Below are 142,474 nucleotides of genomic sequence, written 5' to 3' on the forward strand. Positions count from 1 at the left end.
TTGCTGGGGCGTTGAACACTCTCTGGTGGCTGAGCATCCTGGCAAGGCTCCGTGCTGCATCTTTGCCACAAAATCTTTATGACAGCCTAAAATCCTATCTCACGAACAGGGAAGTGCAGATCCTCACGCCTTATGCTAGCCTCACCTGTCTTGTCCGCAGGGGCTGCCCCCAGGGATCGGCCTGGGGCCACTCCTGTGGAACATTGTTCTAGATGACTTTCTCTGCAAGGACCTGGGCGATGTGGAGGCACAGGCCTTTGCTGATGATCTGATCTTATCCACAGCAGCGGACTCAAGAGCAAATTTGGAAAAGCAAGCAAACAAAGCACTGCAAACTCTACAGGAGTGGGCCAAAATAAACAATCTAAAAATAGCACCGGAAAAGACCAGCTCCGTCCTTCTCAGAGGAAAGCTTAAATTAAACAGGCCGCCACAAATCAAAATAGAAGGTACCACTGTCAGACTAACCAACCAGATAAAGTACCTAGGGATAATTATAGATAGCAATCTCTCATTTAAACCCCATCTAAATTACCTTAGATTTAAACCCCATCTAAATTACCTCTCCTTATATTATAAAGCCTTATTTATACCAGCAATTATCTACGGCTCACCTATATGGATGACGAAGACCAACACAGCAACAAATAGGAAAATATTAGAAACAACTAACCATCACTAGGGCAAGCTATACAACTAGTAAGGCAGCGTTTCAGGTCATTGCTGGTGCACTGCCCCTTGACTTAGAGGTAGTACAAACTGGATTAATGAATTATTACAAAAAGGCAACACCAACATTGGTGTTGCCTTTCACCAATCACAACTAACGGCTTAACCCTCAATGTTACCAATGATTGGAAGCAGGAGCAAAAAATAATTGATGCACACCTAACTCACATTTGGCAGACGAGGTGGAATGAAACAACCAAAGGAGCAATAACCCACAAATTTCTTCCCCTTGTAACAAAAATGTATCCAAAAGCACCAGCATGGATATACCCGGGCCTCAACACTACCTACTTATTAAGAGGCCACGGCCCGTTCAGAGATAAACTAAACACAATGAGCATAATAGAAGACAGGAATTGTCCATGTGGAGAACCAGAGACTTGGAGTCACGTCATGCATGACTAAGACAACTATGAAAATATAAGAGCAAGTCTTATTGTAAGAATTCAGTATAACTCAATCCACCAAGAGTCCCGACTATTGGACACTCAGGAAGAGTACACAGCACTAACTAACTTCGCAATACAATTATTCACAAGAAGGAAAACAATTATCTCAATGCAACCTGATCCTCGGGAGGACAAGAACACCCAATAGGTATATCACAAACCAAATGTCATGGACGAAGTAAAAATAAAGGAGAGACACAGAAGAGTCAAAGCAAGAGCAAAAGAATAAAATCTCAGCATAAAGAAATAGACACGCCATTTGAAACTCAAGAGACCTGCGCAGGGCTACTCCTCCTGGAGAGACCAAAGCAAGAATCCTGGGGCCAACCATCTCTGACTAAATACAAACGCGCCACAGCGAAGTTCCTGAAAATGATGAAAACTGGAATGGCATCAGAACTACAGTCCATCTGGCTATCAAATCTCGCACCTGCGATATTTCTTTAAAACCCTAATCCCTGGTGGGGGGAGAGACACACGCTCCCTTCCCCCTTGCCAACCCTATTTCCCTCTGGTGAGGCATGGGCATGCTCCACTGAAAAACGGGGGGGGGGGGTGTCAGCTTCCCTATCGACCCCTCTGATTCCTATTTCACCCACCAGCCTTTTGTCTCCCCACCCAAATCTGTCATCTCACACAGCGATTAGCCCTACATCAAAATTCTAAGCCACACCAAAATTCTTGCCCGATCCATTTAGGCTTTATCAAGACCTTCAGCGTAAAACCCCAAACAGCGCTCCTAAAGCAAAAACCCACCAAATTCACAATAAAACATCCTCGCGACTATTTATTTTTCTAATTTTTATTTTATTTATTTTGGTCCTGGCCACTGAAATCCCATGAAAGTAGGTGGCAGGACCTGGTTCAATCACTGGTAACACCCGGCCGGTCTCCCCGTGGCTGGTTGGTTACGTCGGGCCCCACTAGGAGCCCGGCGGCTAACAGGCCGGATGAACAATGGGCACAACATACTACACAGTACATATCCCACACACTTTTAAATCTCTGGCTTGACCGATACAGAGAACATATGCGGAGATGGGAGAAATCCCAGGAACCGTTAGACCCTCAAAATACCAAATACCAAATAACTCCCAGGTATCTAAGTTCCTTGGACAGTCGTAGTGTGATACCATCAATCTTAATCTTTTGGTTTAGTTACAATTTTGGCATTTTGGGCTATGCGCTGTGAAGGTAGACAGATTTGGGTGGGGAGGAGAAAGGATGGAGGGGAAGAAGAAGGGGTGTCGCACCCCCACCGGGGGGGCGACAACCCTTTCCCTTCTCCTCCCACTGCCAAACCCACTTTCCCTCTGTGTGGCACGGGCATGCCCACTGAACATTTCGGGGCCGCCCTCTCTATCTGTCGCTTTCTTCTTCTTCTACCCTCCAGTCTTCCTCCTCCCCACCCAAACCTGTCTAGCATCACATAGAGCATAGCCCCAAATGCCAAAATTGTAACTAAACCAAAATTGCTTGGCCGACCCTTTTCGGCCAAAAATAAAACTCATTCAGCGTACTATCCCTTCTCGCTCTTTAAGCAAATCTCTATGACCAAACAAAAGCATCGACAGCGATTAAAAAAAATTTTTTTTAGGTCCTAGCCACTCAAATCTGAGGAAAGTAGGTGGCAGGACCTGCCAGAGTACTGATTCCTTATTGATAACACCTGGCTAGCCTCCCCAGGGCGCCGTAAGGACAACGTCGGGTTCCATCAGGGGTCCGACGGCCAAAAAGCCAGACGAACAATGGGCACAACAGACTGGTGTCGTGTCTATACACGATACACACACTTTAAATCTCTGGCTTGACAGGGTACTGTCACTCGATACAGGGAACACCGCGGAGATGGAAGAAATCCCAGGAGCCGCTAGACCCTCAACATACCAAATATCAAATTATCAAATACCTAAACATTACTGCTGACCAAGTACACTCTTTAATGGCAACGGTCTTCCCCTCTGGCAGTGCCGTCCTTCAGCAGGATAATGCGCCATGCCACACCGCCCGGATATTCGACACTGGTTCGCAGAACATGAGGAAGACTTCCAGGTATTGCCCTGGCCTCCAAATTCCTCAGACATCAATCCCGTCACGCATCTGTGGTTTGTGTTGGAACAGCATCTCTGATCTGCGGCGTCTCAACCACGGACCTTACAGGAGTTAAAGGATCTGCTGGTTACGTGTTGGTACCAGATACCACAAGACACATTTAGAAATCTTGTAGCGTCCATGCCTCGCCGGGTACGAGCTGTTTTGGCTGCACGTGGAGGAACAACATCATATGAGGTAGGTGGTCATAATGTTTTGGATTATCGGTGTATAGAAAAAATGTCGTTTATTGTAATAAGCGCTTCACTTTTTGTTATCATTTTTTGTCTTAAAGCGGTTTACGCATGTGCAGTGGAAGTAATTAGGAAACCTCAATTTGTTTTTGAACTGCAACACGTTGCGTGGCTCTTGCTGTTGCTTCGCACAGTTCGTATGGTTGTCAGTGGCGTTACTGTACTCCTACCAATCGGACTGTTTTAGAGTAGAACATTAACCCTTTTCTAATTCTTGATTTTAATATTTTATTTGTTTTTAAGCTGCATTTTATATTTTTCAAGCGTTCATTCTGTTTTTAATAAATATTAATTTGCCTTACAGGTTACAATTTATTTAACTTAGATATGTAATAATTATTATATTTTTTAATATAATAATTATTACATATCTAAGTTAAATAAATTTTAAATAGTGAACGGTATATACAGTATTTATACGCAGTTATATTTATTATCGTTAGCCATATGGTGCAAGGAAGCCTGAGACTTTTGCTGCACTAGCCAAAAAAAGTCAGAAGTTGAAGGGAATTACCAAGGAGAGAAGAATGGTGATATCCAGCTCAGGATCCTGGGTGTGCCATGCCCATACTAACCAGATGTGAGTCTCTGGTATGCAATTTTTGAAAGAACTTCATTAATGTTCTTTCCCTCAATAACTGAAATACTGAGATATTTTGGCAGCCGTGAAAAATCGTTTTATGCGAGTAGTTTTTGAAAGGAGGAGGTTAGTAAGTCCGTGTAGTTTTTAAATTATTAGTCTATTAAATCTAATTTTTTAAATTTATTTTTCTTTCATAACTTTGGCATCATAAAACCTGGGCATTGAAATGTCAAGCACAGGTTTGACATTTTATAGTATAAATCCATACAGTTTTATAGTATAGTATATTTATTTAACACACACATTCTCCCATCTCTGTTAAAGAAAATGTTTTCTCTGTTAAAGAAAAATTCAATACTGAACTGTAGAAAAATAAAAATCTAAACAGTGTACTTCGTAGTTATATTTATTATCGTTAACGGAAGGCTCAATAGACTGTGCATTGTTTGAAGGTTCCGTGTTTAGAGCGAGCACTCGAAAAGCTTCATAATGACGTTTTAAGGCGTTTTGTTTTATATTTTTACGTAGATAGTAATATAAAAATATTAAGGTAATATAAATATCCGTTCCACTTAAAAGGGCACTTTTTTTTTTATCCCAAGAAGATCCCGATCAGTTTTGCAAGGCTCTGTCCCTCGATTTTCCATTGCATCAGTGATCATGGTTATCGACATGGGCGCCGGCAGCATGGCGCTAGGTGGTGCAAGTGATATAAGTGATTTTGAAGTAATACACAATTTTTAATGTTTTCATTCATTTATTTTGATGAAAATTTGGTGAACGAAAAATTTATTACCACACACCACCTGCCGGCGCCCATGGTTACCGAATTAGAAATAATTCAATTATTGAAAGGTACGAGTGTTACAATTAATTGCCTTAAACCAAAATATTTAGAATTGTTCCATTTTATTTATATTTTTGAAATGCGCCTAATTTTAGCCAAGGCTGAAAGTGATGTATTAAGCGCCAAAAACAATTAGCTGTGAGACGACAGTGTATTGTAATGGGAATAGTATTCAGTATATAGTGCAAGAAAGCTACAGGCTTTTGCTGCACTAGAAAAAAAAAAAAAAAAAAGCAACACACTAACCAAGTAGATAACAAAACACAAATATATGGTTCCCTCCTAATACATGTAATTTTAGTGATGTAAATATCCAGTTGACCTCTGAATTTATTCAAACTGTCAGCCACAACTACCTGCTAGGGCAACTTCCTTCAATTTAACCTAAACCTCAAACCCTGTGATTTGAATTAATGTCCCCTAGTTCTGGAGTTCTTTATAACAGTGAGAATTCCACTTTCATTCATTTTACTAATCCCTCTGAGAGTCTTGGAAATCTCAATCAGATCACCTCTGCAATACCTGGTTGCCAAGCTCTGTAGCTGACATAATTGGAGTCTTTCCTCATATGGTCGTCCTGCTGATCACACCATTCGAGTTGCTCATTTTTGGGCCCTTTCAAGAAGCCCAGTGTCATTTTACAGAGGGGATCTCATACTGGAACACAGTATTCCAAATATGGTCATACAATTGCCTTGTACAATGGGATCATGACCTCCCTATTCCTACAGGATAACGCTCGATAAATTTCGAACGTTATCCTGTAGCGTTCGAAATTGCTTGTATTGTAACTCTCAGATCCCTTTCATCCTCCACTGTTTTTAACTCAACTCCACTAAGTGTATAATTTATTTTTGGGTTGCTATTTACCAAGTGTAAGACCTTGCATTTAGTAGTATTAAAACATGGCTGCCACTTCTCTGATCATTTTTGAACTCTGTTTAAGTCATCCTGAAGGAGCATTGCTTGGCACTGATCATTAACAACTCTGGCAATCTTTGTTTTCGGCAACTTTTAACATCGCGCTTTCTGTCCTTTCGTCGATGTCATTTATGAAAATAAGAAACAAACAGTGGTCCAATGACCGATTCTGGAGAGACCCCACTCCTGACTTTACACCAATTTGAAGAATATACATCACAACCCTCTGCCTTCTGCCCTGCAGCCACACAGCAGTCCATCGTAAAATCTTACCAGTAATCCCAACCTATTCAAGCTTATGCAGTAACTTCTCATGAGGGACCAAGTCAGATGCTTTGCTAAAACACAAATAAACTATGTTGAAATTATTCCCTAAATGCAGCTCATGAATAACTGTCAAAATAGCCTAAAAAGTTAGTTAAGTATAATTTACCCTTAACAAAGCCATCTGTAATTAATATCACTAATTTCATATGGCTCAGCTTCACTCACTCAGTCTTTTCTCAGCACCAAGAGTTTCGTCAGTAAAGACCGATGCATTCAATTCATCCGCAACACCAGCTGAGTTATCTAAGACTTTCCCACACGCCAGACAACCAAGTGCACAAGGATTCGATTTGATTATTCTTTGTTGTATTGATATACATGAAAAATCCCTTGTCCCCATTCTTTGCTCTCTTAGCCATTGCTTTCTCAAATCCAGCCTTGGCCTCCCTGACCACTTGTCGTACTATTATAAATAAACTTGTACCTGCTGTAGGCTTGAGTACTTTTCATGTGTGTGTGTGTGTGTGTGTGTGTGTGTGTGTGTGTGTGTGTGTGTGTGTGTGTGTGTGTGTGTGTGTGTGTGTGTGTGTGTGTGTGTGTGTGTGTGTGTGTGTGTGTGTGGTATGGGTGTTTAATGGCGCACAAGCTGCTGTGGCTATATTGCACCTATTAGCATTAGCATTAGTAGAGGCATTTGATGCAAGAAAGCAAGCTTATGCAGCATCAGCCAAAAAAAAAAAAACCCCACTTCCACTTCACCCCTCTGTTCGTTCAAAATACCTGTCCAGCTGAGCCTTAAACTTATTTAGGCTATCAACCTCCACCACAAGGGATGGAAGTCTGTTCCACCAACCAACCACCCGCTGGCTAAAGGCAAATTTCCGCACGTCTATCCTACATCTGTCTTTCCTCAATTTGAATTTATGCCCTCTCAGGTGATTTTTCTGAGCTAGAGGAAGAATCCCATCAGCATTGAGCATGCTTAAACCATTCAAGGCTTTATACACCTCTATCAGATCACCTCGCTGGTGCCTAGTCTCCACACACTGTAATTTGCAAAACTTAAGCCTTTCTTCGTAAGAGCACCCCTTTGTTCCATTCACTAATCTTGTTGCCCTTCTCTGTACTCGTTCCAGCAGCTCTACATCCTTCTTGAAATGAGGCCTCCAGACCTGTATACAGTACTCTAGGTGTGGCCTGACCATTGCCTTATACAATGGAATAATCACCTCCTTATCCCTGCTGGAAAAATTCCTGTATATCATTGACAATACTCCATGAGCTACTCTTGCCGCCCGTCTGCACTGCTCACAGAACTTCATATCTGCCTGCACAACCACCCCCAAGTCCCATTCATTTTCTACCACTGTCAGTGTAGTACCACAGAGTTGATACGTTGCTCTGGGGTTCCTGTTTCCCATGTGTAGTACTTTACATTTGTCAATGTTAAACTTCATTTTCCACCTCTCAGCCCATCTGCTCAACCTTTCCAGATCCTGTTGCAGCAGCATAGTGTCAGTAGTGTCCTTGACAACCCTGCCAACCTTTGTATCGTCTGCAAACTTGGACATTAAGCTTGATATACCATCATCAATATCATTTATAAATACAGAAAACAATAATGGACCCAACACTGAGCCCTGAGGGACTCCACTAATAACATTAGTCCACGATGAGCAGTGTCCATTGATTACCACTCTCTGTCTTCTCCCCCTCAAGCACCCCTTTATCCATAGCAGCAATTTGCCTCCAATGTCACACTGCTCCAATTTGTGTAGCAGTCTTCCATGTGCAACAGTATCAAAAGCCTTTCTAAGATCCAAGTATATAATATCAAAGTTATTCCCTGCATCCAGTTCTTTTGTGACTGCATCATAGTATCCAATCAAGTTGGTCAGGCAAGACTTCCCCTTAACAAAACCATGCTGTGTCTGAGCTATAACTGAAGTCTTGTCTAAATGATCCTGCAGTGCTTCTTTAACCAGTGCCTCCATTAATTTTCCTGGAACAGAAGTTAAGCTCACAGGTCTATAATTACTTGTGTCAGCCTTTGATCCTCCTTTGTGAATTGGGGTCACCTTTGCACATTTCCAGTCTATGGGTACCTCCCCTGAGTCCAAGGAAGCTCTCATAATTATGGCTAAGGGTTTGCTTACTTCCTTTGCTGCCTCCTTTAATATAACTGGATAGATCCCATCCACCCCGGGCGCCTTTCTTGTGTTTATCTTCAACAGTTTCTCCTCCACTTTACTCCCAGTTATTTCAAGATTCTGTAGCTTACTGCTAGAGTTGAATACACCTCTGGCATTCCCCTTGCTGAATAACTCCTCATGTGAGAATGTCGATGCAAAATATTCATTTAGTTTGTTAGCTACCTGAGCAGGATCATCAACAGTTGACCCATCAATATCAAGTGGACCAATCTGATTCATCCCATTCCTTCTAGAGTTTACATAAGTAAAGAACTCTTTGCTGTTTTTCTTTGCATCCCTTGCCAAGGATTTCTCGTAATCTGCCTTCGCCTGCCTAACCTCCTTTGTAACTTGGTTGCATATCAACTTGTATCAATATTCATAGGAATGTTGAAAAAAAAAAATAATATTAAGACAGCTCAATCTCATTTCATGTCTGAAACTAATCATAGTGGTTCATACATTCCTATTTGTTTCAAATAACAGAAAAGTTCATTAATATTTGCGTTTTCACCAATGATATCATTTAATGTTATCCGTTCTCGGAGCTTATCCAGGGAATGAAATATTGAAGTTCGATGTTGTCGATAATGTGGCCAGTCAACTAAATAAAATATGTTTGGCTGTTAGATGTTCAGAGCAGTATGAACACTGAGGAGGATCATCGCCTGTGAGTAAATGGAGGTGAGTCAGATGAGTATGTCCTATTCTAATCCTTGCCAGTACCACTTCTCGTCGAACTGTCTGATGCATGAGTGCCAAAAATTTGGGTATTGTTTCAACTGGAAAAGTTTATTATTTGTTTGTTTATGCCATAGCTCTGTCCACTGTGCATGGTATGCTGTTTGAATTATAATATTATAATCAGAAACTGGAATAAAGACAGAGGTTAAGTCTAAGGTTGACGGATTTTTAGCATAAATATCAGCCAGCTCAGTCCCTTTAATGTCTGAATGCGCTGGAATCCAGCAAACGTTCACTCGTTGCTGTCGATCTTCAATTTTCAACAGCAAATTTCTGATTTGATTTCAAACAGGGTGATCCTTATGAGAGGGATTCTGCATTGCTCTAATTGAGCTGAGAGAGTCGGTGTAAATTAAATATTTTGCAGATGGGTGAACGGTCAAATTTTCTAGAGCTAATTGTATTGCATATAATTCCGCTGAAAAGCTGCTGTACTCAGGTGGAAGAGAAGCTGATATGATAGCAGAGGGAAACACTGCTGCTACTCCAACAGTTGAATGAGATTTGGAACCATCAGTATATATCGGTAAGAAGTCAAAATAGTTTTGAATTTTGAGCATGGAGTTGTTGCACATTCAGAGTCGGTATACGATTCTTTCCCCATTAGAGAAAATAATTATCACAGGTCGGTTGAGGAAAGAGAGTCCATGGTGGGTGAGAATAAATCTTTATCTGCTGCCTACTGTGGAGAGGAACAATCCAATTTTGTGATATTTCAAGGAGCCGTAGGCCTGCTGGTCGTATTTTATTTGGTTTATTTCTGTAGAGATTGTGAAATGGTGGATTAAAGAGATATGGCTGAATGGGGTGCGGAGAACAGTTTTGTATTCTGACTGCCTATTTAAGTAGTAACATTTTTCTGCGGAGGTACAGAGGGAGCTCATGGGCTTCAATATATAGACTATAGGTTGGAGATGTCCTATAAGCACCAAGAGCAATCCGCAGCGCATTGTGTTGTACAGGATCGAGCCAGCGCAATACACTATTTTGGGCAGAATTAAACTGGGTCACCGTAATCCAAACGGGATCTACTCAGTGCTATATATAAGAGCTGCAAAGTTGTACGATCTGCTCCCCAAGACAGGGTAGATAGAGTCTTAGCATGTTCAGCTTTTTCAGACACGTAGTATGTATTACTTTAATGTGCTCAAAGAAGTATAACTTGCCGTTCAGTATCAATCCCAAGAATCTAATATTGTTGGCAATCTGGATGGTGGAATTTGATATCCGAAGTTCAGGGTCTATATGTAATTTACAATGATTGCAAAAGTGGATCGCAACTGTTTTCTGATGGGAAAGAAGATATCCATTGAACTCAGCCCATTTTTGTACTTTATTGAAGGACATCTGTAATTGCCGTTCAATAGATCTCATGCTCTGAGAATGGCAAGAAATAGAGAAAGCGTCAGCATAAAAATAGGCTTCAACAATATTTAGAAGTTGTTTTGTAATGGAATCAATTCTAAGGGCAAATAAGGTTGCGCTCAATACCGACCCCTGTGGTACTCTTTCTTCCTGCGAGATTGTAGAAGAAAAGAAGTTTTGATATTTGGAAATAGCGGCTCCTGGAACACGGAAAGAGCGGCTCTGGAGGAAGTTCCTAATAAATATAGGCAGGTTGCCTCGTAGACCAAGATTATGTAGGTCACTGAGAATGCCATACCGCCATGTATAATCAAACACCTTCTCTATGACCATGACAAGGGGTTCGTTTTTCCCAAAGGTATTGCGAATTTTAGATTAGGCGTTGATCATCAGATCTAGGGAGGACCAGGACCTATTTTTGAGAAAGTCATGTTGACAATTACTCAGTAGATGTTGAGTTTCAGTGATCCAGGTGAGTCGACTGTGGATCATTTTTTCAAGAATTTTACCAAGGCAACTTGACAGAGAGATTGGCCTGTAACAATTAGGACTCGAGGGATCTTTTCCATGTTTCAAAAAGGCCAAAACTGTAGCATGGTGCCAAGAGGTTGGATAATATTTTCCAGGAAGATCCGGTTAAAAAAGACTAGCAGGCATTTGTAAGTTTTTCCCATCGAGATGCTGCAGCATGACATAATATATGCCATCTGGCCCAGCGGCAGTCTTTCGTGTTGTTCTGATGGCTTGTAAAAGTACACAATATTCAAGAGGTTGCTTATACGGAAGTGATAGTGAGGTTCTAAAGTTGATTGGTCTCTGTTCTGTGGCGGTCTTAATTTTTTGGAAATTGGGAGTGTAGTTTGATGCAGCTGAGACTTGGGCAAAGGTTTTTCCCAAGGCATTCGCTATATCTAGAGGACCAGAGAGTTCTTGCCCATTGTATGAAAGAATACCTCAACCCGACGGCACTTCAACTAGTAGTTGAAGTGCCTTCGGGTTGAGGTATTTGATAATGGAATTGAGTATTTAGCTGCAACTAAAAGACGGGATGTGATACAATCAGTTACTTTATCCACAGGCTGTAGTTGAATAGTTTCTTTGTCAAGAGTGATTGCTGATTGAAATTTGGCCCACTTGGCTTTATAAAATTTACATTTCCTGCAAGGTTGGTCTAATGGTGGTTGTGTAGTGAGCAGGTAACAAACAATTGGAAAATGGTCACTGCCCATGGGATCATCCATAGCGGACCAAAATGACTGGAAACAGTATCGGGGGACAAATCGAGAGGTCAATTGCAGAAGTCTGTCCACTATTAAGAATGGTGAGGTTTTGTTTATCTAGTAGAGTTTCAATCAGTCAGCCCTGTCTATCTAATTTAGAAGATCCCCATAAAGGGTGGTGGCCATTGAAATCCCCTAACAAGCAGATAGGGGAGGGTAGCTGTATTAAAAGTTGTTCGACATCTTTATAAGAGTAGATATAATTTGGTAGGAGATAGACTGACTAGCATAAACATAATCTGAGTAATCAGACGCACAGCGACGGCTTCGGAAAATGATTTGGCTAGCAGGGATCTTTGAGTTAATCAAAAAATTTTACTGATGAGGCAGTAGCGTAGCTACCCTTTTTCAGACCTGGAGGCAAAGAACATGTTCGGGCCCCTACTTAATTAATGAAAATTGCAAAAAGAGGAGACAGCCAAAGATCCCGGGCCTGCAGGCAATTGCCTTGCCTGCCTACATGGTAGCTACGCCACTGTGATGAGGATAGATTTGGAATCTTAAAGTGAGAATGATATTTCTGGTGGGTGTAAGTATATTGTCCCTTTTAGTCATAATTCTTTTGACAGCAACTACGTTTTGTTCCTGAAGCTCTTCTTTAATTTCTTCTTCTGTCCCATTCATAAGGTCCCAACTAGATATAACACCCTTAGATGTATTTAGGGTTACATGAGGAGTTACTGGAATTTTCACTGGAATTTTAGCAAAGTTTGTTACTTTTAAGTTTTTCAGAATGCTTGCAGTTGACAGTTTCTACAAGTAAGTCCCCTGATTGCAGTCTCTTAACCATCTTGGGAGACCCTGCAATACTTCCAAGTGTTTTTGGATTAGAAAGGGGGATAGCTTACTAAGAGGCTGTTCTGATAATGAATGCATTATTAAGAATGCAGGAAACTCGGTCGCAGTGGAAATGGTTTTTAACCTCGTTGGTTGGCACCAGCGAGGTGATCTGATAGAGGTGTACAAAGCCTTGAATGGTTTGAGCATGCTCAATGCTGATGGGATTCTTCCTCTTGCTCAGAATAATCACCTGAGAGGGCATAAGTTCAAATTGAGGAAAGACAGATGTAGGATAGATGTGCGGAAATTTGCTTTTAGCCAGCGGGTGGTTGGTAGGTGGAACAGACTTCCATCCCTTGTCGTGGAAGTTGATAGCCTAAATAAGTTTAAGGCTCAGCTGGACAGGTATTTCGAACGAACAGAGGGGTGAAGTGGAAGTGGTCATTTTTTATTTATTTATTTTACTTTATTTATTATTTTTTTTTTTTTTTGGCTGATGCTGCATAAGCTTCCTTTCTTGCATTAAATGCCTCTACTAATGCTAAATGCTAATGTTAATACTAACCTCTTTGCTTGGGAAGAGTCATGGTCATGTTCTGTGTCTGGCCGACTGCTTCTTGGTTCTAAACAGGGAAACATATTTTGTTCTATGTTGGCTCCTTTTAGCCCCTAGCAGATGAACTTTTCTGCTAAGGTTAACCCCGCTATGGGGAGGCAGGAGCAGTGCCTGGAGTGACCAAGCAAAATTAGTAGGAGTTAGTCTTTTAGATATGAAAAATAAAGAAAGATTACTTTCTTTCCTTGCTCTCTACCAGTACTTTTGATTCAAGAGTTACTGTTAAATAAAAGGATTTCTTAATGAGAGGAACGTAAAAGAGAACGTAAATTTCACCTTTCAAAAAGTAGCAATGAAAGCACAAAGAGAAATCACTCAGTCACGATCGCTTGGCATCCGCAGCCAGTACTTTTCATCTTTCTGTAACTGTCCCATGCTATCGTTTCCTGCTCTATTTGAAATATCCAGCCAGCTCTGCAGTCATCCATTTTGATACCCCCCCTGCAATATTTTCTTATAGGTATGTAAGAATGTTCAGAGCTTGATTTTTGCTTTAAAAGTATTCCATAATTCAAGTGTTCGCCATCCAATCAGTTCACAGACCATATAGCACCTTAAACTGTCAAATCCCCTTTTCTGAAGTTAAAACCCGTGACTTTATCTACTGCAGTATCTTTCTTAACCCAACCGATGATTGCATGATCACTTCTTGACAACTGTTCCTGTACTTTATTTTTAAAAGTTTTTCCCCAGTGTGAGTTTCCCTCCCACTTATTCCAATCGGTCTGGGGCAGATTAGAGTCACCTACAATAAGACATTCACACTTGCTTGCCCATTCCATCTGCATGTAAACTCTTCATAATCTTCTGGCTTATTGATCACTTCCACTATCATTGTTCTTTTACTTCCATCTAACTCACACCACACACTGTGCTGGCAAATGTTAACTTCATACTCAGCAAAAGCTCTTTTCACACTCAGGCTGTTCTTGATAAGCAGCATGACGCCTTTTATCTTCCCTAAATACATTAAAAACACCGTAGTTGAACTCGTCGTCACCAATATTCGGGTGGCACCTCTGTTAGCCCTATTAAATAATCCCAGAAGTTCAAATTCAGCCATTTTATTGACAACACTCCTGACATTACTGTAGACACAGTTGAGACTATCATCTTCTATAGTTTACTACCATGACACACCCCTTGAATTATTTAGGTTTGTATCCTAAAATTGTCTTCCTTCTCATTTGAAACGTTGCTACCCTCAGAACAACTTATAAACATCGGCTGTTGAGACAACAAACAAGAATTCGTGAGGTGAGTGCAAGCATTACTTTGACCCATATCATCAGATAAACGCAGATCTAAATTACCCTTCTCCCCCCTCTTACTAGAAGTTTCCCTGAACCCTTAGGGTATCCTCAATGATACTAGCAAACCTCCTTGCACCACCTTTGTTTAAATGAATTCCATCTCTACTTTAGCATTAGCATTAGCATTAGTAGAGGCATTTGATGCAAGAAAGCAAGCTTATGCAGCATCAGCCAAAAAAAAAAAAAAAAAAAACCACTTCCACTTCACCCTTCTGTTCGTTCAAAATACCTGTCCAGCTGAGCCTTAAACTTATTTAGGCTATCAACCTCCACCACAAGGGATGGAAGTCTGTTCCACCAACCAACCACCCGCTGGCTAAAGGCAAATTTCCGCACGTCTATCCTACATCTGTCTTTCCTCAATTTGAATTTATGCCCTCTCAGCTAGAGGAAGAATCCCATCAGCATTGAGCATGCTTAAACCATTCAAGGCTTTATACACCTCTATCAGATCACCTCGCTGGTGCCTAGTCTCCAGACACTGTAATTTGCAAAACTTAAGCCTTTCTTCGTAAGAGCACCCCTTTGTTCCATTCACTAATCTTGTTGCCCTTCTCTGTACTCGTTCCAGCAGCTCTACATCCTTCTTGAAATGAGGCCTCCAAACCTGTATACAGTACTCTAGGTGTGGCCTGACCATCGCCTTATACAATGGAATAATCACCTCCTTATCCCTGCTGGAAAAATTCCTGTATATCAATGACAATACTCCATGAGCTACTCTTGCAGCCCGTCTGCACTGCTCAGAGAACTTCATATCTGCCTGCACAACCACCCCCAAGTCCCTTTCATTCTCTACCACTGTCAGTGTTGTACCACAGAGTTGATACGTTGCTCTGGGGTTGCTGTTTCCCATGTGTAGTACTTTACATTTGTCAATGTTAAACTTCATTTGCCACCTCTCAGCCCATCTGCTCAACCTTTCCAGATCCTGTTGCAGCAGCATAGTGTCAGTAGTGTCCTTGACAACCCTGCCAACCTTTGTATCGTCTGCAAACTTGGACATTAAGCCCGATATACCATCATCAATATCATTTATAAATACAGAAAACAATAATGGACCCAACACTGAGCCCTGAGGGACTCCACTAATAACATCAGTCCACGATGAGCAGTGTCCATTGATTACCACTCTCTGTCTTCTCCCCCTCAACCACCCCTTTATCCATAGCAGCAATTTTCCTCCAATGTCACACTGCTCCAATTTGTGTAGCAGTCTTCCATGTGCAACAGTATCAAAAGCCTTTCTAAGATCCAAGTATATAATATCCAAGTTATTCCCTGCATCCAGTTCTTTTGTGACTGCATCATAGTATCCAATCAAGTTGGTCAGGCAAGACTTCCCCTTAACAAAACCATGCTGTGTCTGAGCTATAACTGAAGTCTTGTCTAAATGATCCTGCAGTGCTTCTTTAACCAGTGCTTCCATTAATTTTCCTGGAACAGAAGTTAAGCTCACAGGTCTATAATTACTTGTGTCAGCCTTTGATCCTCCTTTGTGAATTGGGGTTACATTTGCACATTTCCAGTCTATGGGTACCTCCCCTGAGTCCAAGGAAGCTCTCATAATTATGGCTAAGGGTTTGCTTACTTCCTTTGCTGCCTCCTTTAATATAACTGGATAGATCCCATCCACCCCGGGTGCCTTTCTTGTGTTTATCTTCAACAGTTTCTCCTCCACTTTACTCCCAGTTATTTCAAGATTCTGTAGCTTACTGCTAGAGTTGAATACACCTCTGGCATTCCCCTTGCTGAATAACTCCTCATGTGTGAATGTCGATGCAAAATATTCATTTAGTTTGTTAGCTACCTGAGCAGGATCATCAACACTTGACCCATCAATATCAAGTGGACCAATCTGATTCATCCCCTTCCTTCTAGAGTTTACATAAGTAAAGAACTCTTTGCTGTTTTTCTTTGCATCCCTTGCCAAGGATTTCTCGTAATCTGCCTTCGCCTGCCTAACCTCCTTTGTAACTTGGTTGCATATCAACTTGTATCTATCATAGGCTTCTGTGTCATGTGTTAATTTGTATGTATCCCATGCATTTTACTTCTCTGCCATATGCCTCATTAGTTCATCTGACATCCATTTTGGCCTAAACCTTGAACAATATTTCTTAGTTGGTATGTAAAGCCTAGTAGCTTCCAAGATAAGTTCTTTGAATGCTTCCCATTTTGAATTTGCTGTTGGTAACATCATCAGTTGGTCCCACTGTATAGAATTTAAATACTGTCTCAGTCCATCGTAGTCGCCTTTACGGAAGCAATAACCCTTCCCTTTACCGCTAATGGTAGTTACCTCTTTGAGTAAATCCCACTTCAGCACACTGTGATCACTGCCACCTAGTGGTTCATTTATCTGCAGATTCTTAATGCATGAAGAATCACTGCTGATAATCAAATCAAGAGTATTACTCCCTCTAGTTGCCTCCCGAACATGCTGATGTAGAAAACAATCATCCAATAAATCCACAAAAGCCCTGCTAGTGTGTGAGTGACCAGCCCCCAAATTCCAGTCAATATCTGGGAAATTAAAATCTCCCATTATAAGACTCTCTGATTTACTGGCCCACTCTATTTCCCTGTACAGTTCCTTATTATACTCATCAGAGTCATTAGGCCTATAGCACACTCCTACTCTCAATTTTGATCTCCCAATGCTTATGTCACACCAAACTGACTCAACACTGCACTGTCCAGCGATGTCGACTGGCTTCACTTCCTTGGTTTTTATGTGTTTCTTAACTAATAGCATAACCCCTACCCCCTTCCTATCCTGTCTATCCTTTCTGTAGACGTTGTACTCCCCAAATTGCAGTTCCGCATCCCTTATATCTGTGTGACACCACGTCTCTGATATCCCAACAATATCTGCCTTCGATGTTTTGAGCAATACCTCAAATTCATCAAATTTATTTACTAAACTCCTAGCATTGGTGTCCACGCAAGTATACCTGCACCTGTTTCTATTCTTAGCTACCCTAACACAACCCATGTGTTTACTTGTACCGCAATGGCTCCCAGCAGTCTCTGAAATACCATGCATCTTGTTTTTCAGGCTTCTGCTCATTCTAATAGAAGCAGTGCAAGAATCTCTTTCACCTCTGCCAGTGGCTACTGTCAATCTATTGGTCTTTGTCTCCCCCCAAGCTAGCAGTTTTCCGACCCACCTAACACTGCCTCGATAGCATCAGCAAATATTCTTGCACCCTTTCTATTTAAGTGTATCCCATCCCTGTAGAAGCAATCTCTCCTGTTAACAAGTACAGTCCAGGCTGAAAAAAATTCTACCCCTTGAGCCTTGCACAATCTTTCCAGGACCGAATTGATTGACAAGGCTCTCATCATATACTCCCTCGTATCGTGTCTGGGCAGAATTGCAGACACTTTCAAATTCAACCCTAATTCTCGGCTTTTGTTCAACAGTGACCTGTACTTGTTAAGTAATTCTGAAGGTCTCCTACTCTTAATATTATTAGTGCCAACGTGTACAACTATATCACCTTTTGTGCCCTTAAAAGATGATATTCGCTCTACAACGTCATCACCCTTTGCCCCTGGCAGACATACCCTGGTCCTGTTCCACCTATCTTTTTTACAAAGCATGTTCCCCTTTTCCCTGGCAATACGTTTCCCTGACTACTGTCATTCAAACTATCAGCTTCAACTACTTGTGAAGGTAACCTGTTCCTGCAATCAACTCACCGGCCAAAAGAAAACTTCCTGCAATTTAGTCCAAACCTCTTCCCCTGTAATTTGAATTTATGATCCCTAGTTCTGCAATTCATTATAACTGTGAAAATTCCATCTTCATTCATTTTCTAAACCCTCTGTCTTATAAGTTAAGCCAACTAGGCTGAATACACCAGTTTTCGTCCGATCAGTGAAGTTAAGCAGCGTTACGCCCGGTCAGTACTTGGGAGGGTGACCATCTGGGAATACCGGGTGTAGTTGGCTTTCTTTGGCCCTGGAAAGATTGTGCAAGACTCAAGGGGTAGAATTTTTTTCAGCCTGGACTGTACTTGTTAACAGGAGAGATTGATTCTACTGGGATGGGATACACTTAAATAGAAAGGGTGCAAGAATATTTGCTGACGCTATCGAGGCAGTGTTAGGTGGGTCGGAAAACTGCTAGCTCGGGGGGAGACAAAGACCAATAGATTGACAGTAGCCACTGGCAGAGGTGAAAGAGATTCTTGCACTGCTTCTATTAGAATGAGCAGAAGCCTGAAAAACAAGATGCATGGTATTTCAGAGACTGCTGGGAGCCATTGCGGTACAAGTAAACACATGGGTTGTGTTAGGGTGGCTAGATGTGTTAGATGTGTTATGGGTTGTGTTAGAATGCCAGAGGTGTATTCAACTCTAGCAGTAAGCTACAGAATCTTGAAATAACTGGGAGTAAAGTGGAGGAGAAACTGTTGAAGATAAACACAAGAAAGGCACCCGGGGTGGATGGGGTCTATCCAGTTATATTAAAGGAGGCAGCAAAGGAAGTAAGCAAACTCTTAGCCATAATTATGAGAGCTTCCTTGGACTCAGGGGAGGTACCCATAGACTGGAAATGTGCAAATGTGACCCCAATTCACAAAGGAGGATCAAAGGCTGACACAAGTAATTATAGACCTGTGAGCTTAACTTCTGTTCCAGGAAAATTAATGGAGGCACTGGTTAAAGAAGCACTGCAGGATCATTTAGACAAGACTTCAGTTATAGCTCAGACACAGCATGGTTTTGTTAAGGGGAAGTCTTGCCTGACCAACTTGATTGGATACTATGATGCAGTCACAAAAAAACTGGATGCAGGGAAAACTTTGATATTATATACTTGGATCTTAAAAACGCTTTTGATACTGTTGCACATGGAAGACTGCTACACAAATTGGAGCAGTGTGACATTGGAGGCAAATTGCTGCTATGGATAAAGGGGTGGTTGAGGGGGAGAAGACAGAGAGTGGTAATCAATGGACACTGCTCATCGTGGACTAATGTTATTAGTGGAGTCCCTCATGGCTCAGTGTTGGGTCCATTATTGTTTTCTGTATTTATAAATGATATTGATGATGGTATATCAAGCTTAATGTCCAAGTTTGCAGACGATACAAAGGTTGGCAGGGTTGTCAAGGACACTATTGACACTATTCTGCTGCAACAGGATCTGGAAAGGTTGAGCAGATGGGCTGAGAGGTGGCAAATGAAGTTTAACATTGACAAATGTAAAGTACTACACATGGGAAACAGCAACCCCAGAGCAACATATCAACTCTGTGGTACTACACTGACAGTGGTAGAGAATGAAAGGGACTTGGGGGTGGTTGTGCAGGCAGATATGAAGTTCTGTGAGCAGTGCAGACGGGCTGCAAGAGTAGCTCATGGAGTATTGTCAATGATATACAGGAATTTTTCCAGCAGGGATAAGGAGGTGATTATTCCATTGTATAAGGCAATGGTCAGGCCACACCTAGAGTACTGTATACAGGTTTGGAGGCCTCATTTCAAGAAGGATGTAGAGCTGCTGGAACGAGTACAGAGAAGGGCAACAAGATTAGTGAATGGAACAAAGGGGTGCTCTTACGAAGAAAGGCTTAAGTTTTGCAAATTACAGTGTGTGGAGCCTAGGCACCAGCGAGGTGATCTGATAGAGGTGTATAAAGCCTTGAATGGTTTAAGCATGCTCAATGCTGATGGGATTCTTCCTCTAGCTCAGAAAAATCACCTGAGAGGGCATAAATTCAAATTGAGGAAAGACAGATGTAGGATAGACGTGCAGAAATTTGCCTTTAGCCAGCGGGTGGTTGGTTGGTGGAACAGACTTCCATCCCTTGTGGTGGAGGTTGATAGCCTAAATAAGTTTAAGGCTCAGCTGGACAGGTATTTTGAACGAACAGAGGGGTGAAGTGGAAGTGGGTTTTTTTTTTTTTTTTTTTGGCTGATGCTGCATAAGCTTGCTTTCTTGCATCAAATGCCTCTGCTAATGCTAATGCTACCTCAATCAGGTCAACTCTGAGGTGCCTGGTTGCCAAGCTCAATAGCCCATATAATCGGAATCTTTCCTCGTAGTCCCCCTTTAGCTTATCTCATCATGCGAGTTGCCTGTCTTTGGATCCTTTCAAGAAGCTCAATATCTTTATCCAGATGAGGTCTCCATACTTTGACGCAGTATTCCAACAGTGGTCGTAGGTAACTACGACCACAGTTGGAATATTGTGTTATGTCTTATACAATCGGATTATCACCTCTCTATATCTACAGGATAATGATCAATGAATCATTGACACCATGGCCCTCATGGTAGCACAGTGGGTAGAATTGCCACCCTCCCTACACCGGATAGGAAAGACCTCAGCTCGAGTCACATTGATGACATGAGGAATTTTTATGGGCCTTTTTCACATGGCTGAGTTAGTATTAGCAATGGCCACATAGTGTAACAGCCGACCGGGCTACCCGAGTGGGTAAAGTACCTGCCTGGCAACCCAAAGGTCGCGGGTTCGATTCCCGCCTAGGGCTTGGATCAAAGTACTGCAAAAACCTTGGGAGGTGCAATATGGCCACAGAAGCCGATGTGCCAACAACTACCAAATCAAAAAAAAAAAAAAAAAAAAAAAAAATCATAGTGTAAGAAAGCCTATGGCTTGTGCTACACGAGCCAAGAAAAAAAATAAATAAATAAATAAAAGAGCGTAAAAAAATAATAAAAATAAAATAAGAAAATTTTTAAAAAAAATAAGATAAAGGAAATAGACAACATATGCATTTCCTTCCTCCCATAAGAATTTCCTCAAATTATCAGCCTCTACCACCTTAGTTGGTCTTAAGTGTTTTCAGGAGAAAAAAACCACTTATGGTTTTTTTCTCCTGAAAACAGTTTGTTTGTCCAGGAAAACAGAAAGAGCCAAAACATGACCTGCAAATCGAAGCAACTGCAGATGAACTACAGCACATGCGTGGGTCAGGACACGGTATAAAAAACACCTCATACTCAGCTCCGTTAATCAGTGTTACTCTTGTTCTTCAGATGGGAAAGGCAGCAGACTTAAGTGAGTTTGACAAAGGCCAAATTGTAATGGCCAGAAGACCGGGTTAGACCACATTCGAAACGGCATGGCTGGTGGGGGGATGCTCACAGTCAGCCGTGGTTTGTATCTACCGAAAGTGGTCCGCGGAAGGAAAACCAAAAACCGCCACCGAGGTGTTGGAAGACCACGGCTCATTGATGCGCGAGGTGAGCAAAGGCTCTCCTGTATGGTACGTGACAACAGAAGGGTGACTGTGGCACAACTTGCCGGTAATTGGAATGCTGCTGACTGTGGTACTACACTGACAGTGGTAGAGAATGAAAGGGACCTGGGGGTGGTTGTGCAGGCAGATATGAAGTTTTCTGAGCAGTGGAGATGGGCTGCAAGAGTAGCTCACGGTGTATTGTCGATGATATATAGGAATTTTTCTAGTAGGGATAAGGTGATTATTCCCTTGTATAAGGCAATGGTCAAGGCACACCTAGAGTACTGTATACAGGTCTGGAGGCCTCATTTCAAGAAGGATGTAGAGATGCTGGAAAGAGTACAGAGAAGGGCAACAAGATTAGTGAATGGAACAAAGGGGTGCTCTTACGAAGAAGGCTTAAGTTTTGCAAATTACAGTGTCTGGAGACTAGGCACCAGCGAGGTGATCTGATAGAGGTGTATAAAGCTTTGAATGGTTTGAGCATGCTAAATGCTGATGGGATTCTTCCTCTTGCTCAGAATAATCACCTGAGGGCATAAATTCAAATTGAGGAAGGACAGATGTAGGATAGACGCGAGGAAATTTGCCTTTAGCCAGCGGGTGGTTGGTTGGTGGAACAGACTTCCATCCCTTGTCGTGGAAGTCGATAGCCTAAATAAGTTTAAGGCTCAGCTGGACAGGTATTTTGAACGAACAGAGGAGGTGAAGTGGGTTTTTTTTTTTTTTTGGCTGATGCTGCATAAGCTTGCTTTCTTGCATCAAATGCCTCTACTAATGCTAATGCAAGGTAGGTGGTCATGTTTTGGCTCATCGGTGTAACTGTTGAGTCGATACTTCAACTGGAATTATTGCCACCTCTTGCCATATGGTTGCTTTCAAATGTTCATAAACTAAGAAAATTTTTGGAGTACATCCTTGTTTTTAGGCAACCCCAAAGCCAAAAACCATCCATAACTGCAACTGATAATTTAGTCATGGCTACATATAGAGGAACAAGTCGTTAACAGACATTAGAATATGAAGAGGTGTGACATCATGCATAATGGCCACTTCATTTAGGATATTGCATTCTTACGGATATGGTTTCAAGTCCTTTAAGAGATCCTTATGTCCAGTTTTCTTTGGAAATAAAACCCTGGAGATTTATTTGTTTGGCAAAAAAAAAATTCTGTGTCACCCTGAGAGAGAGAGAGAGAGAGAGAGAGAGAGAGAGAGAGAGAGAGAGAGAGAGAAGTAGAAGGAATCACCAAGGAAAAGAAGAATGATGACATCAAGCTCGGGACCCTCGGTGTGCCAAGGTCTATTCATTGTTCAGTTGTGCCCATTCGAAATCATTGATAACTTTGCTCCACTTCAGCAAATTCATAAGATGCAATCCTTTGATAGTAAAATGAATGAGTGAAATAATTTCAGTACAGCAAGGCCTCGCATAATGCCAGTTCGATTAACGTGTTTTTCAGTTACTGCTATTTGAAAAAAATTATACCACTTTTCACTTTACACAATGCAACTTTCTAGTTAACACTATCTTTCTTTTTTTTTGCGATAGTTGAAAAAGATTTGGACGTTAATCTTACTGCACATCGGACGGGCAATAAACAAACGTTTGCCTGCTGCCCGCCTCGGTGTGTTCCATCAACTATCAAAAGAAGACGTGTTACTTGTTTGTCTCCCGCTGATAAAGTCAATGCAGACTTGCATTTAAAAATTCAAATTCTTTTAAAAATTCATTTAAAAACTCATTTAAAAATTGAAATTTTTAAAAGAGCCAGATGAAAATGTTACCGCAAAGGAGATAACGGTAAAACAACTAGATGAAATCTTTGTTTCACAGAGAACCTCAAACAAAAGGTTTGAGGTTCTCTGCAATATTTATTTTTCCAGGGCCCAGAGAAGATTGTTGTCAGCTATCAGAAATCGATTGATGAAAAGAGAAAGTCAATACTGTTCAAATATTTCCACAACAGTTATTTCTTCATTATGTATTTTATGTCAGAGGTTCCCAAACTTTCTCAGTTCACGGTGCTCTTAGTGTCTCAGTAATTTTTTCACGGTGCACCTAGACCAAAAGAAATACCTAACAGTTCCATTTAGTAGTTAGGTCCAAACAACTAAGAAATGTTGAAACTGTGAACTACCTTGAGCTAGTAGTTCACGCAGTGTCCGAGAGATGTCAAGTATCGCTGTGTTTCCCTCGAAAATTTAAAATATTTCGCAGTGCACAGTTTGGGAACCGCTATTTTATTCAATAAACATTTAATTCTATAATTATTTTCATTATCTTTTACATTGTATACAGTTAAAAAGCTATTTAAAAGGTAATTTTAAAATTCTTTATGGACATTCCAGAAGGTCAAGAACCAATTATGATTTTTCCTATTGATTATTATGTTCGATTAACGCGTTTCCGTTTTGCGCGATATGCTCGCTGGACGAATTAATCGCGTTAATCAAGGCCAGCCTGTATTTATGTATTTACATAAATTGTGTACACAATACAATACAGTTGAGTAAAAGTCAATATTTATTTTTTTTTTGTAAAAATTACTATTACTATTACGGTATTTTATTATTAATCTAAGTCTTCCTGATATTTATCACAAAAAAGAGCATATCATAATTAGAAATAGGAAATTTCAGAACAGATATTAAAAATATACAAAAATATACCTTGGCCCAGACAACTGCCAGATTTCAAAATGAATGCATATCTTCTTTTGCATTTCATAACACAATACTGTGTAATATACTTTATTTTTACTGTGCAACATGTATGTTTAAACACTACCATAAAAAAGATTTTATTTTTTAGTACACATCTTTGTTATATGCATAGGAAAATTGCTTCTAATTTATTAATTGCTTTCAAGGAATGCACAGTATTCAGAACTCAGGGATTACTATACAAAATTAAGATATACCAACTGGTTATAAGTCATACATTGACTGTGACAGCTGAAAAAGATATTCTAACTTTCTGCATTGTAATGGGCATTAAATTGTTTGGTATTATTTTATAATACCAAACAATGAGTGGTCAGGCACGCATGTGCATAAGTACATGCCTTGAGTGACCGGGATTCAAGCCCATGACTGCTAAATACGGTGCTGTTTCTTGTATTCTGTCTATCCTGGAACTCCTCTGGTCATTTGGTCGTCCCAGAGTATAAACAGAAAATTTAATTTAATATCACTGAAAGCAGTGATATTATAAACAACCAGTTTTACAGCTACATGCAGTAAAAAGAATAATTATGCATAAAAAGAGTGATATTTCTATATCACTCGTTTTATGCCTAAACATTAGACCTTCCTAATATACCAATGACAAAAAAAAAAAAAAAAAAAAATTAATATGCACTGAAAATAAGGATTACTTGATAATGTTTGCAACAAAGATAATCTCTATTAATATTTGCATATTGATTGCAAAACATTAGAATATAATTAAAATATCAGAAGTTATTATTTATTACTTGCTTATTAAGAGATTAAAAATTAAAACATTATACAAGTTGTATAAATATAATGTCATTATTCAGCTTTCATTGTTTAGTTGCTAACAGAGTAATAACAACATGATGATTTACATTTCATACAGTAATTTCATGCCTGTTCCAAAATATGAGGTCTGCAAATAGTAAAACAAAGGACATTAATGTAGATAAATGTATATGAGATGAGGATTGATCAGGAAGTAATAGTCTAGCTAAAGTATTCCTGTTGAAGTAATTGAGTGTTTTGTTGTGCAGAAAAGTTTTTTTAAAATAACTTGATGTCTGTTATTGAACGAGTGTTAGAGAATTGTTTTCTAAGTTTCTGATGATCATAAAAGCACACAAAGGATTAATATCCTCAAAGTAAATTTCATAATTTAGACAGAGGGTGTTTTTTTTTTTTCTTGGTTAAAAATAGCTCTGCCATACAAAAATAATTCTGACAAGTACATATAATAGTTTAACAGGCACAAAAAAAATTATAAATTTATTTACAAATACTACAAATAAATTTTTACCAAATGATTTTGGCTCCATGCTATTCCAGCAAACCAGTTAAGTGGAAAAGCAATATGCTAATTTAAATTCTCTATCTTTCCTTAAAAGTTGTTTTTTATGATAGAGATGGTCATCTTTATCAATTCTGAAACCAAATAGCATATAAAGAGTAAGCCCTAAAGACAACAGCAACCTGTCTAGACGCATCACTGGATAGAACCAAAGAATCAGAGATACTGCTGTGAAGCTAGGATGTCGCATATGATTATACAATCTGCACAATCTCTCTGACTTATATGAAAGAGGATCTGCAAAGTCTTGCATCTCGTAATAAACCTGAAATAAAATTTTGTTTTTTATAAAATGAACTGTTATAAACTTTAAATTACAAAATGAATAAACCTCAAATAAAAAACTATCCTTAAATAATAAAAAATGATTTCACAAAAAAGCTGTAATTAAAAAAGTGATCTTGCTTGCCAGCTGGCTGGTTGGTAACAGTAAAAAGTACATTTAACATACATCCAGTGATGGGCATAACTGAATGATTACCATAATTGAAATAATCAAATTATTAGTAGTTACTGTCATTCAAATGAAATATTGATTATGACCTCTGGATTATGCTCATCACTACATACATGACAGTGAAGGTTGTGACTCTCTTTTCTAGGAAAAGGACCACCGGGAACACAATTTATATAGAAATTTTATATCTGTAAAGATTTTGCAATAAAGTGAGTAAAAAAAATGGATGTAGCAATTATACAAATTATAAAAAAAATGTGGTTTTCGTAAGTGCTACATCACAAAATCGTTATCTTCGGCTGAAGAAATAACAAATACAGCCAGGCCTCGCATAATGCAAGTTCAATTAATGCATTTTTCAGTTACCACTATTTGAAAAATTATACCACTTTTCAAATTACAAATTTCCAGTTAATGTGATCTTTTTTTTTTTTATGCAATAGTTGAAAAAGATTTGAATCACGCGTTGAGCTTACCACGCTTCGGACTGGCAATAAACAACATTTGCCTGCTGCCCACCTCGGTGTGTTCCATAAATCATCGGAAGAAGACTTGTTGCTTGTTTGTCTCCCGCTAATAAAGTCAATGCAGACTTGCATTTAAAAATTCAAAATTTTAAAAGAGCCAGATGAAAATGTTACTGCAAAGGAGATAACGGTAAAAGAACTATATGAAATCTTTCGTATCGAAGAGAACCTCAAACAAAAGGTTTGAGGTTCTCTGCGATATTTATTTTTCCAGGGCCCAGAGAAGATTGTTGTCAGCTATCAGAAATTGATTGATGAAAAGAGAAAGTCAACACTGTTCAAATATTTCCGCAACAGTCATTTCTTCATTGTGTATTTTATGTCAGAGGTTCCCAAACTTTCTCGGTTCACGGTGCCCTTAGTGTCTCAGTAATTTTTTCACTGTGCACCCAGAGCAAAAGAAATACCTAACAGTTCCATTTAGTAGTTAGGTCCAAACAAGTTAATAAGAAATGTTGAAACTGTGAACTAGCTCGAGCTAGTAGTTCGTGCGGTGTCCGACAGATGTCGAGTATCGCTGTGTTTCCCTCGAAAATTTAAAATATTCCGTGGCACACAGTTTGAGAACCGCTGTTTTATATAATAAACATTTAACTCCACATAATTATTTTCATTATCTTTTATATTGTATACAGTTAAAAAGTTATTTAGAAGGTATTTTTAAAATTCTTTATGGACGTTCCAGAAGGTCAAGGAACAATTATAATTTTTCCTATTCATTATTATATTCGATTAACGTGTTTCCGTTTGGTGCTCTTGGGACGAATTAATCGCGTTAATCAAGGCCAACTTGTACTGTAATTTGTATTTAAACAGTATTGCAGTTTTCTGTTTAAAACTTGGAGATAATACTTGATACTGAAAATATATATAAATATATAGTGTTAATAACTGCAATTTATTTGAAATTGAATTGAAATCATGACTCAAGACCAGACCAGCAAAGCAAAAGGCTCAAGCTAATGGGAGTGCTGTGGCTCAGGGGAGAACTGATGGGGGGGGGGGACTGTTGTCCTCTGAATCACAGCCTTTCGAAATGTACTGCTTGTTTGATGTTTGTGGATCAATCAGGAACAGGACATGATATTGCCAAGGGAAAGGTCTTTGTGTATGCACAATGTAAAGAGTGTGAAGAAATCAGACACCAACTCAGTGTTGTTATGGGCCTATATGAGAGCTTGAAGGACAGGGTTGATGCCCTCGAAGGATTTAAACTGAGGGGGCCCATCAAGCTCTCAGCTGCCCAAATAAATGCCAGGGCTTGCACTTGAACATCACACAACACGGCGGCAACCCCCAAGGCAGAATGCGCTGGTCCCACAGGAACTAGTTGTTGTGTTGTCGGTGACTGTATTATCAGGGAAATGGGGAATATATTGTACAAAAAGGATAGGTGGAACAGGACCAGGGTATGTCTGCTAGGGGCAAAGGTTCATGATGTTGAAGAGCAGATTTCTTTTAAGAGCACAAAAGGGTGATATTGTTATACACTTTGGCACTAATGATATTAAGAGTAGGAGACCGGCAAAATTACTTAACAACTACAACTCAATTTGAAAAAAAGACCTGAGTTAGGGCTGAATTTGAAAGTGTCTGCAATTCTGCCCAGACACGATAGGAGTATATGATGAGAGCCGTGTCGATCAATTTGGCCCTGTAGAGATTGTGGTATTGTGGATTGAGAAGTAGAATTTTTCTCAGCCTGGTCTGTGCTTGTTAACAGCAGAGACTGCTTCTGCACGGATGGGATACGCTTAAATAGAAAGGGTGCAACAATATTTGCTGATTCTATCGAGGCAGTGTTAGGTGGGTTGGAAAACTGTAACTTGGGGGGATACAAGGACTAATAGATTACCAGTAGCTGCTGGCAGAGGTGAAAATGATTCTCGCACTGCTTCTATTGGAATGAGTAGCAGCCTGGAAAACAAGGTGCCGGTGATTTCTGAAACTGCTGGGAGTCATCACAGAACAAGCAAACACATGTGCTGTGTTAAGGTAGCTAAGAAGAAGAACAGATGCATGTATACAGATGCATGTATACATGTATACAGATGCATTTTATAGTTGTACACGTTGGCACTAATGATATTAAGAGTAGGAGACCGGCGGAATTACTTAGCAAGTACAGGTCACTGTTGAAAAAAAGCCGTGAATTAGGGTTGAACTTGAAAGTGTCTGCAATTCTGCCCAGACACGATAGGAGGGAGTATATGATGAGAGCCTTGTCGATCAATTCGGCCCTGGAGGGATTGTGCAAGGCTCAAGGGGTAGAATTTTTTTCAGCCTGGACTGTACTTGTTAACAGGAGAGATTGCTTCTACAGGGATGGGATACACTTAAATAGAAAGGGTGCAAGAATTTTTGCTGATGCTGTCGAGGCAGTGTTAGGTGGGTCGGAAAACTGCTAGTTGGGGGGGATACAAGGACTAATAGATTAACAGTAGCCACTGGCAGAGGTGGAAGTGATTCTTGCACTGCTTCTATTGAAATGAGCAGAAGTCTGAAAAACAAGATGCAGGATATTTCGGAGACTGCTGGTAGTCATTGCGGTACAAGTAAACACATGGGTTGTGTTAGGGTAGCTAAGAATAGAAACAGGTGCATGTATACCTGCGTGTACACCAATGCTAGGAGTTTGGTAAATAAATTTGATGAATTTGAGGTATTGCTCAAAACATCAAAGGCAGATATTGTTGGGATATCAGAGACGTGGTGTCACACAGATATAAGTAATGCGGAACTGGAATTTGGGGAATACAATGTGTATAGAAAGGATAGACAGGACAGGAGGGGAGGAGGGGTTATGCTATTAATTAAGAAACACATAAAGTCCAAGGAAGTGAAGCCAGTCGACATCGATGGACAGGGCAGTGTCGAGTCAGTTTGGTGCGACATAAGCATAGGGAAATCAAAATTGAGAGTAGGAGTGTGCTATAGGCCTAATGACTCTGATGAGTATAATAAGATATTGTACAGGGAAATAGAGTGGGCCAGTAAATCTGAGAGTCTTATAATGGGGGACTTTAATTTCCCAGATATTGACTGGAATTTGTGGGTTGGTCACTCGCACACTAGCAAGGCTTTTGTGGATTTATTGGATGATTGTTTTCTACATCAGCATGTTCGTGAGGCAACAAGAGGGAGCAATACTCTTGATCTGATTATCAGTAGTGATTCTTCATGCATTAAGAACCTGCAGATAAATGAACCACTAGGTGGCAGTGATCACAGTGTGTTGAAGTGGGATTTACTCAAGGAGGTAACTACCATCAGAGGTAAAGGGAAGGGTTTTTGTTTTCGTAAAGGCGACTACGATGGTCTGAGACAGTATTTAAATTCTATACAGTGGGACCAACTGATGATGTTACCAACAGCAAACTCAAAATGGGAAGCATTCAAGGAACTAATCTTGGAGGCTACCAGGCTTTACATACCAACTAAGAAATATTGTTCGAGGTTTAGGCCTAAATGGTTGTCAGATGAACTAATGAGACATGTGGCAGAGAAGAAAAATGCATGGGATACTTACAAATTAATGGGTGACATGGAAGCCTATGATAGATATAAGTTGGTCTGTAACCAAGTCACAAAGGAGATTAGGCAGGCAAAGGCAGACTATGAAAAATCCTTGGCAAAGGATGCAAAGAAAAACAGAAAAGAGTTTTTTACATACTTGAACTCGAAAAGGAAAGGGATGAATCAGATTGGTCCACTGGATATTGATGGTTCAACAGTTGAGGATCCTGCTCAGGTGGCTAACAATCTAAACGAGTATTTTGCATCTACATTCACGCATGAGGAGTTATTCAGGAAGGAGAATGATGTAGGTAAAGTAAACATTGGCAGTGAGCTGGATGATTTTGTAATAACTGAGAGGAAAGTGGAGGAGAGATTGTTGAGGATAAACATAAAAAAGGCACCTGGGGTGGATGGGATCTATCCAGTTATATTAAAGGAGGCAGCAAAGGAAGTATGCAAACCCCTAGCCATAATTATGAGAGCTTCTTTGGACTCAGGGGAGGTGCCCATAGACTGGAGATGTGCAAATGTAACCCCAATTCACAAAGGAGGATCAAAGGCTGACACAAGTAATTATAGACCTGTTAGTTTAACTTCTGTTCCAGGTAAATTAATGGAGGCACTGGTTAAAGAAGCACTGCAGGATCATCTAGACAAGAATTCAGTTATAGCTCAGACGCAGCATGGTTTTGTTAAGGGCAGGTCTTGCCTGACCAATTTGATTGGATACTATGATGTAGTCACAAAAGAACTGGATGCAGGGAATAACTTTGATATTATATATTTGGATCTTAGAAAGGCTTTTGATACTGTTGCACATGGAAGACTGCTGCACAAATTGGAGCAGTGTGGCATTGGAGGCAAATTGCTGCTATGGATAAGGGGATGGTTGAGTGGCAGAAGACAGAGAGTGGTAATCAATGGACACTGCTCAACGTGGACTAATGTTATTAGTGGAGTTCCTCAAGGTTCAGTGTTGGGTCCGTTGTTGTTTTCGGTGTTTATGAATGATATTGATGATGGGATATCAAGTTTAATGTCCAAGTTTGCAGATGATACAAAGGTTGGCAGGGTCGTTAAGGACAATACTGACGCTATGCTGCTGCAACAGGATCTGGAAAGGTTGAACAGATGGGCTGAGAGGTGGCAAATGAGGTTTAACATCGACAAATGTAAAGTGCTGCATATGGGAAACAGTAACCCCAGAGCAACGTATCAACTCTGCGGTACTACACTGACAGTGGTGGAGAATGAAAAGGACCTGGGGGTAATTGTGCAGGCAGATATGAAGTTCTCTGAGCAGTGCAGACGAGCTGCAAGAGTAGCGCATGGTGTCTTGTCAATGATATACAGGAATTTTTCTAGCAGGGATAAGGAGGTGATTATTCCCTTGTATAAGGCAATGGTAAGGCCACATCTTGAGTACTGTATACAGGTCTGGAGGCCTCATTTCAAGAAGGATGTAGAGCTGCTGGAACGGGTACAGAGAAGGGCAACAAGATTAGTAAATGGAACAAAGGGTTGCTCTTACGAAGAAAGGCTTAAGTTTTGCAAATTACAGAGTCTGGAGACTAGGCACCGGCGAGGTGATCTGATAGAGGTGTATAAGGCTTTGAATGGTTTGAGCATGCTCAATGCCAATGGGATTCTTCATCTTTCTCAGAATAATCACCTCAGAGGGCATAAATTCAAATTGAGGAAGGACGGATGTCGGATAGATGTGCGGAAATTTGCCTTTGGCCAGCGGGTGGTTGGTTGGTGGAACCGACTTCCATCACTTGTTGTTGAAGTTGATAGCCTAAACAAATTTAAAGCTCAACTGGACAGGTATTTCGAACGAACGGAGGGGTGAAATGGGAGTGGTGTGTTTTTTTTTTTTTTTTTTTTTGGCTGATGCTGAATAAGCTTGCTTTCTTGCATCATATGCCTCTGCTAATGCTAATGCTAATGCTAATACTTGTGTGTACATCAAAGCTAGGAGTTTGGTAAATAAATTTGATGAATTTGAGGTGTTGGTCAAAACATAAAAGGCAGATATTGTTGGGATATCAGAGACATGGTGTCACACAAATATAAAGAATGCAGAATTAGAATTTGGGGAGAACAATGTGTAAGAAAGGATAGATAGGATAGGAAGGGAGGAGGGATTATGCTATTAGTTAAGAAATATAAAATCTAAGGAAGTGCACCCAGTGGACAGTGCAGTGTTGAGTCAGTTTAGTGTGACATAAGTGCTCGGAAAGTAAAATTGAGTATAGGAGTGTGATATAGGCATAGACTCTGATGAATATAATAAACCAGTAAATCTGATTATCTTATAATGGGGGATTTTAATTTCCCAGATATTGACTGGAATTTGGGGTTGGTCATTCACACACTAGCAAGGCTTTTGTGGATTTATTGGATGATTGTTTTCTACATCAGCATGTTCGGGAGGCAACTAGAAGGAGTAATACTCTTGATCTGATTATCAGTAGTGATTCTTCATGCATTATAAGAATCTTCAGATAAAGAACCACTAGGTGACAGTGATCTCACTATGCTGAAGTGGGATTTATTCAAAGAGGTAACGAACATCAGGGGTAAAGGGAAGGGTTTTTGATTTCATAAAGGCGACTACAGAGGTCTGAGACAACATTTAATTCTATACGTTGGGACCAACTGATGACATTACCAACAGCAAATTCAAAATTGGGAGCATTCAAAGAATTAATCTTGGAAGCTACTAGGCTTTTCATATCAAAGAAATATTGTTCAAGGTTTAGGCCTAAATTGATGTTAGATGAGCTAATGAGACTGTGGCAGAGAAGAAAAATGTATGGGATACATATAAATTAATGGGTAACATGGAAGCCTGTGATAGATATAAGCTGGTCTGTAATGAAGTTACAAAGGGATTAGGCAGGCAAAGGCAGATTAAGAGAAATCTTTGGCAAAGGATGCAAAGAAAAACAGCAATGAGTTCTTTACCTATGTAAACTCTAGAAGGAACGGGATGAATCAGATTGGTCCACTGGATATCGATGGTTCAACAGTTGAGGATCCTGCTCAGGTGGCTAACAAACTAAACGAGTATTTTGCATCTACATTCACACATGAGGAGTTATTCCAGGAGGGGAATGTCAGAGGTGAATAAAACTCTGGCAGTGAGCTAGATGATTTTGTAATAACTGAGAGGAGAGTGGAGGAGAAACTGTTGAAGATAAACATAAGAAAGGCACCTGGGGTGGATAGAATCTATCAAGTTATATTCAAGGAGGCAGCAAAGGAAGTAAGCAAATCCTTATCCATAATTATGAGAGCTTCCTTGGACTCGGGGAGGTACCCAAGGACTGGAGATGTGCAAATCTGACCCCAATTCACAAAAGAGGATCAAAGGTCAACACAAGTAATTATAGACCTGTTAGTTTAACTTCTGTTCCAGGGAAATTAATGGAGGCACTGGTTAAAGAAGCACTGCAGGATCATCTAGACAAGACTTCAGTTATAGCTCGGACACAGCATGGTTTTGTTAAGGGAAAGTCTCGTTTGACCAATTTGATTGGATACTATGATGTGGTTTCAAAGGAACTGGATGCAGGGAATAACTTTGATATCATATATTTGGATCTTAGAAAGACTTTTGATACTGTTGCACTTGAAAGACTGCTGCACAAATTGGAGTAGTGTGGCATTGGAGGTAAATTGCTGCTATGGATAAAGGGATGGTTGAATGGGAGAAGACAGAGAGTGTTAATCAATGGACACTGCTCTTTGTGGACTAACATTATTAGTGGAGTCCCTCAGGGTTCAGTGTTGGACCCATTGTTGTTTTCTGTATTTATTAATGATATTGATGATGGTATATCATCAGGAGCACATGTTTTCAAAATCTGTGATCCTGAACTTACTCCTGTTCTTTTCCTCCTTTTTTCACTTTCTTATTCCAAAGGTGTTTTTTCCTTCTGCTTGGAAATTTGCTCAAATCCAGCCAGTTCCTGAAAAGGGTGACAAATCCCTCCTATCCTATTATCGTCCCATTGAAATTAATTCTACTCTTTCTAAAGTAATGGAGAAATCAATTAACCGCCAACTCTTCAAATTTCTACAGATACTTCCATGGGCACTGTTCTTCTGAATTGGCGTCCGTAATTCCTGCTCTCTCTTTCAAAACAGTCTGAACACATACTGCCACCAACCAACATCCATTTACTGTCCAACTTCAAACTCACAGAACCAACTTTTCATCTACCTCGTTTATTCATTTCAACTGCTGTTTTTTGGAACAAAATTCCTTCATATGTATGTCCAGAAAATTACAGTCTACAGATACGTATTTCCTGAAAATGACAGTCTACTTTTGTCTTCTCAACTTCCAACCCAAGCGCGGTATTAAGTATTATAGGTTCTAATACCTCTCGTGTTTGGGGTTTCCATAAAAAAAAAAAAAAAAAAAAAAAAAAAACATCTGGCTTAATGCCCAAGTTTGCAGATGATACGAAGGTTGGCAGAGTTGTTAATGACACTGATGACAGTATGCTGCTCTAACAGGATCTAGAATAGTTGAGCAGATGGGCTGAGAGGGGACAAATGAGGTTTAACATTGACAAATGTAAAGTACTGCCTGTGGGAAGCAGTAACCCCAGAGTAACGTATCAACTGTGTGGGACTACGCTGACAATGGTAGAGAATGAAAAGTACCTGGGGGTAATTGTGCAAGCAGAGTTTTCTGAGCAGTGCCGAGTGCAAGAAGTTTTCTGAGCAGTGCCGACGGTCTGCAAGAGTAGCTCATGGTGTCCTGTCAATGATATACATGAATTTTTCTAGCAGGGATAAGGAGGTAATTATCCCCTTGTATAAGGCAATTGTCAGGCCACACCTGAGTACTGTATACAGGTCTGGAGGCCTCATTTTAGAAAGGATGCAGAGAAGCCCTTCTCTGCACTGCTGGAGCGAGTGCAGAGAAGGGCAACAAGATTAGCGAATGGAACAAAGGGTTGCTCTTACGAAGAAAGGCTTAAGTTTTGCAGATTACAGTGTCTGGAGACTAGGAACCTGTGAGGTGATCTGATTGAGGTGTATAAAACCTTGAATGGTTTGAGCAAGCTCAATGCTGATGGGATTCTTCCTCTTGCTCAGAATAGTTGCCTAAGAGGGTATAAATTCAAATTGAGGAAAGACAGTTGTAGGATAGATGTGTGGAAATTTGCCTTTAGCCAGCGTGTGGTTGATTGCTGGAACCAATTTCCAACTCTCGCTGTAGTTGATAGCTGAAACAGATTCAAGGCAGAACTAGACAAATATTTGGAGCAAGTGGATGAGCGAAATTAGAAGATTTTTTTTTTTTGGCTGATTCTATATAAGCTTGCTTTCTTGTATGATGTGCCTTTACTAATGCTAATGCTAATATCAGCTTACTCGATCCATTCAAGGCCTTAAACATCTCAATCAGATCACCCTGCAGGTGCCTAATCTCCAGACACTGCAATTTCTGCAATGCCTTTCTAGGTAAGAGCATCCTTTTGTTTCCTTCACCAATCTGGTTTCCCTTCTCGTCACCCATTCCAGCAGATCTACATCCGTCCTAAACTGAGGCCTCTAGACCTGTGTACAATACTCAAGATAGTGCCTAGCCATGGCCTTGTACAAAGGGATAATCACTTCCTTATCCCTGCTAGCAAAGTTTCTGAATATCATTGACAAAACCACACAAGCTGCCCTGGCAATGTGTCTGCACTGCTCAGAGAATTTCATATCTGACTGTGCAATTTATATATTCAGATATGAAATTCTCCAAGCTGGTCTTTTTCATTTTCTACTACCCTGAGTGTAGTACGACACAGTTGATAAGTTACTCTGGGATTACTGATATCCATATGCAGTGCCTTGCATATCAATAGTTGCTCCAGGCTGACATAACCCAGCTCTACTCCCGCATCACAAAAAATATTCCCCGTTTCCCTGACAATGGAGTCACATAATAAAACAATGACCTTTTTAACCAGAGTAGTTTGCACTTGGTTTTTCTGTTTTCAGGCTCGAATCGGGTGTGCATCACTTGGTAGATTGCTGGAGTCTTGAGTCCCTGACGAGCTCCCAGATGCATTATTCTCAAGAGCAAGCACCCGTTTTTTCAGGGACTCAAATTGTTCCATTAGTGCACCAAATTGTAATTTAAGATCGGTACACTCCTTACATCGATCACAAAGAAAAGAATCCCCAGGTGAGGTAGGATTAGTCACCGTGTCGACCTTGGAATACATTCCACAGGTTCCACAACGGATTAAATCATTACTCACATGTAAATCGCCATCGGTTATTTCCGTGTGAGTCACGATACCCTGTGACGTGTTTAAGGCAGATCTCGCAACTACCATTATAAAATTAAATAAATATCAATGAAAGTTAACTTTAAAAAATTATATGTATAATATTATTAAAATCAAACTGTTACAGGAAAACCTATAACAAAATAATCCAACAATATCTAAAAAAATCAAATATTTAAAAGCACTATCCAAAAGTAAACCACTTAACTGAGGAGCCCTGACTAAGCGCGTCCGCTCACTTCGAATGCCAACACTGAACTGTCTTCAAGGAAAATTGAAGTTGATTTTACTAAGGATATCAGATGCTTCATAAGTTCCAGGGAATACTTTGGCTAAGAGGGTGATGTCAACACTAACTCTTCTAGTGCACAGAGGCCTCAGATGAAAGTAATCACACAGCGATTCATAATACAATGAGTGATAGAATAGAGGATTACAGTACATAAGGTAATGGACAAAATTTTTTTGGATGCTTCAATTTTGTTAGTTAAAATCTTTGTGTGAGGATGCCAGATGGGTGAACTGAATTCGAGGATTGGCAGAACAATAGTTTTATAAAGGATAACTGCATATGTGTAGTTTTTGAACTTGTAAGTGTTCCCTTTGATGAATCCCATGTTTTGAATGCTTTGTTCGCGAATTTAAGGACATGGGCAGCAAATGTAGCACTGCTGGAGAAGAGAATCCCCAAGTCATTAACTTCGTCACACCTTTCGATTATCTCACTCAGTTCAATTCACTGCTGAGTAGATCGTAAGATCTACTCAGCAGTGAATTGAACTGAGTGAGATAATTGAACTGAGTGAGTTCAATTCACTGCTGAGTAGATCTTAAGATCTACTCAGCAGTGAATTGAACTGAGCTTATCCGATTCTATAAAAAAATATGCCCAATCTATTAAGCTGGATAGCTTATGTGATTGCAAGCTGCCTTCACTGCGCATGCAATCCTGCTGATAGTCACTCCACATTGGCTTCAGGAGGAGATTTTTGTGGAGTGAAAACACGGAATCAGCACCCAGCTAAGCAATCTACTGATCATAGACCACAGACTTCCTCAAGCAACACCGATAGATCTACTTAAAAAGTTAGTGCCCTCAGCAAAGGGAACAAAATATCTAATGATCATATGGATATCAGTTAAACTTCAACTGACATTTCTCAGTCCTCTGATCCAATTTTCTTAGCTCTTGTTGCAGTAGCTCACCCTGATTACTATCATTAGACATTTAGCCTGATATACCTTCATCAATATCATTAATAAATATTGAAAACAACAATAGACTATACCATCTCATTTCTCAGGTGAATTCCAACACACCCTTACAAGAGAAATCAAAGAATAAAAGGAGAAAGGGATCGTGGAAGCATCCATCGCTTTAGGTCCTAAAAAATCATATTTCTATGGTGAAATGCAGAAAACCAGCCAAGCATTCACTGATGTCCTATACACACCATCAAAATTCAAGCTAAAGAGAAAACATGAACTTAAATATGGTCAAAGCCTTCTTTGAGAAACTTAAGAAAATAAAATTACATAATGCAAATTTTTGATGTCAGTCGGTGCCAAATTGGCTAACCTAAACTAAATGCAAAAAGAGGAAAATTAATAAAGAACTAAACCAATCTAACACAAACTTAATGAGAGACAACTCGAAAATTTTTTTGCATGTTTGAGTATTAGGTTAAGCTAGTTGATATGGCATTGGCCAACATCAAAAATTAGCCGTATGCAATTTCATTTTCTTAAGTTTGTCAATAGAATTATTTGTCTTTAATTTGGTCTTTGAGAAGTGGCCATCAGGAAATGCATGCTTGACTGGCAATCAGCAGTTCATAACAGAATTATGACATTTTGGGACTTAGAGGGATGGATGCCCCCTGCCAAAGTCATTGCTTGTACTCCCTTTATCCTTTTATACTTTAGTTATTTCTCTTGTAAGATGTTTTGGCATTCATCTGAGAGATGTGATGGTATAGCCTTCCTGCCTTTTTCCAGGTGGCAATTGTGCTGGAAATTCTGTGGTAGTAGCTTCCCACAGGTAAGCTTTGGCAATCTCTGTTATAACTTACTTTTGAGGTGTTTTTTTAATATTGCTGGAGTTTCTTGAAGCAGCAACACATTTGCTGATGAAAGGATGAAACTTCAGTATGATATCCTTTCTCATAAGCAATCACACATGATATGGCTTACATTGCTAATTACATTTTTCACAATGTCGATATGATGTGAAAGTCAAGTGAATACCTTGTATAAATTTCACAGTGGCAATGTACTAATATGCATCATCAGACACAACTGGATGTTGCCCATCTGGGTTTTAGTAGTAGGTCAGGTGCTACACCCTACATATAGAAGCAAAATTAAAATATTGTTTGTTTGTTATTTTGTTTTTAGGAGCATTAGCAACTAAGGCCATATTGCTCCGGGATATGCGGTGGTCATTCCCTGACCTTTCGGCATCCTCCATATTTGGTGGTGACGGGCTCGAACCCCGGTCTAATCAAGAAGCGTGTGCTACGCACTGCTGTTCCTTCCCACCTGGCTACGGAGGCGCCAATTAAAATATTGGTTTTATTTATAAATGCAAGGTTATAAATTATAACCTTGGTTATAATTATTAAGCTGTGCTCACTTGACATTGATCTACTGGACACAGAGCCTCAAAATTTGATAGTAGGCAAATGGGATATTTCACATCAAGTATCATAATTAAATTATGTTACTTGATTATTTCCACAGGGAAACATATCACAGTAATAACTGATTAATACTGGCTAATCTGACACTGGAAAGTAAGATAAATATGGGTATTTTCACCTGAATATGTGTCTTGAAGAGAGTTTGAATAAAGCCTGAGATATATGAAGTTCTAAGTTCACACACCATATGGCAAATCACGCCAAACACGTTTATTTATTTAGAGAACTGTAACCAAAAACTACTTTCTCTCTAATGAGAAACCTGTTAGTTCTGAAACAGGCTATCAGTTCAGTGGCTTGCCTAGTAAATAGATAGATTTTCAGTAATGCTGTTTGTTTAAGAGTGGCATAATATCAATGCATTTGTGGTAACACAAATCTTGTTCTATTGTGAGCATTGCATTTACTAAGCAGATTAAACGCTGTTGGACATAAAAATATGAGATATTCCTCCTACGTTTTTGAAGAATATGGAGTACAAAAAATTCTCATAAATTTCATAAGTAATCATTACCTGAAGAATTGGTAAAAATGTTTTCAAATTGCATTATACTGAAATACATATGTTTCAGTTTATTTCTTTTATATATTTATTAACTGGACATTATACAGTTTCCTTCCTAATGCACTTGATAAAAATTTAAACCATAATTATAAAAGTTATATAACCAACTATAAACATATTAAACAATAAAAAAAAATGCATTAAAATAACAAAAATCTCATAAAAACTCTTACTAATTTTTAAAAATAAAGCACATCATCATCATCAGCCATTTTCAATCCACTGCAGGATGAAGGCCTCTCCAGCAACTCTCCAGTTCCTTCTGTTTTGAGCACTGGCCATCCATTTACTACTCGAAAACTCATGAATTTCATCTATCCATCTCCGCCTTTGTCTTCCAGGTTTTCTTCTAGCTCCTCTTGGGTACCATTGTTATTTTCTTAGTCCATCTGTCATCATGTCATCGAGCTATGTGTCCTGCCCAAGACCATTTTAGTTCTTTAGTTTTGATAAGAATGTCCTTTACTTGAGTTTGCTGCCTAATCCATGTGTTTCTCTTCTTATCTAACAGTCTGATTCCCAATATGATTCGTTCCATTCTTTGCTGTGTAGTTCTCAGCTTCTCTTCCATTCTTTTGGTGAGTGCCCAAGTTTCACTTCCATAAGTCATGGTGGGGAGTATACATTGATTCATTATTTTACATTTCAGAAAAACTGGGATATTGCTCTTCAGTATGTGACTATATTTCCTGAATGCTATCCATCCAAAATTTATTCTTCTCTTGACTTCCAGCCATTTATCATTATTACAGCTAATAACTTGTCCCAGATAAGTATATGACTCCACCTTTTCAATTACTGCTCCTTCAATCATTATTTCCCTTTCCGTGTCATACTTGTTCATCATTACTTTTGTTTTAGCCATATTCATCTTTAGTCCAAAATCCTTACTAACTGTGCATAACTGATTAAGATTTTCCTCTAATTCTTTGGGATCGTGGCTTATGACCACAATGTCATCTGCAAATCGTAAATGGTTTAGGTACTCTCCATTCACATTGACTCCTTTCTGCGACCAGTCTAATCTTCTGAAAGCTTCCTCAAGGGCAGCAGTAAACAGCTTCGGAGATATTGTGTCTCCTTGTCGAACTCCTTTCTCGATTTTAAATTTGCTACTGTCTTTGTCTAGTCTAATAAAGGATGTAGCACTCTCATATATTTTCTTCAAAATCATAATATATGGAGTATCTATGCCTTGTCTTTCCAGTGCCCGAAACATTGCCTTATGCTGTATGGAGTCAAATGCCTTTTCATAATCCACAAATGCCAGGCATAATGGTGTTTTATATTCATTTCCTTTCTCCATTAGCTGTGATATTACGTGAAGGTGATCCATAGTTGAGAATCCTGTCCTAAAGCCAGCTTGCTCTTTCGGTTGATTCTCATCAAGTATTCTTTCTAATCTGTTAGTAATGACCCTTGTGAACAACTTGTAGATATGGGATAACAAGCTAATTGGTCTATAATTTCCAATTTCTGATTTATCTCCTTTCTTATGCAGCAAAACTATGATTGCATTATTCCACTGCTTAGGCATCACACCTTTTCTAATGCACTTTGTGAAGAGCCTTGCCAGTTTTTGTGTTATGTCTCTTCCTCAATTTTAACAACTCTACAGTAACTTCATCTTCCCCCGGGGCTTTCCGATTCTTCATTTTCTTCGATGCATGTTCTACCTCATCAGGAAGAATATCGGGTATGTCGTATGTGTTGCTACTTTGCAATCCATCTTCCCCACTGCTGGTATCATTCCCTCGCTCCTTGTATAATTCTCTATAGTAGTCTTCTGCTATTTGAATTATGCCTTCTCTGCTGTTTATAAGTACACCATCGCTATTCTTCAGTTTCAGTATCATTTGTCTTTCTGTATTACTGCTCATGGCTGCTGATTTAAATCCTTTGTTTTCCCTTAATGCTTGTTCTACTTTTCTTGTGTTAAATCTTCTTATGTCCTCTCTGAGTCTCTTTCTAATGGCTTTGCATAACTCAGTATACTCAATTTTCTCCCTGTCAGTGTTTTTCTTGCTCTTCATTTGTCGTCTTTGATTCATCATGACAAGTGTTTCTTGACTAATTTTTTCTTCTTTGGATTTCTGTTTCCCTATAGGTTTCTTGGGCTTTATCACTTTCAGAAAGTTGTAATATTCCTCGTCGATATCTTGGTCCTGAGCAGTCTGCAGAAGCTCAAACGTGTTCTTAAGTTCCAGTGCTTTTTCTCCTCCTCTGTTATTTCAAAGACCTTTGTATTATTTACTCGAGTCAGTTTTTTCCTTTCCTTTCCTACATCTATATCAAGTGTACATCTTACCATTCTGTGATCACTTCCAACATTTACCTTATTCAGGACAGTAACATCATTCACAATATATCTTCTGTTAGTGAGGATGAAGTCGATTTCATTAGTTGTTAATCCATTTGGACTCTTCCATGTCCACTTTCTGTTCACCCTTTTCTTGAAAAAAGTGTTCATTACTGACATTCCTTGAGATTCTGCAAATTCCACAAGTCTTTCACCTCTTTTATTTCTTTCACCAATTCCAAAATTTCCTATAGTTCCTCTTTTTGTGCTGTTTTGCCTTTTTCCAACCTTAGCATTGAAGTCCCCCATAATAATAGTGTAGTGGGTTTTCTGCTCATCTACAAGACTCTCAATTTCAGTGTACATTTCTTCAACCTCTTCATCATCATGGCTCGATGTTGGTGCATAAATCATTATAATCTTTAGCTTGTACCTCTTAGAAATCTTGAGTATTAGTCTTGACACCCTTGGTGATGTACTTTTGAATTCCAAAATGTTGTTTTTAAAATCTTTATGGACCAGAAACCCAACTCCACCTTCACTCCTTTCACTGTTTCCATTGGTGTACAGCAGATTTCCACTTGATAAACTTATAAGTGATTCATTTCTTCTTCTTGTTTCAGCCTTGTTTCATAAGCACATGCTTATGACTATCCAAACAACCTATCATGCATCTGTATTTTGATGAGTATGTACACCTGAAAATCAGTGACCAGTCAAGATGTATAAAATATATTAATAATAAGTTCCCTGATCACAAGATATTTCTGTATAATAATCAATTATACAAAATACCTTAGATTTTTAGGAGTGCCAACTGGTGGGGGGGAGAGATTCTTCAGGAATATACTAGTTCTTTTTCATTAAAACTGTGTCCAGACTATTCACTGTAAAATGTCTTTCAGATACTGCAAAGCATTTCAATTCTGCATTATTAATTATACAATAACACTGAAATGTTTATTTCTAAACTAAATATGTTAAATTACTTAAAGTAAAACAACAAAAAAAAAATACCTGTTTGATTCCAATAATTTCTGCTAAATCCATCACAAGAAAGCCACCATAGGTAACAATCCAACACAATGTATGGATGACAGTAAATATCCACCACCAAACAGGTCTCTCTGATGTATTGATCTCCCACAATGCATTAAGATGGACTGGATTCCAGAATTTCATCAGTATCTTAAAGTAAACATTACATCCATTAAGAAATACTTAAAATCTGTGAAAATGAGATAACTAAGTGAGAGCTAGGCAAACAAGAGATTCAGGAAAACAAAAGAAGGTGATTGATATTACCTATCTTTTTTTTTCTGTTGTTATTATACAGTTCTTATGTAATAAGAACTGCATAACATATTAGTGGGCAAAGGTACATAAGGTAGGCTGACCATAATTCCTTGAGGCCAAAATGGGACAGGAACTATGAAAACGGGACGATGAACGAGCTGATGCTTTGAACCGAATTCCAAGTTGTTTTTTTCTCAGTATCCTTATGTTTCTGGCTATGTAAATGTTGGTTAATGTTGCTTCTACCTCCATGACTCATGGATGACCATAATTCCTTGAAGCCAAAACAGGATGGGGAGAAAAAATGTTGTTCGGAAAGAGCAGAAAAAATATTCAACAAAATGTTTTTAGGTCAACGTGGAGGGGGCCTGCACATCAAGTTCACACCAAGAATATTTTTTGGATGAACATATTTTGCGTAACAAATTTTGGTCTTTTAAAATCTTGTTGTAAAACTTATCACACTCCAGATTACAATTTTGCTTTATAATTAACATGGCTTTCAAGGTTTCAACACTTGATCTGGATTTCTCCTTCGACCACATGCTGTTTATCATGGAAAATATTCTCTCCACAGAAGCTGTATTTCCAGGTAGGCAAAGAACAAATTCCACAACATTACTAAAATCCTGGAAATCTAGACATTTTTCCAAGCATTCCAAAAAATATTTGAAATGTTTGAAAAACAGTTGCAGAAATGTTTTCTTCATTCTATGTGTCCGACTTGCCTAGCAACTATTGCTTTTATAAATGCGAACTGATCAAATATGCGAATTTTGTCTGCTCTTGTTTGTGTAATAAGCTCCTCATTGAAACTGTCCTGTATTTCTTTCCATTCAGGTACCTTTCTCAGTAATATCTATTTAAATTTTTCAGTATTTCCCAAGCTACATTTACACTTGTTTACATATTCTAAGTTGGTTTCATAAAAATTCTTAACTACTTCAAAAACCTTGACCTCACTAATTTCACCTCCGTCTATTAACATTTTTAGTTTATTTTTAACATCTGTTGTTATAAAAAGTTCATTTTTTCTGTCTTCTAACATGTTTGTAAGATTTTCAGTATTCAAAGATACTTCTGTAGCTGAAATATTATCTTATTCAATAAAACTAATATATATTTGGAATGCTGAAACTTGATCTCTTGCAAATGACAACCATAATTTCAAAAAGTATCTTCAAATAATTTTTTCAACATAACAGGACATTTCTCGTGAGAATGAAAATATGAACGAAGTCTGTCAAACACGATTAAAATTCTGTCGTTTGATGAGCCTATGGACAAAAATCTTGTATTTCCATATTCCAATAATTTTTTCAGTATTCATATATCCATATGTGATTTTTAATACTGAACATGAATGTGACTTTAAAATCTTGATTGAATGTCTGGTTTTTGAGAAAATTATAACTTCTTTTACTATTTTATTAATAAATCATTCAACAAACTTTAATAAAATAGAGTAAACCCTCACTAATCTAGTTACAGTTAATCTGGATCGAAATATTAAAAAATTTGTTCACAATTGAGTTTGAAAGACACATGGGATTTATGAAGGCAGATGAGAAACTCTCACACTGTGCACTGCTTGACTGAGCAGAGAGAGACGAAACATCATTACATTATCTTGTGTGTTGTTCACGTCGTTGAACAACGTCTGGTTGAATGTCTGGTTTTTGAGAAAATTATAACTTCTTTTACTATTTTATTAATAAATCATTCAACAAACTTTAATAAAATAGAGTAAACCCTCACTAATCTAGTTACAGTTAATCTGGATCGAAATATTAAAAAATTTGTTCACAATTGAGTTTGAAAGACACATGGGATTTATGAAGGCAGATGAGAAACTCTCACACTGTGCACTGCTTGACTGAGCAGAGAGAGACGAAACATCATTACATTATCTTGTGTGTTGTTCACGTCGTTGACTCTGAATCGGACGGATGTTATTGCTTATTATTATTAGCCATATGTTTATGGTCCTTGAAGTTGTCACAGACATTCTCTCAGATATGCCAGACAAGCTGTACTTGCTACCTGGTGGTCTAAAACGCTGGTAGAACTGATGTTTAGGTGACAATCAAGTCAAGTGGACCCAATTTCGGCGAAGTCTGGACGGTCTGTGACAGCCAGATCCTCTGCTTGCACCTTCACGATGGTGGGACTGTTAATAATCCTGGGTATAACAACATGCACAAGCACACTGTGAGTGACCACCCAGTTGTGAACCAACGTAAGCAGGGGTTGAGGTATGGCGCCCATACCACATGGAGGAATGCCGCCCCATTCTCATTAGCATTAGCATTAGTAGAGGCATTTGATGCAAGAAAGCAAGCTTATGCAGCATCAGCCAAAAAAAAAAAAAAAAAACCCACTTCACCTCCTCTGTTCGTTCAAAATACCTGTCCAGCTGAGCCTTAAACTTATTTAGGCTATCAACCTCCACTACAAGGGATGGAAGTCTGTTCCACCAACCAACCACCTGCTGGCTAAAGGCAAATTTCCGCACGTCTATCCTACATCTGTCTTTCCTCAATTTGAATTTATGCCCTCTCAGGTGATTATTCTGAGCTAGAGGAAGAATCCCATCAGCATTGAGCATGCTCAAACCATTCAAGGCTTTATACACCTCTATCAGATCACCTCGCTGGTGCCTAGTCTCCAGACACTGTAATTTGCAAAACTTAAGCCTTTCTTCGTAAGAGCCCCCCTTTCTTCCATTCACTAATTTTGTTGCCCTTCTCTGTACTCGTTCCAGCAGCTCTACATCCTTCTTGAAATGAAGCCTCCAGACCTGTATACAGTACTCTAGGTGTGGCCTGACCATTGCCTTATACAATGGAATAATCACCTCCTTATCCCTGCTGGAAAAATTCCTGTATATCATTGACAATACTCCATGAGCTACTCTGCAGCCCGTCTGCACTGCTCAGAGAACTTCATATCTGTCTGCACAACCACCCCCAAGTCCCTTTCATTCTCTACCACTGTCAGTGTAGTACCACAGAGTTGATACATTGCTCTGGGGTTGCTGTTTCCCATGTGTAGTACTTTACATTTGTCATTGTTAAACTTCATTTGCCACCTCTCAGCCCATCTGCTCAACCTTTCCAGATCCTGTTGCAGCAGCATAGTGTCAGTAGTGTCCTTGACAACCCTGCCAACCTTTGTATCATCTGCAAACTTGGACATTAAGCTTGATATACCATCATCAATATCATTTATAAATACAGAAAACAATAATGGACCCAACACTGAGCCCTGAGGGACTCCACTAATAACATTAGTGCACGATGAGCAGTGTCCATTGATTACCACTCTGTCTTCTCCCCCTCAACCACCCCTTTATCCATAGCAGCAATTTGCCTCCAATGTCACACTGCTCCAATTTGTGTAGCAGTCTTCCATGTGCAACAGTATCAAAAGCATTTTTAAGATCCAAGTATATAATATCAAAGTTTTCCCTGCATCCAGTTCTTTTGTGACTGCATCATAGTATCCAATCAAGTTGGTCAGGCAAGACTTCCCCTTAACAAAACCATGCTGTGTCTGAGCTATAACTGAAGTCTTGTCTAAATGATCCTGCAGTGCTTCTTTAACCAGTGCCTCCATTAATTTTCCTGGAACAGAAGTTAAGCTCACAGGTCTATAATTACTTGTGTCAGCCTTTGATCCTCCTTTGTGAATTGGGGTCACATTTGCACATTTCCAGTCTATGGGTACCTCCCCTGAGTCCAAGGAAGCTCTCATAATTATGGCTAAGGGTTTGCTTACTTCCTTTGCTGCCTCCTTTAATATAACTGGATAGACCCCATCCACCCCGGGTGCCTTTCTTGTGTTTATCTTCAACAGTTTCTCCTCCACTTTACTCCCAGTTATTTCAAGATTCTGTAGCTTACTGCTAGAGTTGAATACACCTCTGGCATTCCCCCTCGCTGAATAACTCCTCATGTGTGAATGTCGATGCAAAATATTCATTTAGTTTGTTAGCTACCTGAGCAGGATCATCAACAGTTGACCCATCAATATCAAGTGGACCAATCTGATTCATCCCCTTCCTTCTAGAGTTTACATAAGTAAAGAACTCTTTGCTGTTTTTCTTTGCATCCCTTGCCAAGGATTTCTCGTAATCTGCCTTCACCTGCCTAACCTCCTTTGTAACTTGGTTGCATATCAACTTGTATCTATCATAGGCTTCTGTGTCATGTGTTAATTTGTAAGTATCCCATGCATTTTTCTTCTCTGCCATATGCCTCATTAGTTCATCTGACATCCATTTTGGCCTAAACCTTGAACAATATTTCTTAGTTGGTATGTAAAGCCTAGTAGCTTCCAAGATAAGTTCTTTGAATGCTTCCCATTTTGAATTTGCTGTTGGTAACATCATCAGTTGGTCCCACTGTATAGAATTTAAATACTGTCTCAGTCCATCGTAGTCGCCTTTACGGAAGCAATAACCCTTCCCTTTACCCCTAATGGTAGTTGCCTCTTTGAGTAAATCCCACTTCAGCACACTGTGTTCACTGCCACCTAGTGGTTCATTTATCTGCAGATTCCCAATGCATGAAGAATCACTACTGATAATCAAATCAAGAGTATTACTCCCTCTAGTTGCCTCCCGAACATGCTGATGTAGAAAACAATCATCCAATAAATCCACAAAAGCCCTGCTAGTGTGTGAGTGACCAGCCCCCAAATTCCAGTCAATATCTGGGAAATTAAAATCTCCCATTATAAGACTCTCTGATTTACTGGCCCACTCTATTTCCCTGTACAGTTCCTTATTATACTCATCAGAGTCATTAGGCCTATAGCACACTCCTACTCTCAATTTTGATCTCCCAATGCTTATGTCACACCAAACTGACTCAACACTGCACTGTCCAGCGATGTCGACTGGCTTCACTTCCTTGGTTTTTATGTGTTTCTTAACTAATAGCATAACCCCTACCCCCTTCCTATCCTGTCTATCCTTTCTGTAGACGTTGTACTCCCCAAATTGCAGTTCTGCATCCCTTATATCTGTGTGACACCACGTCTCTGATATCCCAACAATATCTGCCTTTGATGTTTTGAGCAATACCTCAAATTCATCAAATTTATTTACTAAACTCCTAGCATTGGTGTACACGCAAGTATACTTGCACCTGTTTCTATTCTTAGCTACCCTAACACAACCCATGTGTTTACTTGTACCGCAATGGCTCCCAGCAGTCTCTGAAATACCATGCATCTTGTTTTTCAGGCTTCTGCTCATTCTAATAGAAGCAGTGCAAGAATCTCTTTCACCTCTGCCAGTGGCTACTGTCAATCTATTGGTCTTTGTCTCCCCCCAAGCTAGCAGTTTTCCGACCCACCTAACACTGCCTTGATAGCACCAGCAAATATTCTTGCACCCTTTCTATTTAAGTGTATCCCATCCCTTTAGAAGCAATCTCTCCTGTTAACAAGTACAGTCCAGGCTGAAAAAAAGTGTACCCCTTGAGCCTTGCACAATCTTTCCAGGGCCGAATTGATCGACAAGGCTCTCATCATATACTCCCTCCTATCGTGTCTGGGCAGAATTGCAGACACTTTCAAATTCAACCCTAATTCTCGGCTTTTGTTCAACAGTGGGACTCTAAGTGTCAGGAGTTACTCTTACTTTCTCTCAGATATGTTATAGAGTAAGTATTCAGTTTTATCTTTTCCAGGAATTTATATAGTTCCAAAGAAATGTAAATTAGTGTCATTTAATCTTAAATTTTCTATTTATCAGTATTTTTTTTGCTGATTCTTTGTTGTACTTAATTATACCAGATGATGTGGCCTGACAATTGCTTTATACAATGGGATTATCACCTCCTTATACCTGCTAGCAAAATTCCTGTATATCATGACAACCCCCTCCCCCCCCGAGCTGTCCTGGCAGCCTCTCTGCACTGCTCAGAGAACTTCATATCAGACTGCACTATTATCCCCCAGGTCCTTTGATTTTCCACTACCCTGAGTGTAGTACCACACAGCTGATACATTACACTGGGATTACTGCTACCCACATGCATTCCCTTGTATTTGTCAATATTAAACTCCAATTGCCATTTCACAGCCTATCTGCCTTATTTTTCTAGATCCTGTTTCAACAGCACATGTTCATTACTTGTTAACCACCCTGCCAACCTTTATATCATCTGCAAACTTAGACATTAAACCTGATTTACCCTTATCAGTATCATTAATAAATATAAAAAACAACAATGGGCTGAGCACTGAACTCATCCCTTTATCCATAACGGTAACTTTCCCTTAATGCCACACTGGTCCAATTTGTGCAGCAGTCTTTTACACATAACAGTATCAAAAGCTTTCCTGAAATCCAAGTACATGATAGCAAAATTATTTTTTGCGTCCAGCTCCTTTGTCACTGCATCATAATATCCACTCAAATTAGTCAGAAAGATCTCCCCTTAACAGACCCAGGCTGGGACTGATGTATATCTGCAATCCTGTCTAGATGGTTTTGCATTACTTCTTTAACCAGTGACTCCATTACTTTCCTTGCAACATAAGTCAAGCTAACAGGTTTGTAATTACTCTAGTCACCTTTTGAAATCTCCTGTGCGAATTGCGATAATACACATCTCCAGTCCATAGGCACCCCCCTTGAATCCAAAAATGCTCTCATATTTATGGCTAAAGGTTTGCATACCTCCTGTGCTGCTTCTCTTAATATAATTGGATAGATTCCCACCACCCCAGGCTTCAAGAATTTCTGTTCCACTTTCCTCTCATTTATCACAAAATCATTTAGCTCCCTGTGTGATTTTGATAAACTTCAGTCATTTCCCTCAATAAAGAACTTTTGCATCAATGCAGATGCAGAATACCTATTCAGTTTGTGAGCAACCTTGGTAAGATCATCAACAGTTAAACCACTGATATCAAGTGAACCAATCACATTGGTTCACTTGATATCAGTGAACTTCCTCCTAGTGTTTACATAAGTAAAGAAGTCTTTTCTGTTTTTCTTTCCATCCTTGCCAAAGATTTCTCATAATTTGCGATGGCTTGACTAACTTTCTTCGTGACTTTATTACAGACTAGTTTATATGTTCCATAGTCTTCTGTATCAGCTGATAATTTATATGCATCCCATGCATTTTTCTTCTTTGCCATGTGTCTTGATAGTTCATATGACATTCATTTAGGTCTAAGCCTTGTAATTCTTAGTCAGCATGAAAAGAAACCTAGTAACATCTATGATTATTTCCTTGAATGCTTCCCATTTAGAATTTGTTGTTGGTAACAACATTAGTTGGGACCAACTAATACTGTTACCAACAACAATGCCTTTAAAATCTGTCTGAGACCACTATAGCCTCCTTTATGAAAGCAAAATCCCTTCCCTTTACCCTTGATAGTAGTTACATCTTTAAGTAAATACCACATCACTACACTGTGATTACTGCCAGCTAGTAGTTCTTTTATCTGCAGATTTTTAATGGCATTGTTGTTCAAGTAATTTAAAGTAATTCAAAATCTGGAGATTTGTTTAAGTAATTCAAAATGTTTAAGTAATTCAAAATCTGGAAAGATATTATTAAAGGAGATGTTTTACATCATGTTTAATGATAATAATTTCCTTGTGAACGTAAAAAAAAAACCCTTAGAGCTGGTATTATAAAATTATTAATCCTCCAGTAATCACATCCCAGTTTTTTACAAATATGATTGCACAACACCTGCAGGCACTGATTTTTTTTTTTTTTTTTTTTGTATGCAGTTATAATAACTAATTTTATTCCTCCCTCCTGTATTTGTAAGTAAGGTGTAACAGCTATTTTTCAGTTATCTTGTCAAGTATTGTTATGTAACATGAATTCTTAAATTTGATGTCTCGTGTTTTTTAAGCTCCATTGATCCTTTCTGCATTCTTCCAAGGAGCTTACATTTCTATATTGCATCATAAATTTATTTATTAAGCAATTGTTCTCATTTATGTAATTTTATTTTATAATCTTTCAGTTGCAAAAATTATTGGTGAATATAACTTATCACTTTCAGTTATTAATGTATTTGTTACTGCAATGTTCAGGTTTTATCCCCCTTCTTTTTAATTCAGCCTGATTATAGGATTCCATCGAAAGCTGCTATTTGCATACGAGTTTAGTAATTCATTACATCAATTTTCAAGAAAGGTGACAGAAGATGCTCCAACTATAGAGGAATCTGTGTTATGAGCTCTATTGCTAAACTATTTGGAAAAGTGGCAAAGTCAAAACTGGAACAAGAGATTGATATTTCTGAGGAACAGTGTGGCTTTTTGACTGCATGCTCATGTATAGACCATTTATTCACTGTTAAGCAAATTCTGGCTACAAACCAAGATGTAGGTGTGCTATTCATAGACTTAGAGAAAGTATGATGATGTGCCAAGAAATCTTCTGTTGAAGGCTATAAAGAAAATGTTAATAAGCCAGCCATTAATTGAAATCATTAGAAGAATCTACAAGAACAATACATGCTGTATAAAAATTGGTTCAAGAATATCAAGAAAATTCAAGGATGCTGTTTGTCACCTTCTTTGTTTGAGCTGTACCTGGAAGTTGTTCTAAGACTATGGTCACAGAAGTGCAGTTCAATGGGTGTTCCCTCTTGGTCAAAATAAGTACCTTTACAATCTACTGTTTGCACAGAACAATGATGATGTAAACTACATGGGCAGAAAGTTACTAGAAGAATATAAAACATGGGAACTGACAGTTAATTTTAATAAGACAGAGTACATGAATCGAAGTGGGGAGATTCTGGATTTAGATGGAATATAGGTGAAACTGTACAGCAATTTAAATACCTGGGTGCAATTATCCAGGCTGATGGATCATCTGCTCAGGAAATTGAGAGAAGACTGGGTGAAGGTAGAAAGGTCATAGGAATGCTTAATTCTGTGCTATGGAATAAAAATATTATTAACAGAACTAAACATCAAATATATAATGCAATATTACAAAGTGTTTTATAATATGGATGTGAGATTTGGACCTTAATTGAAAGACAAAAAAATAAACTACTGGCCATTGAGATCGATTTTTGGTGAAGATTGACAAGAAAGTCTAGGACTGAAAAAGTTAGAAATGACATGATAAGGAATATAATGAATGTCCAAAAAACCATCATTAATAAAATAGAGGAGAAAAGATTGGAGTGGTTTGGCCATGTGAAGAGAATGGAGGACGACAGATTGCCCAGAGAAGCCATGGAGAAGGAAAAAGAGAGGAAGACCAAGAAGAACATGGATCAAAGGTGTGAGAGCAGCCATGAATAGAAGAGGACTGGTGGATAGAGATTGGGAAGATAGAAGAAAATGGAAAAAAAGAATAAAGGAATGACTTTTCAATGTTAGGTTGAGGAGAACCATTGTAATAACGGAATAAATCCTATGAAGAAAAAGAAGTTTAGTAATTTGATGTATTTGCTTTGTATCTGCACAAATTTTAGCAAATACACTTAACATTTATTATTAATCATCTCCTTTAATCTAGTTGAAATTCAGTAATACAACAACAAATGCACTTAATGTTTATTATTAACCATCTCCTTTAATTTAGTTGAAATTCAGTAATCTACACACGTACTATTATATATTTATCTGTAATAAATTTCATGCTAAAATTTGTTTCTCAGTTTTGGAAATAAATGTAGTGATGTTAAATTTAAATGAAATGATTTTTTTCAAAAACTCTGGGTAGGAATGCCAGCATGGTATGTAGCAGCATGTCGGGCAAATGTTAAAAGTGGTGCCATCATGTCAGCTTTATCAGATACAGAAATTCAGCACGAAATCGGAATTAGCAACCCCTTACATCGCCTCAAATTGAGGTTAGCCATTCAGGAGATGGTAGCATTAACAAGTCCTTCAGCTCCCAAACCTTCACGAACAGTGAGTTTGATATATCATTTATTAAGTTCTGATGCTTTTAAGAATAGTGTAAATTGCTTTTTTAATAAGGTCAGTATTATTTTTAAAGTGAAGTGCGAGGTTGATTGCCAATTGATATATATATATATATATATATATATATATATACACACACACACACACAGTCGATTCCGGTTATTTGGAACACATTGGGACTACTGCATTTTGGCCCGATTAAGTGGCTGCCTCAATTATCCAAAGTTTCACGTAAATAGTTAAAAATACAATGGACCCCCTCTTTACAATTGGTTCACTGTACAATCAAATCATGTTACGATGGACTCACCATAGTAAAGTACCGTTCACTCTTATACAATGTGTAGTAAGCACCAGTCATTGTGATCACATTTGTGAATTGAATTTTAATTCTATTTAATTCTACAGAAATTGTAATTAGTGAAAATAGAAGGAATATTATCCACAGGCTATAAAAGTAAAGATATATTAAGCACAAATTTAACCTTTATTACCTTACCAATTAAAAAATTAAATGATACGTGAAAATTGTAGGAATATTTTCCACAGGTCAGCAAATTAAAAAAAAATTTACGCTTACATGCATAGCTTAATTAATACGTACTGTAATATACTGACTAGTTGACATTTCTGTTCACTGACATTTGTGACATTTGTAAGACTCTCTGATTTACTGGCCCACTCTATTTCCCTGTACAGTTTCTTATTATACTCATCAGAGTCATTAGGCCTATAGCACACTCCTACTCTCAATTTTGATCTCCCAATGCTTATGTCACACCAAACTGACTCAACACTGCACTGTCCAGCGATGTCGACTGGCTTCACTTCCTTGGTTTTTATGTGTTTCTTAACTAATAGCATAACCCCTCTGTGTTACTAGGCAATACTAGGTGCTAGATGACTCTCATCAACTGGTGCAGTACCTCCACTTTGCTTATTGGAGGCTTGAAGTGGTGGAACCCATGTTTAGTCTCTAGAGCTAAGTTCCGGTCAACCCTTCCCCATCTCTTCCATCAAGCAGTATGACTAATGACTTTTGAGGTTATGATGGGCATCATGATGAGATCCAATCTTCCTTACATTTCCAGGGTACTTCTCTAAAATGGTATTCGCAGGCCGGCCGCTAGTTAGTACACTGGATCGAACCTATTGGTAACTCTTTAGGAGGCTTCCGGATCAGCTAGTGTATAATCGTGCTACCTGTACTCTGCCAGATAGTGACTGGGGGGAGTCCGAGTAGTGTGTATGTGGGGGCATTGTCGAGGTCACGTTATGTCAAGGATCTGGGTTTATTCTTACCATGTGTACACCATATCCAAAAATTTCATTACTTCATACAGAATGTCCACCCCCACTTTTTCTTACTATTGAATACACCATGAATTGTTAAACTAATAGAGTAAGCTTATCTGCAAAAAGATCTAAACCACCCAAACACTTCCTAGTTCATTTCACAAATATACGTGGTCTCAATTCTAATCTCAACGATGTCCATTTCCACTTGCAGTCTGCCAAACCCCATATACTTTTTCTGACAGAATCTCAGTTATAAGTTAATTCAACTACTGCTCATCTCAGATGCCAAAATTATTCGCTGTATGATTCCTTTCGCCTCAAAGGTGGTACTTGTGCATATGTCCATTCTGATATTCCCTGTCAGAGACTTGACAGTTTGGAATCTCCTCTCTTTGAACTTCTCTGGCTTAAAATCTCTCTATCTCATTGTGTCAAATTCATCTGTTGTCTCTACCGTTCTCCCAACTCCACTATTCACTTGGACCTCTTCGACTTCCTCTCTTTGCAACTTGACTTTCTCCAGTCTAACTTTCCTAACAGTGAGGTAATTTTCCTTGGTGATTTTAATGTTCAAAACTCCAGCTGGTGTCCGTTTTCTAGTCACACCGACCCAGCTGGTCTAGATACTGAGGCTTTTGCAATTACTAATGACCTTGCAAAGATTGTTCATTTACCTACAAGAATACCAGACAATCCTAACCATACAACCAACATGCTTGATCTTTTTCTCACACACAACCCTTCTAAGTACAGGGGCTCACATTTGGTGAGTATGGGCTTGGCACACCCTGGGTCCTGAGCTGGATATCATCATTCTTCTCTTTCTTGGTGATTCTCTTTCTCTCTCTCTCTCTCTCTCTCTCTCTCTCCAGGGTAATTCAGAAATTTTTTTTCAGCTGGTGTAGCATAAGCCTCAGGCTTCCTTGCACCATATGGCTAATAATAATAATAAGTACACGGTCCATGAGAGTGGTCCTTTAGGCACCTAAGATCACAACTTGGTGATTGTCTCTTCTCCAATGGAGCCTTTATCTCATGGCTATTCCCAACCTTCTGTTGTTTGGTATTCATCATCATCATCAGCCATTTTCAATCGAATGCAGGATGAAGACCTCTCCAGCAACTTTCCAGTTCCTTCTGTTTTGAGCACTGGCCATCCATTTACTACCCAAAAACTCACGAATTTCATCTATCTATCTCCGCCTTTGTCTTCCAGGTTTTCTTCTTGCTCCTCTTGGGTACCATTCTGTTATTTTCTTAGTCCATCTGTCATCCTGTCTTCGAGCTATATGTCCTGCCCAAGACCATTTTAGTTCTTTAGTTTTGATAAGAATGTCCTTTACTTGAGTTTGCTGCCTAATCCATGTGTTTCTCTTCTTATCTAACAGTCTGATTCCCAGTATAATTCGTTCCATTCTTCGCTGTGTAGTTCTCAGCTTCTCTTCCATTCTATTGGTGAGTACCCAAGTTTCACTTCCATAAGTCATGGTGGAGAGTATACATTGGTTCATTATTTTACGTTTCAGACAAACTGGGATATTGCTCTTCAGTATGTAACTATATTTCCTGAATGCTATCCATCCAAAATTTATTCTTCTCTTGACTTCCAGCCATTTATCATTATTACAGCTTATAACTTGTCCCAGATAAGTATGACTCCACCTTTTCAATTACTGCTCCTTCAATCATCATTTTCCTTTCCGTGGTCATACTTGTTCATCATTACTTTTGGTTTAGCCATATTCATCTTTAGTCCAAAATCCTTACTAACTGTGCATAACTGATTAAGATTTTCCTCTAATTCTTTGGGATCGTGGCTTATGACCGCAATGTCATCTGCAAATTGTAAATGGTTTAGATACTCTCCGTTCACATTGACTCCTTTCTGCGACCAGTCTAATCTTCTGAAAGCTTCCTCAAGGGCAGCAGTAAACAGCTTCGGAGATATTGTCTCCTTGTCGAACTCATTTCTCGATTTTAAATTTTCTACTATCTTTGTCTAGTCTAATAAAGGAGGTAGCACTCTCATATATTTTCTTCAAAATCATAATATATGGCGTATCTATGCCTTGTCTCTCCAGTGCCCGAAATATTGCCTTATGCTGTATGGAGTCAAATGCCTTTTCATAATCCACAAATGCCAGGCATAATGGTGTTTTATATTCATTTGTTTTCTCCATTAGCTGTGATATTAAGTGAAGGTGATCCATAGTTGAGAATCCTGTCCTAAAGCCAGCTTGCTCTTTTGGTTGATTCTCATCAAGTATTCTTTCTAATCTGTTAGTAATGACCCTTGTGAACAACTTGTAGATGTGGGATAACAAGCTAATTGGTCTATAATTTCCAATTTCTGATTTATCTCCTTTCTTATGCAGCAAAACTATGATTGCATTATTCCACTGCTTAGGTGTCACACCTTTTCTAATGCACTTTGTGAAGAGCCTTGCCAGTTTTTGTGTTATGTCTCTTCCACCCAATTTTAACAACTCTACAGTAACTTCATCTTCCTCCAGGTCTTTCTGATTCTTCATTTTCTTCAATGCATGTTCTACCTCATCAGGAAGAATATCGGGTATGTCGTATGTGTTGCTACTTTGCAATCCATCTTCCCCACGGCTGGTATTATTCCCTCGCTCCTTGTATAATTCTCTATAGTAGTCTTCTGCTATTTGAATTATGCCTTCTCTGCTGTTTATAAGTACACCATCGCTATTCTTCAGTTTCAGTATCATTTGTCTTTCTGTATTACTGCTCATGGCTGCTGATTTAAATCCTTTGTTTTCCCTTAATGCTTGTTCTACTTTTCTTGTGTTAAATCTTCTTATGTCCTCTCTGAGTCTCTTTCTAATGGCTTTGCATAACTCAGTATACTCAATTTTCTCCCTGTCAGTGTTTTTCTTGCTCCTCATTTGTCGTCTTTGGTTGTTCATCATGACAAGTGTTTCTTGACTAATTTTTTCTTCTTTGGATTTCTTTTTCCCTATAGGTTTCTTGGGCTTTATCACTTTCAGAAAGTTGTAATATTCCTCGTCGATATCTTGGTCCTGAGCAGTCTGCAGAAGCTCAAACTTGTTCTTAAGTTCCAGTACATACTGCTTTTTCTCCTCCTCTGTTATTTCAAAGACCTTTGTATTATTTACTCGAGTCAGTTTTTTCCTTTCCTTTCCTACATCTATATCAAGTGTACATCTTACCATTCTGTGATCACTTCCAACATTTACCTTATTCAGGACGGTAACATCATTCACAATATATCTTCTGTTAGTGAGGATGAAGTCGATTTCATTAGTTGTTAATCCATTTGGACTCTTCCATGTCCACTTTCTGTTCACCCTTTTCTTGAAAAAAGTGTTCATTACTTACAGTCCTTGAGATTCTGCAAATTCCACAAGTCTTTCACCTCTTTTATTTCTTTCACCAATTCCAAAATTTCCTATAGTTCCTCTTTCTGCGCTGTTTTGCCTTTTTTCAACCTTAGCATTGAAGTCCCCCATAATAATAGTGTAGTGGGTTTTCTGCTCATCTAGAAGACTCTCAATGTTTGGTATTAGAAGAATGCAAAATGGGATGACATGCGAGATTTCTTTTCTTTTTTTCCTTGGTCAGACTACAGTTTCAAAACGTCTGGTGTCAACATTTGTTCAGATCGTATCAATCAAATTAATCTTGTAGGAATAGAAGCCTTTATCCCACACTCCACTTTAAAATCTCGTCCTTTATCTAAACCTTGGTTTTCGAATAAATGTGCTAAGGCTGTTCAGGAGAAGAATGTTGCATATCGTAATTGGCTTGTTTCAAATTCTTCAGTTTCATTTTCTGCCTACAACAAAGCTTGCAACAATTGTAACGCAGTTATTAATCAGTCCAAACTACATTTTGAACAGGCTAAGAGAAGAAAACTTGCTTCTTGTCCTAATGGTAGCTGAGCATTCTGGTCTCTTGCCAAAGCTATTGGCCGCAACTTTTGCCCATCTCTGCTCCCACCTCTGTCAAAACCAGATGGTTCTGTTGTCACTTCGGCCAAGGATAAAGCTGACCTGCTAGCATCCCATTTTTCTTCCAACTCATGTATTAATGATTTTGTTAAAATCATTTATACATGATTTTACCTCCCACCATTCCCAACACTCTGCATTCAATGCCTCCTGTGGTCTTCTGTTAAAAGGATGTCAGAAGGATTCTGACGAATCTCGATGCTAAGAAAGCTCCAGGTCTTGATGGTATTTCTCCACTTGTTCTCAAAACCTGCGCTCCTGCAACTTACTCCTGTTCTTTGCCACCTTTTTTTACTTTCTTATTCTAAAGGTATTTTTCCTTCTGCTTGGAAATTTGCTCATATCCACCCAGTTCCTAAAAAAGGGTGACAAATCCCTCCCATCCAATTATCGTCCCATTGCAATTACTTCTACTCTTTCTAAAGTAATGGAGATATCAATTAACCACGAACTATTAAACAACCTAGAAACCTTCCGTCTAATCAATGATCGATCGCCAGTACAGATTCTGCCAGTGTCGATCCACTGGTGATAATCTGGCTTATGTTACCCAATTATGGACAAATTCAATGGAAAAGTTCGGTGAAACACAAGCAGTTGCTCTAGACATCTCAAAGGCTTTCAATCGTGTTTGGCATAAAGGTCTTGTAAACAAGCTTCCATCTTATGGTTTGCCAACTGTTTTTTGTAATTGGTTATCCAGTTTTCTCTCTGATCGCTCACTGAGGGTGATGGTAGATGGCTCTCTGTCTTCTAATTTCTCCCCTAATGCTGGTGTCCCCCAAGGTTCAGTTCTTTCCCCCACTCTTTTCCTCTTATATATTAATGACCTTCTTCCCATTGACTGGATATCCTATTCATAGTTTTGCCGATGATAGCACATTGCATTCCACTTTCCATTTCGAGAAACCTTGCCCTGCTCAATCAACTTCAACTTCTCGAATATCTACCAACAATTCCTTAAATGCCAATCTCCAGGTAATTCTCGTGGGGCAAAGACAACTTAGTTGATTTCAATCCTTCTAAAACTCAGTCTTGTTTTATATCTCGCAAAAAGGATTCTTCTGCTCCTATGCTTATTTTTGGTGACACTCCGATTCTTAGGCAAAATGATATATCACTTTTGGGGATTACCCTGACTTCTAATCTCTCTTGGCACAAGCACATTACAAATATTGCTTCCTCTGCATCGAAAAAACTTGGTTTTCTCTTTTGCTTTCGGAGTTACTTTTCTTCCAACTAGCTGTTCACTCTGTACAAATCGCAAATCTGCCCTACCATGGAATATTGTTCCCACATCTGGGGTGTTGCCCCCAAAACCTCTCTCAGGCTTCTAGATTCCATTCAGAAGAGGGCAGTTAGGTTAATTAATGACTCATCTCTAACAGTTTCTCCACTTGCTGTCTCACAGATGTACTGTTTCTGCTGCATGCCTTTTCTACAGATACTTCCATGGGCATTGTTCTTCTGAATTGGCTTCTATAATTCCCACTCTCTCTCTTTCAAAACAATCTGAACGTGTGCCGCCACCATCCAACGTCCATTTACTGTCCAACTTCAAACTCACAGAACCAACTTTTCATCTTTCTCGTTTATTCATTCAACTGCCGTTTTCTGGAACAAACTTCCTTCATACGTATTTCCTGAAAATTAGTCTACAGAAGTTCAAGTCTAATGTCAACAAATATCTTCTCTCGTCTTCTCAACCTCCAAGCACAGTACTTAGTACTATAGGTCCTAATACCTCTTGTGTTTGGAGTTTTCATAAAAAAAAAAAACTATGGTGCAAGAAAGTTTATGAGGCTTATGCTGCACCAGCCAAAAAAAAAAAAAAAAAAAAATTTCTGTATTACCGAGAGAGAGAGAGAGTCAAAAGTAGAAGGGAATCACCAAGAAAGAGAAGAATGATGATATCCAACTCAGGACCCTGGGTGTGCCAAGTCCATACTCACCAGATGTGAGCCCCTGGGGTTGAATTATATCGCTTCATTTGCATACTTGTTTATACCCAGAATTATATAATTATGGGTTTTATATAATTAAGTATATAATTATTAGCCCATATTTATATAAAACCTATAATTATATAAAATATGTTAACTTATGTATATAAGTTAACATATTTTATATAATTATGGATTCTAAAGAATAAAAAGTGAAATAAAAAGAAAAACTTTATTTTAACTATCATTAACAAGCCCAAAGTGATAGAACAACTTTAAAATGGTGTTCCTGGAAAAAAATTGCTGAAGAATTTGGTTTTGGCCAAGGCTGTGTCAGATATTAAAAAACAAAAAGAATCTATAAAGACATTTCCTTTAAAATTTCATGTGGGGAGTGATAAAAGCAGTGTATCAAATAGACAGACATTAAAAAAAGCAAAAAGAAGTGTTGCTGGAAGAAACTGTCGTATTCACAGCAACAATCAAGTGGCTTTGGCATGTGAAACCAGCGCCACCTGATAAATGTATAAAAAGACAAAAGACAATACACTTATCCATCTAATGATGGATAAATGTATTGATGTCTTGACTAGTACTTCAAGCTCATAAAATTTATTAACTATACTCCTAGCATTGGTGTACATGCAAGTATACATGCACCTGTTCCTGCTCCAAGCCACCCTAACACAGCCCACGTATTTACTTGTTCCACTGTGACTCCCAACAGTCTTGGAAATCTCCATTACCTTGCTTTCCAGTTTGCTGCCTATTCTAATAGAAGCTGTGCAAGAATCACTTTTGCCTCTGCCTGCAGCCACGGTTAACCTTTTAGTCTGTGTTTCCCCCCACGCCAGCAGTTTTCCGACCCACCTAACACTGCCTTGATAGAATCAGCAAATATTCTTGCACCCTTTCTATTTAAGTGTATCCCATCCCTGTAGTCAACAAGTCAACAAGTCTCTCCTGTCAACAAGCACAGACCAGTCTGGAATAAATTTTACTCCTTGAGCCTTGCACAGTCTCTCCAGGGCTGAATTGATTGACAAGGCTCTCATCATATACACCCTCCTATCGTGTCTGGGCAGAATTGCAGACACTTTCCAGACACTTTCACATTCAACCCTAACTCGTGGCTTTTTTTCAACATTGACCTGTACTTGTTGAGTAAATCTGCAGATCTCTTACTCTTAATGTCATTAGTTCCAACGTGTACAACAATATCACCTTTTGTGCCCTGAAAAGATGATATCTGCTCTACAAACAACGTCATCAACTTTGCCCCTGGCAGACATATTATACTATTAATGTATATATAAAACGAAGACTCATATGTAAATCATCATATCTACAAGGATGTATGCAGAAGAAAATAGTGAAAATATGGTTACGGTATTTGGTAAATTAACCTTTGTATAAATTCTAAAGTGAGTGACAATTTCTTGGGGATAAATGACGACAGTGAACAGGAACATTTAGATGAAATTGTGGAACCTGTCAACAATGATGATGAACTATTGATAATTCAACAACAAACATTATTATGGTCTGAAGATAAATATTTATGTATAGCAACACCAGGTTAGCAATCATCTCCAACAAGTTTCATATTTGATATACATGCAAAAGAACTTTCTTTTCCAGCTATATATTTGGGACATGCACGAAAATTTAAAAATGGATTGAAAATTACTCCCTTTATGATGGAATCATGAAATTTGTAGATCTGATTGTCGTGGATTAACTCTCCAACATTTGCTATACATGGCAATGAAAATTAAGTGAATGTGTACCGCAGAAAATTTTGCAAATTGCATTTAAATCAGTAGGAATAACAGCTAACATTACTCATTCTATATTGGCGACTCCATAGCCAGGTGGGCAGGAGCAGCAGTGTGTAGCACACGCTTCTTGATCAGACCAGGGTTCAAGCCCATGACCACCAAATACGGAAGATGCGAAAAGGTCAGGGAATGACAACCACATATCCCCGGAGCAATATGGCCTTAGTTGCTAATGCTCCTAAAAAAAAACCAAATAACAAACAAATAACTCATTCTATATTGGAATCGAAAGAATTTATAAACAAATCATTAGAGATTGCTCCAGAATTATGGCATTCGCTACAATTTCATGAATTAGTACAAGTTGTTCAACAATCCGATAGTCATTTTCTAAAATTCTTACAAAAATAGGCGATGGAGCAGCTTTACTACCAGATGAATTTAAAATTATAGAATTGAGATTTGTTACAAAAGAAGATGCTACTAATTTATGTCTGCAAGGGATTCGAAATAAAATTCATAAAATGTCAGTGACTGAAACTGCAGGATTTCCATACATTCTACCATTATTGAAAGGAAAGCCGTACGTGATTACTACAAATATAAATGTGGTCGATAGATTTGTAAACAGTGCAGTCGGTACTTTAGTATATTTCGAATTTGAGGACGATGAAACAGTTAAACGAGTATGAAATTTCCTGATTCAAAAATAGGACATAACCTTCGATCTCATTATAAACAATATGTGAAAGATAAACATTTACCTAATCAACCCATACTTATTATAAAACGATTAACTACGATTCCATTCAAGAACAACAGAAAATTAACATGTAGACGTAAATTATTTCCTTTAGTATGTGCTCGTGCTTTGACTATACATAAATCTCGAGGAGGGACCTTTCACAAAGTTGTATATAATTATGAGAAAGATCATCAACAGCAACTTGCACACGTGACATTATCCTGAGTAACCTCATTGCAAGGTTTATATATTACAAATCCCACGATGATTTCACATTTCACCATGGCAAAGCTACTAGTAATATAGAACTTCGTGCTGAACTAGATCACTTGAAAAATAATAAGCAAGATTTCATGCAAAGCTGTATATCTATATTGTCAATGAACATACAAAGTTTACGGGCCTATGTTCAAGATATTGAAACGGCACAATCTTACAGCAATCAAAAATATTGGTATTAAGTGAAGTGTGGTTGGATGATGATGAACATATATTACTTAAACCATTCCAAGGTGTGACTTAATTTAAAAAGTCGGATGTTCATAGTGGTGGTGTTGCGATATATCAACATGAAGGTTCAACTATCATCAGTACGCCACATATCTTTGCACAGCATAATAGCAGCAATGCGACAGTGGTATCAAATGAAATTGGAGACATTTATCTTTGTGCAAATTCAATAGTGAATCTATTTTCATCGTTGCCATATACATCACTCCAGGGATGTTGTTAGATATAATTCAAAAATTCATAAATAAGAATATGATGCCGTATTATTATTATTATTATTTTTTTTATTATTCATAAAGAAGAATTCGATGCCGTATTCCATTGAAGGTGCAAAATTATTGGAAGAGCCTCTGGATTGTATACCTATAGTTCTCACTGGTGGTTTCAATCTAGAATTAAATTCAGAGACTGGAAAGAAGTTTTATAAATTTATGAAAGATGTCTTCAATTTAGATATTAAATCAAATACTTTAGTAAATACTACATGTAATGGAACAACAATCGATGGAGTATTCGCTTGGGAATTAAAATTATTTGAGTGTCAAAATTATATATCTTATATCAGTTACCATAGACCAGGGGTCCCCAAACTACGGCCCGGATCCAGCCCACCAGATGATTTCATCCAGCCCGAAAGACTATTTCATCCGCCTCGTGAAATTTATTCTATAGAAATCTTTTTTGGTTGCTACATATCGTATATAAGGATATTTTTAATCAAAATATAATGTAAATGCGTCCAAATATAATTTTGTAACATTGTTGCAACTCTGTGCGCTTCCACTTCGCAGCAGTGTTTCTTGCGATGTCAGAAATCCCAACAGTGCGAGTGCCCAAGGCTATATAAGTTTATAGCCTCGAGTATTTCCGGCGAACACGAGTTGTCAAAAAGTTAAATAGTAAAGTTAAAATAAGTGACTGTTAAAACAATTGCTAAACACTAATCTAAATATTAATCAAGTATTAGTGAAAGAATTGTATGCAATGCTTTCTTTGCAGTTTGCAATGCAAAGACGAGTAAGCGTATTAATCTTTCTCCTGGTCAGCTATTCTCATTCAGACCATAGTCATTGGGCCGCTGCACCGATTATCATGCGCAACAATTTATTAGTGCTATTTGTATAATTGCATATTATTTTTAATTTTATTTAACTTTGAATTTTTAATTTTAGTGAATCAAGATGTCAAGGAAAAGAAAAATTGATTCCGAATTTCGTGTCTTCAATGAACTTTGGTCGATTAATTATTTTTTTATAAGGGAAAATAACCGATGTTCCTACCTTATATGTACAAAGTATATTCTGTGTTGAAAGAATATACTTTGAAGCGGCATTATACGACAAAACATGCCTCAACTTACGATAAACTTCAAGGAGAGTTGCGAAACAAGAAATTACAAGAGCTGAGCTTTGATTTCAAGGGGCAACAACAACAGATGACATGTTTCCCTAATCAGAATTTAAATTTAATTAGAGCTAGTTTGTGAGCATCTCAAATCATTGCTGGAAAAGGGAGGGCTTTTACTGATGGCGAGTTTGTGAAAAGAGTGTGCCTATCAATTGCAGAAGAAATATGCCCTGATCAAATTAAGCGCTTCGCTGCTATAAGTTTATCAGGGTCAACTTTAGCAAGAAGAATCGAAGACTTGTCTGCTAATGTTAAAGATCAACTGAAACAAAAAGTTACAGATTTTATAAATTTTTTGATTGCAATTGATGAAAGTGAAGATATTATACCAACACAGCACAGTTACTCATTTACATACACAGTATAAATAAAAATTTTGAAGTCACAAGAATTTTATAGCGTATCAAAAGTGTTTGAAGACCTGCAGCTTGATTGGGAATTGTTGACAGCAATTACGACCGATGGTGCAAAGAATATGGTTGGAAAAAATATTGGTTTCATTGGCCATGTTAATAAATATTTTGATTCCAAAAACATCAAAAGACCTATGCAATTTCATTGTGTCATTCACCAGCAATCGTTGTGTGGTAAATTTTTGTCTTCGAACTCAATCATGTCAACTATAATTAGCATTGTGAATTTTATATGCAAAAATGAACTGAACCATCGTCAGTTTAAAATTTTCTTGGAGGAAATCGAAAGCGAATATGGTGATTTGTTGTATCATACGGAGGTGCGATGGTTGAGTGGCGGTAATGTGTTAAAAAGATTTTTTCGACTCAGAACTGAAATAGACATATTCATGAACGAAAAATTAAAACCAGTCCCAGAATTAACAAATGGTTATGGGAACTTGTATTTTTAACAGATATTTGTGAACATTTGAATACATTGAATAAAAAACTTCAAAGTTACGATCTACTTGTAAATGACTTGTTCTACAATATTAAAGCATTTCAGACAAAATTAGAATTATTTAAAAATCAAATTGAACAAAATAATTTTTCCCATTTTTTGTGTTGTGAAAGTTTGTATAATAATATGCCCAATTGTGATTTTTCTACCGACAATTTTGTTGATTTCAAAAACAATAGAAAATTATTTACATTATTTCAGAATCCATCTGATGTAAATGTTTCACAAATAGATAAAGATCAACAATTAGAAATCATAGATCTTCAAAGTAACGATAACCTGAAAACAGTATTTAAAAATGATTTTTTTTTTTTTTTTCTGTTATTTTTTTTTGAAAATTTGAGATGATCATTTATTTTACAAATGACATCCTGAATGGAATTATTGAGTATCCAGAGCCGAAACTATGGGGGGTGGGTGGGGCCCCATTCCCAGCATTGTAATGGCACAATCAATCGGTTATGTATTTTAAATATCGGTTATGTATTTGGCATGTTATGGGACAATTAATTAACTTTTATAAAACTTTGACAGAAAATGAATTAAAATTAAATTAAATTTAATCAATTAAAAAAATTAGCAAGCAGAATAATTTCTATTTTTGGTAGCACTTACCTACGTGAACAAACATATTCAAAAATGAAATATATAAAATCCAAACATCGATCAAGAATGACAGATGAACATTTGCAAGACTTTTTAAGATTGGGAACTTCTACTATTAAACCTAACATTTCAATTATTGCTAAATCAAAACAACTACAAACATCTCATTGATTTGCTATTTCTGTAATATCAAATGTGATTATAATAATAAAAACTGTGCTTTTTAATATGACTATGTCTTTATTTACAATAAATATCCCTTGTTTATAATTTTTTACTGTTTTTCTATCTTGTACACCCCGTTTGACCTGGTGAAGTCGCTAAAATTGCATTTTTTGGTTTACAGTGTTTTTAGTCATCAAAATTGCACTGACTCCGGCCTGCCATTTGTTATGAATTTTCTATGTGGCCCTCCAGTGAAAAAGGTTGGGGACCCCTGCCATATGGAATTTTTTCCATTCATTGTATTTCATTGTACTGAAATTATTTTTTCAATAAAAGTAATGCAGCAATACTTTTTTTATTTATTTTACTGTACCAGTTTCATAATGAGTCCCTGCAGTAAAGACGTTTTTAACGGCTGTCGCTGTGACATTATCAGTGACACTCAGTCTCAGAGTAGAGCAGCAGCAACTCATTATGTACCTGGTACATAAATTTTTTTTTTTTGGCTGATGCTCTATAAGCTTACTTTCTTGCATCATATGCCTCAGCTAATGCTAATGAGTATGAACTGAACCTCCTTGGATCAGAAAGGAGCTGCTGATTTTGACACTGTTCCTTGTGACATTGCAGTCAATGTAAGTAGAATATTACATAATCATTTGTACTTTACAGTATAATAGTGATTAATCTGCACCATATACTGGATTGTTTTATTTTTGACTGAAGAATTTCCTGTGATATTCTCATATCTGTTGCTTATCTTGGCTAGGAAGTCATATAGGTTTAAATCCCAATGGGAAACTTGGCATGTTATGGGACAAAGAAATTGCTGCAAAGAAGCCATCAAGTAAGATATCATAATTCATGTCTGGTCCCATAAACTAGGCAATTATTACACTATGGATCTGATACACTCCATTCCAAACTGTTGCAAGACAGTTTTAGTTAGCATGATAGCATTAAAGCTTGGGGTGGACAAAAAAAAAAAAAAATCTTTTCATGAGTGGATTCCTGGAAAGCACATGGGTCCACAGCAGTAAAATTTTCAAATGCATTGTTCTCACCTCTGGCCTTTAGGCAATTTAGGTAATTAGAAAGTGCGAATTAAGGGTGAAAGGGATTACTGTTTCAGAATGTTGGTTAAAGATGGTGAGTTTCCAGTGGTGGGCTCGCAAGAGCCCACTGTTATTTTTTTTTGAAAATTTGAGAGCCCATTGTTGAGACGATCATTTATTTTACAAATGAATGGTATTTGGTTTTCAAGACCAGAGAGGTCGTTATGTCCACTTCGAAGTCGAATATCCGAGGTTTAGGGACAATACCGTCTTGATTCGTTGGCAGTTGTTGCCAGTGATGCAACATAATTGCCAACTGTCAGTGGGACCTCTGTTTAATGAACTTCTTTATAGCGAATTTTTTTGATTTCCTCTTGGTAATTACATTAAAATAGTTTCTGTTGAATGAATAAAATTTCCATGCAACGAACAGATTAGGAGAGACAACTTTGTATGCATTGTTCTCACCTCTGGCCTTTAGGCAATTTAGTAATTAGAAAGTGCGAATTAAGGTTGAAAGGGATTACTGTTTCAGAATGTTAGTGGTGTCCATAAAGTAAAACCTATGCAGTCGCATGCCGAGAAATCGCGCTAGTCAATATGTTTTCCATAGCCTGTCAGAGGATTAAGAAGGTTCTCGACATGGATTATAGCCTCTGGTCAACGTTTGTTGTGGTTCCCCTTTACTCCAACAAATGGGCATATGTTTTTCGGAGAAGTGAGTGATCCATGCCTTCTAGTAAATTTCTCCTGTCTATGTTTACATGGTCACAGTAGCTGAATATCTGTGTGATTCTAACATTTTGCACTGTATTCAAAGAACTAGTGAGAGTAGCAACATAGAAGGGGGGACTGAGGAAACTAAGATATTATATAAACTTTATGAAGATAAAATGTTGGCAGATTTTGAAACTGTGTCCAGCCTTTTTTTTTTTTTTAATTATTGCCTGTATGCCATTATATTTTAAAACATTTTCATACACTGTGTAGAAAATATTTTAAAATATAATGGCATACAGGCAATAATTAAAAAAAAACTGTATGACCAATCTCCAAAAAACTAGTGCAAATTAAGGATGATTGCTAAAGAACTTGATGTGGAAACTCTAAAGATCAGTCTTGTGTTCAGGCCACGATGAGCAGCTTGTAGCTTGCGGATGGCAATTGTGGGTTGGAATTATTCTACTTTGTGCAAACATTTTTAATCAGAAGTTAAATATTCTGGATTATTAAATCGACTTTTAAATCTGTAATTTCTTAACCATTTAGCAATAATGATTGACATCCTGCAGGAGCTCTCTTACCTTTCAGAAGCTTTACAGAATCAACGGTAAAAGCAGATAAATTAATTATTTGAACTATCAATGCTATTACTAATTTGAAAAATTCTGAAGGAAATTATGAAACTAAAGCTGAGAGCATGTTGAAGTGGAAAGAATTTGAAGGAATCAAAATCGAAAGTAAGAACAGTAAAAAATTACCTTGTGACAAGTTATTAAATGCATTGTTTTATCCTTAAAGGATAAGTTATTAATGCAACAGAGTAATTTTAAATTAAATAAAGAAAATAACGATACCATTGAAAGATATTTTAAACATATGCTACAGGAAATCGTGGAATGTGAAAGAACTTTCGTCTCGGTGGCAAGACAGTGAAAACCGAATAAGAAATTTAAGTTTTCTGATAAAATATGAAATAAAAATTAATAATTTTAGAGATTTTGTCGAAGACAGTTTATCTTTAAAATTGAGTGAAATTACCTTTTCAATTAAGAAAGCCATAAAATATCTTTGAAACCATTGTGATTAGCAGTGCTGAAGCTGAGTGAGCTTTCACCGTAATGAATAATATTGTGACAATTAAACACGTTGCAGATTATGATGAAAACCATTGCTTAGAATGGTTTTCATTCTAAATGAAAACCATTGCTTCAATTTGATCCTGATCGTTACGTCAAATCATTCCTCTGTAATCATTGCTCAGCAATTGAGCAAAGCAGAAGATCGACAACAAATATTAATAAAGAAGTAAATTCTATATGGCTATTTTTAGAATAAATTTTTCTTGAATATTTGTGAAATAATTTTTTTTCATGTAATCTGTGATTTTTTGTGTACTTTTATTATGTACTTTTTCTAGAAAGTTTGTTTTTTATGTAATATTTGTTTTTATATTTTGGAATGTTTTGTGATAGTTTTTATGTTATTTGTGATATGGGAAATATTTCATGTTATTTTTTTAAAAAACATATGAATAAAAAATTTGCGCATGTGCCGAGTACGCACAGTAGATGGTTTATGCGAAACATCTTTTGCTTTTATTTTAGGTATTTTGATTTGTATATATCGATTATGAAATAAAAGAGCTTTTTTATTGTAAATATTTTATTGATCATTCACAGATTTTCATAATTTCTGGAAGACAAGATACGATAGATTTATGATAACTAAAGTAAGAGATGTATACTTTTGAGTGCAACGTACCTAAATATCTCTGTAAAACAGCACCAATTGATGTACTGATCTTGTAGTTGAAGTGACATACGCAGCTGTTAGGGGAACCTAACAATGAAATGTAACAAAAATACGAGACGAAAAAATAAATTGTTGACAAATATTTGTATTGTTGCAATCATAGTTACTGCAGTAATAACTTCAGGAAGCATGATTGTGACGTCATACTATTCAAAAATTCTAAAAAGTTAGAACTCCAGACACTGTCGTATCCAGTTATCATCGTAAGGCGAGGCATGATGACCAGGTTTTTAAGTTTTTTTTTTTTTTTTAGATAGACCTAGGAATGTTTTACACATTCGCTTATATGCATGGTTAAGAGGGTAATAAGCCACATCTGCGTCAGATGTGGCTTGTTACCCTCTATAAGAAAGTAAAAATGCGTCACACACTCTAATCACACTAATAGTGGTGCGAGTGTGAAAAGTGCCTCTAGTGGAAGCTGCAGTTGATGTCACTTCCGTGACTAATCAAATTTACTCTGCAGAAAGTCTGAAAAACTGCGAGTCCATTGTTGAAATATTCACAGCTCACCACTGGGTGGAGGGCATGTGAGATGAAGACATTCTTTCATTATCCTATAATAGTAACTTTTCTAGTCAGTTCTAGGGCTTTTCTTTTGTAGAATGTTAAAGTCTTGTAAAAATGAACACTTTGTACATAAAACTTTTTAAACATTAATTTGTTCTTGTGGTGACTTTTTTCTTTTTTTTTGCAATGCAGTAATATCCACTACATCAATGTATGTATCGTGTGATCCGGTTTCATCAACTTACAAATCAGAATGCCAAAGAATTTACTTGATTTCAGCTTTTGTATGCCCAAACTGGAAAACTGACACTAACAGGTATGATTTTTTAACTAAATTTCAAAGCTTTTTTACTGCCCTCTATTGTAAACTGTGCTTACAGTTCCTTGGAAACAGATATGGTTCCAAGTAAGATCTAGCAATATTGGCCTATTTGAAAATGTCTAAAGAATCTTTTCATAAATATACATGGTTAGCATTAGCAGAGGCATAGGATGCAAGAAAGCAAGTTTAGCATCAGACAAAAAAAAAAAAAAAAAACGCTCCCATTTCACTCATCTGTTCATTCCAAATACCTGCCCAGCTCAGCCTTAAATTTATTTAGCCTATCAACTTTCAAAACAAAAGATGGAAGTCTTTTCCACCAATTAACTACCTGCTGGCTAAAGGCAAACTTCTGCACCTCTATCCTACAGGGCGCCTTGATAGCCAGGTGGGAAGGAGCAGCAGTGCGTAGCACACGCTTCTTGATTAGACCGGGGTTTGAGCCCATCACCACCAAATACGGAGGATGCAAAAAGGTCAGGGAAGGACCACCGCATATTCTCTGAACAATATGGCCTTAGTTGCTAATGCTCCTAAAAACCAAATAACAACAACAACAACTATCCTACAACTGTTTTTCCTCAATTTGAATTTATTCCCTCTCAGGTGATTCCGAGCAAGAGAAAGAATCCCATCAGCATTGAGCATGAAACATCAAGGCTTTATACACCTCAATCAGATCACCTCGCAGGTGCCTAGTCTCCAGACACTGTAATCTGCAAAACTTAAGCCTTTCTTTGTAAGAGCAACCCTTTGTTCCATTCACTAATCTTGTTGTCCTTCTCTCTACTCATTCCAACAGTTCTACATCCTTCTTAAAAAGGAGCCTCCGGACCTGTATACAGTACTCAAGGTGTGGCCTGACCATTGCCTTATACAAGGGGATAATCACCTCCTTATCCCTGCTAGAAAAATTCCTGTATATTATTGACAAGACACCATGAGCCACTCTTGCAGACAATCTGCACTGCTCAGAGAACTTCATATCTGCCTGCACAACCACCCCCAAGTCCCTTTCATTCTCTACCACTGTCAGTGTAGTACCACAGAGTTGATACGTTGCTCAATGTTAAACTTCATTTGCCACCTCTCAGCCCATCTGCTCAACCTTTCCAGATCCTGTTGCAGCAGCATAGTGTCAGTAGTGTCCTTGACAACCCTGCCAACCTTTTATCGTCTGCAAACTTGGACATTAAGTTTGATATACCATCATCAATATCATTTATAAATACAGAAAATAATAATGGACCCGACAATGAGCCCTGAGGGACTCCACTAATAACATTAGTCCACGATGAGCAGTGTCCATTGATTACCACTCTCTGTCTTCTCCCCCTCAACCACCCCTTTATCCATAGCAGCAATTTGCCTCCAATGTCACACTGCTCCAATTGTCACTCTCTGTCTTCTGCCACTCAACCATCCCTTTATCCATAGCAACAACCACCAATACCACACTGCTCCAATCTGTGCAGCAGTCTTCCATGTGCAACAGTATCAAAAGCCTTTCTAAGATCCAAATATATAATATCAAAGTTATTTCCTGCATCCAATTCTTTTGTGACTACATCATAGTATCCAATCAAATTGGTCAGGCAAGACCTTCACTTAACAAAACCATGCTGTGTCTGAGCTATAACTGAATTCTTGTCAAGATGATCCTGCAATGCTTCTTTAACCAGTGCTTTCATTAATTTTCCTGGAACAGAAGTTAAACTCACAGGTCTATAATTACTTGTGCTTGTCAGCCTTTTATCCTCCTTTGTGAATTGGGGTTACATTTGCACAACTCCAGTCTGTGGGTACCTCCCGTGAGTCCAAGGAAGCTCTCATAATTATGGCTAACTGATTGCTTACTTCCTTTGCTGCCTCCTTTAATATAACTGGATAGATCCCATCCACCCCAGGTGCCTTTCTTGTATTTATATTCAACAATTTCTCCTCCACTTTACTCTCAATTATTACAAGATCATCTAGCTCACTGCCAGTGTTTACTTCAGCTATGGCATTCCCCTTCCTGAATAACTCCTCATGTGTGAATGTAGATGCAAAATACTCATTCAGTTTGTTTGCTACCTGAGCAGGATCACGAACAGTTGAACCATCAATATCAAGAGAACCAATGTGATTCATCCCCTTCCTTCTAGAGTTTACATAAGTAAAGAACTCGTTGGTGTTTTCTTTGCATCCCTTGCCAAAGATTTCTCGTAATCTGCCTTCGCCTGGCTAACCTTCTTTGTAACTTGGTTACAGATCAACTTATATCTATCATAGGCTTCTGTGTCACATGTTAATTTATATGTATCCCATGCATTTTTCTTCTCTGCTATATGTCTCAGTAGTTCATCTGACATCCATTTAGGCCTGAACCTTGAACAATATTTCTTAGTTGGTATGTAAAGCCTAGTAGCTTCCAAGATAAGTTCTTTGAATGCTTCCCATTTTGACTTTGCTGTTGGTAACATCATCAGTTGGTCCCACTGTATAGAATTTAAATACTGTGTCAGACCATCGTAGTCGCCTTTACAGCAAACTGAAAACAAATGGTATGTACTGGTAGGAGTTACTTAGCTACATGTAAGAGTTACTCTCATAGGCCTATTATACTCATTTTTGGTGATTATTTACATTACACATGAATTTAAATTGTGCTAGACGTTCTGGAACGTAACCCTTGCATAAATTAAGAAGTCACTGTATATGATATCCAATTATTTTTTGCATCTAGTTCCTTTGTGACCACATCATAGTATCCAATCAGATTGGTCATACAAGACTTCCCCTTAACCAAGTCATGTGTGTCTGAACTATAACTGCAGTCTTGTCTAGATGATTACTTTTGACTTTTGATGACTAACCAGTGCCTCCATTAATTTCCCCGGAACAGAAATTAAACTAACAGGTCTGTAATTATATGTCACCCTTTGATCCCCCCTGTGTGAATTGGGACTCATTTTCACTTCTCCAGTCCACAGGTTCCTCTCCTGAGTCCAAGGAAGCTCTCATAATTATGGCTAAGGGTTTGCTTACTTCCTTTGCTGCCTCCTTTAATATAACTGGATAGATCCCATCCACCCCAGGTGCTTTTCTTATGTTTAACTTCAACAATTTCTCCTCCACTTTGCTCTCAGTTATTACAATGCCATTTCACTCCCTGCCAGAGTTTGACAAACTTCTGGCATTTCCCTCCCCGAATATCTCGTCATGTGTAAATGTAGATGCAAAATACACATTCGGCTTGTCAGCTACCTGAGCAGGATCATCAACAGTCGAACTGTCGATATCAAGTAGATCAATCTGATCCACCCCCTTCCTTCTAGAGTTTACATAAGTAAAGAACATGGTTACAATTATGGTTAGAAAGATGTGAATTAATAGCAATATATTTAAATTCATTACAATATATTATATTTTTATGCAAACCCACAACATTTATTAAAGTTTCTCTCCCAAGAAGTTGTTCATTACCTTCATAAAAGAAAACAGTTCATGGAATTCGATGGGAATTTTGTTTTCAAGAATTTGAAAGTAAATTGTTGAGAAAGTAAAATTTTTATTAGTACTAGTATTGGTAGTACTAATAAGAAAGCTAGCTTATACAGCATCAGCCAAAAAAATCACTTCCTATACACTTGTCCATTCCTTCTAATAATTTATCTAGTTCTTCCTTAGAATTATTCAAACTACCTACTGAAAGGATATTTTTACACATCTGTCCTGCAACCATTCGTCCTCAATTTAAATTTATGGCCCCTCGTGTGTCATCTGAGCAAGTGTTTGACATAAGCATTTTTATTTTTATTTATAGCAAAGGCACTTCCATACCGAAACACTGTTTGCAGTACGAAACCAATCTAAAGTACAGTGCTAAACAAGCAATAAGAAATGCTTGGTTATGTAATTAGAGCCTTCCATGTACACAACATTCCCAAACTTACTCAAGTTAGACTTTACTGAAGGTGGACATATGTAAAGCCACTAATTTCGAACAGGCAATTACCTGCATACTTAGTAAATCATTGCAGTATTGCCAAATGCTGATCATCAAAGGTCAGAAGTTCACATCATATTTTTTAAGGATTTGCTTTTTACAAATTTCTTTGTGATTATATTTTTCTCTAGTAGGATGAAATGATTATATATTTATCTGGAAGAATGAATTTTTATTATGCTAATGTCATATTTTCGTTAACAATGGTATTCGTTGAAATGATTCATTGTAAAGGCTTCTGGAGTCAGGAACTCTGTAATTCATCTGTAATGCTACTAAATAACACTGACTTGAATCTGTAAAACGTCTTTATTATGATAAAATAAAATACATGCATACTGATGTAGTTGTATAACTATAAGTTAAAATATTAAAACAAAATAAAATAAATGTTGTATAACAAGAATAAAATTCAATAAAATATATAAAATTAAAAGCGATAAAAGTTGTTTAAAAACACTAATACAGGAGCTTTCGGCAGCAGCGGCCACCTTCATCAGCTATAGTGGTTGCAGGATGACCGACAATCTATATGTACCACACATCTCAGCAGGTCTACGACATGAACTATGGCATCTGCGCACGGTTCACTTCTCATGCATTGGAACCGGAAAATGGGCGGGCCATTCTAAACCATCCGACTCTTCGTAGGATAAGGGCTTCAAAGAGTGGATGAATGCGACAGCCCTTATCCCTATTAAGACTGTAGTGCTCGGACGAACATATTCTTAAACTCTCCAGCCATTTCCGGTTCCAAAAGCCATGTACCTTATCCACGATCACGGCTTCTTTAGCAGTAATGCTATGCCCAGTTTCCCAGGCATGTTCCCTACAGCTGAACATCTGTAATTTGCAGTCTTAAGGGCTCTACTGCGTTCCCCCAGGCGATCCCGCAGTCTGCGTTTCACATTCTGATTTCCTAACTCTCCTCTTTCACATTCAGTCAAATTACTATTTAATGTGCTCTGTGCATTACAAATTTTAACAACTTTTAAAATCATGTCTAACCTAAATTGATATAACATTGTTGTGTGGAATGGTAAATTTTGAATATAATTTGGTAAAAATTGGACTGTACTTTCCAATGATGAAACTTTTCCAAAAAAAAAAAAAACCTACAAAAATAGCACCATATATTGATGAAGAATATATGATTTTATAACTCTCAACCCTAAATATTACAAAATGATGACTTTCAGATTGTTTAGATCCTAGATTTAGATTAGATTAAGATTCTAGCTAGTAAACACCAGTTAGAATTTGCTCCAGTAAATAAATTATAAATACTCAGTCACAAAGGAGCATTCTTTATCATTAGTGATGAGGACCACACTAGTTTCTAAACATAATGATAATTTTATATATATATATATATATATATATATGTTTTCAGAGTTTAAATTTTTATCTTAGTTTCAAAGAAATTATTGCAATAATAAAAGGTATTATTATGGATAACACTAAATATATATATAGTGGAATTAAGCTGAAACTAAACTAAAATAATGTGAATAAATAACAAACCTGCAAACTAATGCATGTAAAAACTATATACACAGTACGCTGAAGTACCATAAGTCTTCTTGGCAATAAATAAGCTACTACTTTTGATTTTGTCATTCCACTATGTTGGATAATAAACAAGAACAATAGGCCAAGGTCTATGATAAGAAGGTACACATCTAATAAACAATAAAAACATTATTATTCTTTGCACAATGAACAGCAACTAAAATATAAAATTTAACATCTAATGCTCATTAAAACATGCAATATGAAATGTCTATTTTGAAGGACCTGTTTATAAGTTCAGCTAGGTCAAAATTAATAAAAGGGAAAATGAGGAGAAAATTTTACTAATTGTGGTTTTGGCATGGTGTTGTATTATAATGATTAGACACAACACTGTAGGCGCCTCCATAGCCAGGTGGGAAGGAGCAGCAGTGCGTAGCACATGCTTCTTGATTAGACCAGGGTTCGAGCCTGTCACCACCAAATACGGAGGATGCGGAAAGGTCAGGGAATGACCATCGCATATCCCGGTGCAATATGGCCTTAGTTGCTAATGCTCCTAAAAACCAAACAACAACAAACAACTGCACAAAATTAGTCTGAGTTTTAGTTTGCTGAGTGAAAAAAATGTTTTTATTTAAAAGTGCTATTTGAGAATATGACATTTAAAGCAATGATAAGCTAGTGGAGGTTTGAGTCATCAGCCTTTTATGGAGGGATTTGTTTATCTTTCAACAAGTCACTTCTCCAAATACAAAATATTCATAATCCAAAATACTTCTGCTCAGTTAACCCAATATATAAAGGCATTCAATATCAAACTGGCATCCCTCGGCTACTGAGAAAATTCAGCACTTATTTGGCTATTAATTGCTAATTTATTCCATTTTTATTCTAATTTTGTGTTTTTATAATAATAGCATGTTGTTAAGTTTTCAAACTTTGAGATTCTGCAGTAAACTGATATGTAAATTTGTATGACCCTCCCACCACAAATAAAAATAACAATTTCATTTGGGTTAGAGTTTGGCAAGAGATAGATATGCTACTCAATTTTAATAATTAAATTTTAATCAGTTCATCAAATAAAACAACAACCGAGCCAAATGACTTTATAAAATAAAACTGTTTCATTGGAAATAAACAATATGCCTAGTAATACTCAATCAAAAATACTAAAACAGAGATAAATTATAAAATAAAATAAAAGCGTTAAAAATATAATATGATAAAAGCATTAAAAACACAGAAGCTTTCGAGACAAAGTGCCTCTTCATCAGCTAGTTAGCGAATGGTGTACTCCAGCATATATTATTGGTTACAACAGCAAAAGTCAGCTGAGCATGATCATGTATCACGAGTCTGGTGTCGGTAGAACAGAATTACGTACACATGATGATCGCCAGTGCTCATCACACTGCAATACAGTATATACCATAACAGGGTGCAAGTGCACTCCCCTCGTGCAATTCATAGTACTATTATTGGTAGCTATCTGCAGTGCCTCAAGCCATGAGCACTGGCAGTAATCACGTAAATAGTCAACGATTTCAGTATCCCATCGGGGATCAAGATTCATTTCTGTTTTAGTATTTTATGTATATATTATTTATTTTAATAAATTTATTTTAACCAGTTAGTCGGCCGTTGCTAGAAACTTGTATGAAATTAAGAAACTTTCACTATGTTTACACTACTATAATAACCAAATGCTAAAAGTGTATGCACATCCATTATTATCATTCCATCTTTATCCTCTACAAAAAATTGTAAGAAGTCACTGTATGTTCAAAATATGAACATACAGTGGCTTCTTACTTTATGCATTTAAATTACGCGAATTTAAAATAATGTGCAGCAACCAATTTACGGAAAGCGCCATGAGAGGGGAAGTACATACCCAAACAGATATTCAACCTTGACCAAACAAGTTTATATTGGAAAAAAAAAAAATGCCTGATCGCACTTATATTTCCATTGCTGAAAAGACTCCGGCTGGCTTTAAGGCAGCAAAAGATCGGCTAACACTTCTGCCTGGTGCTAATGCGCATGGGTTTAGTCATAAACCAAAACCCATGTGCATTTATCACTATGAAAACCCTCGTACTCTTAAAGGTTACAAGTCGTAGATGCCTGTTTACTGGTACTCAAACCCTAAAGGGTAGATGACTGCTGTTATTTTTAGAAGTTATCTTGAATCTCAGTTATGATCAGAATTGGAAGTGTATTGAAGGCAGACGGAATTCCGTTCAACATCTTACTTATTTTTGATAATGCCACAAGCCATCCAACCAGTATTGTTGATGTTCGTTTTTTTCCCAGAAAATAGAACCTCGATACTCCAGCCTATAGACCAATATGTGATTAAATCTTTTAAGGCTCAGTATTTAAAGCACATTCTGGCTGATCTAATTGACAAGACTGACCAGATGAGTAAGCAGCAATACTGGCGAGCTTTCAATATAAAAGATGCTTTAAAATTCATTGATTCTGCAATGAATACAGTTATGGGAACTTGATGTGAAGTTCCCATAACTGTATTCAGAGTTCGGGGCATAAGTTATGTCCAGATCTTAGCAACTCCTTTAAAGGCTCTGATACCAATGAAGATTATGCACAAACTAAAGACAAATGTGTCTTTAGTTTGTGCTAAAAAAAAAAACGTGCTAAAAAGATAGGGTTCACTGAAGTGGAGGCAACTGATGACAATGATTTAATTGATTTGCATCATCAAGGATTGTCAAATGAAGATCTGTTTGCACTTGAGCAGCATTGCATTCAACAAGAGGAGGCAGCAGCGAGCGAAAGCCCAGAGGTTAAAGAACAGAGCTCAACAGTGAAAGGAATATCGAAAGCATTAAATCTTATAGATGAAGGCCTAAATCTGAAGACCCTAATCGTGAACGAAGCTCTAGAATGCAATGTAAAGTTAAGCTAGAACTTGGTTGCTACTATGAGTTGTTGCATGAGAAGAGGCAACATGCAAAGCAACTAACTCTGGATTTCTTTTTCAAACGCCCAAGGGAGTAGTCAAGTGAACTTTCTACCTCCTGGAATAGCGTAGCATCCCCACCTCCAACCTATCTGGTTTGAATCCAAGGGAACAGAATCTAACCATGACAATCCCTCTCATCAATCTGCCTAAGGCCACCCTCCACCCCAATCACTCTCTCTCAATTGTTTTTTTGTGTGTTCTACTGTATATGTTGGTCATAGTGAATATACTTTTTCTTATTATACAAAAAAAAAAAGTAAATCAGTAAATACGGATGAATCTCTTTGGTTTGCTCATCATTTCTTTAGAATGCCCATCTTCCAACCAAATAAAACTAATCATATGTACCAGTAGGGGTAACTTAGCTAGATGCAAGAGTTATTATCATTGGCCTATTATCACATTTTTTGGTGATTGTTTACATTACATGTGAATTTAAATTGCATGAGACATTCTGGAACATAACCCTTGCATAAATTAAGAAGTCAGTGTAACACACACACACACACACAGTGATGTGAACTCCAGCCTAAAAGTTTGGAATCTTGTTTCATTTTTCTTAATTTTCAAATTTTTTATTAAAATTTGACCAACATGTTTACCAGTTTTTATTAAAATATGTTCTGTTATGTATAAAAGTCAAAAAACTTAAATAATATTTAAGAAATTTCTAGAATATTTGAGAATATTCCAGAAAAGTGTAGAAGACTACTGAATGTGGTAGAATGTTGTACTTGATTCTAGTGTTTTGCAATAATATAAATTAATTAAAAGCTGTAACTTATAAAATCGAACACTCGTCATTCAGATTGTTTGGCGTACATTTTGCATGTTTCACGACAAACATGTTTGCATTTTTGTTTCATGAAACAAACATGGCAAGAAATAAGGAACTGAGTGTTGAGAAAATAAGTGCTATTATAACTCTGTATAAAGAAAGTTATTCCTGAGAAATACTGGCAAAAACTAGATGTTTCATTTAAAGGAGTAGAAACTACCATTTGACAATTCAAGGAGACTGGCAGTTTAAAGGAAAAACCATGAACAGAAGAAACAAGATAAAACCATGAACAGTAGAAACAAGATAAAACCATAACGCAGATTTTTAAACACAATCAACAACTTGCTGCACATGGAACCCAAGCTAAGTTCAATTGGAACAGAGAAACTCCTGTGTCTATCATTGTAAAACTTTGATTAAACAAGCAGGGTTGTAGTGGTCCAAAAATCCTTATTAAAACCAGAAAATCAAAAGAAACAGTGGCTTGAGCTAAGAGCCATCAACACTGGACAACTGAAGAGTGGAAAAATGTACTGTGGACAGATGAATCCAATTTTAAAATTTTTGGATCCAAGTGTACAGTTTATGTCAGACGATCAACTGAAGTAAAAATGGTGCCACATTGTTTATTGCCTGCAGTCAATCACAGTGGTGGTTCCATCATGATTTGGAGTTGCTTTTATTTTTCTGGAGTGGTGACATTGTCAGAATTGAAGGAATTTTAAAAACAGAAGGCTATAAAAACATTCTTGAACATAATGAAATATCCTCTGGACTTAGACTTTGGGGAAGAAATTTAATATTATAACAAGACAATGACCCAAAGCACAGCTTAAGCTATGTAGGGTCTTTCTAGCAACTAAAAAACAAGAGGGAGTGTCACAAATTATGGTGTGGCCACCCCAATCACCTGACTTAAATGCTATAGAGCTTTTATGGGTTCATGTAGATCAGTGTTGTCCAACCTTTTCCCATAGAGAGGCCAAATTCAAAGTTAGATTTGTTTCATGGGGCGCACTAAGTGATTCGGAAAAAATTTTGTGTGTTATATTTCCCATATCTTGTTACATATAAAAGGAAGTTTCCATTTTCTCGTTATCTTTTTTTATTTTAAGGCTATATATAAAAAATGCAAATTCCCAACACTTTTATGTGCAACAAATCTTTCAGTGATTTATTTCTTAGATTTCATTAAAATTATAAAAGTATAAAAAAAAAAAAAAAATTGTATTTTAAAAAATACTTTATATATTCTTAAATACCTTACTTTTGCTTTTAAATGCTCACTTTAGAAAATTTACAGCCTGAAAAGGATCACTACTTTTCGATTACAAAGTGAATAAATAAATGTAACGATACACCTAAAATTGAAATATTCAAAAATTTTATTAAATATAATATACAATAACATTTACTGAACAAAACTTAACATTTAATGAGATGTTTGAGGCTGGATATTTATAGATAATTGTTCAAAATTTTTTTGTGACTCCAGTTCTCAATACAGAATGAAGATGCTCATCTATTATTCTGTTTCTTTTTAAATATTTTATTTCATGCGTGAAAAAATTTGCTTGCAAACTTACATTGATCTGAACAAAGTAGCCATTTTCTTTTATTAGCAGAAAATCTTCACTATACAAATCAGAGACTAATTTTCCTTTTCCTTGTAGTTTTAAATTTAGAGCATTTAAATTACTAGAAATGTTTGCAACAATTGCAGGAGCAAATAGCCACTCCATATTTGATAGTTATTTTATTGGTTTCCTTTTTTCTGTCATAAAAATATCAATTTATAACGCAGTTGAAAGCAACGATATAACACTTTGCCACGACTAAGCCATCTCACTGCACTACGTAAAATTACATTTTCATATTCAGCTTTAAGTTCTGAAAGAAACTGTTGAAACATATGGTGATTAAGTCCATGTAATCTTATAATATTTATAGTTGAAATAACCATATTCATAACATGTTGGAGAACAATACTTTCTCACAGAGAGCTTCTTGATGCACAATGCAATGAATTCCAATCAGAGGTTCCACTTCTGTGGTTGCTCTGTGCATACTCTGTAGATCAGCTAAATCTTCATCTGGTACAAAATTAATTTCATGTATGAAGATAAGGAGTTGGGCTGTATCATTTACATCAGCACTGTCATCCAGTGCTACACTAAAATATTTCCTTTGGTTATGTTTTCCAAAAATTGTTCGAACAAATTCTCTCTGATATCTTCTACTCTTTGCATGATTGTTTGTTGAGACAAACTAATGTTTTGTATGTCCTCATAGGTAGCACAGTTGATAGAACGGCCATCCTCCCCACACCGAGTGTAAAAGACCAGAATTCGAGTCATGTCAGTGATGTGAGGAATTTTTATGGGCCTTTTTCACAGTGTGGCTGAGTTAGTCGGTTTCAGGTGAAGGTAGCTTGGTTTTTTCTCCTGGAAACTCTGGTTTGTTTGTCCAGCAAACAGAAAATTGACCTTAATGGTAAAGATTTCTCAGAACACATGCACTTTACAGACAATATGGCCTTAGCTGCTGATGTTCCTAAAACCCTTTAACAACGTCTTGTATCATTGTTCATTTCTCTGGACAAATTTTTTCCACAACCTTTAACAAACAACTTTAACAAATTCACCATCACAGGTGACTGTTTACTTTCAAAAGTGATCAAATGTGCAATTTGATAACTGGCACATAAATTTCTTGACTGGTAGATTTTCAGTGTGTTTTGTTCTCTTTGTTTGTTTTGTAACTTTGAATGCTTTTCTTTGATCTTATTGATCATAAGATTTATGCTTGGAATCATAGTGTTGTTTTAAATTATGTTCTTTGAAACTGACTTGGTCTCTTTACACACCAAACACTTTTTTGGTGTGTAAAGAGACCATTGCTTTTTTGTTGTACTTAATGAAGAAATAGTCTTCTTCATTGAGTTCAAACCTTGCGGATCAAAGTTCAGTCCACCGTTGATTAAAAACATGACACTCCAAATCAACATTCCTCCTTTGGAACATTTTAAGGATGATTTTCTAATTCAATATAATGAACAGGTTATATCAAAACAGTAGAATTTCACAATATGAAAAGATTGACATGTACATAAATGTATTAAGCTATACATATGACTGTACTGGACTACATGTACATGTTTGATACACAAGAGCTCAACGCTTGCATACCTATACATGCATGGTTCGACTCTAAAAAACTTTTAGTTCACTTTCTGCACGGGCTGTAGGTTGGACACCACTGATCTAGACCATTAAGTCTGTTATAAACTCTTTATGAAGTTTGTCCATCTTCACAAAATTTATGGGAAACCTTGCAGATCACTTGGAATAATGTTAGTAAAGCCACTGTTACAAAATTAATTGCCAGACTGCCACATCTGTATAAGGCAAGTGATAAAATCTCGTGGAGGATATTTTGATGAAAGTTAAGTATGTTTGTTAATATTATTTCAATATTTTTTTTGCTGTAAACTTTTCAATGCTTAATAAAATTCTTAAAATACTTTGTAGTGTGTTGTTTTTTATATTAAACCTTACATTGTCATAGCTAATTTCAAAAACATTAACAAAAACTGTTGTCGTATGCTGTGATTCCAAACATGTGGGAACACCTAGTAACAATCTGTGAATGTCTACTCCCCTTACAATACTTTAAGGATACTATTCACCCTTGCAGGTAGCACAGAAGGAATAATCACTTTCCTCTCAGTATGGGTGGAAATTGCCTGAGTTTAAATCCTGTCAATGAAATGAAGAATTTTTATGGGCTTTTCCACAATGTGGCTGAGTTAGTTGGTCTTAGCATTAGCATTAGTAGAGGCATATGATGCAAGAAAGCAAGCTTATTCAGCATCAGCCAAAAAAAAACAAAAAAACAACCACTACTCCCATTTCACCCCTCCATTCGTTCGAAATACCTGTCCAGCTGAGCCTTAAATTTGTTTAGGCTATCAACTTCAACAACAAGCGATGGAAGTCTATTCCACAAACCAACTGCCCGCTGGCTAAAGGCAAATTTCCGCACATCTATCCGACATACGTCCTTCCTCAATTTGAATTTATGCCCTCTCAGGTGATTATTCTGAGCAAGAGGAAGAATCCCATCGGCATTGAGCATGTTCAAGCCATTCAAAGCCTTATACACCTCTATCAGATCACCTCGCCGATGCCTAGTCTCCAGGCTCTGTAATTTGCAAAACTTAAGCCTTTCTTCGTAAGAGCAACCCTTTGTTCCATTCACTAATCTTGTTGCCCTTCTCTGTACTCGTTCCAGCAGCTCTACATCCTTCTTGAAATGAGGCCTCCAGACCTGTATACAGTACTCAAGGTGTGGCCTGACCAATGCCTTATACAAGGGAATAATCACATCCCTGTCCCTGCTAGAAAAATTCCTGTATATCATTGACAAGACACCATGAGCTACTCTTGCAGCTCGTCTGTACTGCTCAGAGAACTTCATATCTGCCTGCACAATTACCCCCAGGTCCTTTTCATTCTCTACCACTGTCAGCGTAGTACCACAGAGTTGATACGTTGATCTGGGGTTACTGTTTCCCATATGTAGTACTTTACATTTGTCAATGTTAAACTTTATTTGCCACCTCTCAGCCCATCTGCTCAACCTTTCCAGATCCTGTTGCAGTAGCATAGTGTCAGTAGTGTCCTTGACAACCCTGCCAACCTTTGTATCGTCTGCAAACTTGGACATTAAGCCTGATACACCATCATCAATATCATTTATAAATACAGAAAACAACAATGGATCCTGAGGAACTCCACTAATAACATTAGTCCACATTGAGCAGTGTCCATTGATTACTACTCTCTGTCTTCTGCCACTCAACCATCCCTTTATCCATAGCAGCAATTTGCCTCCAATGCCACACTTCTCCAATTTGTGCAGCAGTCTTCCATGCGCAACAGTATCAAAAGCCTTTCTAAGATCCAAATATATAATATCAAAGTTATTCCCTGCATCCAGTTCTTTTGTGACTACATCATAGTATCCAATCAAATTGGTCAGACAAGACCTGCCCTTAACAAACCCATGCTGTGTCTGAGCTATAACTGAATTCTTGTCCAGATGATCCTGCAGTGCTTCTTTAACCAGTGCCTCCATTAATTTTCCTGGAACCAAAGTTAAACCAACAGGTCTATAATTACTTGTGTCAGCCTTTGATCCTCCTTTGTGAATTGGGGATACATTTGCACATCTCCAGTCCATGGGTACCTCCCCTGAGTCCAAAGAAGCTCTCATAATTATGGCTAGGGGTTTGCTTACTTCCTTTGCTGCCTCCTTTAATATAACTGGATAGATCCCATCCACCCTGGGTGCCTTTTTTATGTTTATCCTCAACAATTTCTCCTCCACTTTCCTCTCAGTTATTAGAAAATCATCTAGCTCACTGCCAATGTTTACTTCACCTACGACATTCCCCTTCCTGAATAACTCCTCATGTGTGAATGTAGATGCAAAATACTCGTTTAGATTGTTAGCCACCTGAGCTGGATCCTCAACTGTTGAACCATCAACATCCAGTGGACCAATCTGATTCATCCCTTTCCTTCTTGAGTTTAAATAGGTAAAGAACTCTTTTCTGATTTTCTTTGCATCCTTTGCCAAGGATTTCTCATAATCTGCCTTTGCCTGCCTAATCTCCTTTGTGACTTGGTTACAGACCAACTTATATCTATCATAGGCTTCCATGTCACCCATTAATTTGTATGTATCCCATGCATTTTTCTTCTCTGCCATATGTCTCATTAGTTCATCTGACAACCATTTAGGCCTGAACCTTGAACAATATTTCTTGGTTGGTATGTAAAGCCTGGTAGCTTCCAAGATTAGTTCCTTGAATGCTTCCCATTTTGAATTTGCTGTTGGTAACATCATCAGTTGGTCCCACTGTATAGAATTTAAATACTGTCTCAGACCATCATAGTCGCCTTTACGAAAGCAAAAACCCTTCCCTTTACCTCTGATGGTAGTTACCTCCTTGAGTAAATGTCACTTCAGCACACTGTGATCACTGCCACCCAGTGGTTCCTTTATCTGCAGATTCCTAATGCATGAAGAAGTCTTGGGTGACAATTGTAGGACCTTTCCTTTGAGAAACTCTTTTATCCAGCAAACCAATTGAAGAATACACACAATATACTGATGCTTCACAGCTTTAGTTCCTTTGGTACTTAACATACATGTAACCTAAACTAAAGGGTAACTTCATTTTTACACACGCACGCACGCACGCACGCAAACACATGCACAGTGTTTCAAAAGTTAGTGCAGAAAATTCTGAGACATATTTTAGGGAGTCCAGAAGGAAAATTACATAAACATAATGTCTAATTCTAAACAGTTACAGAGACCTGACTATTTGAATTTTTAAAAAACGAGTGTGGAGTGTTTAATGGTAAAAAATAATTTAAAAAAAAATAAAATAAAATAAAAATAAGCAGACATGTACCTAATTTAGACCAGCTTTAAAATTTGTAGTTCCCAATTTTTTTGGGAAACAATAAACACAGATTATGAGATGATGGTGAGTGACATTCTGGATAAGAGCAGAGGTAAAGATTCCATCAGTATATAAAAGAAATGAAAAAACGATACCAATTTGCCATGTCAACATGATGGCCACCAACTCCTGGATGCTAAAAAGAGGAACAGCCACTGAAACATGCTACCTGAGTAAGTCAAAAAGGCACAAGTTTAACCCAGTCTAGGTATAATAAATCCAGTTTGTGGGCATTTGTGCTTGACAAGAGGAGACAGCTTTTGTTATTTCTGTTCTGTTTTTATGTATTTTTATATGAATTAACCTATTCATAAAATCTGTAAAAATTAAAAAGAAAAAAAAAAAATTCTAACGTCATAGAGCAAATTTTAAGTGACTTTCAAAATTTTCAAATGTAGTTTAGATTTCTTATCAAGAGTGCCATACCTAAACTTCTGTTGGCCTTGGTCGAAATATTCATCTAGGTCCCCCCCCCTCACAAAAATTAAAGGTGGAATTCGTAAAATTGAAAAATAAAGGAAACACCCAAAAATTATTTGAATCATAATTATTTATTTAAATTTTAATGACTAGTACATTATTTATATATAAATTTTTGTATAACATCTGATGTTTTTATATCTTTTAGTACATCTTGTTCTATTGACATAATGGCCAATCCATTAATTCTTACTTGGCCAATTGTTGTTCATGAATATGTTTTAATCATTTTGAGTCTTGAAAAACTCCTCTCTCCAAATGCAACTGTAATTGTCCATGTTAATAATATCCCAAGAGAAAAGGTGACATTTGGATATAATTCAACTAATTTTTTTTTTCTTGAATAAACGTCAATAATTCTAAGCAACAAAAATTTTGTCCTTTTAAAACATGCTGCAAAAGCATTCCTGAAAATATATTTAAGTGTTTAAATCAATGCAATTTAAACATTTTTATGAACGATGTACACTAAAATCCAGTGTACAATAAAAAATAATCAAATATTTTACAAAATAATTCTTAAGTGTAATAACATTGTACACATCATATACGTACCAAAAAAATTAATTAATTGTTTCTTAATATGTATGTATTAATAAATTGTTTAAAAATGTTAAATTTGTTTATTCCCACTTAGTTCTTATTTATTTCTCATCTTTTACTATGCTGCATTTCTGAAGGTTGAATTATTTTTCATTGTTGAAAAAGTCATATTTTTTATAACAAAATTTCTGTTTAATGAATTTTTTAAAGTAAACAATTGATTAAGTTATATAGAGGTCCGACTGTACTTTTCTCTCCACAGAACAAGATCGTCTCTTTCCATTAAGATTTTTTGTTTGGCTTCTGTTTTCTTCCATTTAAAATTTCTTCCAAAATTGCATATAGAGCTGTTTTTCTGAATGGAAAATCCAATTTCTGCCTTATAATTGGCAACAATTTATTTAAAATGGGTACCTTTCTATCGACACTATAAAATTGTTGAATAGTGAGGTGAATACTGCATATATCAAAATCATCAACTGTTTTCCTACTCACTGATTTTTTCTCCTTAAGCAGAAATTTTAATTTCTGATCTGGGCCAGATTTTAATGTTTGTAGGCCCTAGGCACTTTCATTCTGAAAAGTGGGGAAAGGGAGTAAAATATTTCTTATAATAAATTATACTGTATTAACACACTGACTGCAAATTACATCTTTTGATGTAATGCAAGTATGAGCAGTCAATACGCAGCAGCATATGCATGTATGAACATGTATAAATGTGTATGACTGTTGTCTCATGCTTATCTTGTTAAACTGACTTGTTTTGTATTTGTAGAGAGTTAAACGTGCATTCTCCTGTTCAAAACAGTTACTCACAAATATGTACGTGTCAGTTATATGTAAAGAGAGCAGTAGTAAACAGTGGAATAAGTTTGTGGTGTGACATTTTAAGAAAATAGGGCGAGTTTTAAAAGAAGATTGGTGAGCTGTATTTTCAGTTTTTCATATTCTGATCCTAGGATAATTTATTGTTACCTGTGTTTGACATGATTTAAAATGTCTGATGGATATATCATATGTGAAAACACGAATCTTGTTATGAAAAAAGAAAGAAAAACAAAAAGCTTTGGATAAAATGAAAAATTCAGTGCTGAAATATATAAATGTTCCATACCACTCCTGCAATATGCCTACTCTTTCTCAATCTGGAGATTTCAGTGATGGCATTCATAAGCCTACCTCTAGACCTACCGATGAAGGAACAAATAATGGTCAAGTTGATATAGAATTAGAATCAGACCGGGTAGATTCTGTGCTTTCGACATCGACAACTGATGTAATTGCAAATAAGGATGAATCAGAGCCTGTGAAAAGTACCCAAAAAACATCTGTACCATTTCGCTATCAGATTTCAGTACTGATCCAGCCAAATGTAAAATAAACGCTGGTCCCATTCATCACGTTGCCCAAATGTGCCGTCTCGGAATTTATAGTGCAATTTGAAATCAACGTCTAAAAATTTTGGCGCAACAGTAAGATATGCAAGAAAAGAATTGTTTTATAGGAAAATGGGGGGTTGTTAAAAGAGACTAGCTGATATTCTCAGAATCTACTGGAAAAGTGTATTGTTATGTATTTATGTTATTTAAAGATGTACTTAATGATAAAGATATATACTTAATGATAATGATAATAAAAGATGTACTTGAGATTTTTCCAGTCATCGAATCCAATTTCAAATTGGATTTGACAACTGGAAAAATGCACATGCAAGAATCACAATGCATGAAAAATCAAAAGAGCATTTCGCTTCTATATTTAATATGTTGCAGTTCCAAAAGTCTACCCGGATTGACACAAAATTGCAAATCGAAAAGCAACTAAATACTGGACTGAAGTTTTAAGAAGAGTAGTTGCGGTAGTAAAATTTTTGGCAGAAAGAGGCATAGCTTTTTGTGGTGATAATGAGCAACACTATAATCCTAATAATGCCAACTTCCTTGGGTATATTGATCTTCTGTCTGAGTTCAATCCTTTTCTAAAAGAGCATATAAGAAAATGCAGAAATCCAGGAAGTGGAAATGTTTCATACCTGTCTTCAACCACATATGAAGAATTTATCAATTTATTAGGGTCAAAATTGTTGCCACACATCACATCTGAAATTAAAGAAGCCAAATATTAAGGCATCAGCATAGATTCAACTCCTGATATAAGTCACACAGATCAGTTGTCGGATTATTCTTTATGTATCAAAACATGGCAAAGTACCTGAGCGTTTCTTGTTTGTTCCCATTGAAAAGCATGATGCAAAATATCTTTTTGACATGGTAGCATCTGTTCTTGATAAACATGGAACAGATGTAGCAAATTGCAGATCTCAGTCATATGACAACACTGCTAATACATTCCACTCATATTAGCAGTGTTGTCATATTAGCAGTGTCATATGACAACACTGCTAATATGAGTGGAATGTATTCTGGAGTCCAAGCCATATTCAAGGAAGTCAACAAACTAGCAGTATGGGTTCCATGTGCTTCACACAATCTTAATTTAGTAGGGACCACATCGGCAGAAAGCTGTTTGGCTGCTGTTAATTTTTTTGGAATTTTACAGTCACTCTACACATTCTTTGCAGCCTCACTACAAAGATGGTCTAAATTGTGTATGATGGAGAATACAATCTTGGTCAAAATTCTATCAGACACAAGATGGTCATCATGTTACAATGCTGTGAGATCATTGAAAAAAAAATTACAGTAAAATTTGTGCAGAACTCATTGATATCTCAGAATGCGAAGAACAAAAACTGACAGGGGTTCACAAAGCAAAAGCTTTGATAAATAAGCTGAACAGATTAGAAATAGCATTAATGTCATTTGGGAAGATCTAAAAAACATAGAGTAAACAAAGCAATTCAAGAACCTGGAATTGAGTTATGCATAATTAATTGTAAAATTATATGATGCTGTTCTGGATTATTTGAATGATGTTCAAGACAAAGACAAATTTGATGATTTTGAAAAAATTACAAAAGAATTTGTTCCAAATTCTGATTACAGACATTATGAAGATCGAAAGTGGAAAAGGAAGAAATCGTTTGTTGAAACACCAGAGGAATTGGTACCAGCAGAACTAAGTGCAAAAGATACATTTCGAATTCTAGTTTTTTATCGTATTGCAGACGCGCTAGTCACAGAAATGGCACATGGTTTGGAATGCAGTATTTATGAATGTTTAACATTCATTTTTTGCAATTAATGTTCATATTTTCGATTTTGTTGATACTTGATACTTGGGTAAAAAAATTCGTAAACCCGGGAACTCGTAAAGCGAGAACTGCCTGTACTTATGAATAAAGAAGAATTTAATTTCCTATATAATCGAATTAAGGATGACATTCAAGGGCAAAATACGCAATTTTGAAATTCAATCAGCACCAAGGAAAAATTAGTTATATGTTAAAGGAAAGTTCAAATACTGAAAGTTTAATTTTGAATAAGAACTTATTCTGTCAAAATAATGAAATGAATGAAATGAAATTTAATAACAACAAAAAACTACTTCTCAACCCTAAAAATTTTGAACTTGTAAGAAATTGTTATGAGTTGTGCAAATTAAAATGATCGACTTGTTCGTCCTCTCAATTTGTAATTCTCTTGGTCTATTTTCCTCCTTTGGCCATTTTTGAGCATCCCTGTGACTGGACATTTGCGTTGAGTGTGCCAAGTAGCTGGTTGAAGTGGAGGGTGCTTCGGAATAGGCACAGGAGCAACGTCCTTGAAGTTGTTTTTATTTGTTTTCCGATATTCTCACTTGTGCGCTGAAAACAGATTACTTTAAATTTACTTCAAATTTAATTTTATATTAGCATTTCCTCCATTTTCCTCTTGTCACGTGATCACACCTAATGAAATTTCTGTTCGAACAGAAAAATCTGAGCTCCTGACAATATCATTCGGCCTTGAAGCCCGACGTCGAATTAGGCCAGGTCTGTGCTTAATGCTAAGCTGCACCCTGCCAAAAAAAAGTCTACAAGAACATGGAAGTAATACTCCAATTTCAGTTCCATCCAATATACCTGCAACTATTAAAAAAGCAGACAAATCAGCAGCAAGAGATCATGTCCAGACCAAGAAACAATCCATCTGAATACCTCCAAAGGAGTTATAGCAGAGAGGAGCCTCTTTAACATCTCATTGGAAGAAATTGTGCAAGAATTGGCTGATCAAAGAATCATACAAGCGAAGATATTATTAATCTGGAACAATGGAGAATTAATGTCTAATGCCAAGAATATATATGGATGTTGACAACAAGGTTGAAACAGATGAAACTATATTACATCTTTATGCAGAAGACATGGATACAGAGTGACCGGTATTCCCAAAAAAAAAAGATAGCAATAAAACTGAACGATACAAAACTGCTCAAAAAAAACGAAAAAAAAAACAGGCAGATCGAACCACAACTCAAAAACCCGTGTAATGCAGCACATACTTCAAAAGAGCTGTAGACGCATGCATGCTAATACTGACAACTTATATTAGCAATAGATGAGGCATATGATGCAAGAAAGCAAACTTATACAGCATCAGCCAAAAAAAAAAAAAAAAAAAACCCTTCCCATTTCACCCATCCGGTCACTCCAAATGTTTGTCTAGTTCAGCCTTAAATTTAATTAAGCTATCAACTTCCACAACAACAGATAGAAGGCTGTTCTGGCAATCAACTACCCACTGGCTAAACGTAAACTTCCACACAGCTATTCTACAACTGTCTTTCCTCGATTTGAATCTATGCCCCCTCAGGTTGTTAATCTGAGCAAGGGGAAGAATCCCATCAGCACTGAGCCTGCTCAAACCATTCAAGGCCTTATACACCTCAATCAAATCACCTCACAGGTGCCTAGTCGCATAACACTAACTTAAGCTTTTCTTGGTAAGAGCACCCCATTGTTCCTCTCACCAATCTCATTGCCTTTCTCTGCACTTGTTCTAACAACCCTACATCCTTCCTAAAATGAGGCCTCCAGACCTGTATGCAATACTCAAGGTGTGGCCAGACCAATGCCTTATACAAGGGGATAATCACCTCCTTATCTTTGCTAGTAGAATTCCTATATACCATTGGCAAGACTTCATGACCTGCTCTGGCAGCCTGTCTGCACTGTTCAGAGCACTTCATATCTGACTGCACAATTATCCCCATGTCTTTTTCATTCTCCAATTTCTTGAGTGTATTACCACACAGTTGGTAGGTTTCTCTTGGGTTACTGCAACCCATATGCAGTACTTTGCATTTGTCAACATTAAACTTCAGTTGCCACCTCTCAGTCCATCTGCTCAACTTTTCTAGATCCTGTTGCAGTAGTGTACTGTCATTAGTGTCATTAACAACTCTGCCAACCTTCATATCATCTCCAAACTTAGACATTAAGCGTAATATACCTTCATAAATACAGAAAACAACTATGGACACAACACTGAACCCTGGGGAACTCCAATAATAACATTAGTCCACGAAGAGCATTGTACATCTATTACCACTCTCTGCTGTCTCCCACTCAACCATCCCTTTATCCATAGCAGTAATGTACCCTTAATGCCATACTGCACCAATTTGTACAGCAGTCTTCCATGTGCAACAGCATCAAAAGCATTTCTAAGGTCCAAGTATATGATATCAAAATTATTCTTTACATCCAGTTCCTTTATTACTAAATCATAGTATCCAATCAAATTGGTCAGACAAGCCTTCCCCTTAACAAACCCATGATGTGCCAGAACTATAACTGAAGTTTTGTCTAGCTGAATCTGCAGTGCTTCTTTAATCAGTGCCTCCTTTATTTTCCCCGGAACAGAAGTTAAACTAATAAGTCTGTAATTACTTGTGTCACCATTTGATCCTCCTTTGTGAATTTTGGTCACATTTTCACATCTCCAATCCATGGGTACCTCTACTGAGAACAAGGAAGCTCTCATTATTATGGCCAAGGGTTTGCTTACTTCCTTTCTGCCTCCTTTAATATAATTGGATAGATCTATCTACCCAAAGTGTCTTTCTTATGTATATTTTCAACAATTTCTGCTCCACTTTGCTCAGTTATTACAAAATCATTTAGCTCACTGCTAGAGTTCAATACACCTCTGGAATTCCCCTCCCTGAATAACTCCTTGTGTGTAAATGTTGATGCAAAATACTCATTCAGTTTGTTAGCTACCTGAGCAGGATTATCTACAATTGAACCATCGATATCAAGTAAACCAATCTGTCCACTTGATATCGATAGTTACATATGTCAAAGAGCTCTTTGCATCCTTTGCCAAAGATTTCTCGTAATCTGCCCTTGCTGGCCGAACCTCCTTTGTTACTTGATTACAGAGCAGCTTATATCTACCATAGGCTTCTGTGTCATCTGATAATTTATATATATTCCATGCATTTTTCTTCTCTGCCACATATCTCATTCATTCATCTGACATCCATTTAGGCTTCAATCTTGAACAATATTTCTTTGTTGGTATGAAAAGCCTAGTTGCTTCCCATTTAGAATTTGCTGTTAGACCACTGTAGACCACTGTAGTCACCTTTACGAAAGCAAAAACCCTTCCTTTTACCCCTGATGGTAGTTACCTCTTTGAGTAAATCCCACATCAGCACACTGTGATCACTGCCGCCTAGTGGTTCCTTTATCTGCATATAAAGGAACCATTAAGGATCTGCCGCCTAGTGGTTCCTTTATCTGCAGATCCTTAATGCATAAGAATCACTACTGATAATCAGATCAAGAGTATTACTGCCTCTGGTTGCCTCCCAAGCATGCTGCTGTAGAAAACAGTCATCCAATCAATCCAGAAAAGCCTTGATAGTGTGTGAGTGGCCAACCCACAAGTTCCAGTCAATATCTGGTTTGTTTGTTTTGTTTGTTATTTGGTTTTTAGGAGCATTAGCAACTAAGGCCATATTGCTCCGGGAATATGCGGTGATCATTCCCTGATCTTTCCGCATCCCCGTATTTGGTGGTGACGGGATCGAACCCCGGTCTAATCAAGAAGCGTGCGTTACACACTGCTGCTTCTTCCCACCTGGCTACAGAGGCGCCTCAATATCTGGAAAATTAAAATCCCCCATTATAAGACAATCTGATTTACCGGCTTCTTTCTTTATTTCTCTTTACAGTTGTTCATTATATTTGTTAGAGACTAGGCCTATAACACACTCCTACACTCAATTTTGCTTTCCCAGTGCTTATGTCACACCAAACTGACTCAACACTGCACTCTCCACTGGCTGCACTTCCTTAGATTTTATATTTCTTAACTAATAGTATAATTCCTCCTCCCTTCCTATCTTATCTATCCTTTCTTACACATTGTTCTCCCCAAATTCCAATTTTGCATTCTTTATATCTATGTGACACCGTCTCTGATATCCTAACAATATCTGCCTTTTGTTTTGACCAACACCTCAAAATTCATCAAATTTATTTATTAAACTCCTAGCTTTGATGTACACGCAAGTATACATGCATCTGTTCTTCTTCTTAGCTACCTTAACACATCCCATGTATTTACTTGTTCTGCGATGACTCCCAACAGTCTCAGAACTCATCTGCACCTTGTTTTCCAGGCTGTTGCTCATTCCAATAGAAGCAGTTCAAGAATCACTTTCACCTCTGTGAGCAGCTGCTGTTAATCTATTAGTTCATGTATCCCCCCAACCTAGCAGTTTTCCGACCCACCTAACACTGCCTCGATAGCATCAGCAAATATTCTTGCACCCTTTCTATTTAAGTGTATCCCATCCCTGTAGATGCAGTTTTTCCTGTTAACAAGCACAGAACAGGCTGAGAAAAATTCTACCCCATGAGCCTTGCACAATCTCTCCAGGGCTGAAATGATTGACAAGGCTCTCATCATATACTCCCTCCTATCTATCGTGTCTGGGCAGGATTGCAGACACTTTCAAATTCAACGGTAACTGGTGGCTTTTTTTCAACATTGACCTGTATTTGTTAAGTAAATTCTGTCGTTCTCCTACTCTTAATATCATTGGTGTCAACATGTACAACAGTATCACCTTTTGTGCCCTTAAAAGATGATTTCTGCTCTACGTTATCAACTTTTGCCTCAGGTAGACATTCCCTGGTCCTGTTCCACCTATCCTTTTTGCACAATATATTCTACGTGTCTTATATTCCCTGTAATTAATGCACTATGTACATTACCCAGCTTGTTTATTTTTGGAGAAATAATACCCACTCTCTCTCTGTTATTTATCACTTAATCTGATTTCAACAATTATGGATTAATCAATTCTGGAGAAATCTTTGAACTTCGGCCTTTGTAAGGCAAGGTTGGACAAAAATGGTGTGATGTCCTCCAGTTTTCAAACAATATAAACAATTTCTTCAACTTAATAGAAAAGGCAAAAGAAAGAGCACTCGATTTTATAAAGGTGATTACAGCAGTCTCAGACAGTATTTAAATTTTGTGCAGTGGTACCAACTGTTGAAGTTAACAGCAAATTCTAAATGTGAAGAATTTGGGGATGTCACTATAGAAGCTACAAGGCTTTTCATACCAACTAAGAAATAGTATTCAGAGCTTAGACCTAAATGGATGTCACATGAACTAATGAGACTCGAGGCAGATAAGAAAAACGTATGGGATGCATACGAGGGGGTATCAAAAAAGTTTATACCCTTAGAAATAATAGCCCTAAAAAGATGAAACTTCACAGAAACTTTTAATCATTTTCTGTGTACTCTCAATGTATAATAACACATTTCTCCATCTATGGATCAGTTGTTTAATGCCTTGTCATAGAAGTCAGCACTTTTTACCCGATCGTGGTTTTGGAACCATGATTCCACTTCACTGATGACTTCCTGAGATGAATCAAAGTGGCTTCCACGCAATGGTTTCTTCATTTCTCGAAACAAGAAGTTTGATGGTACTAGCTCAGCAGAATAGAGTGGGTGCTGCAGTAGTTCAAAGCCACACTGGGCAATAAAGTTGGTGGTGGCAATGGCCGTGTGAGCCGGTGGATTGTCTGACAGAAGACGGACACCTTTGGTTAACATTCCACAACTGGCAAACTTTGGAATTCCCACAACTGGAAAACCTCAAGAATAGATAACATCAGTGGTGTGCTGGAGCCAGCTCACGCCAGCTGGCTGTTAAAATTTCAAGAATTTTGCGAGCTGGTTGTTAAACTGATAATGGCTATAAACTGTAGAGCAGCATACACTTCACTCCACAATAGCTAGCAGCATTTGGGCAATAAGCTTGTATATGGTGACACGGAAAATCCAGCCGGGGCGTACTTATTTTGGCTCTTTGTGCTTCCTTTCCCCTAACCCTTCCCTACTCAGCATCCTGTGTAGGGATTATCTCAGGTAGCAATTTTACAGGAATATTATTTCCAACAAACACCCTGCTTCAGTCCCATCCCAATTTCAAGGGTTGTTAGTCCACTGGGGTGAAAATTACCATAGTGAAATTAACTAATTATTTCTATAATTTCTGTTCTGTCTATACAATTGAAACTCTCAATATTCATAAACAGAAATGAAAAATTTATTAATTAATGTGCAAACAGCAAAAAAAAATGTACGTTCAAATATGCATTTTCTAATTATTCCAGAGAAAAACAATCAGGTGTTGACCTTGATTATAGAATGCATCACTGAATTGGTTTGCATTTCTTGCGTGTGTGCTCGCTGCTGGCCAAAGTAAATTAAGTTATATGGAGCAGGGAGTGACACAGAAGGCCTCATCACTCACGAGCGTGATACGGGGTGGGGGGATGCATGCAATTGTTTCTTGGCATAAGAAACATTACCAAAAGAATTGCAACACTGTTTTTGAAAAACGAAAAGATCATTCCTTTCTTCAATGTGTATTGCTCTACTAACACAAAATCAAGAAATTCATCTATCAGAAACCACACTAGAAACGGAAAAAACTGGTGTAAAACTGATAACACTGCAATGCACATTTAATAAAAGAAAAGTTTGCTTTATTGTAATTGTTTTTAGAGACAATATCGGTGCAGCACATTTTCTGGATGTATATTTTTTTCTCCTAATGAAATTTTCAGAAAATATTTCTACTGATAACTGTGTTAAAAACTTTGAAAACTGGTGTCAAAGGAACTTTGCATGAACATTCGTAAAATCAGACAGTAGCAGTGGCGTAACCAGGATTTTTTGTCAGACATTCACAAAAAAGGTGCCTAATGCTAATCTACCTGTTATTTTTGGTTTTAAATAAGAGGTGCCTGAATATCTGTATATGTCTGTATTACAAAAACATTATATTAAACATGTAAATAATTAATAACAACAAACAATTTTATAAATGATTATTTTATTAAAATATTTAGTATGTTTTTTTTATTCATTATATATATATATATATATATGTTGTATAAAATATTAGTAGTACCTACACAATTATGAAATAAACATGTGAAACAAAACTAACTGCAAAAATAATACATAAATAATGAATTATATATATATATAAAAGTTAATATTTTTAAAAACACTAAATAAATACTTAAGCTGTACAATGTATATCGTGGTATTACTTTTCTAAAAATGCGCCACAATACCAGATTTTGGTATCAGAGAATTTTTTCTGCTTCAAATGGATGGAAAGTACTTGTCAATATTCCATCTGGAAATAATGTCAAGTGGTGTGGTGTGAAGACAGTAACAATAGGTATTTTATTCTGAAAAGTTCCTTGTGGTAAAATCAAACAGGAAGTTACCCTTTTTGTTACCGAAAGTAAGGGCTGGCAGTAGGGGTGTGCAAGTGAGGAACTTGCCACAGGCACAGCGCCATTAATAAAATATGCTTTAAATTTAACATTCAATATCAAATTTCTACTTTCTCTCTACCCCAAATACAAGTATCTTTTCTTATTTATTGTACTGTTAGGTTTTCACTATCTACAAATATACCACAACGATAGGTACAGTCAGTGCTTTTTTTGTGGATGACGGTATGCAACAGTATGACGTACGAGAACCTTTATTAACAGTGACATGTGACATTTGGATGTAGTAAATTTTGAAATTTGTAATATTCAGTAAATTTTTTTTTACATGTTTACCTACTATTCAAATAATCTTATAATTATTTAACTAAATTTGCATTTTTCGTTGTCTATTGTTAAAATATTTGTTATATAAAACTTTATAACCATTTTTAGAATTTTAAATTACTCAATCAGATCTCTGTTTAACGAACTCCTTTTAGCTAATTTTTATGTTTAGTGAATTTTTTTGAATTCCCCCTTGGAAATTAAATTTAGAATAGTTTCTGTTGAGCGAAGAAAATTTTCATATAACAAATGGATTTGGAGAGACTTAAGGGTACGCACTTTTCTCACTTCTGGCCTTCAGGCAATTAGTGCTGCTGTTAAGCACAAATTAAGAGAGCTCAAGAGATTACCATTCTACAACTTAGTGGTACTCGTAAAACTTATCTGACCACCTGTCCCACATACTGAGTAGTGCTGGTGAACAGTGAGCAGATCAAGGGATATTCCCAAATTCTATAACAGGGCACTACTGTAAGCGCCCGATTAGAGAATTAGGAGAGAGAAAATATCCATTGAAAAGCAGTCATAGGTTTTACTAGAGGAGGTGTCCATCTTTAATGACATCACAATTACTTCGGTGCCACGAGGTGGAATTCGAAAATTTTTCCATACTGCAATCAAGTGAAGAACACTTTCTTGAACAACACTTGAAGACTTCATACACGAAATGAAAAAAAGAATGGACTGTCCTCATAATGGTATGTTATCTGATTTGAGAACTTTATTATTAGTAAAGATCTGTGCACACTGATATTCTCTTTAATATTCAAAAAAAATACTTTCATTCATTAAAACTGTCTTTAATGAAGATTTTTGAATTTTAACCAGAATAATAAGAACATTATAATTACAGCTTGGAAATTACAATGTTTACTTTATAATTGTGAGACATGGGTCTGACAATTTTCAAACTATTTTCAAACTTTAACCACAGTTGGGAAATTTCATTTAACTTTTAATTTCTCCTTAGAATTTAAAAATTCATCTCACTGAAATTAATTTCAAAACTTTACGAATTCACATAATATTCCTGTTTAGGGTACCTGCCCATAAAGCTCATAGACCTCAGTTCGAATCCCACCAAATGAAATTATTTTTATGAAAAAAATGTGACTCACTCCAGTAGCAAAATTTAAAATAAAAAAATAAATAAATAAAAAAACAAGAGTCTGGCATGTGCAAAGGATTATGGGAAACAGCCATCGGGAAAAAATATTGGAGCACGGACCGGAGAGTCACGTGGTTGTGCAAAGGATCGCGGAAAGCAGCCAGTTGGCAGAGAAAACACAAAGGATCGCGGAAAGCACCCTTGCAGAGAAAACACCGGATCCGGGAGAGATGAATCACATTATCGATGACATCATCTGCACAAAACGATCTTGTGGGACAGGTGGTGCCGCTGCTAGGCAGTGGTCTCAATTAAAATCAGTTCAAATCACCAGTACCCCCACTTTTAGAGAGCTGGTTGTTAAAAATTTACCAACACATCCCTAGATAACATCCACAACTACTAGTACAAGAAGTTCAGCTGCACACATGTAAAGTGTAAAGAAATCAAATACCACAACAAACGAAACAACACTAAAAAGATGTATGATGTAATTAAGTCCTTAAGACAAAAGTTCCAACCAAAACGTAATGTAATTAAGGACTCCAAAGTGGAAATTTTAACAGAGGAGAACACAATCAAAGGAAGGTGGAAAGAATACTGTGAGCAGCTCTTCTGAGCACCTGCTGGCACTAATGATCTGCCACCCCCTCTTCAAGAGTGTGATCATGAACCAGTTCCACTGGAGGAAGAAGTCAAAAAAGCCATCAGGGAACTAATGTGTGGCAAGTCACCTGGAACTGATGAAATCTCAGCGGAATTGATTAAAGCTACAGGTGTGAAGGGCACCGAGTTTTTCCATAAAATTATTGTAAAAATTTGGGAAACGAGACGGTGGCCATCAGATTGAAAAAATCAATTTTCATCCCCTTACCAAAAAAAGGAGATCTGAAAATTTGCTCAAATTACAAGACTATTCGCCTAATTTCTTTTTATGATTTCTTAAAATCATATTGAACAGAATCTCAAGAAAACTTGAAGAAGAAATGCCAGAAGAGCAAGCAGGTTTCAGAAGGGATAGAGGAACCAGATATCAGATCTTAAGCCTACGACTGATTATTGAAAAATGCAAAGAATTCAATGTTCCAGTTGTTTTGTTTTATAGATTATGCAAAAGCATTTGATCGTGTTCAACATGAGAAACTATGACTATTATGGGTTTCCCAATCCACATAATTCAGCTGATTAAGCTACTGTACCAGGAACAGGGAGGAACTGTGAGAACGAACATGGGAAACACGGACTTTTTCACAATAGGTAACGGTGTCAAGCAGGGCTGCATTTGGTCACCTCACCTTTTTAATCTTTATGCCGAAGATATCATGCGTGAAGCTTTGGAAGATTTAGAGACTGGCATCAAAATTGGAGGACTGAAGATAAACAACATTCGTTGTGCAGATGATACGGCGCTAATTTGTAATTCTAAGGATCATCTTAAAGAAACTCTGAGGAGAGTATGTGAAGCAAGTAAGAAAAAACGATTGTTTCTGAAGGTGTGTAAAACTAAAATTCTGATGGTTGGTGATAATCTCGATACCAGTAAAGTGAAGGTTAATGGGCAAGATATCAAAGAAGTTGATGAATTTGATTACTTTAGGGTCAAGAATAAATAAAAATACTGACTGCTCAAACAATGTAAAGAGATGACAGGCAATTGCTAAAACGTTGGTCGCTGATCTGATAAAATTATGGAGAGATCATGATCTGTCTCTAAAGACAAAGCTGAAAATCATTGATTCGTTAATTTTTCCAGTTGCTATTTATGGATGTGAAGGATGGAATCTGAAAAGAGTTGACAGGAAGAAAATTGAGGAATTGAAATATGGTGTTACAGGAGAATACTGCGTATTTCTTACTTGGATCGAAGAACAGATGAGTGGGTATTAAATAAAATTGGCAGGCCTAAAATTCTTCTTCATAGCATCAACAAAAGAAAACAAGTTTTTTGGTGATATAGTAAGAAGGGAAAACTTTCTGTTGAAGAATACAATGGAAGGAAAAACCGAGGGGAAGAGGGAGACCTGCAACTAGGTTGAAGGATGGGATCAGTGAACTTCTGGGCATAACACTTTGTGATGCTGCATGTATAGCACATGATCAATGCAGTTGAAGGAATTTGTTGGTGGCTACAACAGCTCCTCAGAAAGCTATGTGACTGGAAGAAGAAGGAGAAGCAAAGGATGCAAGGAGCAACTGACCTTTGCCTGGCGGTTATACCAGGCCTACAAGAAGCACCGCAACCTGTACATGGCCTACATTGACTACAACAAGGCCATCAACTCTGTGCCCCATAGCTGACTGATAGAGACAGTGAACATCTACTAAGTCAGCCTAATACTGACACCCTTCCTAGAAGCAACCATGGTAAAATGACCACCATCACAGTCGAGAATAACATGACCAGACCGTTCCTATAAGAAGAAGAATCTTCTAGGGAGATGCCCTCGTGCCCACTATAATTCTGTCTAGCACTCAACCTATTGTCCACCATGCTCAATAACAGCAAGTACAGATATACCCTTAAAGAAGGGAGAGGAAGAACCTGTACACCCTCTCACCTGATGTACTTCTCCTTCTGATGTACATAGATGACATCAAACTATTCTGCAACTGAGAATCAACTTCAACAGCTACTCCAGATAACTGAAGAGTTTGGCATGAATAACCTAAACAAATTCAAGACCCATGGATTGCATCAAGAACATCCAATCAGCCAAAACTACCAGCTGAAAACAGTGAAACCATTGCAGAGGGAGAGATCTACAAATATCTGGGGATGATGCAGGATCACCAGTTAGAACACAAAGAGATCAAAGCCCACCTGACTGAGAAGCCTGCCAAAATCAAAGCTGAATGGGAACATGGTCACAGCCATAAACACTTACACAGTCCCAGTGTTGGACCAACTCTGAGCTGGAAGACATTATGAGATCTACAAGTATAATAATGACCAAGAGCCAACAACACCACCCAAAGTTGGCCATCAAGAAATTGAGCACAGCAGGAAAAGAAGGTGGGAGGGGATTGATTGACTTCATTGACAAGAGAAGATTGTGACTAAGAACCGGCAGGATTACTTCCAGGAAAACACAGCACCACGTTATCAAGTAATAAGAAAGATAGATGAACAGCACACAACAGTCAACCTCAACAAGGAGACCCTGCTCACACAGGCAGAATAAATGAAGATGGGTGAAGAAAGCACTCCTGGCAGATAATACAGTGACTTCCATAAGATAAGATGGCTCCCAACGCATGGCTCATAAGCAAGAAGCTTTTTCCCAAGACCGAAGGATTCGTGTTTGCCATCCAAGAATGCAAAGCGGCACCAGGAACTACCCAAATTACATTGCCAAGGATCCCAGAGTGACAGATGTTGACGATACCACCTGGCTCCAGAAACAATCTATCACATCACCATGAGATGCACGGTGATCATCCAGATGGAGTGCACTCACAGACACAACCAAGTTGTCAGGATAATACCTCAGAAGCTAGCGCAAAAACCAGTTGATCAAAGAAAGTGCACCATATTACAAGTAGAAACTTCAGGCTGTACTAGGGACCTCTGCTCACAAACTATACTGGCACTGTGCCATAATAACAATCCTGCACAACAGACCAGACATAATCCTCATCAACAAAAAGGAAACAGCTACCTTCCTGATCAACATAGTGGTGCCCAACACCAGCAACCTCCAGAAAATTACAAAGAAAATATCAGGAAGCACACAGACCTAAGATAGGAAGTCAAAGAAATGTGGCATATGGAACAAATAATGACTATCCCTACATGGTGCCAAAGATCATCCATAAAAACCTAGCATCAATAGGCTCCCAGAGAACACTTAAATGAAACTCCGGAAAGCTGATCGTGAACACCTGCAGGAAAGTAAGAGTTCCTTGATCAACAGTAATAATAATAATAGGACACAATCATCCCATGCACTTGGTACCATTACCCATCACAGGGTGGAAAAAATCCCATAAAGGAGCAAAATTTTTAATAATGATTTCCTGATTTCTGTTTGTCCAGTTTTAATGAAATTTTGGATGGCTTAACAAATCTTTCCAAATGCACAAAATATAAAGTTTTGTGAAAATTTTTTCCAGTGGGAGTTGAGCTATTAAATGCAAATAGATGATCAGATTGATGTGATAAAAACAACACATGCTTACTCATTAGCATTAGTTGAGGCATATGATACAAGAAAGTAAGCTTATACAGCATCAGCCAAAAAAAACCTTCCCATTTTGCCTATCTGGTCACTCCAAATGTTTGTCTAGTTCAGCCTTAAATTTATTTAAGCTATCAACTTCCACAACAACAGATGAAGTCTGTTCTGGCAATCAACTACCCACTGGCTAAAGGCAAACTTCCGCACATCTATTCTACAACTGTCTTTCCTCAATTTGAATCTGTGCCCCCTCAGGTTCTTAGTCTGAGCAAGCAGAAGTATCCTGTCAGCATTGAGCCTGCTCAGACCATTTAAGACCTTATACACCCCAATCAAATCACCTTGCACATGCCTAGTCTCCAGGTGCTGCAACTTGCAGAGCTTAAGCCTTTCTTTGTAAGCGCACCACTTTGTTCCTCTCACCAATCTTGTTGCCCTTCTCTGTACTCGTTCTAGCAACTCTACATCCTTCCTAATATAAGGCCTCCAGACCTGTATACAGTATCAAGGTGTGGCCTGACCATTGCCTTATACAAAGGGATAATCTTCTCCTTGTCTCTGCTAGCAAAATTCCTATATATCATTGACAGAATGATATATGAGCTGCTCTGGCAGCTCATCTGGTATTCTCAGAGAACTTCATATCTTAATGCACAATTACCCCCAGGTCTTTTTCATTCTCCACCTCGCTGAGTGTAGTACCACACAGTTGGCACGTTTCTCTTTGGTTACTGCTACCCATATACAGTACTTTGCATTTGTCAATGTTAAACTTCAGTTGCCACTTCTCAGCTCATGTGCCTTACTTTTCTAGATCCTGTTACAGTAGCATACTGTCTTTAGTGTCATTAACAACCAACCATTGTATCATCTGAAAACTTGGACATTAAGCCTGATATACCTTTATCGATAACGTTGATAAATACACAACATAAAAATGGGGCCAGCACCGAAGGGGTTCCACTAATAACATTAGTCCACATAGAGCAGTGTCCATTTATTACCTCTCTGCTGTCTTCCCCCACAAGCATCCCTTTATCCATTGCAGCAACTTACCCTTAATGCCATACCACTCTAATTTGTACAGCAGTCTTGAGTACATCATGAGTGAATGTGCCTAAAAAATCACATCTCTTGCTGGTAGTGCACAGAGTACACTAATACATATTCTTATCATTTTTTGAGATATCATTTTTGGAGATGACCAACTTTCTTAAAAAAGTTATAAAAATATTTGCTGATGCTATCGAGGCAGTGTTAAGTGGGTCGGAAAACTGCTAGCTTGGGGGGGGGGGAAGACGAATAGATTAACAGTAGCCACTGGCAGAGGTGAAAGAGATTCTTGCACTGCTTCTATTGGAATGAGCAGAAGCCTGAAAAACAAGATGCAGGATATTTCAGAGACTGCTGCGAGTCATTGCGGTACAAGTAAACACATGGGTTGTGTTAGGGTAGCTAAGAATAGGAATAGGTGCATGTATACTTGCGTGTACACCAATGCTAGGAGTTTAGTAAATAAATTTGATGAACTTGAAGTATTGCTCAAAACATCAAAGGCAGATATTGTTGGGATATCAGAGACATGGTGTCACACAGATATAAGGAATGCAGAACTGGAATTTGGGGAGTACAACGTTTACAGAAAGGATAGACTGGATAGGAAGGGACGAGGGGTTATGCTAGAGAAATACATAAAATCCAAGGAAGTGAAGCCAGTGGACATCACTGGAGTGCAGTGTCGAGTCAGTTTGGTGTGACATAAGCACTGGGAGATCAAAATTAAGAGTAGGAGTGTGCTATAAGCCTAATGACACTGATGAGTACAATAAGAAACTGTACAGGGAAATAGAGTGGGCCAGTAAATCAGAGAGTCTTATAATGGGAGATTTTAATTTCCCAGATATTGACTGGAATTTGGGGGCTGGTCACTCACACACTAGCAAGGCTTTTGTGGATTTATTGGATGATTGTTTTCTACATCAGCATGTTCGGGAGGCAACTAGAGGGAGTAATACTCTTGATTTGATTATCAGTAGTGATTCTTCATGCATTGGGAATCTGCAGATAAATTAACCACTAGGTTGCAGTGAACACAGTGTGCTGAAGTGGGATTTACTCAAAGAGATAACTACCATTAGGCGTAAAGGGAAGGGAAGGGTTATTGCTTTCGTAAAGGCGACTACGATGGACTGAGACAGTATATAAATTCTATACAGTGGGACCAACTGATGATGTTACCAACAGCAAATGCAAAATGGGAAGCATTCAAAGAACTTATCTTGGAAGCTACTAGGCTTTACATACCAACTAAGAAATATTGTTCAAGGTTTAGGCCTAAATGGATGTCAGATGAACTGATGAGGCATATGGCAGAGAAGAAACATGCATGGGATACATACAAATTAACACATGACACAGAAGCCTATGATAGATACAAGTTGATCTGTAACCAAGTTGCAAAGGAGGTTAGGCAGGCGAAGGCAGATTATGAGAAATCTTTGGCAAGGGATGCAAAGAAAAACAGCAAAGAGTTCTTTACTTATGTAAACTCTAGAAGGAAGGGGATGAATCAGATTGGTCCACTTGATATCGATGGGTCAACTGTTGATGATCCTGCTCAGGTAGCTAACAAACTAAATGAATATTTTGCATCGACATTCGCACATGAGGAGTTATTTAGCGAGGGGAAAGCCAGAGGTGTATTCAACTCTAGCAGTAAGCTAGAGAATCTTGTAATAACTGAGAGTAAAGTGGAGGAGAAATTGTTGAAGATAAACACAAGAAAGGCACCCGGGGTGGATGGGATCTATCCAGTTATATTAAAGGAGGCAGCAGAGGAAGTAAGCAAACCCTTAGCCATAATTACGAGAGCTTCCTTGGACTCAGGGGAGGTACCCACAGACTGGAAATGTGCAAATGTGATCCCAATTCACAAAGGAGGATCAAAGGCTGACACAAGTAATTATAGACCTGTGAGTTTAACTTCTGTTCCAGGAAAATTAATGGAGGCACAAGTTAAAGAAGCACTGTAGGATCATTTAGACAAGACTTCAGTTATAGCTCGGACACAGCATGGTTTTGTTAAGGGGAAGTCTTGCCTGACCAATTTGATTGGATACTATGATGCAGTCACAAAGGAACTGGATGCAGGGAATAACTTTGATATTATATACTTGGATCTTAGAAAGGCTTTTGATACTGTTGCACATGGAAGACTGGTGCACAAATTGGAGCAGTGTGACATTGGAGGCAAATTGCTGCTGTGGATAAAGGAGTGGCTGGGGGGGAGAAGACAGAGAGTGGTAATCAATGGACACTGCTCGTTGTGGACTAATGTTATTAGTGGAGTCCATCAGGGCTCAGTGTTGGGTCCATTATTGTTTTCTGTATTCATAAATGACATTGATGATGGTATATCAAGCTTAATGTCGAAGTTTGCAGACGATACAAAGGGAGGAAGGGTTGTCAAGGACACTACTGACACTATTCTGCTGCAACAGGATCTGGAAAGGTTGAGCAGATGGGCTGAGAGGTGGCAAATGAAGTTTAACATTGACAAATGTAAAGTACTACACATGGGAAACAGCAACCGCAGAGCAACGTATCAACTCTGTGGTACTACACTGACAGTGGTAGAGAATGAAAGGGACCTGGGGGTGGTTGCGCAGGCAGATATGAAGTTCTCTGAGCAGTGCAGATGGGTTGCAAGAGTAGCTCATGGTGTATTGCCAATGTTATATAGGAATTTTTCTAGCAGGGTTAAGGAGGTGATTATTCCCTTGTATAAGGCAATGGTCAGGCCACACCTAGAGTACTGTATACAGGTCTGGAGGCCTCATTTCAAGAAGAATGTAGAGCTGCTGGAACGAGTACAGAGAAGGGTAACAAGATTAGTGAATGGAACAAAGGGGGTGCTCTTATGAAGAAAGGCTTAAGTTTTGCAAATTACAGTGTCTGGAGACTAGGCACTAGCGAGGTGATCTGATAGAGGTGTATAAAGCCTTGAATGGTTTGAGCATGCTCAATGCTGATGGGATTCTTCGTCTCGCTCAGAATAATCACCTGAGAGGGCATAAATTCAAATTGAGGAAAGACAGATGTAGGATAGACATGCGGAAATTTGCCTTTAGCGAGCTGGTGGTTGGTTGGTGGAACAGACTTCCATCCTTTGTCGTGGAAGTTGATAGCCTAAATAAGTTTAAGGCTCAGATGGACAGGTATTTTGAACGAACAAAGGGGTGAAGTGGAAGTGGGTTTTTTTTTTTTTTTTTTTGGCTGATGCTGCATAAGCTTGCTTTCTTGCATCAAATGCCTCTACTAATGTTAATGCTAATATTAAAATAATGAAGAATAAATAATTGCCTTAATTTCATATTTCATTATCCTTGCTTTTCTTCAAAAAGATGCACCACAGTGTTGTTAATTAAAAACAAACATATGCTTTTATAGCCACAAAGGCTGCCACTGCTGTTGCTTTGTTTCAGAAAAAAGAAAAAGAAAAAAAAAAATTATAATGTATTCATTATAATTTTAAAATGATTATGCCAAGTGCACAATTTAAAACTATTTCTAGCCTTTGAATTGTGCATTAGAAGTGTAAAAGTGTAAAATGACTTTTTTTTAATATATAGTTTACCATTTGTTATTATTAAACTGCTTGTACAACATGATTTTCTCTGACATCACTAACATTCTGAAATCATAGAGGAATGTCAACTTTTGCTCACAACATTTCCTTCACGAATATCCCTTCCCTAGCATGTCTTCGGCTGTCTTTTATGTCCACTTGGATGTTGTGCTGGTACAATCTGTCCAGATAACTCCACAACTGAAAACACCACATGAAATGAAATCAGGACATATTGGACAGACAACTTCTGTAATCAAAACCTGCTAATATTCATAAAAATTGGACTATTTTAACTTCCTAGATATAGACTGGAACTTGTGGGTTGGTCACCTGCACACTAGGAAGACATTTGTGGATTTATTGGATGACTGTTTCCTACAGCAGTAGATTCCAAAGGCAACAAGAGGGAGTAAAAGTCTTGATCTGATGATCAGCAGTGATTCTTCATGCATTAAAAATCTGCAGGCAAAAGACCCACTGGGTGGAAGTGATCAGTGTACTAACATAGAATTTAATTAAAGACGTAACTGCTGTTAAAGGTAAAAGAGAAAACTTTTGCTTTCACAACGATGACTACAGTGGTCTCAGACAGTTTTTAAATTCTGCAGTGGGACCAACTGATGATGTTATCAACAGCAAATTCTAAATGGGAAACATTCACGGAATTAATCTTGGAAGCTACTAGGCTTTTCATACTGACTAAGAAACACTGTTCAAGGTTGAGACCTAAATGAATGTTAGATGATCTAACGAGACTCATAGCACAGAAGAAAATGGAATGCATATAAATTATCGGAAGACACGGATGCCTATGGTAGATATAAGAGAGTCTGTAATCAAGTCACAAAGGAGGTTAGGCAAGCAAAGGCAGATTATGAGAAATCTTTGGCAAAGGATGCAAAGAAAAACAGTAAAGACTTCTTTACTTACATAAACTCTAGAAGGAAGGGAATGAATCAGATTGGTTCACTTGATATCGATGGTTCGACTGTTGATGATCCTGCTCAGTTAGTTGACAAACTGAATGAGTATTTTGCATCTACATTCACACATGAGGAATTATTAAGGGAGGAGAATGTCAGAAGTTTATCCAACTGTAACAGGGAGCTAAAGGATTTTGTAATAACCGAGAGAAAAGTGGAGGAGAAATTGTTAAATTTAAAAATAAGAAAGGCATGTGGGGTGGTTGGGATCTATCCAGTTATATTAAAGGAGGCAGCAAAGGAAGTAAGCAGGCCCTTCACCATGATTATGAGAGCATCCTTGGACTGACAGGGGAGGTCCCTACGGACTAGAAATGTGCAAATGCATCCTCAATTCACAAAGGGAGATCAAAAGGTGACACGAGTAATTACAGATCTGTTAGTTTAACTTCTGTTTTGGAGAAAATAAAATAGTCACTGGTTAAAGAAGCATTGCAGGATCATCTAGACAAGATTGCAGTTCAGGCACAGCATGGGTTTTTTTTTTTTTTTTACCTTGTCTGACCAATTAGCATTAGCATTAGCATTAGTAGAGGCATATGATGCAAGAAAGCAAGCTTATTCAGCATCAGCCAAAAAAAAAAAAAAAACCCTCTCCCATTTCACCCCTCCGTTCGTTCGAAATACCTGTCCAGTTGAGCTTTAAATTTGTTTAGGCTATCAACTTCAACAACAAGTGATGGAAGTCGGTTCCACCAACCAACCACCCGCTGGCCAAAGGCAAATTTCCGCACATCTATCCGACATCCGTCGTTCCTCAATTTGAATTTATGCCCTCTGAGGTGATTATTCTGAGAAAGATGAAGAATCCCATTGGCATTGAGCATGCTCAAACCATTCAAAGCCTTATACACCTCTATCAGATCACCTCGCCGTTGCCTAGAATCCAGACTCTGTAATTTGCAAAACTTAAGCCTTTCTTCGTAAGAGCAACCCTTTGTTCCATTTACTAATCTTGTTGCCCTTCTCTGTACCCGTTCCAGCAGCTCTACATCCTTCTTGAAATGAGGCCTCCAGACCTGTATACAGTACTCAAGATGTGGCCTAACCATTGCCTTATACAAGGGAATAATCACCTCCTTATCCCTGCTAGAAAAATTCCTGTATATCATTGACAAGACACCATGAGCTACTCTTGCAGCTCGTCTGCACTGCTCAGAGAACTTCATATCTGCCTGCACAATTACTCCCAGGTCCTTTTCATTCTCCACCACTGTCAGTGTAGTACCGCAGAGTTGATACATTGCTCTGGGGTTACTGTTACCCATATGTAGTACTTTACATTTGTCAATGTTAAACTTCATTTGCCACCTCTCAGCCCATCTGTTCAACCTTTCCAGATCCTGTTGCAGCAGCATAGCGTCAGTAGTGTCCTTAACGACCCTGCCAACCTTTGTATCATCTGCAAACTTAGACATTAAACTTGATATCCCATCATCAATATCATTCATAAACACCGAAAACAACAATGGACCCAACACTGAACCTTGAGGAACTCCACTAATAACATTAGTCCACGTTGAGCAGTGTCCATTGATTACCACTCTCTGTCTTCTGCCACTCAACCATCCCCTTATCCATAGCAGCAATTTGCCTCCAATGCCACACTGCTCCAATTTGTGCAGCAGTCTTCCATGTGCAACAGTATCAAAAGCCTTTCTAAGATCCAAATATATAATATCAAAGTTATTCCCTGCATCCAGTTCTTTTGTGACTACATCATAGTATCCAATCAAATTGGTCAGGCAAGACCTGCCCTTAACAAAACCATGCTGCGTCTGAGCTATAACTGAATTCTTGTCTAGATGATCCTGCAGTGCTTCTTTAACCAGTGCCTCCATTAATTTACCTGGAACAGAAGTTAAACTAACAGGTCTATAATTACTTGTGTCAGCCTTTGATCCTCCTTTGTGAATTGGGGTTACATTTGCACATCTCCAGTTTATGGGTACCTCCCCTGAGTCCAAAGAAGCTCTCATAATTATGGCTAGGGGTTTGCATACTTCCTTTGCTGCCTCCTTTAATATAACTGGATAGATCCCATCCACCCCAGGTGCCTTTTTTATGTTTATCCTCAACAATCTCTCCTCCACTTTCCTCTCAGTTATTACAAAATCATCCAGCTCACTGCCAAAGTTTACTTTACCTACATCATTCTCCTTCCTGAATAACTCCTCATGCGTGAATGTAGATGCAAAATACTTGTTTAGATTGTTAGCCACCTGAGCAGGATCCTCAACTGTTGAACCATCAATATCCAGTGGACCAATCTGATTCATCCCTTTCCTTCTCGAGTTCAAGTATGTAAAGAACTCCTTTCTGTTTTTCTTTGCATCCTTTGCCAAGGATTTTTCGTAGTCTGCCTTTGCCTGCCTAATCTCCTTTGTGACTTGGTTACAGACCAACTTATATCTATCATAGGCTTCCATGTCACCCATTAATTTGTATGTATCCCATGCATTTTTATTCTCTGCCACATGTCTCATTAGTCCATCTGACAACCATTTAGGCCTAAACCTTGAACAATATTTCTTAGTTGGTATGTAAAGCCTGGTAGCCACCAAGATTAGTTCCTTGAATGCTTCCCATTTTGAGTTTGCTGTTGGTAACATCATCAGTTGGTCCCACTGTATAGAATTTAAATACTGTCTCAGACCATCATAGTCGCCTTTACGAAAACAAAAACCCTTCCCTTTACCTCTGATGGTAGTTACCTCCTTGAGTAAATCCCACTTCAACACACTGTGATCACTGCCACCTAGTGGTTCATTTATCTGCAGGTTCTTAATGCATGAAGAATCACTACTGATAATCAGATCAAGAGTATTGCTCCCTCTTGTTGCCTCACGAACATGCTGATGTAGAAAACAATCATCCAATAAATCCACAAAAGCCTTGCTAGTGTGCGAGTGACCAATCCACAAATTCCAGTCAATATCTGGGAAATTAAAATCCCCCATTATAAGACTCTCTGATTTACTGGCCCACTCTATTTCCCTGTACAATATATTATTATACTCATCAGAGTCATTAGGCCTATAGCACACTCCTACTCTCAATTTTGATTTCCCTATGCTTATGTCACACCAAACTGACTCGACACTGCCCTGTCCATCGATGTCAACTGGCTTCACTTCCTTTGACTTTATGTGTTTCTTAATTAATAGCATAACCCCTCCTCTCCTGTCTATCCTTTCTATATACATTGTATTCCCCAAATTCCAGTTCCGCATTACTTATATCTGTGTGACACCACGTCTCTGATATCCCAACAATATCTGCCTTTGATGTTTTGAGCAATACCTCAAATTCATCAAATTTATTTACCAAACTCCTAGCATTGATGTACACGCAGGTATACATGCACCTGTTTCTATTCTTAGCTACCCTAACACAACCCATGTGTTTACTTGTAACGCAATGACTACCAGCAGTCTCTGAAATATCCTGCATCTTGTTTTTCAGACTTCTGCTCATTTGATTGGATACTATAATATGTGTTTACAAAGGAACTGGATGCAAAAAATAATTTTGATATCACATACATGTACTTGGATTTTAGGAAAGCTTTAACTCTGTTGCACATATAAGTCTACTGTAATATATAAGTCAAGTTGAAGCAATATGGCATTAAGAGCAAGTTGCTGCTATGGAAAAAGGGATGGTTGAATGGGAGAAGACAGAGAGTGGTAATCAATGGACACTGCTCTTCGTGGACTGATGCTACTAGTGGTGTCCCCCAGGGTTCCATGTTGGGCCCATTGTTGTTTTCTGTATTTATCAATGATATATCGAGCTCAATGTCCAAGTCTGCAGATGATACAAAGGTTGGTAGGGTTGCTAATGACAGTACACTACTGCAACAGGATCTAGAAAAGTTGAGTAGATGGGCTGAGAGGTGGAAACTGAAGTTTAATATTGATGAATGCAAAGTACTGCATATGGGTAACAGTGACCCCAGAGTAATGTACCAACTGTGCGGTACCACACTCAGTGATGTGGAGAATGAAAAGGGCCTGGGGGTATTTGTGCAATCAGATATGAAGTTTTCCGAGAAGTGCAGACAGGCTACAAGCGTAGAACATGCGATTTTGTCAATGATATACAGGATTTTTGTTAGCAGGGATATGGAGGTGATTATCCCCTTGTATAAGGCAATGGTCAGGACCTGTATACAGTACACCTTGAGTACTGTATACAGGTCTGGAGGCTTTGTTTAAAAAGGACGTAGAGCTGCTGGAACAAGTACAGAGGAGAGCAACGAGATTTGTGAGTGGAACAAAGGGTTTATCTTACCAATACAGGATTAAGTTCTGCAAATTGCAGCATCTGGAGACTAAGCACCTGCGAGGTGATCTGATTGAAGTGTATAAGAAGGCTTTGATTGGTTTGAGCAAGCACAGTGCTGATGGTATTCTTCCTCCTGTTCAGATTACACACCTTAGGGGGCATAAATTCAAACTGAGGAAAGACAGTTGTAGAATAGATGGGCAGAAATTTGCCTTTAAACAGTGGGTAGTTGATTGCTGGAACAAGCTTCTATCTGTCATTGTGGAAGTTGAAAGCTTCCAAAATAAATTCAAGACTGAACTATACAACCTTTGGATTGAATGGGTGGGTGAAATATGAAGGTTTTTTTTTTTGGCTGATGCTGTATAAGTTGGCTTTCTTGCATTGTATGTCTTTACTAATGTTCATTGCTGTTTTAACTTAGAAAAGTTATTTCTTTAATTTTTCTTACTCAAAAAAAAAAAAACATAGAAGGAAAGTAGTAAGTCTAGTTTCATTTTATTTTTATTATTAGGTTTTATTACTGTCTACTTTAAATACTGTCAATAGGCCATTTTTAATAATTTAAACCAATAATAGTAAAATGAGTTTTTTTTAAAGGGGGTACAAATTCACCCTTGCAGCCTCCCCACAGTGCACTACTGATCCCTATAGCTGTTCCTCATGTGCTACTGGAATATTTTAGACAACTCTTATTAAGATTTAATAACTTTTGTAACTCTTATTATCTTATCACATATATGCTCAATACAGGTAGGTCCCGTTTTATGATGGTCCATTTTACGACTTTTCACATTAACGACTGTTTCAAAATATTACCTGAAAAAATTGAAAATAACAAAAATATCACAACCCAGTAACACCTGCAAGTCCAAACATGCACTAGGCGTTTCTTTTGTTTTTCGTGGTGCATTGTGGGTGGAATGATAGCTACGCCAAGAGTTATTATTACTATTATTAATAGCCATATGGTGCAAGGAAGCCTGAGGCTTATGTTGCACCAGGAAAAAAAAAATTCCCAAGTTACCCTGAAAGAGAGAGTCAAAAGTAGAAAGGAATCACCAAGAAAGAGAAGGATGATGATATCCAGCTCAGGACCCTGGGTGTGCCAAGCCCATACTCACCGGATGTGAGCCCCCAGGGTTCTTTGTTTACTTTCAGTGTGTCATGTTCATTTCATTGTGAATTTTCCCTAAATTGTTAACGGGTTACATAGTGTTATTTCTCATTAATAATAATTTTTGTGTAACCATGAGCTCTAAGCATAGGGCAGTTTCTGTGCCGGGGGGGGGGGGGGCAAAAAAAGTGTAAAACACTAACAATTAAGGAGAAAATGGATGTGATCGTCACATGGAGTCTGGTGAGCATTTATCGGATGTGTGTAAGGCGTTGAGTGTAGCACCTTCTACTGTATCAGCGATTATGAACAATGTTGATAAAATAAAGTGCGTGCGCACACACACACACACAGGGATAACAAGTGAGTCATCCTCCAAACAACTTATTCATGCAGTGAGACAATGGAAAAAAATGAAGAAATTGTTAGTGTTGTAGGTTGATGATATGAACCAAATAACTAATAATCCCTGTTACACAGGTGGTAATTCTGGACAAGGCAAAGTCATTATTTGACGAAATATGTGAGGAATCTGGTAGCACTGAAACATTTACGGCCAGCAAAGGGTGGTTTCATCAGTTTAAAAACTGTTGTAAAATTCACAACGTGAAAGTGTCTGGTGAGGCTGCTAGTGACGTTGCAGTGGTGGAAGAGTATCCTTCCGAATTTAAATGCTTAATGGACAAAGGTAACTACCACCCTGATTTAGTTTTTAATGTGGATGAAACGGGAAGTGGAGTCATCACTTGAGTAAATATGTACTCAAGTGATGACTCCACAGGACCAAAGTAAAATTTTATTTTATCAATTATTTTATATATAAGAATAAATAAAACGTGCATTAAATGGTTAAAATATTTAATTATTTATAAAGAACAGAAATATTAGTGTATACTTGGAAAAATTTTGGGAATTTTGGAACTTATCTCATTCAATTACATTATAATTTGGTCTTGTTTTACGACTTTTCATTTTACGACCCTGTTTTGCTGGAACCTAATCATGTCGTAAAATGGGTCCTACCTGTATAGTACATTTCCCTATTAATGGAAATTAGGCATTTTATGTTGACATTTACTATCATTTAATTCTTTTGGTTTATTCAACTATGTTTTTGAAGCCAGTGAGTTTCTTGAGAATGAGAACTAGCCGCTGTCCCTATTTAAAAAACAGCAAATGTAAAATATCAGTCATATATGTGGGTTGAACCAGCAAGTTTTAGAGAATGAATATCTCACATATGGTCATGTTTAAAAGTAAAAACAATCATGTTCCTTTCCATTCATATTAATATTTTTTATTTTATCCTCATCAGTGAATGGTTTTACCAAAAAAACGTCAAGGTTCAAAATGCACGAGATTGTACTGGAACAGAATTCTGGTTCATCACATACATCAGTAATATAATGCACGTATTTCACTATTAAAAGGAAGTTATTTTATTAACAAGCATTCCATTTCATCTCCTGAAAAACAATATCATTTAATTAAGAGTACTGTCTGTAGAAGTAGAGTTGGGAAAGGTGAATTTGGTTTTGGTAAGTACATTCCCAAACTAAGGTGAAAATTAACAGAACATGTAGAAAACATGCTGTAACTTGTGCAGCCTGCAATGAAGTGAGATAAAATTTAGTATGGTGATATACCATAGATCAACGATGAAATGAAGAGACAGTGAGAAACTTCAAACAGGTACAAGGGGCATTTATAGGAGTTAGCATTAGTAGAGGCATATGATGCAAGAAAGCAAGCTTATGCAGCATCAGCCAAAAAAAAAAAAAAAAAATTACACATTTCCATTTTACCACTCCGTTCGTTCAAAATACCTGTCCAACTGAGCCTTAAATTTATTTAGGCTATCAACTTCCACAACAAGGGAAGGAAGTCTGCTCCACCAACCAACTACCTGCTGGCAAAAGGCAAATTTCAGCACATCTATCCTACACCTATCTTTCCTCAATCTGAATTTATGCCCTCTCAGGTGATTATTCTGAGCAAGAAGAAGAATCCCATTGGCATTGAGCATGCTCAAACCATTCAAGGCTTTATACACCTCTATCAGATCACCTCGCCGGTGCCTAGTCTCCAAACACTAATTTGCAAAATTTAAGCCTTTCTTCATAAGAGCAACCCTTTGTTCCATTCACTAATCTTGTTGCCTTTCTCTGTACTCATTCCAGCAGCTCTACTTCCTTCTTGAAATGAGGCCTCCAGATCTGGATACAGTACTCAAGGTGTGGCCTGACCATTGCCTTATACAAGGGAATAACCACCTCCTTATCCCTGCTAGAAAAATTCCTGTATATAATTGACAAGACACCCTGAGCTACTCTTGCAGCCCGTCTGCGCTCCTCAGAGAACTTCATATCTGCCTGCACAATTACCCCCAGGTCCTTTTCATTCTCTACCACTGTCAGTGTAGTACCACCAAGTTGATACGTTGCTCTGGGGTTGCTGTTTCCCCTATGTAGTACTTTACATTTGTCAATGTTAAACTTCATTTGCCACCTCTCAGCCCATCTGCTCAACCTTTTCAGATCCTGTTGCAGCAACATAGCATCAGTAGTGTCCTTGTAGTTGTTATTTGGGTTTTAGGAGCATTAGCAACTAAGGCCATATTGCTCCTGGGATATGCGGTGGTCATTCCCTGACCTTTCCGCATCCTCCGTATTTGGTGGCTCAGGGCTCAAACCCCGGTCTAATCAAAAGGCGTGTGCTATGCACTGCTACTCCTGCCCACGGAGGCGCCCAGTAGTGTCCTTAATAACCCTGCCAACCTTTGTATCGTCTGCAAACTTGGACATTAAGCTTGATATACCATCATCAATATCATTTATAAATACAGAAAACAATAATGGACCCAACACTGAACCCTTAGGGACTCCACTAATAACATTAGTCCACGATGAGCAGTGTCCACTGATTTCCACTATCTGTCTTCTCCCCCTCAACCATCCCTTTATCCATAGCAGCAATTTGCCTCCAATGCCACACTGCTCCGATTTGTGCAGCAGTCTTCCATGTGGAACAGTATCAGAAGCCTTTCTAAGGTCCAAATATATAATATCAAAGTTATTCCCTACATCCAGTTCTTTTGTGACTGCATCATAGTATCCAATCAAATTGGTCAGGCAAGACTTTTCCTGAACAAAACCATGTTGTGTCCGAGCTATAACTGAGGTCTTGTCTAGATGATCCTGCAGTGCTTCTTTAACCAGTGCCTCCATTAATTTTCCTGGAACAGAAGTTAAACTCACAGGTCTATAATTACTTGTGTCAGCCTTTGATCTTCCTTTGTGAATTGGGGTCACATTTGCACATCTCCAGTCTATGGGTACCTCCCCTGATTCCAAGGAAGCACTCATAATTATGGCTAAGGGTTTGCTGACTTCCTTTGCTGCCTCCTTTAATATAACTGGATAGATCCCATCCACCCCAGGTGCCTTTCTCGTGTTTACTTCAACAATTTCTCCTCCACTTTACTCTCAGTTATTACAAGATTATCTAGCTTACTGCCAGAGTTGAATACACCTCTGGCATTCCCCTCGCTGAATAACTCCTCATGTGTGAATGTCGATGCAAAATATTCATTTAGTTTGTTAGCTACCTGAGCAGGATCATCAACAGTTGAACCATCGATATCAAGTGGAGTTGTATAATTACCAAAAGAGTCACTTTACAGAAGTTGATACAAGATTCTTGAAAATATGGCAACCTGACATCAGTACGGCGTGATTCCTTCCAATGCCTAAACAGGCTTGACAATGGTAAACCATGCTCAATATAAGGGTGTCTATAAGATTCTGTGGAACAAATCCCATTCTTCCACTAGCACAGACGTTAGTTCACCAAATGACCGAGGAGTTGGCTGTCAGTGTGCAATTCAATGCCATCCCACACATGTTCAATCAGATTGAAGTCTGGTGATCATGCTGGCTATGGCAGTCATTAGATATCTTCAGGTTTCAAGACTCCACCACTTGAGCTCTATGTGCAGTGGCATTTTTGTGCATAAAAAGAAAATCTGGGCCAACCGACACCCCCTAAAAGGTTGACATAGGGTTCAAGGGACTGTTCTCAGTACCTCTGTGCAGTTATGGTAGCCCTGTCAAAAACTTGAAGGGGGGATGCAGCCGTTGATCATTATTCCACCCCACATGCTGAACACCTCCTCCATCGTAAGTGTCCCTTTCTATGATGTTGGAGGGATGATACCTCATCCTTCATTGTCTCCAAATGGAGTACATCTAGAATATATGTTTGTTGGCTAAAACGGCTCATCAGAGAACAGAACTGTACCCCATTTGTCAGGACTTCAAGTGACACATTAATGGCACAAGTTTTAACGAACTTTGCAGCAGTTTGTGATAATGGGATACAAACCACTGGCTTCCTTGCATAGAGTCCACTTGAATTGAGCCTTCTTAACACAGTCCATTTAGAAATTTTTCACCTGTGACAGCAGCAACTTAGAGACAGTTGATGACAGCACATCGTAGGAGTGCATCTTGCTATTAGAGCCAGATAGCAGTCTGTTCTGGTTGAAGTGGCCCTCAAGGCAACCTTGGCCAGCTCTTCTTGCAATGGTTTCTGTCTCCTGAAACTGCATGACACATTAAGCTACCTCTACCTGCGATTGCCTGGTTTCATGTCATCCAATTACCTGCCATCTCAAAAAATCATCTAAACTATGATAACTTGCCATCATGAATACTGGAGATATGGCTATCCCACAGAGCAAGCCAAAAAATGAGAATGAAGTGAAGTGGTCACAACCCATGTTTTTATAGGAATGAATAACATGCAGCTGTGTAAGGTGCTAGATTGATTTCTATTGGATACTCAGAATTTGCATGCCAGGATAGCTATTATATCAAATATTCACCTTTGGGGACACTGTTCACAATAAAATATTCATGAAAAATATTTTGTTCTGTTAAGTTTGCCGATCAGTGTATTAACTTATATATACTGGATTCCATAATTATTAAACCAATGGCTGATTGAGGCCATGGGTACAGACTTTTGATTTTTAGTATGGTTGAAAATGCACTCTGAAATATATTTGTAACCAGAAAAAGAGGGGTTGTAACCATAACTAACCCCTTTCATTGTCAACATATATAAATGGAATGGGAATTACATCTGATTACTGTTAGTTTCAATGCCCATATGATTCTTGATCCTTATCTTATTATACTTTAGCTTGTTGAATTTAGACCCTGCCTTATTCCTTCACAATAAAACCTTTCTTTTGCATGCAGAAAAACTAATCGGCCAGTCCAAATGAATCTACCATAAATCTCAGTCAATCCAAAAACAACCAATAAATACATTGGATCCTTTCTCTCTCTACCCAGATTTTACACTATAAGCCCCTCTTTTTACAAAATAACTTGGTATACTAAATGTTAAATTTTGTTTCAGTTTAACTTTTTTATTTTTATTACATATTATTTTTTTGTTACTTTTGTTTATTTTATTAAACACTGTTTATGTAAGCGTTACAGCTGTATCACGGTAGTCTCCGGCCACGCTTCGCTTGTCATCGTCTTTAGTATGTCGCATCCATGCTTGGTTTCTGCCCAAAAGTGCTTCCAACTTGTTTTGGTGAAACCTGCGTTTCTTGGTTAGCTTTGTATTGACATGACCAATTGCTTTGTACTTCTGACTGATAGCAAATAAACGATTATTATTTTCAAATTTCAAATAAAAAACGATTATTCTGTAACTTATGGAGGCCTGTGTCCCCATTAGATGTTCCGTCTCGCGAAATTTGACCGGCACTTCTGCCCTTCTATATCAACTTTCCAGTTTGCCTAAAACTAAACGAGCTCGTGATGTAATATCGCCTTCACTTCTTTTTTTTGTTGTTGTTTGTTTGGTTTGTTAGTAAATTAACTTCGGGTTCGTTACACACATCAGTAATAAAATGCGCATACCCATGTGCATTATATTATTGATATCACAGTTATTATGACAGTAATATAATGCACATACCCATGTGCATTATATTACTCATGTGTGACTGTATTCCTTTATTTGTTGCGTTACTTACTTTCTGTTTCCTTTTCAAACTCGGTTTCAGAATACACTTCAACATAGGTATACCCTTTAATTGAGAAGCGTTCAACACGTTCCAATTTGGTGAAATGGCCGTAGTCGTGGCACGATAAAAAGCATACGAAATGACAAACAGTAACAAAACAAAGAAGAAATGCACTAACTGCTACTAAAACAGAAAATATATTTGATGCCATTTTTTTCTTTTAACAAAGTGAAGAAACCAAAAAACCCTCCGTGAACATAATACGAGAGGAAAAAAACAGTAAACAATATAAAAACGTGTACACCTAGCGGTCGTTATGCACTGTATTTGTAAATTCATTTTTTTTTGAAAAATAACCTGAGGTTTTCTGAGTGTGCTGCACGAATAGGAACGTTCTTAACAGAAGGGAGAGAGGACTTAATCTGATCCTTCATTTGGGATTATTATTATGTAATGGCAAAGGAGGTGCATTAGAAGTCACTTTCAAGAGACCTGATCAGAAAAAAATGGAGCTGGGCCTTTGACTGCTTCTTTTTAGAAATTAGCATTCGCATTAGCATTAATAGAGGCATACGATGCAAGAAAGCAAACTTGTGCAGAATCAGCCAAAAAAAAAAAAAAAAAAACACTCCCATTTCTCACCTCCGTTGGTTCGAAATACCTGTCCATCTGAGCCTTAAATTTATTTAGGCTATCAACTTCCACAACAAAGGATGGAAGTCTGTTCCAGCAACCAACTACTCGCTGGCTAAAGACAAATTTCCGCACGTCTATCCTGAATTTGAATTTATGCCCTCTCAGATGATTATTCTGAGCAAGAGGGAGTATCCCATCGGCATTGAGCATGCTCAAACCATTCAAGGCTTTATAAACCTCTATCAGATCACCTCGCTGGTGCCAAGTTTCCAGACACTGTAATTTGCAAAATTCAAGCCTTTCTTCGTAAGAGCAACCCTTTGTTCCATTCATTAATCTTGTTGCCTTCTCTGTACTCGTTCGAGCAGCTCTACATCCTTCTTGAAATGAGGCCTCCAGACCTGTATACAGTACTCAAGGTGTGGCCTGATAATTGCCTTATACAAGGGAATAATCACCTCCTTATACCTGCTAGAAAAATACCTGTATAACATTGACAAGACAAAATGACTACTCTTGCAGCCCATCTGCAAGAGTAGTCATATGAAGAGAACTTCATATCTGCCTACACAATTACCCTCAGGTTCTTTTCATTCTCTACCACTGTCAGTGTAGTACCACAGAGTTGATACGTTGCTCTGCGGTTACTGTTTCCCATATGTAGTATTTTACATTTGTCAAGGTTAAATTTCTTTTGCCACTTCTCAGCCCATCTTCTCAACCTTTCCAGATCCTGTTGCAGCAGCATAGCGTCAGTAGTGTCCTTAACAACCCTGCCAACCTTTGTATCGTCTGCAAACTTGGACATTAAGCTTGATATACCATCAGCAATATCATAAATACAGAAAACAATACTGGACCCAACACTGAACTATGAGGGACTCCACAAATAACATTAGTCCACGATGAGCAGTGTCCATTGATTACCACTCTCTGTCTTCTCCCCCTCAACCGTCCCTTTATCCATAGCAGCAATTTGCCGCCAATGCCACACTGCTCGAATTTGTTAGCAGTCTTCCATGTGCAACAGTATCAAAAGCCTTTCTAAGATCCAAATATATAATATAAAAGTTATTCCTTGCATCCAGTTCTTTTGTGACTGCATCATAGTAGCCAATAAAATTGGTCAAGCAAGACTTTCCCTTAACAAAACCATGTTGTGTCTGAGCTATAACTGAAGTCTTGTCTAGATGATCCTGCAGTGCTTCTTTAACCAGTGCCTCCATTACTTTTCCTGGAACAGAAGTTAAACTAACAGGTCTATAATTACTTGTGTCAGCCTTTGATCCTCCTTTGTGAATTGAGGATACATTTGCACATCTCCAGTCCATGGGTACCTCCCCTGAGTCAAAAGAAGCTCTTATAATTATGACTAAGGGTTTTCTTACTTCTTGCTGCCTCCTTTAATATAACTGGATAGATCCCATCCACCCTGGGTGCCTTTTTTATGTTTATCTTCAACAATTTCTCCTCCACTTTCCTCTCAGTTATTACAAAATTATCTAGCTCACTGCCAGAGTTTACGTCACCTTTGGCATTCCCCTTCCTGAATAATTCCTCATGTGTGAATGTAGATGCAAAATACTCGTTTAGATTGTTAGCCACCTGAGCTGGATCCTCAACTGTTGAACCATCAACATCCAGTGGACCAATCTGATTCATCCCTTTCCTTCTTGAGTTTAAATAGGTAAAGAACTCTTTACTGTTTTTCTTTGCATCCTTTGCCAAGGATTTCTCATAATCTGCCTTTGCCTGCCTAATGTCCTTTGTGACTTGGTTCCAGACCAGCTTATATCTATCATAGGCTTCCCTGTCACCCATTAATTTATATGTATCCCATGCAATTCTCTTCTCTGCCATATGTCTCATTAGTTCATCTGACATCCATTTTGGCCTAAACCTTGAACAATATTTCTTAGTCGGTATGTAAAGCCTAGTAGCTTTCAAGATAAGTTCTTTGAATGCTTTCCGTTTTGAATTTGCTGTTCGTAACATCATCAATTTGTCCCACTGTATAGAATTTAAATACTGTCTCAGACCACCATAGTCTCCTTTACGAAAGCAAAAACCCTTCCCTGTACCCCTGATGGTAGTTACCTCTTTGAGTAAATTCCCCTTCAGCACCCTGCGATCACTGCCACCTAGTGGTTCCTTCATCTGCAAATGCTTAATGCATGAAGAATCACTACTGATAATCATATCAAGAGTATTACTCCCTCTAGTTGCCTCCCAAACATGCTGATGTAAAAAACAATCGTCCAATAAATCCACAAAAGACTTGCTAGTGTGTGAGTGACCAACCCACAAATTCCAGTCAATATGTGGGAAAATAAAATCCCCCATTATAAGACTCTGATTTACTGTATTTCCCTGTACAGTTTCTAATTATACTCATCAGAGTCATTAGGCCTATAACCCACTCCTACTCTCAATTTTAATCTCCCAATGCTTATGTCACACCAAACTGACTTGACACTGCACTGTAGAGCGATGTCGACTGGCTTCACTTCATTGGATTTCGTATTTCTTAACTAATAGCATAACCCCTCCTCCCTTCCTATCTTGTCTATCCTTCCTGTACACATTGTACTCCCCAAATTCCAGTTCTGCATTCCTTATATCTGTGTGACACCACGTCTCTGATATCCAAACAATATCTAATATGTGATTGATGTTTTGAGCAATGCCTCAAATTCATCAAATTTATTTACCAAACTCCTAGCATTGGTGTACACGCAAGTATACACACACCTGTACCTATTCTCAGCTGCCCTAACACAACCCATGTGTTTACTTGTACCGCAATGACTCCCAGCAGTCTCTGAAATATCCTGCATCTTGTTTTCCAGGCTTCTGCTCATTCCAATAGAAGCAAAGTAAAGTGTAAAGTGTGTTTAGGGTCAAGCGGCACCAGTGGTTTCCCCCATCTCCGCGTAGTTTACATTGTGGGTGAACCAGTTGACTGGAAAAGCCAGAGATTTAAAAGTGTATGGACTTTGTATATATTTGATGCCTTGTACCGTTGTTCATCTGGTCATTTAGCCGGCAGACCCCTACTGAGGCCCGACGTTGTCCCATTTTAGCCCCGTGGAGGCAGACCAGGTACTCACTAGTATATAGTTCACTCTGGCAGGTCCTGCCACCTAATTTCCTATGATTTCAGTGGCTAGGACCTTAAAAAAAAAAAAAAAAAATCGCGTACGCGTCGCGGCAGCGCTAGAAGTCCAAAATGTTGGGCAAAATTAATTTAGATTGGTGATTTTAAATTGTGTGGGGCGTGTTCACGTTGCTATCAGATAAAGTGGGGTGAAGGCTGAAGACTGGGGGGCAAATAGACAGAAATATGGAGCCAAAAGGGAAGGCAACTCCAGTTTACAGTGGGGAATGCCCATGTCCCACCAGAGGGAAGAAATAGAGTGGTAGGGTGGGGAGGGGACAGTTTACTGTCCCCTTCCCACCTGCCAGGAAGAGGTGAGACAGTGAGCCAGACAAGAGAGCTGGCTCAGGTTGCCAATGTGGCCTGTGTGCATGGGTGGGAGCAAACCAGACCGCAGGGTCAGGTCCGCACCATCCAGAAAAACTTGAGGCCCAGCAGAGGCGATCCAATAGGTTGTGCAAAATGTCACAGTTGGGAGTCATTCATGGGACTGTTGACCCGTCCGGTAGTCAATGTTCTGGGAAGTGGAGTTTTCTCACTTCTCATAAGAGTTCCAGTTTTGTCTTGCATGAAGGATCAAGCAGTCAAACCTGAAATCTGGTTGGGGGTCTCTGAGAAGCTTTGTTTGACACATCTGTTCGAAGTTTGCAGGCAGAGGAATGGTCAAGCGTCTAGCATACAGGTTCTGGGCAAACTTGGTGAACGCTATATATGAGGCTTCATCTTCCAGTAAGTAGTGTTCCCGGTTTTTGGGATTAAGGCGCACTTGGATGATTAATTCAACACGAAGATCTTCATAAAATTCGCAGTCATACATCTGGTGTCCCCAGGTCTCCACAGAGCCACATGCACACATTGGGTTGTTTTCGAGACCGAGAAGGTGTAATTTGTGGCGGATCGCTCCAAGTCCTGTTAGGAGATACGTGCTATACAATCCAGGGCAAAGCCATACCGGATACTGTGGGTATATTTGTTGTAGATCGGGGAGGAACCTCCGCTTGACTTCCCCTTTTGTGGAGGTCGTCCAGCGCTGCTGCCATATCGATCGCAAATAGATCTGGAGTCTTTTCTTCTCCAATGTCCGATTTGCAGTTGGGTCTGTAGTGTGAGCCTGGAAGGTAGTTGGATTTCCGCGTCTAAGCTGCTGTAACATGCCTAGGCGAATCACTTCAAGATCAAGAGGGAGGGTCCCAGTGAGTACTTGCAGCGCATGAGTAGATACAGTGCGGCACGCTCTGGTGAGGGTTAATAAAATCGGTCGGTGAATGATGTTGAGTAGCCGACGATTTACCGCCGTAGAGGCCTTATGGTGCCAGACACCAGAAGCATATGCAATCGCAGGGATGATGGCTGCTTTGTAAAGTATTGCAAGGGTTCTTCTTTTCAGCCCCCAGTCACGGCTGGTAATCCTGGCAAGCATGGCAGCATAGTTTTTCATTTTCTTCTGGATGTATTTTAAGTGGGGTGTAAATGATAAATTTCGGTCCAGGATCACTCCTAGGTACTTGAGTTCTGTGACCAACTTGATCGTTCTGTTGTAGATTTTTATCTGCGGTGGTCTGGTAGGAGTTAGATATCCCTTTAGTAGGATAGATTGGGTTTTAGTGGCAGAGATATTAAGGTGATGAGTTTCGGTCCACTCTCTTAGTGTAGAAAGTGCTGAGTTGGCAAGCGTTTCCAGTTGTGCTCTTGAATCAGCAGAGAGGATTAGGGAGAGGTCATCTGCATATGCGAGCGCTTTCATCCCCCAGTTCCAGGGAGAAGAACTCATCCAGCACGTAGTTCCAAAGGAGGGGACCCAGTACAGAGCCCTGAGGGCAGCCCCTGTGTACTTGACGTTCAACCTTGCAGTAAGGAGCCTGCACTAGGAACTTCCTATTGTTCAGGTAGCTCTGAATGCATCCAAATAGGTTTGATGGCCGGTTGGCAGCTCTTAGTCTTTCGAGGATGCTCTGCCACCAGAGGGCGTCGAACGCCCCTGCAAAGTCCACAGAGATGAGAAGAAGGTAATTTCGTTGGCGGTTTGACGCGGCATTCATGATATATTAGCATTAGCATTAGCATTAGTAGAGGCATTTGATGCAAGAAAGCAAGCTTATGCAGCATCAGCCAAAAAAAAAAAAAAAAAAAAAAACCACTTCCACTTCACCCCTCTGTTCGTTCAAAATACCTGTCCAGCTGAGCCTTAAACTTATTTAGGCTATCAACCTCCACCACAAGGGATGGAAGTCTGTTCCACCAACCAACCACTCGCTGGCTAAAGGCAAATTTCCGCACGTCTATCCTACATCTGTCTTTCCTCAATTTGAATTTATGCCCTCTCAGGTGATTATTCTGAGCTAGAGGAAGAATCCCATCAGCATTGAGCATGCTTAAACCATTCAAGGCTTTATACACCTCTATCAGATCACCTCGCTGGTGCCTAGTCTCCAGACACTGTAATTTGCAAAACTTAAGCCTTTCTTCGTAAGAGCACCCCTTTGTTCCATTCACTAATCTTGTTGCCCTTCTCTGTACTCGTTCCAGCAGCTCTACATCCTTCTTGAAATGAGGCCTCCAGACCTGTATACAGTACTCTAGGTGTGGCCTGACCATCGCCTTATACAATGGAATAATCACCTCCTTATCCCTGCTGGAAAAATTCCTGTATATCATTGACAATACTCCATGAGCTACTCTTGCAGCCCGTCTGCACTGCTCAGGGAACTTCATATCTGCCTGCACAACCACCCCCAAGTCCCTTTCATTCTCTACCACTGTCAGTGTTGTACCATAGAGTTGATACGTTGCTCTGGGGTTGCTGTTTCCCATGTGTAGTACTTTACATTTGTCAATGTTAAACTTCATTTGCCACCTCTCAGCCCATCTGCTCAACCTTTCCAGATCCTGTTGCAGAAGCATAGTGTCAGTAGTGTCCTTGACAACCCTGCCAACCTTTGTATCGTCTGCAAACTTGGACATTAATCCCGATATACCATCATCAATATCATTTATAAATACAGAAAACAATAATGGACCCAACACTGAGCCCTGAGGGACTCCACTAATAACATTAGTCCACGATGAGCAGTGTCCATTGATTACCACTCTCTGTCTTCTCCCCCTCAACCACCCCTTTATCCATAGCAGCAATTTGCCTCCAATGTCACACTGCTCCAATTTGTGTAGCAGTCTTCCATGTGCAACAGTATCAAAAGCCTTTCTAAGATCCAAGTATATAATATCAAAGTTATTCCCTGCATCCAGTTCTTTTGTGACTGCATCATAGTATCCAATCAAGTTGGTCAGGCAAGACTTCCCCTTAACAAAACCATGCTGTGTCTGAGCTATAACTGAAGTCTTGTCTAAGTGATCCTGCAGTGCGTCTTTAACCAGTGCCTCCATTAATTTTCCTGGAACAGAAGTCAAGCTCACAGGTCTATAATTACTTGTGTCAGCCTTTGATCCTCCTTTGTGAATTGGGGTCACATTTGCACATTTCCAGTCTATGGGTACCTCCCCTGAGTCCAAGAAAGCTCTCATAATTATGGCTAAGGGTTTGCTTACTTCCTTTGCTGCCTCCTTTAATATAACTGGATAGATCCCATCCACCCCGGGTGCCTTTCTTGTGTTTATCTTCAACAGTTTCTCCTCCACTTTACTCCCAGTTATTTCAAGATTCTAGAGTCTCTAGATGCTAGAGTTGAATACACCTCTGGCATTCCCCTCGCTGAATAACTCCTCATGTGTGAATGTCGATGCAAAATATTCATTTAGTTTGTTAGCCACCTGAGCAGGATCATCAACACTTGACCCATCAATATCAAGTGGACCAATCTGATTCATCCCTTTCCTTCTAGAGTTTACATAAGTAAAGAACTCTTTGCTGTTTTTCTTTGCATCCCTTGCCAAGGATTTCTCGTAATCTGCCTTCACCTGCCTAACCTCCTTTGTAACTTGGTTGCATATCAACTTGTATCTATCATAGGCTTCTGTGTCATGTGTTAATTTGTAAGTATCCCATGCATTTTTCTTCTCTGCCATATGCCTCATTAGTTCATCTGACATCCATTTTGGCCTAAACCTTGAACAATATTTCTTAGTTGGTATGTAAAGCCTAGTAGCTTCCAAGATAAGTTCTTTGAATGCTTCCCATTTTGAATTTGCTGTTGGTAACATCATCAGTTGGTCCCACTGTATAGAATTTAAATACTGTCTCAGTCCATCGTAGTCGCCTTTACGGAAGCAATAACCCTTCCCTTTACCCCTAATGGTAGTTACCTCTTTGAGTAAATCCCACTTCAGCACACTGTGATCACTGCCACCTAGTGGTTCGTTTATCTGCAGATTCTTAATGCATGAAGAATCACTGCTGATAATCAAATCAAGAGTATTACTCCCTCTAGTTGCCTCCCGAACATGCTGATGTAGAAAACAATCATCCAATAAATCCACAAAAGCCCTGCTAGTGTGTGAGTATCCAGCCCCCAAATTCCAGTCAATATCTGGGAAATTAAAATCTCCCATTATAAGACACTCTGATTTACTGGCCCACTCTATTTCCCTGTACAGTTCCTTATTATACTCATCAGAGTCATTAGGCCTATAGCACACTCCTACTCTCAATTTTGATCTCCCAATGCTTATGTCACACCAAACTGACTCCACACTGCACTGTCCAGCGATGTCGACTGGCTTCACTTCCTTGGTTTTTATGTGTTTCTTAACTAATAGCATAACACCTCCCCCCTTCCTATCCTGTCTATCCTTTCTGTAGACGTTGTACTCCCCAAATTGCAGTTCCGCATCCCTTATATCTGTGTGACACCACGTCTCTGATATCCCAACAATATCTGCCTTCGATGTTTTGAGCAATACCTCAAATTCATCAAATTTATTTACTAAACTCCTAGCATTGGTGTACACGCAAGTATACCTGCACCTGTTTCTATTCTTAGCTACCCTAACACAACCCATGTGTTTACTTGTACCACAATGGCTCCCAGCAGTCTCTGAAATACCATGCATCTTGTTTTTCAGGCTTCTGCTCATTCTAATAGAAGCAGTGCAAGAATCTCTTTCACCTCTGCCAGTGGCTACTGTCAATCTATTGGTCTTTGTCTCCCCCCAAGCTAGCAGTTTTCCGACCCACCTAACACTGCCTCGATAGCATCAGCAAATATTCTTGCACCCTTTCTATTTAAGTGTATCCCATCCCTGTAGAAGCAATCTCTCCTGTTAACAAGTACAGTCCAGGCTGAAAAAAATTCTACCCTTTGAGCCTTGCACAATCTTTCCAGGGCCGAATTGATCGACAAGGCTCTCATCATATACTCCCTCCTATCGTGTCTGGGCAGAATTGCAGACACTTTCAAATTCAACCCTAATTCTCGGCTTTTGTTCAACAGTGACCTGTACTTGTTAAGTAATTCTGCCGGTCTCCTACTCTTAATATTATTAGTGCCAACGTGTACAACTATATCACCTTTTGTGCCCTTAAAAGATGATATTCGCTCTACAACGTCATCAACCTTTGCCCCTGGCAGACATACCCTGGTCCTGTTCCACCTATCTTTTTTACAAAGCATGTTCCCCGTTTCCCTGACAATAGAGTCACCAACAACTACTAGTTCCTTCGGGACCAGCGCATTCTGCCTTGGGGGTTGTCTCTGTGTCACGCGATGCCCAAGTGCAAGCTCTGGCGTTGATGTGGGCAGCTGAGAGCTTGATGGGCCCCTCAATTTAGTTTCTTCGAGGGCATCCACCCTGTCCTTCAAGCTCTCATATAGGCCCAAAAGAACGCCGAGTTGTTGCCTGATATCGTTACACTCCTTGCATCGCGCACACACAAAGACATCCCCCTTGGCAGTATCAAGTCCCGTACCCGATTGCTCTGCAAACATCAAGCAAACAGTGCATTTTATAAGGCTGTGAGTCAGAGGACAACTGCCCCCCTCAGTTCTGCTCTGAGCCACAGCACTTCCATTAGCTTGAGCCTTTTGCTTTGCTGCTCTGGTCTGAGTCATGATTCTATTAATTTATTAATTAATTATGTTATGTTATTAATTATATTACGTTTGTAATCTAAGTCGTTATATGTATTTATTTAAACGTACAATTTAACTGCTAACGAAGTTCAACTAACGCTATCTAGTACGGTATATAACCTACGGTATATCTAGTACGGTATCACAATGGCGGGAAAGTTAATAACGGTAGCGGTAGTTACGAACACGTGGAAACCCTTACCGATACTTTTACAAGGCCGAGTAAAGAATAAATACACCAAATTAATCAAAAAATCACAAAATAATGTTATACTACTAAATTTAAATCAAAAGTTTTAGAAAAACAATAATTTCAAATCAATAAATAATAAAAATCCACTTAGCGGCTTGGAACACGACCGTCACTAGTAGCCTCGTCAGCAGACTCTGACGAGGAAATCCACTCTGGATGCACTAGCATATTCTAGTGCATCCAGAGTGGATTTCCCCATTTTGAATCCGAATTGTTTGTCTGTTGTTAAATTTGCTGCGGTGTAATGTACTTCAAGCCTCTGTCTAAGAAGTTGTTCCAGGACTTCGCTGAGTACAGACAGGAGGGATATAGGTCGGTAGGACTCCAGTATATGTTGCTATTTATTTTTATTTATTTATTTATTATTTTTTTTTAATTTATTTTATTTTATTTTATTATTATTTTTTTTATTTATTTATTTTTTTTGGCTCTCCCTGGGAAGCTCAGGCGAACCCCAGGGTCGGCCAGCCAGAGTTCTCTTCCCACATACCTGGTCCGGCTCCCAGTGCCAGTGACGGTAACTAGCGGTCTGTGGTGTTCCACGGACCCTAGGCTAAGCGGCCAGATGAACAACATAACCCGCACTAAGCAAACATGAACATACACTAACATATGCTATCTGGCCTTGACAGTACTGTACTGTCTTACTTCACAAGAGATTCAAATGCGGAGTTGTGCGAAAGCACCGGTGCCGCTTGTCAAAAAACAAAGCACCGGTATATGTTGCTGCTTTGATGGGTTTTTTATGATTAATTTTATGCTGGCTACCTTCCAGTCCGAGGGGAACCAGCCCTGACGAAGACAATGGTTATATAAGTCTAACAGCAAGTTCGGGACATACTCGGCCACCTTTTTTACCAGTTCTGGTTCAAGCATGTCCAGTCCTGGGGTTCTTTTTTTTTTTTTTTTTTTTTTTTGTATAGCAGTTTGTAAATCTTGCAGAGTGAATGGTTGTTCCACTCGAGCCGATTGGTAGGTTTTGTTGGCGTGGCACAGCTGATGCTGTTGAGGTGTGTTGTCCTCTTCGATGGGTTTGAAGGTGGCATTGAGAATGTTGTTGACGGTGTCGTGCCAGTTTTTTGTCATGGTGCCTTGTGGGGTGATGGTGGAGGGAGTGACCTCTCCCCTTGGTAACTTGTTTGTGGTTATTCTATGTATGATGCTCCATGGGTCTGTATTGCCGACTGTGGAAACCAGATGCTCCCAGGACAGTTTCTTTTGCTGCCTGATCATCGCAGTGTAGTTATTCCTGGCCTCCCTGTATTGTTGTCTGAGAGGTTCAACCTCAGGAGGAGGCCAGGACCGTCTGGCTCTTTGGAAGGCACGTCTTTTCCTGTTCATATCTCTCCTAAGTAGGCCAAGTTCCTGCGACCACCACGGCACAGCGCCTGGCCGGGGCAGTGCAAGAATCACTTTCACCTCTGCAGTGGCTACTGTTAATCTATTAATCCTTGTGTCCCCCCAAGCTAGCAGTTTTCTGACCCGCCTAACACTGCCTCGAAAGCATCAGCAAATATTCTTGCACGCTTTCTATTTAAGTGTATCCCATCCCTGTAAAAGCAGTCTCTCCTGTTAACAAGTACAGACCAGTCTGAAAAATATTCTACCTCTTGAGCCTTGCTCAATCTTTCCAGGGCCGAATTGATCGACAAGGCTCTCATCATATACTCCCTCCTATCGTGAATGGGCAGAATTGCAGACACTTTCAAATTCAACCGTAATTCACGGGTTTTTTTTAACAGTTACCTGTACTCGTTAAGTAATTCTGCCGGTCTCCTACTCTTAATATCATTTGTGCCAACGTGTACAACTATATCACCTTTTGTGCCCTTAAAAGATGATATCCGCTCTACAACGTCATCAACCTTTGCCCCTGGCAGACATACCCCGGTCCTGTTCCACCTATCCTTTTTACAAAGATTGTTCCCCGTTTCCCTGACAATATATCTGGTTGAGAATTCTTAGATGTTATTCTTAGCATATTTTCAAGATGAACATGTCATTTCACTTTTCAGCCGATCTCTGTTCTGTTTAAATAACTTTAGGGGATTATTATTATTTATTACTATTATTATTAGCATATAGTGCAAGGAAGCCTGAGTCTTATGCTGCATCAGCAAAAAAAAAATTTCTGAATTATCCTGTGTGTGTGTGTGTGTGTGTGTGTGTGTGTGTGTGTGTGTGTGTGTGTGTGTGTGTGTGTGTGTGTGTGTGTGTGTGTGTGTGTGTGTGTGTGTGTGTGTGTGTGTGTGTGTGTGTGTGTGTGTGTTAGAGAGAGAGAGAGAACAAGAACCAGAAGTAGAAGGCAATCACCGAGAAAGAGAAGAATGGTGATATCTAACACAGGACCCTGAGTGTGCCAAGCCCATACTCACCAGATGTGAGCCCCTGGATGTCTTCCGGCAGTAAATAATACACGGACACTTTGTTTGACCGGTGTCTTCAACAACGTCAGGAGTATTGTAATAAAATCAATGAGTGTGTACTCTTCTTTAGGACAACTGCCACCAGTAGTACACTACTCAACAAAATTAACAGACCACGTAGAAAACATGGTGTATCTCGTGGAGCTTGCGATGAACTGGGACAAAATTTGGTATGGTGGTGTACCAGAGAATAACGATGAAATTACCAGACAGCATGAAACTTCGGACAGGTATAAGGAATATTTATATGGGGAGTATATGCATTACCAAAATGATTACATTACAAAAGTCGATATAAGGTGCTCGGAAATATGGTCACACGACATCAGTACGTCGTATGATTTCCAACGGCTAAATAAGCCTGACAGCGATGAACAGTGCTTGATATAACGGTATCTATAAGATTCTGTAGCAAGGAATCCCATTCTCTCACCATTGCAGACTTTAGCTCACTAAGTAACCGAGGGTCTGCGCTGGTAGCACAGTGGTATCGTCACCGTCCTCCCCACACCGGGTGGAAAAGGCCTGGGCTCGAATCCCGTCGATGACGCGAGGAACTTTAATGGGCTTTTTTCATTCCGTAGCTGAGTTAGTTGGTCTCAGGCGTAGATAGCAAGGTTTTTCTCCCCAGTAACTGGGGTTATTTTCGTCTAGCAAAACTGGCAAATCAACCATAGAACATACGCAATTTACAGACACAAATACGGATTAATGTATTTAATTAAGAGTAACCCTAAAATAATAATAATAAGTAACCGAGGAGTTGGCTCTCTGCGTGCAATGCAATGCCCAAGAGTGTCCCACACGTTTGATCGGATTTAAATCTTGGGGATCATGCTGGCCATGGCAGTCGTTGAATATTTTCACGTTAAGATATTCCTCAACCACTTGAGCTCTGTGTGCAGTGGCGCTGTCGTGCATGAAAAGAAAATCTGGGCAAACCGTAGCCTGATTCGCACATAGGGCTCTAGGATCTGTTCTTGATACCTCTGTGCAGTTACGGTACATCTGTCAAAAATATGAAGGTTGCGTCCGTTGATCATTATTGCTCCGTGTAAACTGTTCTGTAAATTATTTGTGTTCTCTGATCGATTTTCTGTTTGTTGGACGAAAATTCCGCTTTTCCGGGAGAAAAATCCAACCATATGCTATCCACGCCTCAGACCCACTAACTCCATAGTGCCGAGACAACACTGTGACTCATTCGACTGCCTGAATTCATGTCGTTCGACAGCCTGCCATCTCAAAGAAGCATTTAACGAGGATGACTTGCCGTCCTCAGTACTGGAGATGTGGCTATCCCACTGAGCCAATAAACTACAATGAAGTGATATAGTTGCATCCCATTTTTTAATGGGTATAATGAATAATTTGCATAATGTGCGGCTCTGTAAGGTGATAGATCGATTTATATTGGATACTCGGAATTTGATTTCCAGAATAATTATAATATCGAATATTTGCCTTCGGAAACACTGTTAACAGTAAAATATTTCTAAAAAACATTTTGTTCTGTTAATTTTGTCGAGCAGTATAGGGCTAGTGGAAACTCACTATCGGCTGGAAATAGGCGACGATGACATTCGCTCAAAGCGAATATATTTAGGAAGCATAGTCGGTAGGGTGTCATGTGCGACAGGAGCATTCCAGGTTCTGCCTTTGCTTCCTACTACCTCAAAACGGGCATGTCGTGTGTTTTGTCTTATGTGAGGCAAATCCTGAACTTTAGTTCAATTCCACCGTAGTACATGGTGGTGATATATAACCCTGTGAAATGGCTAGAAATTAGTGCATTAATGTTTGTGCAGTGCTTGAACGTTGCTAAGCTATTTCTGGTAATTTTTTTTAGCAGGAAGGATACTCTCCAGTATCCGTTCACGCCACATCTATACAGGGTGATTCACTACCAGTGCGAAAATTTGCAGGCGGTGTAGGGGCCACAAAGACGAATCGGAATCACATAGAATTGCAGGGTCCGAAATGCCGTCGTCATGCGGTAGAGGACGTTGAACGGGAGGTCGCGTGAACAGCGATCCCGCTGGAAGTAAGCATTTGCGAATCGGTTCCAGAGGCAGTAGGATGGACGAGTATTCAAATGTTGAACTGGCCGACATGTACCCCGCGTATGGAGCTGCGGACTGTAACGGGCGCGCCGCTCTGCGCTTGTAACAGGAACGTTTCCCGCACAGGCGTGCTCCTCATCATACGATTTTCGCACGTGTGCACAGAAGGTTACGTGAAACTGGTTGTTTCACGAGAGGTACCATGAATCGAGAGCGAACGACGAGGACGCCAGACAATGAGGAGAATGTCTTACGTCTTGCAGAAGGCAATCCGAGTACGAGTACTCGAGTGATAGGCCAACGATTGGGTATTTCTCAATCCACTGTATGGAGGATACTGTCAACAAACCAAATGAGTTCATACGCGTCCAATCATTGGAGCCTGCGGATTATCCACTCCGGAGGACTTTTGCTACTTGGTTTCTTCAACAGAAACGGTTCGCAAATACTGACTTCCAGCGGGATCGCTGTTCACGCGACCTCCCTTTCAACGTCCTCTACCGCATGACGAAGGCATTTTGGACCCTACAATGCTATGTGATTCCAATTTGTCTTTGTGCCCCCTACACCTCCTGCAAGTTTGCCACTGGTTGTGAATCACCCTGTATATGCATTCTTAGCGGACTAAATCCCTGATCCCTATGTAGTAGTGCACTCCACTAGATAAAAACAGAAAACAACAGAATAATAATAATTCCGCACCAATCGGAAGATATTGCTTTTATTGTTTTAGAGGGGTTTTAGGAACATCAATGACTTAAGCCATATTGATCCAATAGTTTGTGCTCTGTGGTCGATTTTCTGTTTGCTGGACGAAAAACCCTATTTTCCAGGAGAAAAACCATGCTACTCTCGCTTACCAACTCAGCCACGTTGTGACCAAACCATGAAAATTCCTCATGTCATTGACAGGTCTTGAAAAAACGTCTTTTCCACCCGGTGTGGAAAAGACCTCTTGATATCGATGGAGTCCCCCAGCGTTCAGTGTTGGGTCCTTTGTTGTTTTCTGTATTCTTAAATGGTATTGATGGTATAAATCAGGCTTAATGTGCAAGTTTGCAGATGACACAAAGGTCGGTAGGGTTGTTAATGACAGTACGCTGCTGCAACAGGATCTGGAAAAGTTGAGCAGCTGGGCTGAGAGGTGGCAACTGAAGTTTAACATTGACAAATGTAAAGTACTGCATATGGGAAGCAGTAACCCCAGAGTAACATATCAACTGTGTGGTACTGCAGTGACAGTGGTAGAGAGTGAAAAGGACTTGGGGGGATAATTGTGCAGGCAGATATGAAGTTTTCTGAGCAGACGGTTTGCAAGAGTAGCTCATGGTGTCTTGTCAATGATATACAGGAATTTTTCTAGCAGAAATAAGGAGGTGACTATCCCCTCGTATAAGGCCACACTTTGAGTACTGTATACAGGCCCAGAGGCCTCATTTTAAGAAGGGTGAAGAGCTGTTGTAACGATTACAGAGAAGGACAACAAGGTTAGTGGATGGAGTTAAGGGTTGCTCTTACGAAGAAAGGCTTAAGTTTTGCAAATTACAGTATCTGGAGACTAGGCATCTGTGAGGTGATCTGATTGAGGTGTATAAAGCCTTGAATGGTTTGGGCATGCTCAATGCTGATGGGAATAATCGTCTGAGAGGGCATAAATTCAAATTGAGGAAAGACAACTGTAGGATTGATGTGCGGCGGAAGTTTGCCTTTTGCCAGCGGGTGGTTGATTGCTGGAATAAACTTCCATCTGTCGTTGTAGAAATTGATAGCTTAAACAGATTAAAATCAGAACTAGACAAACGTTTGGAGTTAGTGGATGGGTGAAATGAGAAGAGGTGTGTGTGTGTGTGCGTGCGCGCGCGCGCGCGTGCGTGTGTGTGTGTTTTTCTGATGCTTTATAAGCGTGCTTTCTTGCATCATGTGCCCTTGCTAATGCTAATGCTGTGCTGGTCATCAGAGCACCAATTGGAAGAGTGAAGAAATATTCTATAATTGGTACCAAGAAAGTTCCATTTGCTAAAGGTGCGTTTATATCTAGAATCCTGTCCTGAACAAATTGATACAGAGTATTGAAATTTGCACAGAAGGCGACTGCAACATTAATTAACATACAGGTGGCAAGCCTTAAGTACAGCTAGCGATAGCTTTCTAAGCAAAACAATACTGCGTATTCTTAGATTTTGACGTGCCCATAATGCAGTTTGGCGAAGCTCTTGTGAACTACAAATCTGTATATCTATCCCAGAATATGAACAGAAAATTATTTATTTTCGATAGCTTAGATTACACATGTAAAACTGGCGCAGACCCACAAGTGTTGACAAATTTCAAAGATTGTTGTTGAGTTTTGTGCATATCAGTAACTTAGGCCAAAATGCACCGTATATGATATGTCTCTAAATGGCGTGTGTTCTGTGATCGATTTGCTGTTGGCTGGACCAAAAAAAAAAAAAAAAAACCGTGAAACCGAGGAACTCAGCCACTTTGTGAAAAATAACATAAAAATTCCTCACCCTATTGACGGGAATCGAAGGTGTTTTCCACCAGGTGTAGTTAAACGCTGATTATATAAACTGTGCTACCCACGAGAGCTTATAACTTTGGTCAAGTGGCCATCCAATTAAGTTTGGGCTACTAAGAACGATCGTTCTTTACTTAGTACGCCATGAAATTTCCCCCTGTTCCAGATTATAATTCAAAAATAAATACTTTTTTGAATTGTAATGTATTGTACACTCTCTCACTTTCAAAAAATCGGAGGGATAAACTCATTGTCGGACCAGGGTATTTCCGCAACCGGGGCAGAATGATTTTTCAACGCCCTTTACGAAATATATATATATATATTTGCCTCATTATTCTTCTGTTTTTGTTTCCCCTTAAAGAATACTGCTCCGGGTAAGGCTCTGCTAGCCCGTATCTTAATCTGGCACTGGATAAACTCGTCAACAGAAAACTATATTGTACGTATGTTAGAATCCAAAGATACACATTTTGTTTTCACACCAAGAGTGAAAATAAACGGAACTTTAGGGAAGTAAATTTTGCGGTCCTTGAAGATTGATTAGCCTGCGTATTAAAGACGCATTTCGCTCCTGCTTATTTGATGAAGAACCAATCGTGAACGGCTCTGTCTGTTGATATTAATAAATATCCATTTATTTATGGTGCTAGGCCAAGGGTGCTCAATCTTTTGGAAGTCGCGGGCCAATTTAAAAATTTGGTACTCGTCGCTGACCATATAATAAACAAGTCTTATATACCGCCTTTTCCACCAAATACGGAGGATGCGGAAAGGTCAGGAAATAACCACCGCATATCCCGGAGCAATATGGCCTTAGTTGCTAATGCTCCTAAAAACAAAACAAACAACAACAACAATATACCACTTTTAGGGCTCGAATTCAGGAGCAACACCTAAGGGAAAATTTGTTGAGTAAAAACACTTAAAACCAATTGCAGTGTTGTTCTGTGCATTTTACTCTCGAGAGCAAAATATTTCTCTTGAGAGTTGTTTTTGAATTTGACTCCATGTAATAACTTTGTTTTGTAAACCTAGGAATCGTTTAAATTTTAAACTTTAAAAGAAGTAAACCAACTGCATTTATAAGCAAATTTTATTACAATACAATAGCAATGAAAGGAATGACAGATTCAGTTAATGAGAAAACTGACTCTGTTTAGTTTACTAATAATTCAATGTCAGGAACTATATCTGTGGCAGCTAATCAGAGGCAGAGTGCCCAGAATCACTGATGACAATCAGTGATTCTTGTCCTCAATTTTGAATTGGAGTGGTTAATTCTAGAAAACATCTGTTCACATTAGTGCGTGCTTCCGAAGAGAGAGAAGATTCTTGCCGCATACATTCTGAAATTGATAAATTTTCCCTTTTCTACATATTTTTGGTAAATTCTAGGAGAGACACTTCATCAAATTTGATTTTCAGCTCTGAATCACCTTGAAGGTCAATGATTTCCATTTGGAGGTCCCCTGGAGTCTCCATCATATTTACAGAGAATGGGGTTAATTTCCAGGTTCAGGGTCCTTTCTTGAACGCGCAAATCTGGATTCTCTCATGGAACTCAGTCTGGAGCTGAGATATTGCAGCCACATATTGAGAAGCATATTCTGCAGACTACAATTTCAAAATTCTTTGGAAATGAGATAAATTCTGGTCTTGAAATTGGCACTTAAAGAGTTCTAATTTCATCTGAAAAGCTTTGGTATGATTAAACAGGACATGTGCCAGTTGATCTTTTTACTGGAGCTTCCAATGAGAAGAAATATCCGTAAGAAAGGCAAAGTTGGCAAACTTCGGATCGTCGAACTCTGATACTGGCTTGCCTTTTGCTGTCATGAACTCTTGGATGGCATCTTTCAACTGAAAAATCCTGGTAAGCACTTTTGAACGGCTTAACCATCGCACGTCGGAGAAGTAGACAACATTGCCATGATCAGCAACCCATTCCTTCTGTAGAAAATTTTGAAACTGTCGATGATTCAAACCCTTTGCTTGGATGAAATTCACAATCTCTGTGATAACTTTCATGACATTTTCAAAACCGAGAGATTTGGCACACAAATTTTCCTGGTGAATGATGCAATGGTAGTTGGTAAATCTGTTAGTATCTATTTCTTGTTCTTTTTCTAAAAGTGCTACCAATCTCGGTTTTGTTCCAACCATAGCTGGGGCTCCATCCGTCGCCAACCCTGCAAGGCCGTTCAAACTGAGGTGATATCTCCTAGAGCTGTTTTCATAGCTTCCAGAATGTCTGTTCCCTTCGTGGTTCCTTTCAAGGGACATAAAGCCAACAATTTTTCAAAGACTAAGTTCGTCGTCGATCCCACGAATAAAAATAGCCAACTGAGCTGTATTGCTTAAATCAATGCTTTCATCTAATGCCAATCAGTAAAATTTGCATGCTAGCAAATTTGTTTTCAATGTCTCCTCAACATTCAATGCCAGTTCTTCTGCTCTCCTAGTAACAGTCATTAGAGACAAGCTTATCTTTTTGAAGGTATCAGCTTTGTGTTGGCACAACTTCAGCTGCTGAAGTTTACTAATAATTCAATGTCAGGAACTATATCTGTGGCAGCTAATCAGAGGCAGAGTGCTGAAATTGTGCCCAAAAGTTGATTTGTGAAGCAGTGCTACAAGACACTTCTTCACAAATTCTCATCAGAAAATGGTTTCGACCTTTTAGCAATTTTTTGAGCAATGATATAATTAGCTTTGACGTTATGTTTCCTATACTTTCTTAAAAACTGATCATTGCGATTTTAATGATTTTTTTGAGAAGGTTCAGTTTGTCTGTGTGTACCTGACCCTGGAGATTTGACGAACTTGGTTGCATGTTTCGTGTCATAAAATGTCTTTTAAAATTGTATTCCTTGACAGCAGATATATTCGTGACATATTAAACAAACAGGCTTTCCATCAGTTTCCACAAAGAAGTTTAAATCAGTCCATTTTTCGTTTGCGAACAACTTCACTGTAAACACGTTTTTCGCTTGTACCCGCCATTTTGAATTTACTAGGGCCTCTTATTACCGTTGTTACGTTTTTATATACCAAAGATAATTAAAACTTCACTAAATGATTAAATTCACTTAGCTTTATTTTTACAACACTCAAACAACGTAATAAAAACTAAAGAATTAATATTAGTCGTTAATAATCGAAAGTTCGGAAAGAACGTGTCGCGAGATCTAATACTAACTGACTGAATGAATAAAATCCACGCAATATATATATATATATATATATATATACACTGTGACAGTTTATAGGAAGGTCGAGAGACTCGAGAATACTTTTCCGGTAAACACTAGAACTGGAAATTACGCAAAAATTTAGCAGCGCCACCTGTGCACGCTCGTTGGGAAACTGAGCTTTCCTGATTAACTAATAGATGGCTCAGGAATTGGTATACTCCACGTTGCGCTATTATATATATATATATATATTTGGAAACTTCGTTGTGTTCGCGGGCCACAATTAAGGGTTCTGCGGGACACAAGTGGCCCACAGAACCCTTAATTGAAGGTTAATCGAGGCCAGAAGGGTTTACCAGTTTGCTGGAGGGTTTTTCCTCCAGCAAACTGGTAAATCCGCACAAAACACATAATAATTACGGTGCCAGAAAAAGAAAAAAAATGATATTTGGGCCCCTGTAAATGATTACATCTACCCATATATTTATTTTGTCTATAAATTGCGTGTGTTCTCTGGTCGATTTTCCTGTCTTCTGGATGAAAAAAACCCCAGTTTCTGGGGAAAAACCTTTGCTATCTACACCTGAAACCGATTAATTCAGCCACGGAGTGAAAAAAGCCCACCAAAAAAATTCTTCGCGTCGTCGAAGGGATTCGAATCCGGGCCTTACCCCCCCCCCCGCGATGTGGGGAGGACGGTGACGATAACACTGTGCTACTGCGCAGAATAGTTATGGTGCAATACTCCTAAAAAATCCTACATCAGTAACATCTAAGGGCTAGAGTGGGATCTGTTCTCTATTAGTTA

At 38.4% G+C, this 142,474-nt stretch overlaps 2 protein-coding genes across 2 annotated transcripts; both read right to left on the reverse strand.

The window, feature by feature from the left end:
• Window positions 1-25,713: 25,713 nt before the first annotated feature.
• LOC150077283 (nurim homolog) lies at window positions 25,714-121,616 on the reverse strand. The gene is made up of 4 exons (XM_090385843.1): window positions 121,397-121,616; window positions 76,644-76,801; window positions 43,122-43,292; window positions 25,714-25,992 (listed from the first exon to the last, which is right to left on the reverse strand). The coding sequence occupies exons 1-4, from the start codon at window positions 121,596-121,598 to the stop codon at window positions 25,714-25,716; spliced, it is 810 nt and encodes a 269-aa protein (XP_090241969.1). The 5' UTR covers window positions 121,599-121,616.
• An 18,593-nt stretch (window positions 121,617-140,209) lies between these two features.
• Window positions 140,210-140,755, reverse strand: LOC150077284 (general transcription factor II-I repeat domain-containing protein 2-like). Its single transcript, XM_090385844.1, has one exon. The coding sequence runs from the start codon at window positions 140,753-140,755 to the stop codon at window positions 140,210-140,212; it is 546 nt and encodes a 181-aa protein (XP_090241970.1).
• Between the last annotated feature and the right edge of the window lie 1,719 nt (window positions 140,756-142,474).

Source organism: Mastigoproctus giganteus, chromosome 12 (assembly GCF_048544385.1).
Source record: "Mastigoproctus giganteus isolate SK-2022 chromosome 12, ASM4854438v1, whole genome shotgun sequence".
NCBI lineage: Eukaryota > Metazoa > Arthropoda > Arachnida > Uropygi > Thelyphonidae > Mastigoproctus > Mastigoproctus giganteus.

Excerpts from the sequence above, each read along its gene's own strand:
- LOC150077283 (XM_090385843.1), bottom strand. The coding sequence starts at position 121,598 with ATGGCATCAAATATATTTTCTGTTTTAGTAGCAGTTAGTGCATTTCTT. Across the intron at positions 76,802-121,396 it reads GTTTGAAAAGGAAACAGAAA|ATGTGTACCTTCTTATCATA; the intron begins GTAAGTAACGCA and ends ATTGTTTATTAG. Across the intron at positions 43,293-76,643 it reads TTACATGCATTAGTTTGCAG|ATACTGATGAAATTCTGGAA; the intron begins GTTTGTTATTTA and ends GTTTACTTTAAG.
- LOC150077284 (XM_090385844.1), bottom strand. The coding sequence starts at position 140,755 with ATGTCCCTTGAAAGGAACCACGAAGGGAACAGACATTCTGGAAGCTAT.